At 41.0% G+C, this 144,179-nt stretch overlaps 1 long non-coding RNA gene across 2 annotated transcripts; it reads right to left on the bottom strand.

Moving 5' to 3' along the window:
• Positions 1-30,045: 30,045 nt before the first annotated feature.
• LOC142657203 (uncharacterized) lies at positions 30,046-143,445 on the bottom strand. 2 transcript variants are annotated; one of them, XR_012849844.1, is made up of 3 exons: positions 143,355-143,445; positions 71,858-71,946; positions 30,046-30,217 (listed from the first exon to the last, which is right to left on the bottom strand). It is a non-coding gene; the product is annotated as an uncharacterized LOC142657203 (long non-coding RNA). The 2 variants fall into 2 exon arrangements; XR_012849843.1 differs by lacking the exon at positions 143,355-143,445 and adding an exon at positions 131,521-131,596.
• Between the last annotated feature and the right edge of the window lie 734 nt (positions 143,446-144,179).

Below are 144,179 nucleotides of genomic sequence, written 5' to 3'. Positions count from 1 at the left end.
TATCGCCGTAATCGTACTGACCCATAGAATAAAGGTAACATGTTAATTACGTCGCACAGTGAACGGCGTCAATTTAAAAACGCATAGAACAATGGCGGAATTTCAGTTTTTTTTTATAATCCCCCCCAAAAAGGTTAATAAAAGTTAATATAAAAATTATATGTACCCAAAAATGGTGCCATTAAAAAGCACAACTAATCCCGCAAAAAACAAGTCCTCATACAGCTATGTAGACGAAAAAATAAAAACGTTATAGCTCTTTGAATGCGACTATAGAAAAACGAATAAAATAGCTTGGTCATTAAGGCCTAAAATGGGCTGGTCACTAAGGGGTTAATCATCCAAAAAATAAAAAAGTTCTGGATGTCAGAATGTGATGATACAAAACAATTTTTTTTAACAAATAGTCTTTTCTTTGTAAAAGTAGTAAAATTTTAAAAAACTATATAAATTTGGTATCTCGGTAATCATATTGAGACGCAGAATAAAACTAAAGTTTTTACCGCACGGTGAAAGACAAAAACAAAACCCCAAAAGCAATGGAGGAATCACAGTTTTTTCCAATTTCAGCCCGCAAATTATTTTTGGGCAGTTTCCTAGTACATGTTATGCTACTTTAAAGAGGCTCTGTCACCAGATTCTCAAATCCCTATCTCCTATTGCATGTGATCGGCGCTGCACTGTAGATAACAGTAAAGTTTTTTTTGTTTTTTTTAAAAAACGTTCATTTTTTCCAAGTTATGAGCTATTTTATATATAAGCAAATGTGGTTTTAAATGGACAACTGGGCGCGTTTTTTATCGTATGTCCAACTGGGCGTGTATTGTGTTTTTAACTGGGCGTGCTTACTTGTTTTACTAACTGGTCGTTGTGAATAGAAGTGTATGATGCTGACGAATCAGTGATCAATCAGAATCATGCACTCCTCTCCATTCATTTACACAGCAGCATCACAATCTTACTAGAACGATGTGCAGCCACATACACAAGTGTCCTGATAATGAATACACATGACCTCCAGCCTGGACGTCATGTGTATTCAGAATCCTGACACTTCTGAATCTTTTCTGTGAGATTCCAGCAAGCCACACGTAATCTCGTGAGATTACGAGGTAAACGATATTTCGTTTCCCTTGCTGGATATCTCACAGAAAAGATTCAGAAGTGTCAGGATTCTGAATACACATGACGTCCAGGCTGGAGGTCATGTGTATTCATTATCAGGATACTTGTGTATGTGGCTGCACATCGTTCTAATAAGAACGTGATGCTGTTGTGTAAATGAATGGAGAGGAGTGCATAATGCTGACTGGTCACTGATTCGTCAGCATCATACACTTCTATTCACAACGCCCAGTTAGTAAAACAAGTAAACACGCCCAGTTAAAAACACAATACACGTGCAGTTGGACATACGAAAAAAAAACACGCCCAGTTGTCCATTTAAAATCTCATTTGCATTTATATATAAAATAGCTCATAACTTGGCCAAAAATGAACATTTTTCAGAAAAAAAGAAAAACTTTACTGTTATCTACATTGCAGCGCCGATCACATGCAATAGGCGATAGGGATTTGAGAATCTGGTGACAGAGCCTCTTTAAATTGTGTTAATAGAAACTACAACTCTTCCCGCAAAAAATAAGCCCTCACACCGCTCTATTAACGGAAAAATAAATAAATGATGTCTCTTGGAAAGCGGGGAGTGAAAAACGAAAATGAAAAAGCAAAAAAGGATCAGTCCTGAAAGGGTTAATTAATTTCTAATAAAAAAACATTTATGACCACATATGGGGTATTGCTGCAATCGGGAGAAATTGCTTTACAAATGTTGGTGTGCATTTCCTCTTTTATCGTTGTGAAAATTAAAAAATGTAAACATTTTAGTGGACAAAAATGTCTATATTCATTTTCACGGCCTAATTCCACTATATTCTACAAAAAAATCTGTGGGGTCAAAATGCTCACTATACCCCTAGAAAATTCCATGAGGGGTGTAGTTTCAAAAATAGGGTCACTTTTGGGGGGTTTCCACTGTTTTGGTCCCTCAGGGGCATTGCAAACCCGACATTGCACTGAAAACCAATCCAGCAAAATCTGCGCTCCAAAATGTAAAAGGCGCTCCCTCTCTTCTGAGCCCTGCAGTGAGACCAAACAGCAGTTTATTACCACATATGGGGTATTACCATAATCGGGAACAATTGCTTTACAAATGTTGGGCTGCTTTTTCTCCTTTATTTCTTCTAAAAATTAAAAAATTCTATGTTTCCACAGAAAAAAAGGTGATTTTCTTCTTGACAGACTAATTCCACTAAATTCAGCAAAAAAAACTGTGAGGTCAAAATGTTAACTATACCCCTAGAAAAATGCCTTGAGGGGTGTAGTTTCCAAAATGGGGTCACTTTTGGGGGGTTTCGACTGATTAGGTACCACAAGACCTCTTCAAATCTGACATGGTGCCTAAAATATATTCCTAAAAAAAGGAGGCCCCAAAATCCACTAGGTGCTCCTTTGCTTCTGAGGCCGGTGCTTCAGTCCATTAGGACACTAGGGCCACATGTTGGATATTTCTAAAAACGGCAGAATCTGGACAATAAATATTGAGTTGCATTTCTCTGGTAAAACCTTCTGTGTTACAGATTTTTTTTTTATTACAAATGAATGTCGGCAAAAAAAAAAGAAATTTGTAAATTTCACCTCTACTTTGCCTTAATTCCTGTGAAACGCCTAAAGGGTTAAAATACTTTCTGAATGTGGTTTTGAATACTTTGAGGGTTGCAGTTTTCAAAATTGGGGGATTTATGGGGACTTTCTAACATAGAAGGCCCTCAAAGCTACTTCAGAACTGAACTGGTCCCTGAAAAAATAGCCTTTTGAAACGTTCTTGAAAATATGAGAAATTGCTGCTAAAGATCTAAGCCTTGTAACGAACTAGAAAAATAAAAGGACGTGAAAAAAAAACTATGCAAACATAAAGTAGACATATGGGGGATGTTAACTAGTAACTATTTTGTTAGGTATTGCTATCTGTTTTACAAGCAAATACATTTAAATTTAGAAAAATGCAAATTTTTTAAAATTTTCGCAAAATGTGACGTTTTTCACAAATAAATATTGAATTTATCGACCAAATTTTTTCACTAACATAAAGTACAATATGTCACGAGAAAACAGTCTCAGAATCGCTTGGATAGGTAAAAGCATTCCGGAGTTATTACCACATAAAGGGAGACAAAAAAATCACCTATGTCCACAAGGCCAAAACAGGCTGTGTCCTAAAGGGGTTAAGGGTGTGCATATTTATGTAACCACATAATTTTTGTTTTTTATTTTTATTTTTCCACCGTAAAATATTTCAGTTTGTTTTTCAATGGAATTGTACAGATTATGAGTCACATTAGAGGTGGAATAAGTTCTGAAATGATTCATCTTGTACTGATTTAGTAACGTGACAAAAATGGGCATTTTAACAGGGGTGTGTAGACTTTTTATATCCACTGTACGTTTTTTTGATGGGATCCCTCAGGATCAATTAGTGTAGTTTACGACGCTATTCCATCCTTTTTTTATTACAAATTTTTATTTGTGTTTTTTTACAGGTTCGGTTGTTGGACTACTTCGGATTCGAGTACTCCTTTGATGACGGCTTTTTTTTTAAATAAAATGGTTAACGAGCGTTGAGTTGAGTTGGGGGTGTTTTATTACATTAAAATATTTTTTCTATGTGTTTGTGATTTTTTTTAACTTTATCACTGCTTTAGCAATGGCCGCTGTCTGATTGACAGTGTCCATTACTAAGATGGGGCTTAGTGTTGGCCGGTAAAAATGCTAACACTAACCCCCATTATTACCCCTGTACCCACTGCCACCTGGGTTACTGGGAATAGTCGGGTACAATCCAGTACAATCCAGTATCCGACTATCTGAAGTGATGGTCAGGCACTGGGGCGGTCATAGGCTTGTATTATTAGCCTGGGAAGGTCCAAACACCATCGTCCTTCCCATCCTGGTAATGCTAGGCTGCTGATACTGCTGTGTTGTAGCTGGCTGGTAATGAAAAATGGGGGGGACCCCACGTCGTTTTCTTTTTCAGTAATTTTTTATTTATTTTTTTTAAACGACGGGTCTCCCCCATTTTTCATAACTAGCCAGATACAACATAGCATCAACAGGCTAGCATTACCAGGGTGGGAAGGCCCACATTACTTTCCAAGCCTATTAATACCAGCCTGCAGCCGCTCCAGTGCACATCCATCACAAATACAGATGGTCGGGTACTGGATCGTACCTGCCTCTTCCTGCTACTCCTGGTGGTGGTAGGTACCGGGGTAATAATTGAGGGGTTAGTGTTAGCCTTTTCACCGGCAAATACTTAGCCCCCCTTAGTAATGGACACTGTTAATCAGACAGCGGCCATTACTAAGGCAGTAGTAATAAAGATTTTAAGAAAACACAGACACACAGAAAAAATATTTTATGGAAGCAAAATCTTTAATGGCACGGGGGGTCGAGTAGGGGCTCAATTGAAGCTCTTTTCAATACAAAAAACTATGCTGCAAAAGATTTTGGGCCTTAAGGCTCAGAGCCCATTTTTCAAATCTGCCATATTTCACTTTATGTGGTAACAACGTCGGAATGCTTAAACCTATCCAAGCAATTCTGAGATTGTTTTCTCGTGACACATTGGGCTTTATGTTAGTGGTGAAATTTGGACGATATATTGTGTCTATTGGTAAAAAAATTTCGACATTTAGAGAAAATGTATAAAAAATTGAATTTTTCAGAATTTAAATGCATCTGCCAGAAAAATAGATGGTTATACCACCCAAAATAGTTACTAGTTCACATTTTCCATATGTCTACTGGCATTGTTTTTTGAACATTCTTTTATTTTTCTTGGACGTTACAAGGCTTAGAACATAAACAGCAATTTCTCATATTTTTAAGAAAATTTCAAAAGCCTTTTTTTTAAGGTACCTTCGGTTCCGAAGTGGCTTTGAGGGGCCTATGTATTAGAAACCAGCATAAAACACCCCATTTTGAAAACTAGATCCCTCAAAGTATTAAAAACAGCATTTAGAAAGTTTATTTAACCCTTTAGGCATTTCACAGGAATTAAAGCAAAGTGGAGGTGAAATTTGCAAATAAAATTTTTCTTGCTGAATTTCAATTGTATTAATTTTTTTTCTGTAACACAGAATGTTTTACCAGAGAAACACTACTAAATATGTATTGTTCAGATTCTGCAGTTTTTAGAAATGTCCCACATGCGGCTCTAGTATGCTTGTGGACTAAAACACAAGCCCCAGAAGCAAAGAAGCACTTAGTGCATTTTGAGGCCTCTTTTTTTATTAGAATATATTTTAGGCAGCATGCCAGGTTTGAAGAGGTGTTGAGGTGCCAAAACAGTAGGAATCCCCCAAAAGTGACCCCATTTCGGAAACTACACCCCTCAAGGAATTCATTTATGGTTGTTGTTACCATTTTGACCCCAAAGTTTTTTCACAGCACCTATTTGAATTGGGTTGTGAAATGAAAAAAATTTAATTTTTTTCCAATAAGATGTAATTTTTTATCAAAATGTGTTATTTATACAGGGAACAAAATACCCCATTTTGTTGCCCAATTTCTCCTGAGTGCAGCAATACCCCATTTGTTGTGATAAACTGCCGTTTGAGCCCATGGGAGGCCTCAGAAGGGAAGGAGCGCTGTGTGTTCTTTGGAGTGCAGATTTTGCTGGATTGGTTTTAGGGAGCCATGTCGCATTTGCAGAGCCCCAGAGGTATCAAAGCAATGGAAACCCACCAGAAGTGACCCCATTTTGGAAACTACACCCCTCAAGGAATTAATTGATGGGTAATGTGACCATTTAGACTCCATAGTTTCTTCACAGAACTTATTTGAATTGGGCTGGGAATTTAAAAAATATATATATTTTCCAATAATATGTAGATTTAGCTCAAAATTTCTTATTTTCACAAGAAATAAAACACTCCATTTTGTTGCTCAATTTGTCCTGAGTGCAGCAATACTCTATTTGTGGTGATATGAGGGCTCAGAAGGAAAGGAGCGCTATTTGTTCGTTGGAGTCCAGATTTTGCTGGATTGGTTTTCGGGTGCCATGTTGCATTTGCAGAGCCCCAGAGGTATCAAAGCAATGGAAACCCACCAGAAGTGACCCCATTTTGGAAACTACACCCCTCAAGGAATTCATTTATTGGTGTTGTTACCATTTTGACCCCATAATTTTTTCACATAACTTATTTGAATTGGTCTGGAAATTGAAACAAAATTAATTTTTTCCAATAATATGTAGTTTTGGCTGAAAATTTCTTATTTTCACAAGAAATAAAATACCCCATTTTGTTTCCCAATTTGTCCTGAGTGCGTCAATGCCCAATTTGTGGTGATAAACTGATGTTTGGGCCCATGGGTGGCGTCAGAAGGAAAGGACCACCATTTGGCCTACTGGGGATTTTCTGGTTCAAAGTCATGTATGCAGAAGCCCCTGAGGTACCAGTACAGTTGAAACCCCCAAGAAGTGACCCCATATTAAAAACTGCACCCCTTAAGGCATTCATCTAGAGGTGTAGTGAGCATTTTGACAAGAGACATACACCCTATAAACTGTAATGTGTGTTCCCACGGGTATGGCAACACCCTTAATGTGGCTGTTATCAGCTGCCTGGGCACACAGCAGGGCTTAGAAGGGAAAGATGAGGGGGATAAGCTGTGCAGAGTGCATCAGGGTAAGTAAAACTGGGGTAGATTAAAAATCAAGGGATGTATGATACATTTTTAAGCACTTTTTCATACTTGCCAGTTTGGGTAATTTCTCCTGGAAAGTGTTGCCCTTGTACGATGTGTGTGGCCCCGCTTCCAGAAGTACTGGGTGCCCCCCCCCCCTTCTTGGTCTCTAAAAATTTGTTTCTTGATAACCACCTCTTGAAATTCCAGGAAAGTTCCCGTCTGGCCTGCACATCGACGTAGCACGTACGAGTTGTACAATGCCATCTGTATGATGTGCACGGCCAGCTTCTTATACCACACCGCATGGCACTGTAGGGCTTCAGGACTTGATCTGACAAGTCCACCCCTCCCATGTACCTATTGTAGTCCAGGATGCAGTCTGGTTTGGGGGTCTCTGTACTGGTACCTCGTACAGGTACATGGGTACTGGTGTGGCATCTCTCTTGTCTTGTACTTAACACACAATATGTTGCTGCTAGATTGTGCCCTGCTCTCACCCCTCCTGAGTGTTTGCCCAAGCAGAGTCTTAGGGATGCCTCTCAGATTTTTTCTAGCAGTGCCGCATGCCGCAGTACTTCTGGAAGCGAGGCAGTTGAAGAGTGGGAAGCTGGTATAAAAATTATCCAGGTAGAGGTGTTAACCCTAGTCCAGCAGTGGGTGCACCAAATCCCACAAAATTTTTGCATTAATTCCCAGTAAGGGAGGGCATTCTGGGGGCTGAACACTGGTGTACTTCCCTTCATATATCCTAAATTTGTAGGTATACCCTGATGCACTCGCACAGCTTATACATCTTCACGCCATACGTTGCCCTCTTACCCGGCAGGTACTGGCGGAATTGAAGCCTCCTTTTAAAATTTCCCAATGACTCATCAATAGAAATACACGTCTCGGTGGTGTATGCTTGGGAAAACCGGGCACTGAAATGGTCTAATAGGGGTCTCTGTTTATACAAACGGTCAAAACTGGGGTCATCTTGGAGTACGCAATGCTCATTAGGAGAAGCAAAGTATTGCCTCGTTTTAATTTTTTTTTAGGATCCAGTTCAGTTCTGAAGTTGCTTTGAGGAGCCTATATATTAGACACCCCTACGAAACACCCCATTTTAGAAACTAGACCCCTCAAAGTATTCACAACCGCATATAGAAAGTTTATGAACTCTTTAGGTGTTTCACAGGAATTTAGAGCAAAGTAGAGGTGAAATTTACATATTTATTTTTGTCAGAAAATCCTTTTTATAGCATTTTTTTCTATAACACAAAAGGTTTTACCAAAGAAACGCAACTTAATACTTATTGCCCAGATTCTGCAGTTTTGAGAAATATCCCACATGTGGCCCTAGTGCGGTAATGGACTTAAGCACCGGCCACCGAAGCAAAGGAGCACCTAGTGGATTTTGAGGCCTCTTTTTTTATTAGGCACCATGTCCGGTTTGAAGGGATCTTGTGGTGCCAAAACAGTAGAAACCCCCAAAAGTGACCCCATTTTGGAAACTAGACCCCTTGAGGAATTCATTGTAACTTTTCTTGGGGTGCATGCAACTTTTTGATCAGTTTTTATTCTATTTTTAGGTGGCGTGGTGACTAAAAAACAGCAATTCTACTATTGTTTTTTTTATTCTATTTTTTTACAGCGTTCACCATGCGCTATAAATGACATATTCACTTTATTCTGTGGGGCGATATGATTACGGTGATACCATATGTTTATAGTTTTTTTTATGTCTTATGGCGTTTGCACAATAAAATACGTTTTGTAAAAAATCATTCACTTTTTGTGTTGCCTTATTCTAAGAGCCAGAACTTTCTTTTTCCATCAAGAAAGCCCTGCGAGGACTTATTTTTTGCGTAACGAACTGTAGTTTCAATCATTACCATTTTTAGGCACATGCGACTTTTTGATCTCTTTTTATTCCATTTTTTGGAAGGTGAAGTGACCAAACAATTGTGATTGTGGTACGGTTTATTATTATTTTATTTTACGGCGTTCACCACGCGTGATAAATAACAAAATAATTTTGTAGTTCAGGCCGTTACGGACGCGGCGATACCAATTATGTATAGTTTATTTGTTTATTTATCTATTTTTATTAATAATAAAGGACTGATAAGGGAAAAAGGGGGATTTTTACTTTTATTACTTTTAAAATTTTTATTTTCTTATTTTTACACATCTTTTTTTAACTTTTTTTTAACTTTATTACTTTGTCCCACTAGGGGACTTGAGGGCAGGAGGTCCTGATCGCTATTCTAATACACTGCACTACATGCGTAGTGCAGTGTATTAGAGCTGTCAGCTACTCACTGACAGCAAGCATAGTGGGTCCTGACTTTGTCAGGACCCACTAGGCTTCCATCTGTGGCATAGCCGGACGCCATTGTTTGGTGTCCGGTTGCCATAGTTACAATCGCCGGCCGCTATCGTGTAGCAGGCCGGCGAATGTAGCTTAACCCCTAAAAAGCCGCGATCTCTATTGAACGCGGCTTTTAAGGGGTTAATCAGCGGGGACACAGCGATCGGTCCCCGCTGTAGGAGCTGCAGCAGCTGCTGTACGAGACAGCAGCTGTCACAGCTCCTGTATGTGTCGGGAGGACGGCCGAAATGGCCGTTACTCCCGTGACGTACTATTAGGTCATGGAGCGCGAACGATACAGCTACCATGACCTAATAGTACGTCCAGGTGCGGGAAGGGGTTAAGGAATCAGTGTTATTTTCCTATTTTACTGCACAAATATTTTTATTCTAGTCTCCCACTACATTATATGTTAAAATAAATGGTGCTTTGAAAATCGACAACTTGTCCCGCAAAAACAAGCCCTCATACGGCACTATTGATGGAAAAATACAAAAGTTGTGGCTTTTGGAATGTGGGGAGGAACAAACTAAAGTGAAAATCCGAAAAATGGCTGCTTCGGGAGAGTGTGTGTGTGTGTGTGTGTGTGTGTGTGTATGTGTGTACGCACACATGATGCTAATATATAGCATCATGCTATATATTAGCATGATACATGGATCCAGTGATTGCAGTAGTTGTCTGTCTTTACTCCTGACTTGCAGAAGATGTCCGTATAGATACTATATGCTGGGGAGAGATTGCAGTAGAAGATTCTGTGACCTGATTGGCTGAGCAGATGTGCTCATGCATGAGTTAAAAGCAAAGCATCCTGGGATATAAGGGCACAAGCTCTAGCTTCGATTCCCTTAGCTGATGTCGGAATCAGGAAGTGCCCGCTAATTTCAATATGCAGCAAGAGAGGATTTTACATTTACTCTCTGACAGGTATAAGGGCTGCATCTCGGGCTAGGAAGCAGCTATCTGCATAATCTAGGTATCGTTGGAATTGTAGTGAAACACTCTATTCAGTAGTGCAAAAAAATTATTTTTAGGCAATGTCATTGGAGGTACGCTTTAATGTACGGCATATTGAAAAATTGCAGCATATTTATTGTTCAATTAAATGAGTTATTTATATAAAACTTTACCTAAAACGATAAAACTGCCCTACACCTCAGCCATTCACATTTTATAATATTACTATGGAAAGGGATTACTTACAAATGTTTTCAATCATTCAATTTTTTTTATTTAAAAGAAAACAAAGAAATAACCTCTGGGGCCAAAAAAAAAAGAAAACAAAAAATGTATTTCATTTATTTTAAACGTTAGTTTTTATTGAAGGAATACATTTTAAAAAGTTATAAGAAACATTGTCATGTATAAATAAAAGTAATACAATAAAGTGTAGATACATAGTATTATAGCACAGTTAAAGAACAAAGACCAGGGGTGTATGCAGTATATTACAATCTATAAGTAACAGTGGGTATAGTTTAAGTTAAGGAGAATTTAATTTGTAAAATAATCTATTATTCCTCTAACATTAGCGATAAGGTGCAACATATAGTATGTTAATTCCAGACATCTACAGATGTTGCACAGTTTATCTTGACTGCAGCGTGATATCACTCAACAAAAGCCATTGAAAAGCCATTGAAAAAGTCTAGTTAAAGTTTCTTGCCGCTGTTTATTTAATGCGTTAAAAGCCAAGATAAAGATGGCTACTTCTGTAGCGTTACAGAAGATTAGCTATATTTGCAGAATAACCATAGCTTCTATTTTTTAGGAAAATAGATTTGTTGGTTAAGGACCAAGGCAGATATACTTTTGAATCAACAATTCCCACTTATATCCCCTAATTGTTTACTGTGGTTGTAGTCAGGGGCAGACATACCATATGTTCTGTTACACTTTACAAAATAAATAATGATTCTTACTGGCTATTAGATGACAGATAAGGGACTGCATTCCCTCCTGTCCATTCTCACATTTGGTGGTTCATTGGAACAATGGTTAGGGATTTTCTAAAGAGACGTGAATGAGGTCTATGGCAGGCACCATGTGGTCATCCAATTATACTGTTCTTGCACAAGGGCTCTCTGTTGTAAGTATTCACCCCTGGATGTAGCGCGTCCTTCATTTAACACATGGGCAAATTTTTGCCTAGTAACTAAAGGTAGGGACTATCGTGGTGAGTAGTTTGAAGAAAGTAACTTTTAGGGACTAGTTGGAAATGTATCCATGTCAATTGAGAGTAAAGCAAGGGATTTCCATATGTCGTTTTTTTTAATCTCAAACAAATAAATCAACATTCGCAAACCAAGTTGGAAACAATAAGTACACCCTTCCTGCTTTCACAATCATTTAAAGAGTAATACGTAGCCAGGTGTTACTAATTAAATGCGTGAGAACACATGAAGTGGCAGTCGCACACAGTCGAAGTCACGCCCACATGGGGTGAAAAATGGGCACACGAGTACGAGTAAGCTTATGCGGCCATTTGCCAATATATGTGCACGTGGTTCTGGCTGCGTGCGGGTGTGTATTCAACCTAAGTCATTAACCCCTTTACGACATTTGACAAATACTTACGTCATAGCCGGGGAAGGTCTAATTTATTTTTCTAACCATTTTCCGGACTTCCCACTTTCAAAACACTATATACGCTTTACAGGGGTCCCAAACCATTTAGTGAGAAGTGGACCCTTCATTATAATTAAAATATAAAAACATTTCAGAAATAATTTTATCATGCCTATTTATGAGATTTAACCATAATGAATTCAATCTCCACCTGCCCGTGCTTTCGTTCTAATCTAACATTTATAATTAACATTGAGTGATCTGACAATCCCCTACTACCGAAGTAAATGTCATCCACTAACTTTAACCCCTTCCCGCCGAAGCCCTTTTTCAGATTTTTATTTTCGTTTTTTCCTCCCCACCTTCCAAAAGCCATAACTTCTTTATTTTTCCATCAATATAGTCCTATGAGGGCTTGATTTTTGTGGGACGAATTGTACGTTTTCGTAGCACCATTTATTGTGCCATACAATGTACTAGGAAATGGGAAAAAAAATATTTGTGGGGTAGAAAATGTAAAAAACTGTGATTCATCCATTGTTTTTTGCGCGTCATTTTTAAGGAATTCACTGTGCAATTAAAACAACATGTTAACTTTATTCTGTGGGTCAATACAACTATGGTGATACCAAATATATATATATTTTTTTCTATATTTTACTACTTTTACAAGTAAAGCCTAAGTGTAAAAAAGAAAATTTATTTTGTGTCACCAAATTCTGAGAGCCATAAGTGTTATGAGGGCTTATTTTTTTGCAGGATAAGCTGTAGATTTTAATAATACCATTTTGGTGTACATGCAACGTTTTGATCACTTTTTATTTCATTTTTTTGTTGGAGATGAGGTCACCAAAAAATAGAGATTCTGGCGTTTACAATTTTTTCTTTTTACGGTATTCAACGTGCGGGTTAAATAATGATATATTGTAATAGTTCAGACGTTTACGGATGAGGCGATACCATTTACGTTTATTTTGTTTATTTTTACTATGCTCTAGGGGCAAAATGGGAAAAGGTTTTTTTTTTAACTTTTAATTTTAATTATTTTTTTTTTTACATAAAAAAATAACTTTATTTAACTAATTTTTACTTTTTATTAGTCCCCCTAGGGACTTCAAACAGCGATCATTAGATCGCTTGCACGATATACTGCAATACTAATGTATTGCAGTATATCGTGATTCTGACAGGCTTCTATTAAGCACAAAGATGGCGGACCTGGGGCCCTTCATTAGTCCCCCAGGCAGCCATAGCAACCATCGCCCCCCTATGATTGTATTGCGGGGGGGCGCGATGAGTTGTTCGAGGGGGTCGCCCCCTCTTTTTAACTATTTAAATGCTGCAGTCGTTATTGACCGTAGCATTTAACGAGTTAAACGAGCGGGATCGCGCTCGAGCATGATGCCGCTCGTTACTCTGAAGTGTCGGCTGTAACATACAGCCGACACCGGCATCGTATGTAGCGGGTTCACGGAGTTCCATACTTCCCCTACCCGACTTTAGCGTATGGATACATCAAATGTCGGGAAGGGGTTAAAGAAAGTGCATTACCAAGTAAAGACCCTTTTACATGGGCCAATGAATGTGGTAACGGAACGCTCATTCTTAATCAAAAGCCTGTGTAAAAGGGCCCAGCAATCAGCTGGAAAACTAGCAAACACTCATATGTCAGCTAATCGCATCTTTTATGTTATTTTATGTTATCTAACTATCGTTGTCGACACATCTCTCCGTGTAAACAAGGATGTATTGCCGCCAAAAAACTGTAACAAAAGATCTTGTTTGTCCCCATACAGTAATGATTGAGGTGATTGTACCCCTGTTTTTAGAGAGTTATAAATAAATGTTATATTTTACTCATATCACACCAGTGAATTCTTTAAAATTGTTATGTTGTGGGAGCACAATTGAATATATCTTTGAAATACAGTGAATTATACAAATTATACAGTTCTTCATATAGTACATTTCATCTGGGTATGGCAGCCTTTGCACTCTCTGATTTGAGTACAGAGGGATGGATGAGTGAAGCAAAAAGCGTCTTCTCTGAGTGTGAACTGGTGTATACAACGCAGGGTGTGTCCCTGAAATCCTCCTTTAAAAACCTGACTAGACTACATAAGGATTATACAAGGAGTTGGTGGGAGATCCAGAGTCTGGAGAACTATCTCAAGAATAAAATAGTACCTAGAGGCCTAAGAATACCTATTGCCCCTGCTTCCAGATTAAAAACATCTAATATAAAAGAGAGGTGGGAACAGGAGATCACAGGGAGTTCACTGAGACTAATGGAAATTTTGGTTGAGGAAGAGAAAATCCAGTTTGATCACATTAGTGCTGACCTTAAAAAAGAAATTGAGACGGCTAAGACTCTGGTCGATACCCCTGGCTTTGAGAAAAAAGACAAAATCCTACAACAAACTCTAGAGAGGTTTACCAATCATTTAAAAGAGCGTAAGCACTTCCAGTTCCAGAGAGATTTGCAGAAATTTAGGGAGAAAAAAGCTTACGATTTTGTCAACGAACAGCAACAACAACACCAACAACTTAATAGGGGACCAAGAGACTCTGACCCATCTACATCTGAGAGTGAGACAACAGACTCTGAAAGAGTGGGTCCTTTCTTTGGGACTGGTGGTGGTAGACAGAGATTTAGGGGTGGTGCTAGAGGCAGGAGCAGAGGTAGGGCCAGAGCCTCTTCCAATAGTGGCAATAATTTTTTAGCCAACAATCCCCCCATTTCCCGCTACATGCTGAGGGGACAAAAGGATTAGTGAAGGGAAGAGATACAGATAAGTTACAAATCATCAATTTATCTGAGTATAATCTTAGCGCATCTGAGACTATGTTATTAGAGAAGGGGCTTTCATTCGTCCCCACAGTGAGGTTTGATTCATTTACCTGGATAAAGGACTTAAATTTGTTTGCTCGAAAACTCAAATGGATAAAAAAATGTAAACATCATAATAGAAAAAAATGTATGGAAATGGGTTTAGAAATATCTGACTTGGAAGGCCTTGAGGCCTTGGAGGGGCTACTGGAGGAGTCAAGTAGAGCCCCAGGACAAGGCCCGTTTACTAATTTAAAGACTAAGAGTAGGAAGCTGCCACCAATAGGAGATTTCAGTAATGTGGACTTATTTGTTGATATGGTGGGAGAGGAGATTAAACTATTGAGTCAGGATATGAGGGGTATTGACAACAATTTGTCTAAGTCTGAACGGCTAGCCCTAACCACATTGGAGAAAAAACAAAATATTTTTCTGAAAGCATCCGATAAGGGTGGGAACATCGTGGTTATGAGCAGGGAAGACTATAAAAAAATGTGTGAGGACATTTTGCTCAATCCTAACTGTTATACCATCTTAAAGGATAATCCCACAGCACTGTTCAAAAAGGAGCTTTTGGGCATTTTGGGTGATGCAAAAAGCAGGTCCTTGATCAGTGCTAGTGAATTTAATTTCTTATTTCCACAATTTCCCATCATGGCATGTTTTTATAGCCTGCCCAAAATCCACAAAGGGTATCCCCCCTTACGTGGCAGACCCATTGTTTCAGGCATAAACAATCTAACTCAAAATGTAAGCACTTATATAGATCAGGTGTTGCGTCCGTTTGTACTGGGTTTAACATCATATGTACGTGATACCATGGATGTTTTGAAACAAATTGAAGGTATCACTTTGGAACGCAGTACTTTCCTGGCTAGCCTGGATGTAGAGGCTTTGTATTCCTCCATTCCACACAAACTTGGCTGTGAAGCGGTAGAGTACTTCTTGAGATCTAGAGGTACTCAATTTGTGGCTCATAACCAGCTAGTTCTGCAGTTATTACATTTTGTGCTGGAGAAAAATGTATTTATCTTTGAAGACAGGATTTTTCACCAGCAATGTGGTACAGCAATGGGGAGTCCAACTGCTCCCACCTATGCAAATGTATTTCTTGGCTGGTGGGAGGAGACAATTGTTTTTGGGGAGAGTTTTTTCAAGTGGACTTCGTCAATAGGGATCTGGATCTGGAATTCAACAGTGGAAGAATTCAATATGTTTGTGGCTGCCCTTAACCAGAACGATCTAGGGCTAAGGTTCACATGTGAAATCAGCAATCAGGAACTGTCTTTCTTAGACCTTAAAATTATAAAAACATCAGAGGGTACAATCTGCACTCAAGTACATCGTAAGGAAACAGCAACCAACAGTTTCCTGCAATGGAACAGTTGTCATCCTTATCCCCTCAAACTCGGTATCCCCAAAGGTCAGTTCATGAGAGTACGCCGGAATTGCAGCTCCATGGACGACTTTGAGAGACAGGCACAGGAACTTACAACCAGACTGAAGGATAGAGGTTTCCCTAAGGGAGTGATCAGAAAGGCCTATGTGGGAGCGAGAGATGCGGACAGGCAGAGTCTTCTTGTTCCTAGACAACGGAGGGAAGAGAGAGTTACGAGACTCATAGGTACTTATGATTCTAAACAATGTGAAATTATGGAGATCCTGAAGAGGTATTGGCGTATTCGTAGTACTGATGTAGATTTGATAGATCAGATCACGCAATGGCCTTCAGTCACATTCCGGAGAGGGAAAAACATCAGAGACAGAGTTATGCATAGTTGTTTTGACCCCATTGCACCAAAAGGAACATGGCTGGACAGACAAATACCAGGCACACATAGATGTGGCAGGTGGAAGGCTTGTGATTTTATTCAAAAAGGTGACAAGTTCAGGAGTATCGTTACGCAATTGGAATATGACATTCGTGATTTTGTCAATTGTAAAACAGCAGGGGTGGTATATCTGATAACATGTCCATGTCCACTGAATTATGTGGGAAAAACGGTGCGGCAGTTTCGGCGCCGGATCAGAGAACATGTTGGCGACATTGCGAATTCTAGAGATACTCCTATATCTAAACATGTACACGCTACACATCAGGGTCGTGCAGAATGTCTTAAATTTCAAGCAATTGAACTCATTAGGCCTCCCAAACGGGGAGGTGACTGGGACAACCTCATACTGCGAAAGGAAGCCCAGTGGATCTATAGATTGGCGAGTGCACAGCACAAGAATTAGATACAATGTCTATTTAATAACAGAAAACATTGCAAATATCAGTACACACAAAACTGATACAATGTTTAGTGATTGACAGCTAATACTGATTCACACAGTGCATATAATATGCCTATGTGAGCAGATTTATACTTACCTCAGCAAGTAATAGTCCAACTTTATTGTTGTATTATATTAGCATACATAAGACAAATTTTGGTCTTGAAGTGCAGGACAAGGGGTCCTCTGCACTGCTAAATAAATTTTGACCTACATTGAGAAATATATAGAATTATTTTAGAATTATTTTAACCCAAATATACTAATAAAATTTAAATATTTTTTTCCATTTCTAATAGGAACTACAACTCTTTTCCCCTTTTCCCTATTCCTAAAATATAATATACAACCAGGGGGTTTGAATGAGCAGACAAATTATGCATGTTTTATTCAAACATGCATTTCCATGGCCAGTTATCCCTTCAGGAGAGCAAGATACCCACATGGCCGTCATGATAGGTGGACTCTTCATCAATAATAATCATCGTATGGGCAGTCTGGCTATGGTCCTTATTCAGCAGGTGTTCCAATGACACTTCATAGTGGGGTAGACACTCATTTATCTACACAGTACTTACAGTGTAGTTGTTTTATCAATGGCAGTCCAGCTGCGGGTTTTGAGCTGACCCGCAACACTTACCCAAACTCTTAATATCGTTATACTCCTTCCTTGCAGTGGTGAGTTCCCGGCAGCATGGGCGATTCGTTTGTGGCCTCTACTGCGCCTGCGCGTTCGGCAATTGATGCGGTCGATGTTGGTTCCTGGCTGTCAGCAGATGGCCGGGAGTCACATGGACAGGTGTCACGAATTCGAGTGGTGAGTGTGATTGGCTGTTTCGATTGGCGGTGCCGAGGACAGGGGGAGGAGTCAGATGCTTTAAATAACTTAGAGTCCCAGAATGAAGCATGCCGCTGACATCTATGCGAGCATGCTTCCGTGGTGTACAGCAGAATACCTGCTGCTGAACTAAATATCGCTGGCATCCCGGCCAGAGTGACCAAGCTACAGACCCCTGATGATGAGTATTGAAACGCGTAGGGTCGGTTGTGAATAGGAATTTTTTAGCATAGGGAACACTAGCATTGTTTGTTTACCTCAACACTAGGAGCTTCCGGTGCGGTTATCACGGACTCTAGTGTGAATTAGGGTCAAGACTATTGTTATGCCCACTTTTCAAATGCTGATTCCGTATTGATATTCTTGTTTAACACTGAGCTATAGTAGGTTCACAATTGAATTAGAACTCAGTGTTTACTATTTAATACGTTTTTATACACACGGTGGGGCTTTTTCACAGTGGTGATTGTACCCCTGTTTTTAGAGAGTTATAAATAAATGTTATATTTTACTCATATCACACCAGTGAATTCTTTAAAATTGTTATGTTGTGGGAGCACAATTGAATATATCTTTGAAATACAGTGAATTGTCCCAATACAGTACAATGATTGCTTCATGTTAATAGTGCTAAATGAGCGGCAAATGACATGCTATATCTCCTTCGTCTATTGGCAGAAATTTTCTGGTGTTAAAGGACCTTTATAGGTCAGTCCTCAATAAAGACGTGTGTGTGATCTGAAAAAAACATAAATACTGTATCAGTAAGGAATGTTTCTCTCTCCATACATCTATTCAGTCTAATTCTAGAAAATAAATTTCCAGAATAAAGTGTCCTGTGATTCCTTTGTAGGAATAGCAGAGGATCTATTCAATACAGTGATATTAGATATTATTAAAATCCTTAATAAGAAAGAAGGGGCAATTCGCACTCTTGTATCCCATCCCCGTATTTAAATAGGGGTGAGATAAATACAGATGCGGTTGGAGTTGTAATCGCTTTTTTTATTGAAGCAACACTAACACTCTATTTTTTGTGTTTTGAATAATTAAAAATGTCTCTCTTTGTAGACCAAGGAAAATATGTTTTTATCACAACTTATGAAAACCATCTCTCAATAAAAGCCACCATATCTGTAATTTCCACTTTTTCTGGAAGGCCCACAAGTCTAATGTTATTGCGTCTAGAGCGATCCTCCATCATTTCCATATACGACAGCTGCTGGTAGTTAATAGCTTTCACCTGTTTATATCCTTTCTCAAGAGACACAATTCTTTCCTCATTAGTGCTTGTTTTTAACTCATTAGCCACCACTCTCTCTTTAATTTTAGACACATCCTGCCTCAGCATCAAAATTCATTCTTAAACATTTCCCAGTTGTAAGATAAATTAGAGATTGCGGTATTATAGCAATTAATCGGTTTCCAAATATCATGTAGTAAGGGATAAACATTCAAGTGCTCCTCAGAAGAGATTTTACCATCAGAAGACAGTAGTATCCAGGGCCGGCCGTAGGGGTGTGTGATCTGTGCGAGTGCACAGGGTGCTGCAGCCTCCCTGCATGTAGGGGGTGCCACTAGCAGGCCGTTTGATGAGCCCTATACCCACTGCTCCTGGTTACACATGGAGGAGACAGGAGCAGATGCAGCAAGAGGAGAGAAGGAAGCTCCGCTTACAGCCTGCCCCTGCAAGATGCCTGTGAGCATGTTCAGCAACGGAGGAGGTAAATGCCTATTGGAGAATCTTTCTGCTTCCTGAGTCTTTATATGTGCCTATGTGTGTCTATATATGCCTATGTGTTTATTTGTGTCTCTGTGTGTACATGTATCTTTGTTTGTGTACATGTGTCTATGAGTATCTACATATGTCTCTGTGTCTATATGTGTCTCTGTGTGTCTACTACATTATCTGTAATTATAGTTATCATTGTGTGTTATCTGTGGTGTTACATAGGACGGCAGGTAACATCTACTGCATTATCTGTACTATGGATATGTGTGCCTCCTGTGTGTGTGAGTTTTATGGATCTGTATGTGTATATGTCTCTGTGCATGTATATTTGTACCTTTGTGTATATACATGCCTCTGTGTGTATATATTTGCATGTATGTCTATATATGTGCTTTTATATATTTGTATATGTTCCAGTATTTGTCTATATATGTGCCTGTGTGTGTATATATTTTCATGTATGTCTTTATATGTGCTTTTATATATTTTTATATGTTCCAGTATGTGTGTATATATGTGCCGTGGTGTGTGCATATGTGCCTTCTGTGTGTATGTGTATATATATATATATATATATATATATATATATATATATATAAATTTAAAAAAGCATAGAACACAGCAATGGCACCAGGACTGCATGGCTTGAGAAAGGTTCCTTTTGAACTGAAACGTCGCTGTATTGAGGTGAGTAAATCCACCCTGCTTTCATCCATCTTGAAGTCCTGGTGCCGTTACTGCGTTCTATGTTTTTTTCTATCTTTAAAAAAAAGGGGAAGTGATTCACCCCCTGGTGACGAGCACATGGCCTGATTTTCTGGATTCATGGAGTGCTGTGTTCATTCGTATCTGGACTGTATATATATATATATATATATATATATATATATATATTACACACACACACATATATATATATATATATATATATATATATGTGTGTGTGTGTGTGTGTGTGTGTGTCTGTATCCCTATATCTTTACATTTATGTATGGTTATGTGTATGTCCATTATGTGCGTGCATATATTTGCCCGTATGTCCAAATATGTGCCTTCATGTATGTTCCAGTATTTGCTTGTCTATATATGAGGTTAACTTTTGGTTTGTGGAGGGCAGTGTAATGACTGCGGTCGCAAACCGCCGACATCCTATACTCACCACCGGCTGAGACCACAGACCATTGAGCTCCTGCCGGCATCTCCTCTCTCTGAGACGTCAACGTGCACTAGTTTCCACTCCTGTTGATACCCCTGGGGTGCATGCGCATGCTCGCCCCCACTCTTAAAGGGCCAGCACACACACCAGGAAAATCCCCCACAACCTATCCCAGCATACCAGGAAATATAAAAGGAACTCTGCCCATTGATTGCTTGCCTGAGCAATGTTGTGTCTACCCATGTTTGTCCTGCAAATGGTTCTTTAGCTGTATCCTGTATCCCGTATCCTGTATTCCGTTTCCCGTATCCAGTAATTGTGTTTAGTTCCAGTGCCAAGTCGTGTGTCCAAGTCGAGTTTACCATCTGTGTACAGTGCCCGTGCCATACCGAATGTCTGAGATGACTTCACCATCTGTGCTCAGTGCCCGTGCCATACCAGGTTTCCGAGACGACTTCACCATCTGTGTTCGGTGCCCGTGCCATTCCGAGTATCCGAGTTGACTGCACTTCTCCAGTCCGGTCTCCTAGCCAAGTCCAGTGTGCGAGACTACTGCACTACTCCAGTCCAGAGCCCTAGCCTCCCGCTGACTGTCTGCCATTTGCCCACTTCTGATCTTCCAGGTACTTTTGCATTACTGACTCTCAGATTCTGTTGATCAGCAGCTGATTCGTTACGGTGGAGTGGCACAGTGGGTCCACATACCTGCAAGGCGTTACAGGCAGCAATAGAGAGTCACGCCATACAACCTAATGCCCTGGTAGTTTTGACAATGATGCTTCTTTGTCCAACAAAGATGAATTGACTGGGTGGTGCACTTCAGCATCTCGGGACATAGAGCTTGTTTCTAATGTGGACAAGGCCTGAAGTCAGACACCTTTGAGAGTCTATGAAATTATTTCAGCAGATTTTTTCAGAGTTTTTTTACCAGCACGAGAGATTTTATGTGGCTGGCATTAGTAAAGTGTTTTGATGTGGTGTGAAAGCGTGAAGTGTTGAATGCACCTTTTTTTGTGCCATTTGTGGCAGGTTGTACCTCAAGCCTGCGAGTCATGCTGTAAGCAGGATAAACTAGAGTGCAACACTCAATGTACAATAAATATTAGTGATGGGAACACATATGGAATTAAGTGGTAAAAATTGTCATCAAACCATAATTTGGTTTTAATTTTCGATTCTTCAAAATGAAGAATCTAACAGCTTTGCACACTGTTGGCGTTCTCTCAATCAGCTTTGTGAGGTAGTCACTTGGAATGGTTTTCAATTAACAGGCATGCATTGTCAAGAGTTAATTCGTTACATTTCTTGTCTTCATAATGTGTTTGAGACCATCAGTTGCTTAACACTATTCAACTACTGTTCTAATCCACATTATGGCAAGAACCACTCAAACGAACAGAGAAACAAGGAAGGATCCAGTGCCAAAAAATTGAGAAGTAAAGTTGTTTAAAAGGAAACTAGGTTCCAATTTTATTTGAAAAAATCTTTAAAATTGAGGACACATATCCAAGTGCAAAGGTGGATGGGAAGGTATATACGCTGCCTACACGTTTCAGACACCCACAGCATCCTTAATCATAGGCAGCGTATATACCTTCCGGGCGCAGCAAGCAGCGTGATTCTGCTGAAGGTGAGCTGGAGGATACCTCCCATATATATTTTCTATTTTGAAGAACCACTCAACTAAGTAAAGAGAAAACACAGTCCATCATTTCTTTAAGACATAAAGGTCAGTCACTCTGGAAAGTTTCAATAACTTTGAAGCTAACCTAGTGTATTCCTGAAAACCATCAAATGACCACCCCAGGAAAGGAAGACCAGGAGTTACCTCTGTTGCAATGGATAAATTAATTCCTTACTAGCCTCAGAAATCGGAAAATTAGCCACATCTCAGATTAGAGCCCACATAAATGCTTCACAGAGATTAAGTACCAGACACATCTCAACATCAACTATTTAGCGAAGACTGCGAGAATCAGGCCTTTATGGTAAAATTGTTCCAACAAGCCACTACTGAGGAACAAGAAGAAGAAGAAGAAGAAGAAGAAGAAGAGAATTGCTTCGGCTAAGAAACACAAGGAATAGACATTAGACCAGTTAAAATCTTTACTTTAGTCTAATGTTTAAAAATCTGAGAATTTTGGTTCCAACAACAATGTTTTTGTGAGATGTAGAAAAGGTGAGTGGAAGGTTTCTACATGTGTAGTTCCCACTGTGAAGCATGGTGGAGGAGGAGGTGTCATGATGTGGGGGTGCTTTGCTGGTGACGCAGTTGGTGATTTATTCAAAATTCAAGAAACACGTAACCAGCATGGCTACTACAGCATTCTGCAACAAAATGCCATCCGATCTGGTTTGCGCTTATTGGGACCATCATTTATTTTTCAACAGTTCAATGACCCCAAACACACCTCTGGGCTATGTAAGCGGTATTTGACCTAGAAGGAGAATGATGGAGTGCTGTGTCAAATGACATGGCCTCCACAATCACCCGACCTAAACCCAATTGAGATGGTTTGGGATGCATTGGACCGCAGAGTGGAGGAAAAACAGCCAATAAGTGTAGGCAAACCATTCCAGGTGACTACTTCATGAAGCTGATTGAGAGAATGCCAATAGTGTGCAAAGCTGTTATCAAAGCTAAAGGGGGCTACTTTGAAGAATCTAAAATATAAAACATTTTCTTGTTTGATTAACACTGTTTTGTTTACCACTTAATTCCATATGTGTTCCTTCATACTTTTGACTAGTACTCATGAATGTCAGGCTGTCAGAAGCATTAGTATTCGTACTGCGCATGTCACGCATGCGCAGTCTCGAAAGGAACGCCAGTCAGCCATACCAGAAGAGGGGATTTTCTTCAAATGTCTATGATTGGCATTTGCCCTCTTCTGGTATGGCTGACTGGCGTTCCTTTTGAGACTGCGCATGCGTGACATGCGCAGTACGAATACTAATGCTTCTGACAGCCTGACATTCATGAGTCTGCGCAGTAGCAGCTCAATAATGGTGATTACAACACATGTCCTGTGTTTACGTTGGAGCCGGATAATTACTCTCGGTGAGTCCCTCAAGTGTAGTGATACCTACACATGTGCACGATCCCATCTAATTATATACAATTAAAAGATTGTTAGATTGTATAACTTTCTGTAATGTATTACAGCTCTGTTGGGATAGTATCTTTATAACACATTTCTTACTCATCTAATGTTGCATATATGTATTCACCTTGTACCTTTTTGGCAACCTTATATGTGTGTTGCATTTTATTGGCACTACTTTTTTATAATATTGGTTCTCCTATAAATGTGTGGGCATGACATGAATCTGTTCACTTGAAAAAGGCTCCTGTGTTGAGCTGAAAGGTTGTGTGTGTATATGGACCAATAAAGCACCTTTTTCTACTTTGCTTATACCTTGGAGTGCTGCCTGATTTTTGGATTATATATATATATATATATATATATATATATATATATATATATATATATATACACTACCGTTCAAAAGTTTAGGGTCACTTAGAAATTTCCTTATTTTTGCAAGAAAAGCACAGTTTTTTTCAATGAAGATAACATTAAATTAATCAGAAATACACTCTATACATTGTTAATGTGCTAAATGACTATTCTAGCTGCAAACGTCTGGTTTTTAATGCAATATCTACATAGGTGTATAGAGGCCCATTTCCAGCAACCATCACTCCAGTGTTCTAATGGTACATTGTGTTTGCTAACTGTAGAGGGCTAATGGATGATTAGAAAACACTTGAAACCCCTTGTGCAATTATGTTAGCACCGCTGTAAACAGATTTGCTGTTTAGAGGAGCTATAAAACTGACCTTCCATTGAGCTAATTGAGAATCTGGAGCATTACATTTGTGGGTTCGATTAAACTCTCAAAATGGCTAGAAAAAGAGAGCTTTCATGTGAAACTCGACAGTCTATTCTTGTTCTTAGAAATGAAGGCTATTCCATGCGAGAAATTGCCAAGAAACTGAAGATTCCCTACAACAGTGTGTACTACTCCCTTCAGAGGACAGCACCAACAGGCTCTAACCAGAGTAGAAAGAGAAGTGGGAGGCCCCACTGCACAACTGAGCAACAAGACAAGTACATTAGAGTCTCTAGTTTGAGAAATAGACGCCTCACAGGTCCTCAACTGGCAGCTTCATTAAATAGTACCCGCAAAACGCCAGTGTCAACGTCTACAGTGAAGAGGCGACTCCGGGATGCTGGCCTTCAGGGCAGAGTGGCAAAGAAAAAGCCATATCTGAGACTGGCTAATAAAAGGAAAAGATTAATATGGGCAAAAGCACACAGACATTGGACAGAGGAAGATTGGAGGTGTTTGGATCACACAGAAGAACATTTGTGAGATGCAGAACAACTGAAAAGATGCTGGAAGAGGGCCTGACGCCACCTGTCAAGCATGGTGGAGGTAATGTGATGGTCTGGGGTTGCTTTGGTGCTGGTAAAGTGGGAGATTTGTACAAGGTAAAAGGGATTTTGAATAAGGAAGGCTATCACTCCATTTTGCAACGCCATGCCATACCCTGTGGACAGCACTTGATTGGAGCAAATTTCATCCTACAAAAGGACAATGACCCAAAGCACACCTCCAAATTATGCAAGAACTATTTAGGGAAGAGGCAGGCAGCTGGTATTTTGTTTATAATGGAGTGGCCAGCGCAGTCACCAGATCTCAGCCCCATAGAGCTGTTGTGGGAGCAGCTTGACCGTATGGTATGCAAGAAGTGCCCATCAAGCCCATGGCCTTCTGGAAGCATGGGGTGAAATTTCTCCCGATTACCTCAGCAAATTAACAGCTAGAATGCCAAAGGTATGCAATGCTGTAATTGCTGCAAATGGATCATTCTTTGACGAAAGCAAAGTTTGAAGGAGAAAATTATTATTTCAAATAAAAATCATTATTTCTAACCTTGTCAATGTCTTGACTATATTTTCTAGTCATTTTGCAACTCATTTGATAAATATAAGTGTGAGTTTTCATGGAAAACACAAAATTGTCTGGGTGACCCCAAACTTTTGAACGGTAGTGTATATATATATATATATATATATATATATATATATATATATATATATATATATATATATATATGTATTTATATAGCTATAACAAACTCCAAAATACAAGGCATCACTCCAGATTTAGTGAGAAATAAATAAATAGGATCACTTTAATCACCACTTGCCAAATTTCAGCCCTGCTCCATGGGACCTTTCTCAAGCTTGAGAAAGGCCCCATGGAGTAGGACTGAAACATTGCAAGTGGTGATTAAAGTGATCCTATTTATTTATTTCCCACTAAATCTTGAGTGATGTCTTGTATTTTGGAGTTTGTTACGAATTTTGGGACATTGGTCATGTGTCCAGACGAGTATATTGCACCCTATATTCATCTGAAAAAGGTGCTGCTTTATATATATATATATATATATATATATATATATATATATATATATATATATATGTACAGAATGAATGTGCTAACAAAAATATTACAAAGAAGAAATCAATTGGCCCCTAAAAATACAGATTACGGCAATTTTATAGACTGAGAAATAATGTTATGCCTATTGCAAGTGACCTACATACCATCTACATCATGTAGGTAAGAAGTGGTTAACCAAGGTTTGAAGCTTTAAAGAACCATTTGTCTAGCACAGTCGCCCACTGCTTAATAATTTTTACCCTCCACTCCAAACCTTATTATTTACTATTGTGCTCTGCACTTCTGCAGTAAATCATCTATGATTTATGGCTCTCAATCGCATTGTTTATTATTGGCCAGTCACCCAATATCTTGTGCCTTATTTTTTGTTACGCTATAGCAGCAATAATGCAGGCAGCTTTTGTTTGCTTTGACAGGATGTTCATCATTATATAATGCTGTCAGCACCTAGTTTGGGCAGAGATAAATATGGTCGTGAAATAATACAGGATTTTTTTTTATATTTCTGAAAAATTCTCTTTTTGCTGTAAGCTTTTTTATGCCTTTATTTATGTACTAACATATTTTCATTCTGTTGTGTCTTATCTTTAACTCATAATGAAATTGATTTGAGAATTTATATAGATGGTTTCTGTTTTAGAAAGTATGATGTTGAGTTTAAAGGAAAATATTAAGTAGGTTAAAATTGAAGAAGCTGCAGCTGGAAAAAAACATGTAAATGATATAAGTATGAGCATAATATATAGTATATTTTATTGTCACTTTTGCATTCTACAAGTTGTGGGTATTTTTAAATATATTCAAAATGAAGAGAGATGGGACGGCGCTCCGATACAGGTAATATTATAATATTAAGTGATTCTTTATTGATAATCCATGTCACATTTATGTGACATGGTTTATCAATAAAGAATCACTTAAAGCATATCTCCTGTACCGGAGCACTGCCCCATCTCTTTTAATTTTGTATTCTAATGTTGGTAAAGAGGACTATTCAACTAGTAACACACACACACACACACACACACACACACACACATGCACACACACACGCACGCACACACGCATACAGACACACACACACACAGACACACACACACACATATTTTCATGGATAGGGACTGTGCTGCTTGAACTCTGTGAATTATTGTCAATATTTGGTTCAAACATATTTTTTGCTATTGCTATTGTACCAGCTAGATTCTCCCTTTCAGAATTCAAGTGCACTTGCGATCAGCTATTAAAGATGCATACGGCCATATGTAGTACTATTTAACACATGACTATACTAACCAACTAATATACATTGTGTATAAATAATAGGCAATAAAGGGGCCTATAAATAATAGGGCAATGAATAATAGCATTAATAATAGGGCAATAATAGTTAGGCTGGTTTTATAAACTGGGGACATCCAGCCTTTCGATCTCATAGGGTAGAAATATTAACCAATTTCTACCTATGTTTTAATATGTGGTATGAATATTTTTGAATAATACAATAAAAGTAAATTTTTAGTCTCTACACCAATCTTTTCCAATTCCCTTTACCTTTCTAGTTTTGAATATAAGGCTGGATTCACATGAGAATGTTACGTCCGTAAAGAACGGAACGTATTTCGGCCGCAAGTTCCGGACCAAACACACTACAGGGAGCCGGGCTCCTAGTATCATAGTTATGTACGACGCTAGGAGTCCCTGCCCCTCCGTCGAACTACTGTCCCGTACTGAAACATGATTACAGTACGGGACAGTCATCCCGCAGCGAGGCAGGGACTCCTAGCATCGTACATAACTATGATGCTAGGAGCCCGGCTGCCTGCAGTGTGTTCAGTCCGGGACTTGCGGCTGAAATACGTTCCGTCCTTTACAGACCGAACATGCTTGTGTGAATCCAGCCTAACACATGACTATAGTAAGTCCTCCAGAGCAGAAGTTGCTCTCCTTAGCAAATCTGTTCTCTGACTAATAGCGGTATGTCCTGAGTACTAGACCTCCTTTATAATGTCAATATGCCCTTATGCCCTTTCATATCCGCATATAATCCAACCTAATATATTGTCTGCTGTCTTCTTCTTGTTCCTTGCAGGACTAACTTAAATTACTCTTAATGTGTGGATGATGAAGACCTCTCTTCCAAATCAACCGCTCCCATGACAGGCAGAATTTAATATCACATCAGCCGAGGGACGGACACAGACAGTTTCGGGGCCCCGTTCATGAACAGTATATGGGCCCCTTGCTCGCCAATATCTTATCATACATAACCCCCTTATATCTCTCAAACAATCCATCAGTAACTGTTAGCCATAAAATGTATGACCTTAGCCATTTATATGCAATCTAATAGAAGAAGGCTGCTTTAGGGTGACAGTGGGCCTTCTAACCCACTGGGCCCTGTAAAGCTGCACAGGTTACACCAATGGTATGTCCACCCCTGTATCAGACTCACAACAGCAATGACAGTCAAGAAAAGACCAGAAAGCAAAGCTTAAAGAGGCTCTGTCACCAGATTTTGCAGCCCCTATCTGCTATTGCAGCAGATCGGCGCTGCAATGTAGATTACAGTAACGTTTTTATTTTTAAAAAACGAGCATTTTTGGCCAAGTTATGACCATTTTTGTATTTATGCAAATGAGGCTTGCAAAAGTACAACTGGGCGTGTTGAAAAGTAAAAGTACAACTGGGCGTGTATTATGTGCGTACATCGGGGCGTGTTTACTACTTTTACTAGCTGGGCGTTCTGATGAGAAGTATCATCCACTTCTCTTCAGAACGCCCAGCTTCTGGCAGTGCAGATCTGTGACGTCACTCACAGGTCCTGCATCGTGTCGGCACCAGAGGCTACAGATGATTCTGCAGCAGCATCGGCGTTTGCAGGTAAGTCGATGTAGCTACTTACCTGCAAATGCTGATGCTGCTGCAGAATCAACTGTAGCCTCTGGTGCCGACACGATGCAGGACCTGTGAGTGACGTCACAGATCTGCACTGCCAGAAGCTGGGCGTTCTGAAGAGAAGTGGATGATACTTCTCGTCAGAAAGCCCAGCTAGTAAAAGTTGTAAACACGCCCCGATGTACGCACATAATACACGCCCAGTTGTACTTTTACTTTTCAACACGCCCAGTTGTACTTTTGCAAGCCTCATTTGCATAAATACGAAAATGGTCATAACTTGGCCAAAAATGCTCGTTTTTTAAAAATAAAAACGTTACTGTAATCTACATTGCAGCGCCTATCTGCTGCAATAGCAGATAGGGGCTGCAAAATCTGGTGACAGAGCCTCTTTAATGCTTTTTGGAGTTCCGCTTCTATAACCAACTTTTTTGCAAATAATCTTATTCTTAGTCATGGGACAAAGAAATGCTACATAATACTGTAGAATAGCCTTCATTTAAGTTCAGTAATTTTAGCAACAGAGCCTGATGGGGTGGCTCCCTGGTGCTTAGTGCCCTATTTGGTTAGTTAAACTTTGGCATAGCAAGTCCGGCTTGCTCAGTGTTTCAGACATGTGCAGGGTGGCGACAAGGGAAGGTCAATACATGATCATTAACCCACAGCTTGGCTCTGACATCAGTTGATACCAGCAGGACCCCAATGGATCTGTAAAATGCTATGCCTGGTACTGCAGCTCAGCCATGCTCACTTGAATGAGCTGCGCTGTACTGCTAGACACAGCCACAACTTTACGTATGTTGCTGTGCGGAGATAAATAATTAAGTGGCCTTGGCATACATTTATGGCCTATTTTAAGGATAGGTCATCTACTGAAAATCTCAACGGGACAACCCCTGTCTATATCATAGAGGGGGTTCACCTGACTGATCGCCATCTAATACACCCCCCCTGAAGCAGCAACTGATTGTGGCTCGCACAAGACACCCCCTTAAAGTAAGGATTTTAATTCTGGATGGTATTAACTATAACTTGATACAGCATTTAATTTTTATAATTTATAGGTTTCATTGTATATTTATATATACTGTAGATCAAATAAACTGTTTTCTGATCAGCATCCATTTATTCTATTAAACAATTTTGAAACTTAAGCACACTACCATTACCACACTACCAGCCAGCACGGTGGCTCAGTGGTTAGCACTCGGGTCCTGTAAATCCTACCAAGGACAACACCTGCATGGAGTTTCTTCTCCCCGTTTCTGTATGGGTTTCGTCCGGGTTGTCCGGTTCCTCCCACACTCCAAAAATAGACTGATAAGTTAATTGGCTTCCTATGAAATTGGCAAAAAAAGGGAAATTGGATTAGGAGTTCCATTAAGGACAGGAACTGATACAAATCATGGCAAGCTTTGTACAGCTCTGTAGAATATGTTGGAGCCAGAAATAAATACATTAAACAACACTATTACTTTTGAAAACCTAGCATTAGTGTTCTATATAAAGTTTACAATATTACTTTATATTATTCGTATTACACTTCATGTAAGTTAGTTTTACCATTTTTAAATAAGTCAAAAAGGACAGAAAAAAAAGTGATGACCGTAATATTTTGCTAGTTTAGATGTTTCTAAAGAAAATATATTTGTTCTCCATTGTGCCTGCAGGACTTGGCAATCTAAACGCTCTATTTGGTATGTGGATTAACTGAACACTAATAGATTTTAACGCATTGGTTCTGAATCATAAATTCTACAAACATTTAGCTGAGTCAATTGAATTACAGTAATAATGAGCAGTGACACTAATATAATGGCTGAATTCTATGTTGTCACGCAGGATCACTCTTCACTATTGTATATTCCTAGTTTTGACGAAAATGCTAAATAAAAGCAAATTGTAAGTTGATTTTACCATGTCTATATGTGCTTATTGACACAGTCAGCTATGCTATATTCTAATAAAGACACTATCTGTGATACTGTCATGTATAAAAGCAACTACAGCCACATTAGTTATTGTCCTCTTAGGACTTATGCACACGACCGTGCATTTGCACCCACAATTTATCCGCATTTTTGTGGATAAATTGCAGACCCTTTCTTTTCTATGGCCCCATGCACACGCCCGTGATTTAAACGGATCAGTGCGGGGGCTGCAAATCCGGACTGCAGAAACTCAGGACATGTTATTTTACAGTGCGGATTTGCGGATTCAATAGTGGTGAATTGTTGTGAATCTGTGAGTCCTGATGAAACAAGGAAGAACAACAAAGATTTTTTGCGGTCTGATGGACCACAACGGACCCGTTGTTTTTGCAGACCGCAAAACCAATTGGGTCGTGTGCCTGAGGACTAAGGCATTTAATACCCGTTTAAGTGATTGGAGAAACAGCAGACAAAAGAAAAGCCCAACAACCCAAAAAGCAGTCATAACAAATAAATGGTATGAGCGACAATTACTTTAGTATACACACACACACACATATATATATATATATATATATATATATATATATATATATATATAGTCAACAAATTAATAACTGGATCTCCAAGTGAAAAAAATCAAGTGATGAACTTTATTCCATAAACGACGTTTCGGCAGATGCAACTGCCTTTCTCAAGCTTTTGATTTTCTTTGTTGTATATATATATATATATGCATATATATATATATATATATATACATATATATGGATAGATAGATAGACAGACAGACAGACAGACACACAGACAGATTATGTAAAAATGATCAGTTAACAACATTATTACATATACTGTATATTCAGAGATGCTCTCAGCGCTTCATACCAATAGCAATTGTGCAGTCTGATATTGGTAAAGTGAAAGATTAAAAACAGTTCAATAAAGGGTTTTTTTCACGGTTCTTTGATGATATGCATGAGGTTAATAGATAGAACACTCATATTATTGCATTGGTGCTGGCTATCGTAAGTTTTATTTTCTGGGAGGGAGGTCCTAAGGGCACATTCAGACGTGGCGGAATTGCTGTTGAATTCCGCTGCGGACAGTCCGCAGTGGAATTCTGCAGCAGTCATTTTTTACATTTGTTTCTATACATTTTTAGGAGACTTAGTTCAGATATTGCAGAAAATAACTGTGCGGAAATTAGGCTGCGGTGCAGAATTTTCCCTTCGCAGCATGCCCATGACGTTTCGGTTAAGAAGCGGAATTTCACTGCAGATTTCAGCCTTTGCAATACAAAAACTGAAATCTGTGGCAGGTCCACTGTGATATCTGCAACGTCTGAATTACCTGTTAAATAGGCAAATGTTGGTGCAGATTCCCGCGAATCTGCAGCAACATTTTCAGCGTAAAAATTCCACCACGTCTTAACCTGGCCTATCAGTTTGGGGCTCTAGCGCCCATGGGGTTGTTGGGAACTAGAATATATATTTTTTTAAATGTTATAGTATAATAGGCAGCAATAGAAAAATAGTTTTTCCTTTGTAGCTTTTCGCTCACGTGTGGTTGATTTAACAAATCACATTCACCCCAAAATGTAAACCTTTAATCCTTACATGTATAGCAATACTGAAATTAATATTATATCCAGCATGTGGATGCTCAAGTAACAAAGTAGTTATTTTTTATTATATTTTAAGCTGATTCAGGGTCATGGGGAAGGGATGATTTGCTCTTAGCTTGTACTTCCCCATGAATGGAAAAGAAGCAAAGGTAGCAACTAGTAGCAGATTGTCATAGGATAACTCTTGTCGGTAATATTTATCCAGGGAAATGCATTTCTCTGCTGCAACCTTCACTGAGTACAGTATATCCGGCGCAGTTAAGAATGATCTGCCATCAAACTTTGGATTTCATATCTTCTCGGTCCAGGTACATGAAGGTAGGATGTTAATTTACAGAGGATGGCTAGGAAGATATCAAAACAAATATCATTTAAAATAGAATTTGGAACATATTGAAATGTACCCATGTAACCAAATAAAAAGACAACTGGATTTAACATCGTATGACATAGGGAATTTCAGCTTTTAAGCGTATTCAGTGACTCAAAGATAATAATGTTTTGTTCACATATCAGCTATTTATTATAGGTTATAACGGGGTTAAACTTTGCTTAGATTGCTTTCCTGTGCTTGCAGGTACTAGCTTGCTTATGCATTATATTGTATGTAATAAGGTTAAAGGGGTTGTCCGAGATTAGATAAACATGGCTGCTTTCTTCCAAAAACAGTCCCATACCCGTACACAGGTTATATGTGGTATTGCAGCATAACTCTATTCAATGGCGCTAAACTGCTATACTAGACACACGCCATAAACAAGTGTGGCGTTGTCACTAGAAGAAAGCAACTATTTTTTTCTAATTCTGTCCAACCCATTAAAGCTCATCATAACCACCAACTTGTGGCAGTTAATGATTTCCCGTGGACACATTATAATATCAGGGAATATATGTTGGTCACCTTAAGGGGGGATTCACACGAGCGTGATTTTCGTGCGTGCAGGCCGCGTATTTTTCGCGCGCCACGCACAGCCCTACAGAAGTCAATGGGGCAGTTCAAACAGTGCGTGATTTGTGCGCAGCGTTTGTTCGCTGCGTACAAAACGCGACAGGTTCAATATCTCCGCGTATTTCGCGCATCACGCACCCATTGAAGTCAATGGGTGCGTGAAAACCACGCAGGTCGCACGGAAGCACTTCCGTGCGAACCGACTGAAACAGCGCACCAGCTGTCAAAAGGATGAATGTAACCAGAAAAGCACCACGTGCTTTTCTGTTTCCAAACATCCAAATGGAGTGTCTTTGAGATGAGCGAACCCGGACAATCGAACCGAACTTCACCGGGTTCGGCCGAACTCGTTTTGGCCGAACCCGGCAAAAAAATTTCCAGTACGCGACGTCAGGAGATAGTCACTGTCCAGGGTGCTGAAAGAGTTAAACTGTTTCAGCACCATGGACAGTGACTACCGATCCCAATAAACATGAACCTGTAAAAAAAAACGAAGTTCTGACTTACCGATAACTCCCGGCTTCTTCCTCCAGTCTGACCTCCCAGGATGACAATTCAGTCCAAGTGACAGCTCCAGCCAATCACAGGCCAAGCACAGGCTGCAGCGGTCACATGGACTGCCGTGACATCCAGGGAGGTGGGGCCCAATGTCAAGAGAGGCGCGTCACCAAGGATGCGTCACCAAGGCAACGGCCGGGAAGTTCTCGGTAAGTACGAACTTTTTCTTTTTTTTTAACAGGTTGCTGTATATTGTGTTCGGCATTCACTGTCGAGGGTGCTGAAAGAGTTACTGCCGATCAGTTAGCTCTTTCAGCACCTTGGACAGTGACGGGCGTCGACTAGCCTCATCTCTATGATGGCGGCTGCGCGAAAATCACGCAGCCGCGCATCATACACGGAGGACACACGCAGCTGTCAAATGTTTTTTGCGCGCGCAAAACGCCGCGTTGTTTGCGCGCGCAAAAACGCAACGTTCGTCTGAATCTTCCCTAAAGAACATAACTATATATCCTATGTTGATTGGTCCACATACCCCTATGCCATTGTTTTACAAGCATACATGTATAAATATTGTTCTCGAAGCCATATTTGGCAGAGTTCAATCAAAGAACCCAGTGTCGTCAGCAATGGCATAGGGACCTAGTGTGGCGGGTCACCACAGAGGTATACAGACTCTTCACCACGTGCTGGCAATTCCATTGAAGAGCTCTACCACTGTTTGTGTGTGTTGATGCCTCGCAGGAAGCGACGTACCATTTGTTTGCCTTGAGTAAGCATCTTTTACCATTGTAATTGCTTGTGTGTCCTTTAACTCCTTCAATCCTTGTAGCCTGTTACGTTACAAACAGAATATAAAAAAATTATGAAATATATGTAATGATTGAGATTAGAACAGTTGTTAAATTAGATGCTTTTATATTCCAAAGTATTGGTGAAAAACAGAGCTGTAATGACTTTGTGTGCCACCAAAATCACCACTTTTCTTGCCACTTTACAAACTGGCAATAGGTGTGGAAAGTCGTAAATTATAGCGCAATGATAGCGTGCTCCATAATTTGCGACTTTTCTATTTTATAAAAGTGACTTAAAGCTTTTCATAAATTCACCCACAAGTGATCGCCCGTACTAATTGAGGCAGTGGCACGGCCCTTATCCTATACACATCGCTCGTTGAGCACTGTATATACAAATATCAATAAGGCCTTGTTCGTACTGCGCTAAAAAAAAAAAAAGTTGACGTGTAAACGTGTCAAAAACGCTAGTGTCTTTGTAAAGAGCTTTTTAAAATACAGGCTTTTTTACGTGTTCTAGTTAAATTTTTTGACGCTTTTTTTGCACGTTTGTGGCGTGCAATTAGGACTCCTATTGACTATGGGAATTAGGCGCATTTTCGGTGTGTTTTTGGCGCGTCTTATGCGCCAAGACTTTACGTGATGCTTCTTTTTTTACACGACGCGTTATTTTAAACACTCGCATGTCAAAAAAAAGCTTAAAGCATTTGTTTTTTATGTGTTTTTTGGTGCATAAAACGCATCAAAAAAGCGTCAAATACACGCCGTGTGAACAAGGCCTAAGGCAGAAATGGTAAAAATAGTTATAATCTGTGGCTGCACGATCCTCCGTTCAGAGACTATTTTACATCACCCTGTTTTACAGCGCTGCAGAATAAAGCCCCTTAACTGCCTCAATAAAAACACATATGAACGGTTGTTAAGGGTTAAATTAATATAGTGACGTTAGCTATGTCACACTAATGCAGGTCCATACAGGTTAAAATGCAATAATAGCTACTTATTTCTTATTTGGCTTTATGACAGTCAGGTAGCTTATTTTCTGGCTGACCTTGCACTGGAATGGTTTGTGCCGCCACATACTGTAATACATCACCTATATTAGACAGCAAAAGGCAAACAGCTGTCTACATCACAGAACCTGCTTAAAACAGAGGTCACACAAGCTTTCTTTTTCTTTTAAGACATCTAGTAGCTATAGTCCCATTTCGGTTAGCAGAAATAATTCTGTGACACTGCCCTGTCCCAGCGAGCATTACTTTTTGATAGTTTCTTATGTCAGTGTGTGAAAGGTTCGGAGCAATACAATACACTAAGTGCCAGAACAAGTTATATTCTCCAATTTAGACACTTTACAGTTTCCTCGCTGTCAGCAAAATGTCACTCAAGCTGGAGCAGTCAAAATGCCTTTAACAGTAGGTTTGAATGCCTCTATTTTAAAGAAACCATACTTGGAAACTATAGATTGCTATAAGTGGCACATCTATTTCTTCTGTTAGTGCTGCTACTTGCATACATGGTGCTTCCTCTTGGATTTGTGATTTTTTTTTTAAACATTTTTCTATAACTTTACTGTTGAGCCTTTATTTAGACTAAATATTGTAATGTACTTTATTGTACAGGTTTGTGCACATAAATTGTGACAATGTATAGAAAATGTTAAAAGCGTCTCCTAACTTTGAGGGTAAGAAAACACACCGCATAAACACTGCGGATTTTCTGCAACGTATTCATTGCAGAAAATCCGCAGCGTATTACACTAAAGACAGTGTGGGTAAGATTTCAACAAATATCGTCCCCACGCAGCGGAAAAAAATGCACAGAAATTGAAAGGCGGGGAGGTTTCCTCAACCGCAGCATGTCAATTAATGCTGCGGAATCGCAGCTCTTCTGTTGCGGGTTTTCCCATTGAATTCAATGGGGTGCTTAAACCTGCAACAAAGTGGTGTGTTGCAACATTTGCGGCGGAATCACAGTGATTCGGCCACAAAAATCGCAAGTAAGAATTAAAAAAAAAAAAACAGGCTTACCCAGAGTTCCCTGCTTTTTCTCCAGTATGGCCTCCTGGGTTGACGTTTCAGCCCCTGTGACCGCTGCAGCCAATCACAGGCTGCAGCAATCACATGGCCTGCAACGTCATCCCAGGAGGCCGAACTACGCGCAGAGAAGAGGGAGGGGGTAAGTATGAATTTTTTTTTTTCAGGCGCTGCTTTACGCGGAAAAATGCACTACAATGTGCCATTCCCTGAGATGTTCACGGCGGATACGCTGCGCAGCTTTATGCAGAGTATCCGCCCTGAACACGCTGTGTGTGTTCGTACCCTTAAAGTTATACTAATTGCAGGAGACAAATGACAGATAAACTAATTAATATTTTTAACTAGTTGCCCAAGCATGATGAGTATGCTCACCATGAGCGAAATAATTTTGCTGCATCGGGAGGAGCATACTCGTCCTGCTAATCGTGCGGGCACAGCCAATGTGCCCATGTGATTAGGAGCGAGGCAACGGCTGCGATACACAGCCGTAGACCTGCTGTAAGCACATAGATCAGAGCAACCTCTGATCTCCGTCATAACCCCTTTAAATACTGCGACCAAAGCTGATTAAAGCATTCAAAGTGAAAGAGTGAGGGAAGATCCCCTTTTGATCGCATCACAGGGAATCACTGTGACACGATCGAGGCCCATACCTTGTTGCAGACAGCCAAAGGATGACAGGGCTATATGACCGTATTTCCTGATGTTAGGTATGACCTAACATCTGCTTCTGTAGTATCAGTATATAGGCTGGTGTGCTGGCATATAGATATATTTGAGTACATTAAAGTAAAAAAATGAAGATCAACATTTATCATCCCACTTTGGGATTAAAAAAAAAACTGTTTTTTTCTGCATTTTGACAAAATGATATAGATTAGACTCCAGTGCATATGTATCAAAAAACGGTGCTTATGTAAAGTACAACTCGTCTTCCAAAAAAAAATAATAAGCGCCTCATACAGCTACATTGAACAAATAAATACAAGTTATGGAAATGGAAAAATAAAAAAAAATTGTCCCGATCCTTAATTGGTTAATATTGGTATGGACATTGACCACTAGTCAGTTCCAAGCACTGCCATGTTCTTTGTGGTGTGTCTCCAAAAACAAAAAAAATGAGAACCCCACTCAAAAGCAGGGCCGGCGTTAGGGGGCGCAATCTGGGCAATTGCCCAGGGACCCATCCTCTTAGGGCCCCCTTCCTCGAAGCTGCTACGGGGCCCGCGCAGCCTGGCCCATAAAAATTTGGGCCGGGCGGCACGTGCACCCTCATTGACGGTGGCGTCGCTAGCACCGCAGGGGGCCCCAATGCTAGCGATAGCAACATTCACTTGTATCTGCGTTCTCAGGATGCAGATACAAATGAATATTATAGGATGCAGGCCATGTTAAGGCTACAGCTTATAAGGCGCTGGGAAGAATCCCTGCGCATGCCGGCATGATGTTGTCACTGCATCACGCTGGTCTGCGCATCGCTGGCTGTCTGGCAAAATATACAGCGGGGGATTGCTGTGGAGCACTATATACAAGGGGGTGCTGTGTAGCAATATATACAAGGGGGGCCCTGTGGAGCACTATATACAAGGGGGGCACTGTGTGGCACTATATACAAGGGTTCCGATGTGTAGCACTATATATAAAGACGGGGGCGCTGTGTGGCACTATATACAAGGGAGGCGCTGTGTAGCATAATATACAATGGGGGCGCTGTGTAGCACTCTATACAAGGGGGGTGTTTTGTAGCACTATATACAAGGGGGGCTGTGTAGCACTATATACAATGGGGGTCGCTGTGTAGCACTATATACAAGGGGCAGGCACTGTGTAGCACTATATACAAGGGGAGGGATGTGTAGCACTATAAACAAGGGGGCACTGTGTAGCACTATATATAAGGGAGGGCTCTGTGTAGCACTATATACAATTGGCGGCGCTGTGTACCACTATATAAAAAGACGGGGGCCTGTGTGTACTATATACAAGGGAGCGCTGTGTAGAATTATATACAAGCGGGGGCGCTGTGTGGCACTACATACAAGGGGAGGGTGGGCTGTGTAGCACTATATACAAGGGGGGGTGCTGTGTAGCACTATATACAAGGGGGGGTGCTGTGTAGCACTATATACAAGGGGGCGCTTTGTAGTACTATATACAAGGAGAGGGAGGGCTGTGTAGCACTATATACAAGGGGGGGCGCTGTGTAGCGCAATATAAAAATGGGCCGCTGTGTAACACTACATACAAGGGGGCACTGTGTAGCTCTATATACAAGGGGGGCTGTACACCACTATATACAAGGAGGGGGGCTGTGTGGCACTATATACAAGAGGGGCTGGGTAGCACTATCTACTAAGGGGGACTGTGTGGCACTATCTACTAAGGGGGGGATTGTGTGGCAATATATATAAGGGGGGACTGTGGCGCTATCTATAGTGGTGACTGTGTGTGGCATTATCTGCAGGGGGGCTGTGTGTGGCGCTCTTAACTGGGGGCTGTGTGTGGCACTCTGTACAGGGGCTGTGTGTGGCACCGTCTACAGGGGGGAATGTGTATGCCGCTATCTACAGGGGGCTGTGTGTGGAGCTACCTACAAGTGGCTGTGTGTGGCGCTATCTACAGGGGCCACAAAGGGGACACGGTTACAGATGTGGCTCTTTTATTGTGTCAAGCACTGAGGGATTACGAGTTTGTTAGAGGATGGGGTATAGGTGTGGAGGGTGCTTGAAAAGCGAGAAACCAACATGTCTGTGTGTCAAATTCTGCAAAGTCGAGTCGTGGCTGGAATAAGTCATCACAGTGGTCTGGGCCGGATGGAGAAAAAAGGGAAAGTGAACGACTCTAAGAGAGATCATCACCTGTCAGTCACTAGATATAAATGTGCTGTAATCACTTATATCGTCTGCAGAGCTCCTGTGTATAACTGGCATCTACCACTATATGGTCACTACATGGTGGTAATATTGGTCTTTGTATAGTGGTTTTTATTAAGCAACAGTATGGGGGTATTGTTCAGTCACTATATGGTTATGGTGTGGAGGTATTATTCAGTAACAGTATGGGGGTATTATTCAGTAACAGTATGGGGGTATTATTCAGTCACTATGTGGTTATGGTGTGGAGGTATTATTCAGTAACAGTATGGGGGTATTATTCAGTAACAATATGGGGGAATTATTCAGTCACTATGTGGATATGGTGTGGCGGTATTATTTAGTAACAGTATGGGGTATTAGTCAGTCACTATGTGGTTATGGTGTGGCAGTATTATTCAGTAACAGTATGGGGTATTATTCAGTTACTATGCGGTAATGATGTGGTGGTATTATTCAGTAACAGTATGGGGGTAATATTCAGTCACTATGTGGTTATAGTGTGGCAGCATTATTCAGTCACATCACTATGTGATTATGGTGTGGTGGTATTATTCAGTAACAGTATGTGGTATTATTCAGTCACTATGTGGTTATGGTGTGGAGATATTATTCAGTAACAGAATGAGGGTATTAGTCAGTAACTGTATGGGGGTATTATTCAGTCACTATGTGATTATGATCTGGTGGTATTATTTAGTATCAGTATGGGGGTATTATTCAGTCACTGTGTGGTTGCGGTGGGGCGATATTATTCAGTAAGAGTATAGGGGTACTTTTCAGTCACTATGTGGTTATGGTGTGGTGGTATTATCCATAACAGTATGGGGGTATTATTCAGTCACTATGTGATTATGGTGTGGTGGTATTATTTGGATCTTATATGGTGTTATTATTGGTAATATTGGTCTTCTAATGGTGAGTTGTGGTCAGTAACAGTATGGGGGTATTATTTAATCTTGTATAGCGATATGATTTAATAGCAGTATAAGTATATAGATCATTTTTTGGTTGTGAGAGGGGGGACATACGGTTTCCGTTTTTTTCGGTCACAGCTCCGTTCTGACGGGAAGCTCCAATGGAACATCAGAAAAGAGCCCTGATGCAGATGTGAACGAAGCCTAACCAGGGAATAAACTCCTATTGGAGACTGTGTGTTTTAAAGCTGGGTTCACACACCCTATTTACGGACGTAATTCATGCGTTTTAGCCTCGAATTACGTCCGAAAATAAGGCTCCAAAGCGTCGGCAAACATCAGCCCATTCATTAGAATGGGGTTACGATGTTCTGTGCCGACACGTAAAAAAGACACCCGCGTCAAAGAAGTGCCTGTCACTTCTTGAGACGTAAATGGAGCCATTTTCCATTGACTCCATGGTAAAAACAGCTCCAATTACGTCCGTAATGGACGCAGCGAAAAGCGCCTGCAACATGCCATTACGTCTAAGCTAAAAAAATAACTCAAAAGTGAAAGTCCCTTAGCTGGACAGAAAAAAGCTAATTAAGTTAGTTAACTAGAAAAGTCACAAAAGTATAAAAATATTTAAAAAAACTATCACATTTTTTCTAACAAAATGAAAATAGTAAAGCATACAAAACATATACAGAGTCTTTTAAAAATAAGTAAACATCCATATAAAATGAAAACGGTTTGGCAGGTGGTGATCCAATTTAGTCAAAATCTGTGAGGGTGGGCTAAACTTGTTAGGCTATGTCTCCAACAGCCATCTTAAATGCTGCCATCTTGAATTCAACTTCCGTTTTTTAAATGGCACGATAAGGGTGTGACACATCAAACTGGTAGACAATTTCAACAGAAAAACATTTCCTCATTTCTTACAACAAGATGGCGACCCGCTTTATCACAGTCGCATTCTCAGAGAATATCTTGATGTGCAGTTTCCCTAAAAGTGGATTGGCTGTTGGGGTCCAATCGAGTGGCCACCACATTCTCCTGATTTAACCCCTTTGAATTTTTACCTTTGGGGTCATGTTGATTACGCTGTGAAGATGCAGAATGTTATTCATTCTAGACAGAAGACAGAATTTTCTGGTTTTAAATAAAATCACTGTTTTAACATGAGAACGAATAAAGTTACATTAAGATGAAGCACACCAATGTTTTTATGGTTTCTCTACCAGTTTAATATGTTACACTCCTAACTTTCCTATTTGAAAAACAGAAGTCAAATCCAGGATGGTGACATTCTAGGTGGCTGCCATGTTGAAGACATGGCCTAACAGGTTTTCTCCTTTACCCACAGCTTGTAACCTTATACCTCAGTGAGCTTATGGTTAGTCTTGCCTCTAGGAAACTGAAAAAGCAGTTTAGTCAGAGAGAGTGAACAGATATGTGTCTTTCTTTACCTTTCCTCTTATCTTAACATATCCTGAGATGTGTGGAGCAAGATGATGTCACAGCTTTGAAAAAAAACATGATTTTGCGATACCCTGTCACGAAATGTCTATGGTTCATGTGTCAATGTGTGACCGCCCAGTGGTTGTGATGTGAGTTGCAGCCTGTCAAAACTGATATTGTAATGAATTTGCTTCATGAGGAATTGGAGTCCTTAAACAAATTTAAGCAAAGGTTGGACTTCTGTAAGTGGAGAAAGAGGCATTTTTCTCTAATAGGATATATTACGAAATTTCATATATTCGCTTGTACTATTCTGACTCAACCCTAAAAATAAAACCACTATAAATGCAGGAATACTTGGAAACATAAAACAAAAATTTTTTTCAGTCCTACAGGTTTTAAACTGACTTAATGCAGTATAAGGCTGGGTTCACACAACCTATTTTCAGACGTAAACGAGGCGTATTATGCCTCGTTTTACGTCTGAAAATACGGCTACAATACGTCGGCAAACATCTGCCCATTCATTTGAATGGGTTTGCTGACATACTGTGCCGACGACCTGTCAAACGACGACGCGTAAATTGACTGCCTCGGCAAAGAAGTGCAGGACACTTCTTTGCACCGTAATTTGAGCCGTTCTTCATTTAAGTCAATGAAGAGCAGCTCAAGATTACGGGCGTCAAAGACACCTCGCATAATGCGAGGAGGAGCTTTTACGTCTGAAACGACGCAGCTGTTTTCTCCTGAAAACAGTCTGTCTTTTCAGACGTAAAAGACAGTTCTCGTGTGCACATACCCTTACATGTTAAAATATCCTAAAGACTTCATTCCCACTAATGTTTATAACAATATACAAATACTTTCTGATACAGTACTCTTGTGAATCTAGCAGTGTGCGCTAGCGGAGAGATGCCGGAAGGTCCTTTTTAATTACATTACTAGTGTGACAAGAATTGCTAGGTCTCCCAAAAATTATGTGTCTAAAGGTAGATCCTGCCATGTTATCTAGACACATACAGTCTATCAAGATTAAGATCTATCAAGTCCAACCTATAATCCTACAGTGTGAAAAATCTAGGCAAAAATCCCATGAGTTGCCAATTGCTTCATGTTAGGGGGGGGGGGGGATTCCTTCCCAACTCCAAATATGACAATCAGAATAAATCTCTGGACCATATACTCATCTCCAGTAATCTAACACATATGACTTGTGATATTATATATTTTGAGGAAGGCATCTAGGCCACACTTGAACTTCTTCACTGAATAAACTTTCACAGAATCCTGTGTCAGGGAGCGCTATAGTCTCACTGTTCTTACAGTAAATAAACTCTTTGAAGATGTAGAAGCCTTCTTTCCTCTAGATCAGCGGTCTCAAACACGAGGCCTACGGGCTGCATGCGGCCCCTTAGGCTGTCATCTGTGGCCCGTGGGGCACCCTAGCTCCCTCGGGAGAGGAGAGAGCAGGCCGAATGAGGAATGCGCCGGTGCTCCTTCATGACGTAGTGAAGGAGTGCAGTCCATTGGTGGTAAGTGAGCAATAGCTACACAGCCCCCTGTACATAGTGCAACCCCCTGTATATATTGGCCCACACCCCCTTGTAGATAGTGCTACATTGCCCCCGGGCCATACCTCTCAACCGTCCCAGATTCAGCGGGCAGTCCCGGATTCTGGGTGGGATACGTCCCACTATCAACTGTATCTGCGTCCTCAGGACGCAGATACATTTGAACCCAATGCTGAAGCAAGGAACCATGGCTGCTAACAGAGCCTGCATCGTGCGCTATGTAAATATTTTTACTTTGCTGTATGGATTTTATCAATTCTAGTTATTACTGTGTTCTGAATGATTTTAAATCAGTTTTTTCATAATATCTGTTAGACCACTTACATATTTCCAGTCCCCGACAGTGATCCCCTTGTTTTTAGAATGTAACTTCGCTTTTGTGTGTATATATATTTTCTATCCAGTCTACACGTTTTATTGCTGTTAAAACTTGTTTACATATGTATTGTTCTCTGCATTTGCATTTTTCCTCAACTACTATATGTTAAATGACTTACAGGAATGTTGTTTACATTTATTACGTCACAGCAGGCTGCCTGTTTCAAACTGTTTTTGGCAGTTTTTTCGTCACAGTGTGTTTTCTGATTGCACTGCTAATTATTATTTAAGTAGTCTGTTATTTCTCTCATTTGTATTTGACCTGATGAAGATGCCGGTCCGGCGTAGAAACGCGTAGTCCGTTTTATGTTTGTTCTAATAAATGTAGTCTTGTTTTGAACTACTGGATTCTCCTCTATTGGATGGTTGGAAGCTCCATTTTTTTGCATATATATATATATATATATATATATACCCAGCGGTTCCCCTATTCAGGTGGCCAGTTCTTCTAACACAGCTGCAGCTTCATCCTTTACATCTGTACCATTGTTGTGCTTGTTGCAGCACAACTCCAATAGGTAAGCAGTTATCAATTCATATTGTCTTGCTCTACCTTTACCAAATGTGACCTGCACCCAGTGGCAGATTAAGTAGACCATAGGCCCTGGGCTGTTACCCATAGTTGGGCCCCCCTTCTCCACCGCCGCCCTGTAACTATTGTTAACACTTCCTTTTTGTTCAGACATTAACAAATGGGTGTTACTACTCCCCTTGTCAAAAGGCTGTATCCCCACATACTGACAGTCTCCAACCATCGCTGACAGTATCACACCGTGTAGGGACACATTCTCCTGACAAGGGGAATAGTAACACTTATTTGTCTATCAGTCTTGGAGTGCACAAAGACTTTGTGAAATACAAGGATTTCCTATAATAAACATGTCAGTAGAGATGACAGATTGTCTATAAATCTAGTGACTCACAGGTGACGACGTAGTTTCTTTCCTCTTCTCCATCCAGTCCAGACTTCATGACGACTTTTCCCGGCCATGACCCATTTCTGCAGAATTTGCCACTCAGATGTTTTTGGCTCCTCACTTTTCCAACATTTCCACACCTATAAACAAAGATAATATTATCATGGTGCCACACACTGTGCCCCTAAATATAATAGCACCAAACACTGCGCCCCTGAATAAAATAGTACAAACACTGTGCCCCTAAATATTATAGCACCATAGACTGCGCCCCTGAATATAATTGTGTCAAACACTGTAGATAGCACCACACACAGCCCCCTGTAAATAGCGCAACACAGTCCTCCCCCTCTGTAAATAGCGTCACAAAGCCCTCCCCCTCTTGCATATAGTGCTACACAGCAATCCCCCTTAGATATAGTGATACACAGCACTCCCTTCTATATAGTGCTATACAACAATCCCCCCTTGTATATTGTGCTACACAGCGTCTCCCCCCTTGGACCTGCAGCTCTTGTAATTGCTCAGTATAATGTCCCCCGTAGCTGCCCCCACAGTATATTGCCACCCATAGCTGCCCCCACAGTATAATGCCCTTCATAGATGCCTCTACACAGTATAATGCCTCCATAGCTGCGACACAGTATAATGCCCCCATAGCTGCGACACAGTATAATGCCCCATAGCTGTGACACAGTATAATGCCCCATAGATGTGACACAGTATAATGACCCATAGCTGCAACACAGTATAATGCCCCCATAGCTGCGACACAGTATAATGCCCCATAGATGTGACACAGTATAATGCCCCATAGCTGCGACACAGGATATTGCCCCCATAGCTGCAACACAGTATAATGCCCCATAGCTGCAACACAGTATAATGCCCCATAGATGTGACACAGTATAATGCCCCATAGATGTGACACAGTATTATGCCCCATAGATGTGACACAGTATAATGCCTCTATAGCTGCTACACAGTATAATGCCCCCATAGCTGCGACACAGTATAATGCCCCATAGATGTGACACAGTATAATACCTCCATAGCTGCGACACAGTATAATGCCCCCATAGCTGCGGACGCAGATTCATTTGGAAGTGGGCAGCGCGGCATCGTTTTTTCAGATTGTGTGCGGCGATGGGCACCCTGGCAGCCTCGGGCCCCGGGCGGCCGCCCGAAACGGCCATATTATAATCCGCCATTGCCTGCACCATGTTGGCGCCGTGTGTTTTTTAACTCTCTCTCCAGGAGTATCTACAGAGGTCACTGTGGCAATATCTACAGAGGGCACTGTGGAAATATATACAGAGAGCAGTGTGGTATTATCTACAGAGGGCAGTGTGGCATTATCTACAGAGGTCACTGTGGTAATATCTACGGAGGGCAGTGTGGATATATCTTCAGAGGGCACTGTAGCACTATCTACAGAGAGCAGTGTGGCAGTAAATACAGAGGGCACTGTGGCATTATCTACAAAGGGCACCGTGGCATTATCTATAGGGGGCACTATGGCATTATCTATAGAGGGCCCTGTGGCATTATCTAGTAGGGATGTGGCATTATCTACAGATACCAGTGTGGCAGTATCTACAGAGGGCAGTGTGGCTAAATCTACAGAGGGCACTATGGCATTATCTACAGAGGGCATTGTGGCACTATCTAAGAAGAGGCTGCCCAATCTTGACATTCTCGTGTCTGCCAAACGCTACCAACTGAGCAGCCAGACTGCATTTAGGAACACTTAATCTGGAAAACTGAATTGTTAAAATAAGCACGTGGAATAAACTCGCAAATTTCCGGTATGTTTAAACCTAATGGTATTATTATAGTAATGTAGTATTATTATGTCACGGGCACAGGGTATGTGGACCCACTAGGCCGCTCCAGCGTAGCGGGGAGGCAGCTGACCAGGTCACAGTCTATGCGGAAGTAAATGGCAGACAGTAATGCTTGGGTACCTGAAATAGTCCGGGCGGTGGCTGTGGCTTCAGCATGGATGGAGGCAGGTGCGGCAAGTGGCGCCAGACGTGGCGGGCAGTATCCGATGAAGCGGTAGACACTTGACGTGGCAGATGACACTTGGCGTGGCAGAAGACACTTGGCGTGGCAGATGACACTAGACGTGGCAGAAGACACTTGACGTGGCAGATGGCACTTGACGTGGCATATGGCACTTGACGTGGCAGATGACACTTGACGTGGCATATGGCACTTGACGTGGCAGATGACACTTGATGTGGCAGATGGCACTTGGCGTGGCAGAAGACACTTGACGTGGCAGATGGCACTTGACGTGGCAGATGACACTTGACGTGGCGGAAGACACTTGAACGCTGGTAGGCACAGGAACAATACGGAATACAGGAACGGTAACAGGGCATGGGTAACAGCTGGAACGGGAGACACTAAGGGACCATTTGCGAGACAGACTGGGAAAGACTAACAACGCTCAGGCAAGGATTAGAAGGCCAGGGGCCTTCTTATAGACCAGGAAATCGTGGCAGTTGATAGTGATGACAATTTCCTAATTGCGCGCGCTGGCCCTTTAAGGCCGGGCGCGAGCGTGCGCGCACACCCTACGGGACCCAGCCGAACGGAGCGGAAGTGAGCGCTGGCATCTCCTAGGAGGGAGACGGAGGCCAGCGCTCACAGATCCATGGCTGCGGGCGGCGGGAGGTGAGTAAACCCGACGGCCCGCGGCCATGGGCGCTACAGTATCCCCCCTCTTATGCCCCCTCTTCTTGGGGCCAGAGTGAGAGAGGAACTTTTTAATAAGAGTAGGGGCGCTGAGGTTCTCTTCTGGCTCCCAGGACCTCTCCTCAGGACCAAACCCTCTCCAGTCCACCAAATAGAAAGTCCTTCCTCCTACCCTCTTGCGGTCCAGGATCTCCTTTACCTCGAATACATCAGAAGGACCGCTGGGAGCAACTGTGGAACTAGAAGTCTTGCTGTAGCGGTTCAGGACCACTGGTTTCAGGAGGGACACATGGAAGGAGTTAGGGATCCTGTGGGTAGGGGGCAGCCGCAGCTTATAGGAGACAGGGTTAATTTGTTGCAGGATCTCGAAAGGACCAAGGAACCTGGGAGCAAACTTGTATGAAGGCACCCTCAAGCGAATTTTCCGAGAGGACAGCCAGACCTTAGTCCCAGGAAGATACTGAGGCGGCTCTCTTCTCTTGGTATCTGCCTTTCGCTTCATGCGATCTACCACCAGCAAAATAGAGGACCGGGTCTGTTGCCAGATTTGCAGGAAGTCCCCATATGCAGAGTCAGCAGCGGGTACCTGAGATGAAGTTGATACAGGAAGAGAAACTCTGGGATGTTGACTGTACACGATGTGAAACGGAGTGGAAGTGGTGGACTCACTTGTGTGGTTGTTGTAAGAAAACTCGGCCCATGGAAGAAGCTGTACCCAGTTATCGTGCTGTGAAGAGATGAAGTGGCGGAGATAATTTTCCATGATCTGGTTGATCCTCTCAACTTGCCCATTGGACTGGGGGTGATAAGCAGAGGAAAAGTCCAAACTCACATCCAGGAGTTTACAGAGGGCTCTCCAGAACTTAGAGGTAAACTGAACCCCCCGGTCGGACACAATGTGAACAGGCAAGCCATGCAAGCGAAAGATGTGCTGAATGAAGAGACTCGCCAGTCGAGGAGCAGAGGGTAGGCTGGTCAGCGGGATAAAATGTGCCATCTTAGAGAACCGGTCCACTACCACCCAGATGGTGTTGCATCCTGCTGAGAGAGGAAGGTCTGTGACGAAGTCCATGGCGATGTGCTGCCAGGGGGCACTGGGTACAGGCAGGGGTTGAAGCAGGCCGGCAGGCTTGGAGTGAGTCACTTTATTAGAGGCACAGACCGTGCAAGCAGAGACAAAGTCCAGGACATCCTTAGGTAGCGTGGGCCACAAGAAGTGACGAGCGATCAGGTCTTGGGTTTTACGGACACCGGTGTGCCCAGCTAGTTTAGAACTGTGTCCCCAGCCGAGAATTCTTTTTCTGTCTGCCAACCGAACAAAAGTTCTCCCTGGAGGGATATTTCTAAGCTGCAGAGGATTGGCGGTGACAACGCAGGATGGGTCTATGATCGTCTGAAGGGACTCCACCGTGTCTTCCGTTTCAAATGATCTGGACAGGGCATAGGCCATCACATTCTTGTCAGCGGGACGGTAGTGGAGCAGAAATTGGAAACGGGTGAAGAACAGTGACCACCTGGCTTGACGAGGATTCAGTCTTTGAGCGGACTGAAGGAAAGTAAGATTCTTGTGGTCGGTGAAGATCAGGATGGGGTGAGCAGCGCCCTCCAGAAGATGTCTCCACTCCTCCAGGGCCAATTTGATAGCCAGTAGCTCCCGATCTCCAATGGAGTAATTGCGCTCAGCAGAGGAAAACAGTCTTGAGTAGTAGCCACATACAACTGCCTTTCCTTTGGAGCTCCTCTGGAACAGAAGTGCGCCTGCACCAACAGAGGAAGCGTCCACTTCCAGTGAGAACTGCCGAGATACGTCAGGGTGATGGAGGATCGAAGCTGGAGTGAAGGCTTTCTTGAGCCTAATGAATGCGGACTCTGCCTCTGGAGTCCATACCTTGGCGTTCACACCCTTCTTGGTAAGGGTAGAGATGGGGGCCGTCAGAGAAGAAAAGTTCGGAATAAACTGCCGGTAGAAATTGGCGAAACCCAGGAACCGCTGTATGGCCCTTAGGCCTTGAGGACGTGGCCATTCCAGGACAGACTTTAACTTCTCAGGGTCCATCTTAAGGCCTTGATCCGAGGTGACATAGCCCAGGAAGGGCAAAGACCTCTTTTCAAAGGTGCATTTCTCTAACTTGGCATACAAGCGATTCTCTCTTAGTCGCAGAAGAACTTGACGAACATGCCTCCGATGGGTCATCAGATCTGGGGAGAATATTAGAATATCATCGAGATAAACTACAACACACATATAGAGGAGATCTCAGAAGATATCATTAATGAACTCCTGAAATACTGCGGGAGCGTTACACAGCCCGAAGGGCATCACTAGGTATTCGTAGTGCCCATCGCGGGTGTTAAATGCCGTCTTCCATTCGTCACCCCGGTGAATCCAGATTAGATTATAGGCCCCCCGCAGATCTAGCTTGGAAAATTTTTTGGCTCCTCGTATGCGATCAAACAGCTCGGAAATGAGTGGCAACGGGTATTTGTTCTTGACCGTGATCTGATTGATACCACGGTAGTCAAATCAGGGTCGGAGAGATCATCTCTCTTTTTAACGAAGAAGAAGCCTGCCCCGGCCGGGGTGGAAGATTTTCGAATAAAACCCCTCTTCAAGTTCTCCTTGATATAGGCTGACATTGATAAAGTCTCTGGCAAGGAGAGAGGATATACTCGTCCACGAGGAAGAGAAGCATTGGGAACCAGTTCAATGGGACAGTCATAATTCCGATGTGGAGGCAACGTCTCAGCCTCTCGTTTGCAAAAGACATCCGCAAAACTGGCATACTGAGAAGGTAGATCGGAGAGTGACTGAGGCAGAGGGGGCACAACAGGACGGACTTGTGACAGGCAATGGCTATGGCATCTGGAACGCCATTGAAGAACTTCTCCAGAACTCCAGTTGAGTGTCGGGGCGTGTAGACGGAGCCATGGCAGACCCAGCAGGATAGGATTGATAGCCTTGGGTAGTACCAGGAAGGTGATCTGTTCTGAGTGAAGAGCTCCGACCCGTAGTGTCAACGGCTCTGTGATGAGCATGATCGGGTCAGGCAACGGTAGACCATTCACAGAGGCAACTGCCAGGGGTCTCTCCAGACGTACTGTTGGTAGTTGAAACCGATCCACTAGATCATTGTGGATAAAATTAGCAGCTGCTCCACAGTCAAGATAGGCGGAGGAAGGATGTGATGTCTGTCCGGTGACGATGGCCACAGGTATCGATAATTTGGAAGAGGTTTTAACGTTTGGAGACGTTCCACCTAGAGTTGCCTCTCCGACCAACCCTTGGTACTGGAGTTTCCCGGTTTCTGTGGGCATTGGTGCACAAAATGACCCTTGAGGCCACAATACATACAAAGTCCAGAGGAGCGTCTGCCCTGCTTCTCCTGTTCAGATAACCGGACTCTGTCTAGCTGCATGGGTTCCTCAGGTAGCGCACTAGGAGTGAACAATAGTGGTCTCTGGACAGAGGGTGCTGGTCTGTGGGCCCGGCTCTCCTGACGAACCTCTTGAGAGCGCTCCCGGATTCTCATATCAACCCGGGTGGCTAACAGGATGAGGGCATCCAAGGTAGAAGGAAGGTCGCGGGCCGCCAGTTCGCCCTTGATGTGAGAGGACAGTCCCTGCCAGAAGGTCGCCACCAGTGCCTCATTGTTCCATGCCAGCTTGGCTGCTAGGGTACGGAAGGAGATCGCATACTCCCCTACTGTGGAGCCTTCTTGCTTGAGGGTCAACAGAGTGGCTGCGGCAGAGGATGTTCGACCCGGCTCCTCGAACATGGCACGAAAGGACTGCAGGAACAAGGCTAGGTCAGAGGATACAGGTCCTTGTTGCTCCAAGATTGTGTTCGCCCATGCGAGGGCCTTGCCAGCGAGGAGGGAGATAATAAATGCCACTTTGGCCTCCTCGGAGGGGAATAGATGAGGCCGTAGCCTAAAATGCACCGTGCATTGATTGAGAAATCCTCTACATGCTCTGGGATCACCGTCGTAGCGAGGAGGAAGAGGCAGAGGAACTGAGGATCCGGAACAAACAGGGGGAGCAACAGGCAGTGGCATGGCAACCACTTCAGGAGGAAGAACCGGGGGTGGAACAGCGAGTAGATCCAGGCGGACCAGGATAGAATTCACCGCCTCAAGGAGTTGATCCTGATGTGTGCGTAGGTCATGCATCTCTGTCTGAATCTTCTGTACTGGGGTCTTGGGCTGGCCAGCGGGTTCCATGGCCTGAGCGTACTGTCACGGGCACAGGGTATGTGGACCCACTAGGCCGCTCCGCCGTAGCGGGGAGGCAGCTGACCAGGTCACAGTCTATGCGGAAGTAAATGGCAGACAGTAATGCTTGGTTACCTGAAATAGTCCGGGCGGTGGCTGTGGCTTCAGCACGGATGGAGGCAGGTGTTGCAAGTGGCGCCAGACGTGGCGGGCAGTATCCGATGAAGCGGTAGACACAGAACGTGTCAGATGACACTTGGCGTGGCAGAAGACACTTGACGTGGCAGATGACACTAGACGTGGCAGATGACACTAGATGTGGCAGAGGACACTTGACGTGGCAGATGGCACTTGACGTGGCAGATGACACTTGATGTGGCAGATGGCACTTGGCGTGGCAGAAGACACTTGATGTGGCAGATGGCACTTGGCGTGGCAGATGGCACTTGACGTGGCAGATGACACTTGTCGTGGCGGAAGACACTTGAACGCTGGTAGGCACAGGAACAATACGGAATACAGGAACGGTAATAGGGCACGGGTAACAACTGGAACGGGAGACACTAAGGGACCATTTGCGAGACAGACTGGGAAAGACTAACAACGCTCAGGCAAGGATTAGAAGGCCAGGGGCCTTCTTATAGACCAGGAAATCGTGGCAGTTGATAGTGATGACGATTTCCTAATTGCGCGCGCTGGCCCTTTAAGACCGGGCGCGAGCGTGCGCGCGCACCCTACGGGACCCAGCCGAACGGAGCGGAAGTAAGCGCTGGCATCTCCTAGGAGGGAGACGGAGGCCAGCGCTCACAGATCCATGGCTGCGAGCGTCGGGCGCTACATATTATAGTAATGTAGTATTGTTATAGTTATATAGTATTGTTATAGTAATGTAGTAGTATTATATTAATGTAGTATTGTTATAGTAATGTAGTATTATTATAGTAATGTAGTATTATAGTAATGTAGTGTTATTATAGTAATGTAGTATTGTTATAGTTATATAGTATTGTTATAGTAATGTAGTATTATTATATTAATGTAGTATTGTCATAGTAATGTAGTATTGTTATAGTAATGTAGTTACTGGGCCCTACCGTGTAGCGGAAAGGCAGCTGGCCAACCAGGTACAATACAATGTTTACAGTCCAGAAAGGGTACCTGTGGCAATGTAGATAGTAGCGGTGATTCAGGCTTAAGATGAGGCTCTGGCAGCAGGCAGACACCTGGTGGGTGTAACACATTAGATACAGCGGAAGACACAACTCAACTTCAACTCTAGACGGCACAGAGGCACGGTAGCACATGATACAGGGTACAGGCAGCAGGAACGGGTAACACTTGGAACTGGAAAACACCAGGAGACCATTTTCAAGATAAACTAAGGTAACACAACAATGCTCAGGCAATGATCAAGAGGGCAGAGCCCTTTTTATAGTCCAGCAGCATTCTGGGCTGATTGCAGATTCACTGCAAACTGGACGCGTACTGGCCCTTTAAGGCCATGCATGCGCAGGCGCGCGCGCCCTGCGGGAGACAGTCACTGAACCAGGAAGTGAGTGCCGGTGTCTCTCAGGAGCGAGATGCCGCCAAGAACTCACACGTCCATGGCCGCGGCTGTCAGAGGGTAAATCAGAATGACAGTCCGCGGCCATAGATGTTACAGTAGTATTATTATTATTATTATTATAGTAATGTAGTATTATTATAGTAATGTAGTATTATTATAGTAATGTACTCTAGTATAGTTATAGTAATGTAGTGTTATTATAGTAATGTAGTATTGTTATAGTAATGTAGTATTATAGTAATGTAGTATTGTTATAGTAGTGTAGTATTATTATAGTAATGTAGTATTATTATAGTAATGTAATATTATTATAGTAGTTCAAATAACTAATTGATTAACAATAATTTTGTATTGTATCAAAGTAATGCTGCCCGTCAAATGCAAATTGTTTCTATGTGCGGCCCATTTACCCGGCTGAGATTGAGACCCCTGCTCTAGATGGGGTAGTTGTTCCCTTGTCATGGTTACAGGCCTAAGTATAGAAAGATCAGTTGCCCCTATTCAGTAATAGCACCCCTTAGTGCCCCCTACTCAGTGAAAGTGCCCCCTACTCAGTAATGATGCCCACTTAGTGGCCCCCACTCAGTAATAGTACCCCCAACAAATAAAAAAATTAATACTCATCTAGTCCTGTTCTCACGGTCGAACAGAGCTGCCCAGTCTCAAACTTTCTCAATAAACTTTGCATAAATCAATAGTAGAAGCGAATATTTGAGATTTTGTAAGATATCTTACTAATAAAAAAATCCCTTTTTCTTCACTTATGCTCCTTCCCCCCCCCCTCCCTCCTAACAGTTAATTTACCCTTAATTTACTTCTAAATCTGTCTCCTCAAAATGAGAAGGAATATTGGCTCACTGAAGGATCAGGATATAACTTATAACTGCCCATATATCTGCGATGAATAAGAACACAGACCGTGTTCGAAACGCGTAGGCTTTCGACTTATGCCATTATTAGACCACCTTGTTACTGCGTTCTCCTTTTTTTTTACGATTTGTTTTTCTACGTCAATAAAAGTGGGAACATTGATTCCCTTTTATCTACTAACTACACTCGATCATACCCTCTTTCCTGCCCATATAAGTCTTTGGAGAGGGAAGGGAGGGAGAAGGAGCAAAGCAAGAGAGAGAGACAGAAACACACACAGAGATACTGCTCCAGCTTCCCTTTTTTGTGTTATATATATATGTATGTATATATATATATATAGCTATATACACCAGCAAAGAGAAGCAGCAGCACTCTGGTTCCAAACAGAAGTTATCCAGTAATAGACGGGTGCCAGCTGATAGTCCTGATCAAAAGACCATATAGATATCCCAAAAGTAAATCCAGCAGCACTCCGATGTTCAAAAGTGAAAAAAGTGGTTTATTATGCCAGGATGGCAGGTACAATGCAACGTTTCCGTCCCACCTTGGGACCTTTTTCAAGCTTGAAAAAGGTCCCAAGGTGGGACGGAAACGTTGCATTGTACCTGCCATGCTGGCATAATAAACCACTTTTTCACTTTTGAACATCGGAGTGCTGCTGGATTTACTTTTGGGATATATAGCTATATAGATAGATATCTCACCCCAGCGCTGGATTCACAGCTACACTGCTCATTTCTACTGAATCATGTCCTCCATGTTGCTGCTGTTTGCATATATGTGAAAGATAGAAAAAAGAAGATCATGATGTTCTCTTCTCTCTGTTTACATTGTAAATAAGACATAAAGGTAGTTAGATATCAACTGAAAATTAGAGCTAGAGCCCGCTAGGCGAAAACTGCTAAAACAAATACAAAATATAAGTCATATAATGGCTACAAATAGTATTCCTCATGTACACAGATATGACAGCTTATTCTGAAAAGTCACCTGAAAAGTCAAACTATGAGACGCCAAGACAGGCCTGCGCAATGTAGTAACTTAATTGAGTATGCCTGCGCAAATTCAACGGTAGTTTCATACGCTGCAGTCCTAATGTCACCTGTAGCCTACATGAAAGATACAATTCAAAGTAAACCAATCCAAAAATTGGATGTCCGGGCTAGCGACGCCACTGTCTCATGCAGCATTTAAGGCTTTGTTAACATCACATTCTGGCTTTTGGTGTATACATCTAACAAGCTCATAAACTACTATTAGGGCATGACCACACATGGCGGAATTCCTCCGCAACTGTCCGCATCGATGCCGCACAGAATCTGCGTTGCAGATTCTGCAGCGGATCTGCACAAAATGTGCAGTACATTGATGCGGACTAGCTGCTGCAGACTGCGGGAAAAGTGCTTCCCTTCTCCCTATCAGTGCAGGATAGAGAGAAGGGACAGCACTTTCCCTAGTGAAAGGAAACGATTTTCATACTTACCGGCCGTTGTCTTGGTGACGCGTCCCTCTTTCGGCATCCAGCCCGACCTCCCTGGATGACGCGCCAGTCCATGTGACCGCTGCAGCCTGTGCTTTGCCTGTGATTGGCTGCAGCCGTCACTTACACTGAAACGTCATCCTGGGAGGCCGGACTGGAGACAGACGAAGGGAGTTCTCGGTAAGTATGAACTTATATGTTTTTTTACAGATACATGTATATTGGGATCGGTAGTCACTGTCCCGGGTGCAGAAACAGTTACTGCCGATCGCTTAACTCTTTCAGCACCCTGGACAGTGACTATTTACAGACGTCTCCTAGCAACGCTCCCGTCATTACGGGAGCCCCATTGACTTCCTCAGTCTGGCTGTAGACCTAGAAATACATAGGTCCAGCCAGAATGAAGAAATGTCAAGTTAAAAAAGCAAGACGTATCCGCAGCACACATGACATGTGCATGACAGCTGCGGACTTCATTGCGGAACTTTGAATCTCCATTGAAGTCAATGGAGAAATTCCGCCATGAGTCCGCCACTGCTCCGCAACAGACAGAGCATGCTGCGGACACCAAATTCCGCTCCGCAGCCTATGCTCCGCAGCGGAATTGTACGCATCGTGTAAACGAACACTGCTAATTTAAAGTGAAAGTCAATGGAGAAACGGCTCCGCTGCGGATTAACGCTGCGGAGTGTCCGCAGCGGAATTTAAGTGGAATTCCGCCATGTGTGAACCCGCCCTTATTCAGGCGCATTCCAGAATGGTTTACTTTTGGCACATGTTCAGCTGGTACAGACTAGTATAATTGACTACATTCTTCAATACAAATTGATTTCACACAAAAAAATTTATACCATGTGGTATACATTTTTTTTAATGCTAGTTAGGTGCACGCCACATGTTATTTGGCTACTTTCTTGGTTTGGTTTGGAATCTAGATGTCTGGGAATAACTATTATAATAACAACCATTCTATGCAGACTCGTAAAACAAGTTCAAGCCCACAATATATCATACCGCCCCCAATGTTTTTTTTTTCTTTTGTCGATGTTTCTCACACATGTACAATGCATTTACTTATTTATTTTTCACTTGTGTGTATTTTAAGGCAACAACTAATGTCAAATCAATGACAAAGGTCATACTTACAAGACAAGCCACAATACTACATAGAGGGAGATTGCTCAGGTGCAAAATACTGATGAACATCCACTCCCACGCCTACTATTCATGGTGGGGGGGGTGACTTCTTAGTATTATCATTGCACACAGATATGATTTCTATAAAGGAGGCAGTCACACGGTTACGTGTAGTGTAGTTGAACCACTAGATGTAAAAAAAGATAAATGGGAACTTGTAAGCTTCTTGTAACACAAATTTGTTTTTTTTTGTGAAAAAAGACGCTTTGAGTCCACACATGGGAGTTCCGAGAAACATGATGAGTTACAATAGACATTTGCAAAAAAATCCGTATGTCTAAAATCAAACCAAAAGTAGAAAATGTCTAAAGAAAAACCACCTCTACATCCATAAAAGCAAAAATATGCTTCAATGAGATATTTGCACACTAATTAGAATATGGAAAACTGAAATTGCAAAATTTATTTTTCCTAAATTGCCTTTTACAATATCAAAAATAAACTTTTTCTGTTCATGTTGGGAATTGACCATGTAGGGGATGAGACTTTATTTTGCTGCAGGATTGAATGAGGTCTATTGCGGCAGACATTTATAAATCCCAGAAGTCCTATACCTGTGTGAAATGAATATTATTCAGTTACGGCCAGCTAATAATACAGTACTGCTATAAATTGATAAAAGTAAGGCCTCTTTCACACGAGCGTATTTGTAAAGGTCTATAATACGGATCCATATGATTTTGCATCAATATATCATTAGTATTTCATCAGTACTGCATCAGTATTACAGATCTGTAATACTGATGGGTTGTCTTTTAGGTCCCCTTCACACAGCAATATTTAGGTCAGTATTTTGCATCAGTATTTGTGAGCCAAAACCAGTAGTGGTTACAAAGCACAGAAGAGGTGTAAATCTTTCCGTTATACTGTTTCTATGTGTAGGTTCCACTCCTGGTTTTGGTTTTCAAATACTGATAATTGAATAACATAACACAGTCCCTTTGAAAAACAGATGCAATACGGATCGGATATGGATCTAATATGGATGCATACATGTTTTAATCACTCTCCATAGACTTCAATGAGCATTTCCATCTGCAATACGGGTAAAAGTAGCGCATGCTGTGCTTTTAAAATACGTGCCTATTTTATATGCACATAATGATCATTATCTCTGTATTACGGACAGAAACAAATGGATGGAATATGGATGTAAATGACACTCATTCGAAAGAGGCCTAAATGATAGACAAGGCTCTGGTCACATATTGTTATTTGAATACGTTTAGAATATATTTTTTTCCTTCTTTGGAGTGTTATGAACTAAGATGTGTTCGGTAACAACTTGATCCTGCGTGTCAATGCCTGTCAATGCCGCTGACCTGACAGATACAGGATTCAGCTCTAGATACAGCTGCTCTGTATACAGCTCTGTATCCTGTATGCTCTGTATACAGGATACAAAGCAGCTGTATCTCAAAAATTAAAAATAATTTTTAATAAAAAGTATTTAGAAAGTTGCACCAAACACACTGATAGACATTTTTATTTAAAAAACAAAACAAAAAACACAATTTCCAAGGTGTACATAGCCTTTAAATAAAAATTAGCAGATGGAACATAAAAATGCCTCTGTGGTCGCTTTGAGATTTGGTGGGACCACCACACCAGAGTACATAGAGTACATAACAAAGTATATAAGTATATTCTCCTATCCAAATAGAAGTTCTTGCTCTTGGTCTTAATTTTGCCCCCAATAAAGATTTTGATATTTTTCAAACATTATTAGATATCAATAAGTTTATCCGCAATTTGACTATCAAAAGGCATTTTTTGTTAGACACAGATGTATCTTTAACAAATAATTCGATTTCTTCTGATATAGTTCCATTAGATAACAACATATATCGTTCACTCATGTTTGATGAGCAAGTCACCTTACTTCATCTAGTAGATCTGGCTGAACAAAATATATTGCCTTTAGACTCACTGGCGACTAAATTCCCCATATCCAATTCAACTTATTATCCCACTCAGTCCAGAACTGATTCGATGGACAAATTTCAGTCCATCATTGAAAGGGAATTGCACAATATTGCCAGTCATAGTCGAAAAACGAAATCACAATACAATCTCACTATTAGTCAAAAAAATGCGATTAAATCTCTCAAAGACAATAGAGAGATTGTTATTCGCAAGTCGGATAAAGGGGGAAGTGTTACTGTAATGGATCGCAGTGTGTACGTTCATCAAATAACAGAATTATTGGGCGACACTGAAACATACATTAAATTGGATTGTAACCCTACCTCTAAATTTCAAGAGTCTCTTATTGTGTTACTCAATAGGGGTTTGGATGATGGAATTATAACACAAAAACAACTTAACTATTTGTCGGTCAAGAATCCTGTCACTCCTATTTTATATGCACTACCCAAGACTCATAAGGGTATCATCCCCCCACCCATGCGTCCTATTGTCTCAGGTATCGGGTCACTCACAGAGAAGCTCTCTGAGTGGCTCGATTTCTTGTTACAGCCTTTGGTACAGCGCACCCCTGGACATCTCAGAGACACTAAGGATGTACTATACATATTTGATAATAAGATATGGAATTCTAACTATACCTGGTTAAGCTGTGATGTAGTAGCGTTATACACCTCTATACCCCATCACATAGCTATTCAAGCTCTAAAACATCATATAGGAAAATATAGTTCATATGATATCAAGTTGCAAGCGTTCATGCTTGAGGTATTGTCATTCCTTATGACTCATAATTTCTTCAATTATGAGGGACATTACTTTCTTCAAAATAGAGGAGTCTCCATGGGTGCTAAGTTTTCCCCCTCCATTGCCAATTTAGTTATGGCGTGGTGGGAGGAAACCACCCTTTTTTCTGCCCACAATCCGTTTCTTCAACACATCCATTGGTATGGCAGGTACATCGACGACCTCCTGATTATTTGGGAGGATGATGTATCTGCCATACCTAAATTTCTTGAATATATCAACTCCAATCTTTTTAATTTGGCATTTACACATATTCATCATCCGGCCAGTATAAATTTTTTGGATTTGACACTAACAGGATTGGCAGGTAAAAGTATTCAAACAGAGATTTTCCATAAACCCATTTCGGGTAACACAATCCTACATGCCGCTAGTAATCATCCTAGTCACACTATTTCATCTATACCTGTAGGTGAATTAACCAGGGCGAAAAGAAACTGTACTACCAACAAAGGTTTCTTGAAAGAACAAGCAAATATCTTTAATAAATTAACAAAAAGAGGTTATAAAAGATGGACTCTAGACAGGGCTCAGGCCATTGTTAATCTTAAAGACAGGAAAGATCTACTTTCCATCCATCACCCAAACAGGGATCTATCAAAAACTAACAATTTGTCCAAACCGACGCTTATATTACAATATAATAATCAATTTCAAGAAATACGTAATATGATACACCGATATATTCCAATTTTGTTTGATGATCCCAAATTGGAATCAATTTTGAAAAACGGGTACCATATAGTCTCTCGTCGAGCTCCAACATTGGGTAATATTCTGTCTCCATCACAATTGCCATCTAATACTAAACCTCCAACTTGGTTACAATACACAGGGTACTACAAATGTGGGTCTCACCCGTGTAAAGTTTGCACCTTCAGCAAAAATACCAAAACTTTTTCAAATTGTGATAATACAACTAGTTTTCCTATTAAAACCCACATCAATTGTAATAGTGACCATGTTGTCTACATAGTGGAATGTTCACACTGTAACCTAAAATATGTGGGTTGTACCACAAGGAGACTAAAGGTGAGGATATTAGAACATCTTAGCTATATCAGGAATCCGGCCATAGTCAATATTTCCAATGCAAGTAGGCATTTTATTTCCTGTCATGATCGAAACATCAATTATTTTCGGATATATGCTATAGAAAAAATGATTAAAACTCATAGAGGAGGCGATCTTAAACACAGGTTACAAACTCGGGAGGCATTTTGGATTTATCATTTAAATACTAGATTTCCATATGGTCTTAACCTCCGTAAAGAATTGATGTTCCATTATTGATATTTTCACATTATTTAGCTTCTTATGATTATGATCTGTACATTACTGCTGCTGCATTTATGTGCATTTCTTTAAATCATTATCTTATTCCATATTCTATTAATATTAGCAAACAAAGTCCAATTATGAGATTATACTCATTTATTTATGTGAATTTTGTAATTTCCATCTTTTTGATATCTTCGTGTCTGTGTTTATCCATTTCATCACAATTTTACAATTGTGGTTAATATTTTAGTCTCAAGATATTCCGTTTTTATGTCTTACATTTTATCTTTATAAATATCTCCCTTATGGATTTTGTTTCTATTAATATGTCATTCATTCAATTTATATGTATTTCTATATATTTTGGCCGATGTGAGTTACAATATTATTTATGTCATTAGTAACTGTGGTAATATATACCATTACAAACAATATATTTAAATCCTTATGTAAATGTATAAATTTGTTATCAATTATGGCTCTCATTTGCCGACTTTACTGTTCCGGTCAGTAAATTATATGTTTATATATTCCTCTTTTTCTTATTATGTTATGTATTATTTTCTTCACTGTGCATATTTATTGGTTTATGTTATGTACATTGTATATAACTTTTTCTATTCCTCTGTTCTGATATATATAATTTCGACTTATGACGCTCTGCAAGTGCTAAATATATGGACATTCCAGCTATACATTCATTTTTTATTTTTTCTACTAACAGTATACAACTCACGTTTATATTCTATTTTAGTTTTCCTCCGTGTACATTAGCTATATTCAGGTTATATTTTATTCATACCTATTTATTGATCTAGTTTCCTGGATCCTAAATTACCATATTAGAGGGCGTTGTTACGTTCCAGGTACTTCCTTCCACCTTTCCAGGATATATTTACCTTGACGCCTTGCAGCAGCTCATTCGTCTGAGCCATGACTAAGAGCACAGTCAGTGCTTGAAACGCGTAGGCTTCTCTTCTTTTTTTGCCATTCCACCACCTTGTTACCCTCCTGGTGTTTCCGTTACTTTGTGTCATTGTTCGTGGATTATTTTCCAATAAAGTGGGAACCCAGTTTTCCCTTATCTACATTATACATCGCTGGATCCTTTCTCTTCGTTGCTATTGTTTCTTGCCGCGAGCCGTGGCGGCTGATCCGGGCGATATCTAACACAGGAGTGTGAAGCTGGTGAGCTGGAGGTTTCCTCCCTTTTCCTTTTTCCCTGCTATTACTATTGTATGTTCACGGTTTCATCCTCCGTGCACACTAGCATCTGTTTTAGCCACTATTCCAAATCATTGCAGGTATATCCTGTTGTTTTTATTGAAGTTTGGCTACAAGGTGGTTTTTCTTATATATATACACAAAAATATATAAGATATTAAATCTATTTTGGCAACATGGGAGATAACAAATGAGTGACTCCCATTAAGAACATTGCTATCAGCAACAGGAATCAGAAACTTACTGATTTTTTTATTCACGGATATCTTGTTATACACTTGATAATATCAATATGACACAGGATTTCAACAGATCCAGAGCTGAGAGGGCAGCAGCGGTTTTTGGAAATGACGATTATACACAGAATCCTAATACAACTCTGCACAGCCACTTCAGAGAATTGGAAAAATTACTAGCTCATGAAGCACGAGTTTGGTGGGATCTGACTACATTAAAGAATTATATCTCCAAAAATATGATTCCACGAGGATTACGTTTACGAAAAATCCCCACTTTCAACTATTCCATTGAATTTTCAGAGGAATGGAACATCATTCTATCAGACTGCTCCCTGAAACTCATGAATCTTATTGTTCAACAAGAAGTAATCAAATTGGCTGAATTGAATTTGGAGATTGATAAGCTAAAGGAGGAAACAAACAAATCATCCAGCTCACCTGATTTTTCTATTCTGGAATCCAGAACACAAAAACATCTAGACCATTTAGAACAAACTATTATGGATACCAAAAAAAGCAAGTTCCTCAGAGATACAGAGGATTACGCTAAAGGAGAAGTCTATAATTGGACCAAAAGGGATAATTTCCACAACAGATCCAAATCCATTCTAAAAGATCGCAGGAGACCAAGGCAACGTCACAATAGTCAACGTAGAGTGAGTTTCAGCTCCACCGAGTTGGAAACAACAGATGGAGGCGAAGGAACATCAGACACGGATCTACCAAGAGAATCCGGATCCTATAGACATTCTTTCCCTGCCAAACGTGGCCCCCCAAAAAACGGGGGCGGAGGGGGGGCAGGAAGCACAGGAATCGTGGACACCATATTACCACGACGATTACGCAATCAGAGACTCTGACGGACACTATAGATGTCATCAATTTGTCCCAGACACCTCTTTCTCCTATCCAAATAGAAGTTCTTGCTCTTGGTCTTAATTTTGCCCCCAATAAAGATTTTGATATTTTTCAAACATTATTAGATATCAATAAGTTTATCCGCAATTTGACTATCAAAAGGCATTTTTTGTTAGACACAGATGTATCTTTAACAAATAATTCGATTTCTTCTGATATAGTTCCATTAGATAACAACATATATCGTTCACTCATGTTTGATGAGCAAGTCACCTTACTTCATCTAGTAGATCTGGCTGAACAAAATATATTGCCTTTAGACTCACTGGCGACTAAATTCCCCATATCCAATTCAACTTATTATCCCACTCAGTCCAGAACTGATTCGATGGACAAATTTCAGTCCATCATTGAAAGGGAATTGCACAATATTGCCAGTCATAGTCGAAAAACGAAATCACAATACAATCTCACTATTAGTCAAAAAAATGCGATTAAATCTCTCAAAGACAATAGAGAGATTGTTATTCGCAAGTCGGATAAAGGGGGAAGTGTTACTGTAATGGATCGCAGTGTGTACGTTCATCAAATAACAGAATTATTGGGCGACACTGAAACATACATTAAATTGGATTGTAACCCTACCTCTAAATTTCAAGAGTCTCTTATTGTGTTACTCAATAGGGGTTTGGATGATGGAATTATAACACAAAAACAACTTAACTATTTGTCGGTCAAGAATCCTGTCACTCCTATTTTATATGCACTACCCAAGACTCATAAGGGTATCATCCCCCCACCCATGCGTCCTATTGTCTCAGGTATCGGGTCACTCACAGAGAAGCTCTCTGAGTGGCTCGATTTCTTGTTACAGCCTTTGGTACAGCGCACCCCTGGACATCTCAGAGACACTAAGGATGTACTATACATATTTGATAATAAGATATGGAATTCTAACTATACCTGGTTAAGCTGTGATGTAGTAGCGTTATACACCTCTATACCCCATCACATAGCTATTCAAGCTCTAAAACATCATATAGGAAAATATAGTTCATATGATATCAAGTTGCAAGCGTTCATGCTTGAGGTATTGTCATTCCTTATGACTCATAATTTCTTCAATTATGAGGGACATTACTTTCTTCAAAATAGAGGAGTCTCCATGGGTGCTAAGTTTTCCCCCTCCATTGCCAATTTAGTTATGGCGTGGTGGGAGGAAACCACCCTTTTTTCTGCCCACAATCCGTTTCTTCAACACATCCATTGGTATGGCAGGTACATCGACGACCTCCTGATTATTTGGGAGGATGATGTATCTGCCATACCTAAATTTCTTGAATATATCAACTCCAATCTTTTTAATTTGGCATTTACACATATTCATCATCCGGCCAGTATAAATTTTTTGGATTTGACACTAACAGGATTGGCAGGTAAAAGTATTCAAACAGAGATTTTCCATAAACCCATTTCGGGTAACACAATCCTACATGCCGCTAGTAATCATCCTAGTCACACTATTTCATCTATACCTGTAGGTGAATTAACCAGGGCGAAAAGAAACTGTACTACCAACAAAGGTTTCTTGAAAGAACAAGCAAATATCTTTAATAAATTAACAAAAAGAGGTTATAAAAGATGGACTCTAGACAGGGCTCAGGCCATTGTTAATCTTAAAGACAGGAAAGATCTACTTTCCATCCATCACCCAAACAGGGATCTATCAAAAACTAACAATTTGTCCAAACCGACGCTTATATTACAATATAATAATCAATTTCAAGAAATACGTAATATGATACACCGATATATTCCAATTTTGTTTGATGATCCCAAATTGGAATCAATTTTGAAAAACGGGTACCATATAGTCTCTCGTCGAGCTCCAACATTGGGTAATATTCTGTCTCCATCACAATTGCCATCTAATACTAAACCTCCAACTTGGTTACAATACACAGGGTACTACAAATGTGGGTCTCACCCGTGTAAAGTTTGCACCTTCAGCAAAAATACCAAAACTTTTTCAAATTGTGATAATACAACTAGTTTTCCTATTAAAACCCACATCAATTGTAATAGTGACCATGTTGTCTACATAGTGGAATGTTCACACTGTAACCTAAAATATGTGGGTTGTACCACAAGGAGACTAAAGGTGAGGATACTAGAACATCTTAGCTATATCAGGAATCCGGCCATAGTCAATATTTCCAATGCAAGTAGGCATTTTATTTCCTGTCATGATCGAAACATCAATTATTTTCGGATATATGCTATAGAAAAAATGATTAAAACTCATAGAGGAGGCGATCTTAAACACAGGTTACAAACTCGGGAGGCATTTTGGATTTATCATTTAAATACTAGATTTCCATATGGTCTTAACCTCCGTAAAGAATTGATGTTCCATTATTGATATTTTCACATTATTTAGCTTCTTATGATTATGATCTGTACATTACTGCTGCTGCATTTATGTGCATTTCTTTAAATCATTATCTTATTCCATATTCTATTAATATTAGCAAACAAAGTCCAATTATGAGATTATACTCATTTATTTATGTGAATTTTGTAATTTCCATCTTTTTGATATCTTCGTGTCTGTGTTTATCCATTTCATCACAATTTTACAATTGTGGTTAATATTTTGGTCTCAAGATATTCCGTTTTTATGTCTTACATTTTATCTTTATAAATATCTCCCTTATGGATTTTGTTTCTATTAATATGTCATTCATTCAATTTATATGTATTTCTATATATTTTGGCCGATGTGAGTTACAATATTATTTATGTCATTAGTAACTGTGGTAATATATACCATTACAAACAATATATTTAAATCCTTATGTAAATGTATAAATTTGTTATCAATTATGGCTCTCATTTGCCGACTTTACTGTTCCGGTCAGTAAATTATATGTTTATATATTCCTCTTTTTCTTATTATGTTATGTATTATTTTCTTCACTGTGCATATTTATTGGTTTATGTTATGTACATTGTATATAAATTTTTCTATTCCTCTGTTCTGATATATATAATTTCGACTTATGACGCTCTGCAAGTGCTAAATATATGGACATTCCAGCTATACATTCATTTTTTATTTTTTCTACTAACAGTATACAACTCACGTTTATATTCTATTTTAGTTTTCCTCCGTGTACATTAGCTATATTCAGGTTATATTTTATTCATACCTATTTATTGATCTAGTTTCCTGGATCCTAAATTACCATATTAGAGGGCGTTGTTACGTTCCAGGTACTTCCTTCCACCTTTCCAGGATATATTTACCTTGACGCCTTGCAGCAGCTCATTCGTCTGAGCCATGACTAAGAGCACAGTCAGTGCTTGAAACGCGTAGGCTTCTCTTCTTTTTTTGCCATTCCACCACCTTGTTACCCTCCTGGTGTTTCCGTTACTTTGTGTCATTGTTCGTGGATTATTTTCCAATAAAGTGGGAACCCAGTTTTCCCTTATCTACATTATACATCGCTGGATCCTTTCTCTTCGTTGCTATTGTTTCTTGCCGCGAGCCGTGGCGGCTGATCCGGGCGATATCTAACACAGGAGTGTGAAGCTGGTGAGCTGGAGGTTTCCTCCCTTTTCCTTTTTCCCTGCTATTACTATTGTATGTTCACGGTTTCATCCTCCGTGCACACTAGCATCTGTTTTAGCCACTATTCCAAATCATTGCAGGTATATCCTGTTGTTTTTATTGAAGTTTGGCTACAAGGTGGTTTTTCTTATATATATACACAAAAATATATAAGATATTAAATCTATTTTGGCAACATGGGAGATAACAAATGAGTGACTCCCATTAAGAACATTGCTATCAGCAACAGGAATCAGAAACTTACTGATTTTTTTATTCACGGATATCTTGTTATACACTTGATAATATCAATATGACACAGGATTTCAACAGATCCAGAGCTGAGAGGGCAGCAGCGGTTTTTGGAAATGACGATTATACACAGAATCCTAATACAACTCTGCACAGCCACTTCAGAGAATTGGAAAAATTACTAGCTCATGAAGCACGAGTTTGGTGGGATCTGACTACATTAAAGAATTATATCTCCAAAAATATGATTCCACGAGGATTACGTTTACGAAAAATCCCCACTTTCAACTATTCCATTGAATTTTCAGAGGAATGGAACATCATTCTATCAGACTGCTCCCTGAAACTCATGAATCTTATTGTTCAACAAGAAGTAATCAAATTGGCTGAATTGAATTTGGAGATTGATAAGCTAAAGGAGGAAACAAACAAATCATCCAGCTCACCTGATTTTTCTATTCTGGAATCCAGAACACAAAAACATCTAGACCATTTAGAACAAACTATTATGGATACCAAAAAAAGCAAGTTCCTCAGAGATACAGAGGATTACGCTAAAGGAGAAGTCTATAATTGGACCAAAAGGGATAATTTCCACAACAGATCCAAATCCATTCTAAAAGATCGCAGGAGACCAAGGCAACGTCACAATAGTCAACGTAGAGTGAGTTTCAGCTCCACCGAGTTGGAAACAACAGATGGAGGCGAAGGAACATCAGACACGGATCTACCAAGAGAATCCGGATCCTATAGACATTCTTTCCCTGCCAAACGTGGCCCCCCAAAAAACGGGGGCGGAGGGGGGGCAGGAAGCACAGGAATCGTGGACACCATATTACCACGACGATTACGCAATCAGAGACTCTGACGGACACTATAGATGTCATCAATTTGTCCCAGACACCTCTTTCTCCTATCCAAATAGAAGTTCTTGCTCTTGGTCTTAATTTTGCCCCCAATAAAGATTTTGATATTTTTCAAACATTATTAGATATCAATAAGTTTATCCGCAATTTGACTATCAAAAGGCATTTTTTGTTAGACACAGATGTATCTTTAACAAATAATTCGATTTCTTCTGATATAGTTCCATTAGATAACAACATATATCGTTCACTCATGTTTGATGAGCAAGTCACCTTACTTCATCTAGTAGATCTGGCTGAACAAAATATATTGCCTTTAGACTCACTGGCGACTAAATTCCCCATATCCAATTCAACTTATTATCCCACTCAGTCCAGAACTGATTCGATGGACAAATTTCAGTCCATCATTGAAAGGGAATTGCACAATATTGCCAGTCATAGTCGAAAAACGAAATCACAATACAATCTCACTATTAGTCAAAAAAATGCGATTAAATCTCTCAAAGACAATAGAGAGATTGTTATTCGCAAGTCGGATAAAGGGGGAAGTGTTACTGTAATGGATCGCAGTGTGTACGTTCATCAAATAACAGAATTATTGGGCGACACTGAAACATACATTAAATTGGATTGTAACCCTACCTCTAAATTTCAAGAGTCTCTTATTGTGTTACTCAATAGGGGTTTGGATGATGGAATTATAACACAAAAACAACTTAACTATTTGTCGGTCAAGAATCCTGTCACTCCTATTTTATATGCACTACCCAAGACTCATAAGGGTATCATCCCCCCACCCATGCGTCCTATTGTCTCAGGTATCGGGTCACTCACAGAGAAGCTCTCTGAGTGGCTCGATTTCTTGTTACAGCCTTTGGTACAGCGCACCCCTGGACATCTCAGAGACACTAAGGATGTACTATACATATTTGATAATAAGATATGGAATTCTAACTATACCTGGTTAAGCTGTGATGTAGTAGCGTTATACACCTCTATACCCCATCACATAGCTATTCAAGCTCTAAAACATCATATAGGAAAATATAGTTCATATGATATCAAGTTGCAAGCGTTCATGCTTGAGGTATTGTCATTCCTTATGACTCATAATTTCTTCAATTATGAGGGACATTACTTTCTTCAAAATAGAGGAGTCTCCATGGGTGCTAAGTTTTCCCCCTCCATTGCCAATTTAGTTATGGCGTGGTGGGAGGAAACCACCCTTTTTTCTGCCCACAATCCGTTTCTTCAACACATCCATTGGTATGGCAGGTACATCGACGACCTCCTGATTATTTGGGAGGATGATGTATCTGCCATACCTAAATTTCTTGAATATATCAACTCCAATCTTTTTAATTTGGCATTTACACATATTCATCATCCGGCCAGTATAAATTTTTTGGATTTGACACTAACAGGATTGGCAGGTAAAAGTATTCAAACAGAGATTTTCCATAAACCCATTTCGGGTAACACAATCCTACATGCCGCTAGTAATCATCCTAGTCACACTATTTCATCTATACCTGTAGGTGAATTAACCAGGGCGAAAAGAAACTGTACTACCAACAAAGGTTTCTTGAAAGAACAAGCAAATATCTTTAATAAATTAACAAAAAGAGGTTATAAAAGATGGACTCTAGACAGGGCTCAGGCCATTGTTAATCTTAAAGACAGGAAAGATCTACTTTCCATCCATCACCCAAACAGGGATCTATCAAAAACTAACAATTTGTCCAAACCGACGCTTATATTACAATATAATAATCAATTTCAAGAAATACGTAATATGATACACCGATATATTCCAATTTTGTTTGATGATCCCAAATTGGAATCAATTTTGAAAAACGGGTACCATATAGTCTCTCGTCGAGCTCCAACATTGGGTAATATTCTGTCTCCATCACAATTGCCATCTAATACTAAACCTCCAACTTGGTTACAATACACAGGGTACTACAAATGTGGGTCTCACCCGTGTAAAGTTTGCACCTTCAGCAAAAATACCAAAACTTTTTCAAATTGTGATAATACAACTAGTTTTCCTATTAAAACCCACATCAATTGTAATAGTGACCATGTTGTCTACATAGTGGAATGTTCACACTGTAACCTAAAATATGTGGGTTGTACCACAAGGAGACTAAAGGTGAGGATACTAGAACATCTTAGCTATATCAGGAATCCGGCCATAGTCAATATTTCCAATGCAAGTAGGCATTTTATTTCCTGTCATGATCGAAACATCAATTATTTTCGGATATATGCTATAGAAAAAATGATTAAAACTCATAGAGGAGGCGATCTTAAACACAGGTTACAAACTCGGGAGGCATTTTGGATTTATCATTTAAATACTAGATTTCCATATGGTCTTAACCTCCGTAAAGAATTGATGTTCCATTATTGATATTTTCACATTATTTAGCTTCTTATGATTATGATCTGTACATTACTGCTGCTGCATTTATGTGCATTTCTTTAAATCATTATCTTATTCCATATTCTATTAATATTAGCAAACAAAGTCCAATTATGAGATTATACTCATTTATTTATGTGAATTTTGTAATTTCCATCTTTTTGATATCTTCGTGTCTGTGTTTATCCATTTCATCACAATTTTACAATTGTGGTTAATATTTTGGTCTCAAGATATTCCGTTTTTATGTCTTACATTTTATCTTTATAAATATCTCCCTTATGGATTTTGTTTCTATTAATATGTCATTCATTCAATTTATATGTATTTCTATATATTTTGGCCGATGTGAGTTACAATATTATTTATGTCATTAGTAACTGTGGTAATATATACCATTACAAACAATATATTTAAATCCTTATGTAAATGTATAAATTTGTTATCAATTATGGCTCTCATTTGCCGACTTTACTGTTCCGGTCAGTAAATTATATGTTTATATATTCCTCTTTTTCTTATTATGTTATGTATTATTTTCTTCACTGTGCATATTTATTGGTTTATGTTATGTACATTGTATATAAATTTTTCTATTCCTCTGTTCTGATATATATAATTTCGACTTATGACGCTCTGCAAGTGCTAAATATATGGACATTCCAGCTATACATTCATTTTTTATTTTTTCTACTAACAGTATACAACTCACGTTTATATTCTATTTTAGTTTTCCTCCGTGTACATTAGCTATATTCAGGTTATATTTTATTCATACCTATTTATTGATCTAGTTTCCTGGATCCTAAATTACCATATTAGAGGGCGTTGTTACGTTCCAGGTACTTCCTTCCACCTTTCCAGGATATATTTACCTTGACGCCTTGCAGCAGCTCATTCGTCTGAGCCATGACTAAGAGCACAGTCAGTGCTTGAAACGCGTAGGCTTCTCTTCTTTTTTTGCCATTCCACCACCTTGTTACCCTCCTGGTGTTTCCGTTACTTTGTGTCATTGTTCGTGGATTATTTTCCAATAAAGTGGGAACCCAGTTTTCCCTTATCTACATTATACATCGCTGGATCCTTTCTCTTCGTTGCTATTATATAAATAGAGGTTTTAAAAAGCACATTCACATGAGGTGGAAAAATTCTGCAAAGATTTGAGGATATGCTGTACAATCCTTGCAGCATTTCTGCCACGTTTTTCAGCATTCTTTTGCAAAAATGACAGTTAAATATTTTCCTCTTATATTTTGTACAAAATAAAGCAGTATAGATGAAGGACACCATTTTGGCATATCTTTAGCTGTGTAAAACAGATGTTGTGTGATTTTAGCCTCAACAGTATTATTCAGTATTATTTAGTAAAAGGTTCATGATCAAAGCAAAATTTCCCCTTTTAGAATGACACATTCTAAGGCTTTATTCACACTTGCGTATTTAGATCAGTATTCATAAGCCCAAACTATGAACCTTTACGCAGAAAAAGTATACTGGAAGCATTTTCACCTCTTCTGTGCTTTGAACCCCATGAGTGTGAGTAAGCCTCCAGTTTCACACGACCATAATAGGGCTTCATTTTAGGGTCTGGATTACTGCTGCAATACACAAACCCCCATACGTGTTAATATCAATTATTAGTATTTTCATCTAAAAAAATGCATCAAAGGTTATGTATATCATTGAACACTTTTTTTTTTTTAATTGTTTTACATGAAGGATGCACCTGCTATCAATCACATCTAAGTTCATGAACAGGCCAGAGACACGAAGGACCTGCTGTCACCAAAGCCATCCGTCCTGCTGACCTGACGGATTCAGGTTTGAGCGCAAGATTCAGCTTCTATGTATTCCTCTGTATCTCAAAAAGTAAAAAAAATATCTTTAATAAAAAACAATTAAAAAGTTGCTTAAAACCCCATGATACATTGTTTTATTAAAAAAATAAGTGTTCAAAGGTTTACATAGCCTTTAAAAGTCATATACCTTTTTTACTGGCATATTACACAGAATTGTCTGTGATTATACCATTTAATTTTTTATATATTGTTTATAAAGATGAAAAAAATAAAGGATTTAGGTTTGCTACTTCTCTATGTTTTGTCTATTATTCTTATTTTGTCACTAGTTTATGAGCTACTTAAAAGGTGAGCATGGCTGAAAGAGATTTTTTCTGTAGACACACTTCAAAGCTTTTGTGTAGATAGTATCCTTCAGGAGAGACCATTTGCAAGCTTCTCAACTTGCTTTTGATGCATCTAGTTAATGAGAACAAGTCACAAGAGATGCAAAATGTATAAAGTGGCAAATATGCCCTATTAAAGTCAAGAGCTGAATGAAGAAATATAATCTATTCCCTTTCTGTCAAATAGTTCTCTGCTTTAATGGAACACTTTTAGTTAATATTTACGATCTCTGAGAAATGAAATACATTCTTAGTACCTGAGATAAAACATTATTTTTCCTTGATCAGATGAGTATCCTATGTGCTTGCCCACATACAGTATCTTAGTTTCATCATACATAAATATTATACTGCTCATGTCAGAAGAAACATGTTCATAAAGAAAAGACTCTTTACCTTAGCAAACTCAGAAATTCTAAGTTGAGTAGTAATAGCATAAGTATTGGTATGGCAAATGTTTAAAGGGGTGTTCTAATCTTGGTTATTTAGGGCATATCCACAGGATATACCATAAATGGGACCTCTGGGACCTGCACCTATTTCTAGAACAGGAGTTCCCTGATCCCCATCCTACCTTCTTTCACTGTCGCTGGGCTCCAGCCACTGAGTTATGAGGTTTGTGGGTTTTCGGGAAACAGTCGAGTGTTTTCCGACTCTGTCTTCTGGAACTCCCATAGAAGTAAATGAGAGTTCCAGAAACAGCAAAACGTAAACTCGTTAACTTCCATTAACTTCTATGGAAGTTCTGGAAATTGCTCAGCAAAACGTGCTCATCTGTTTCCAGAAATCCCAGATTCAGTGGTTGGAGCCTAGCGAGGTAGATTGAGGGTCGCGGGGTCCAGTTCTAAAGATAGGTGCGGGTCCCAGAGGTGGGATTCACATATATGGAACATTTATGACATATTCTGTGGATATGTCATAAATGTTCAAGATGGGAAAACCCCTTTGAGGGGATTTCCTCTCAAAATTTCTCATTTCCAAATTTCAAATTGGCTAGATATTACTATGGTTAATATCTACTCAGAGTAATAGGTTTCATTTGTACCGGATAAATCAACTGCATATAATATATGTAGTCTATTTGGGAATATAAAATTGGTTCCAGGGGAGGAATCCCGCTCCACCCATGGCTGCTAAAGAATTCGACAGGGTGGAATGTCATTTTTTGAAGTTGGGTCAAGTTGCTTCATTAAAAAGATCACAAATAAATGTCAATAAAGAGACTTATTTTTGACAAGAGGTATCTGACAGGTTTGTCATCTTTCCCCCTCTACAATCTAACTATAGAGCTGTTGGGAATATTGATAAGGAAGTATCCTCTTGTAATGGGATTTAGCGTGGGGGGAGGGACACAAAATATTGTTATACACAAACCATATTTTGATGTATGTAAGTAACAGAAAATACAATACACTATGTGCCGAAAATACAGGAATACGATAATGATTCCGAAATTAGACTTACAGAAGTTACAGAAGTTGTGGAGGGAGAGGGGACGGACAAGATAAAATTGTGGGAGTTGCTGAAAATACAATACTTGCAACGTGCTTGTCAGGATCTGAGTTCTCTAATTTCCTCAACTAAATACCCAAACATGCCTTGCAAAATTCAGTTAATAAAGACTTCATGAAACTTTAAACTACTTCATAAATCATGAAAGATATGATTGAAAATAAACAAAAAAATGTTTTTCATATTATTACAAACAGTTACAGGAAGAAATAGGACTTGGCTCACCATTTTAAAAGTGAAGTCATATGGGATCAAGAACTAAGGGAGTTTCCTTCTATCAACTGGGAAATAGTGTATCAGAATGTAAAAACAGTCTCAATGAAAAATAATTACCGACTAATAATAATTCATATAAATTATATAATATATATATGATATAAATTATATTATTTCTCAATCTTCCTTGCAAAAATGAAAGCTACAGTAGGAGCACTTCTCAATGTCCCAGATGTCAAGAGCAGGAGATAGGATTATAAGGGTATGTGCACACGATAGCAGGCATTTACGTCTGAAAAGACAGACGTAAATGCTCCTCCTCGCATTTTGCGAGGCTTCTCTGACAGCCGTAAATTTTGAGCTGTGCTTCATTGAGTTCAATGAAGTACGGCTCAAATTACGTAGCAAAGAAGTGCCCTGCACTTCTTTGCCGAGGCAGTAAATTTACGAGTCGTCGTTTGACAGCTGTCAAACTACGACGCGTAAATTACAGGTCGTCTGCACAGTACGTCGGCAAACCCATTCAAATGAATGGGCAGATGTTTGCCGACGTATTATAGCCCTATTTTCAGGCGTAAATCGAGGCATAATACGCCTCGTTTACGCCTGAAAATTGGTTGTGTGAACCCAGCCTAACATTCTACGGGATTGTATTAAAATTACACTAATTTGGAGAGCAGTGTTTGAAGAAATACACAAGAGGTGAGAGTAAATGTCGATCTCAACTACGTGAAGTTTTCTTCCCTACTTGGAGTAAAGTCTAGATTAGTATGCTTGGTTGAAATTTATCAGTTAGATACAATTTTCTGAAATTATAAATAGTCAAAATTCGGATATCAACAGGGGTGTAAGGGAAAACATTTAGAAAAAGGGGGTAACAATTGCTAATGGATGGGAAAAAAATGTGTTGTGTTTTGTGTTGGGCTTTGGAGTATATAATATGTTGTATAACGGATGCTGAAATTCTATTATTAAATGCAAAAGAAAAAAATAATTACAAAAAATAACATTTAACAGATTTTAATAAATACGATTTGGTACCAATTGCTGAGAAGGCAATTTAAATGAGACAACCAATATGGCTGCTTTTCCTAAGGCTACTTCATACAGTTACATGCCTGCATTTACCACAAACGGTGTAAAGGCCATTTAATCACAGCTATCCACAGGGAATTGTGTAGATACAACCACATAGTCATAAGTAGGTACATGTACTAGTATGTCTAGGGGAAATACTTCCTGCTAATACTGTAGGTACATGTATGTAATGGTACGCCAGCAGGTTATGCAATGTTTTCTTGGAGCACTGTACCGCAATGAAAAAAATTAAAACAGATTATAGTCAAGGGTTTATGTCAAACTAATTTGATCAGTTACTATAGTATATCTTGGTACGGTTGTCTTCATTTTATACATGGAGTTTTCAAACACATTTAATACAGTTCCACATAAAAGGTTGGTATATAAAATGAGAACTCTAGGACTGGGGGAAAATATGTGTAATTGGGTTTATAATTAGGATAGAAAACAGAGAGTGGTTAAAGTGTAACTAAACTTTTAAAAACTTTTGAAATTCCATAATGACGGCTTTCCTCGGAGCAGTGTACGTGCTCAATAGAAAGTCTATGAGCCCGTACACCAATCAATCGGCTTCCCGAGAAAAGCCGATCAGAAACTAAGCAGCACAGCGCTCACCGGAGCTCTTCTGCCTCTTCATTTTAGCGATCAGTGGGGGCTTCAGTGCTCGGACCCCCACTGATCAAAACTTCTGACATGTCACTATGACATGTCAAAAGTATTTTCAAAGTTTAGTTAACCTTTAAGTTATAAGTTAGCATTAAGTTACACTACCGTTCAAAAGTTTGGGGTCACCCAGACAATTTTGTGTTTTCCATGAAAACTCACACTTATATTTATCAAATGAGTTGCAAAATGACTAGAAAATATAGTCAAGACATTGACAAGCTTAGAAATAATGATTTTTATTTGAAATAATAATTTTCTCCTTCAAACTTTGCTTTCGTCAAAGAATGATCCATTTGCAGCAATTACAGCATTGCAGACTTTTGGCATTCTAGCTGTTAATTTGCTGAGGTAATCGGGAGAAATTTCACCCCATGCTTCCAGAAGGCCCTCCCACAAGTTGGATTGGCTTGATGGGCACTTCTTGCGTACCATACGGTCAAGCTGCTCCCACAACAGCTCTATGGGGTTGAGATCTGGTGAATGCGCTGGCCACTCCATTACAGATAGAATACCAGCTGCCTGCTTCTTCCCTAAATAGTTCTTGCATAATTTGGAGGTGTGCTTTGGGTCATTGTCCTGTTGTAGGATGAAATTGGCTCCAATCAAGCGCTGTCCACAGGGTATGGCATGGCGTTGCAAAATGGAGTGATAGCCTTCCTTATTCAAAATCCGTTTTACCTTGTACCTTGTACAAATCTCCCACTTTACCAGCACCAAAGCAACCCCAGACCATCACATTACCTCCACCATGCTTGACAGATGGCGTCAGGCACTCTTCCAGCATCTTTTCAGTTGCTCTGCGTCTCACAAATGTTCTTCTGTGTGATCCAAACACCTCAAACTTCGATTTGTCTGTCCATAACAATTTTTTCCAATCTTCCTCTGTCCAATGTCTGTGTGCTTTTGCCCATATTAATCTTTTCCTTTTATTAGCCAGCCTCAGATATGGCTTTTTCTTTGCCACTCAGCCCTGAAGGCCAGCATCCCGGGGTCGCCTCTTCACTGTAGACGTTGACATTGGCGTTTTGCGGGTACTATTTAATGAAGCTGCCAGTTGAGGACCTGTGAGGCGTCTATTTCTCAAACTAGAGACTCTAATGTACTTGTCTTGTTGCTCAGTTGTGCAGCGGGGCCTCCCACTTCTCTTTCTGCTCTGGTTAGAGCCTGTGTGTGCTGTCCTCTGAAGGGAGTAGTACACACCGTTGTAGGAAATCTTCAGTTTCTTGGCAATTTCTCGCATGGAATAGCCTTCATTTCTAAGAACAAGAATAGACTGTCGAGTTTAATCTAACCCACAAATGTAATGCTCCAGATTCTCAACTAGCTCAAAGGAAGGCCAGTTTTATAGCTCCTCTAAACAGAAAAACTGTTTACAGCGGTGCTAACATAATTGCACAAGGGTTTTCAAGTGTTTTCTAATCATCCATTAGCCTTCTAACACAGTTAGCAAACACAATGCACCATTAGAACACTGGAGTGATGGTTGCTGGAAATGGGCCTCTATACACCTATGTAGATATTGCATTAAAAACCAGACATTTGCAGCTAGAATAGTCATTTAGCACATTAACAATGTATAGAGTGTATTTCTGATTAATTTAATGTTATCTTCATTGAAAAAAACTGTGCTTTTCTTTAAAAAATAAGGACATTTCTAAGTGACCCTAAACTTTTGAACGGTAGTGTATATTGTTTAAATCATTGAATTTTTTTCTGACTGCTGTACTGGAGTGGGGAAGAAATTATTTTATAATAAAAATGGCAACCGCCCCATAGAGATTATTTCACCTTCCTCTGGGCAATATTGCAGGATTATATGTTGAGCTAGATGATATATATATATTTTTTTAGTTCATCGATGGGGATTCCCTGTAAAGATTCTCATTAATCGCAATTAAGTTATTCTATCTATTGCGTCCCTTGAGGGTGGAAGAAAACTTCTACAGATGTGGAACCTACCGCTTCCATAATTCCTCGAAGAACAGAAAAACCCTCCACAGCTCATTGAGCAGGAATGGCAGATGGTGAGCTTAAGACACAGAAACAAGAGAGCTACATTTCAGAATGTAATGTGCCATATGAAGCTCGGTCATGGCTCTGTAACAAACCCTGTGTAACTGTCCCACACTGTTCACTATAAATGAGGCAATTTTCCAAAATTTATTTTGGGTGCGATTCTATCAAATCTACAGTTTGATTCAGTAAAAAAAAATAATCTGCGAATCGCTAGTGCCCTGATTGCCCTGTCTGATTTTCAAACAGAGTCAAAAAGGGCAAATCGGGCATTTGCAATTCCAGACCTAAAATAAGAAAATATCATACTCACCCGTAATGACGCTTGCCTGCCGGCCTCATGTGATCACGCTGGTTTTTTTTGTCGCATGTGACTACTGCTGCGGTGTGTACCTGGCGGCCTCCTCAGGTGACGTTGTTTTGTCCGATGTGACATCCTCTCAGGAGGCCAGCAGGAATGCGTAACTACGGGAGACCAGGTGAATATGGTAATTTTTTTTATCTCTTCTCCCTTCTTCCTTTTTCTAATCTGTAAAATGGCGGCTGGCGGTCACCGAATCTGGAACTTTTGGGATATTCAGACCAAATTTCATTAGTTTGAAAGAGATTCGCTCATCTCTACTATTCATACAGCTTTAATAGCTGCTCTTGTTCTTGTTTCTAATGTGTAACCCTCACTTATTAGTCTCTTTTTCTTTCATTGTTACTGATACTATTCTCATTTTAGAAATGTTTTTGGTTCACTACATGATACACTATATTCCTAGGGTTTACAATTGAAATTCTGATAAGAGTCTAACCCACAGCTTTATAATGTGTTCTACACACTCACAAGGCTGAAGCCCGCTAGGGGTAGGCGGGCTTACCCTCCCTCATTTATCAAGGTACAGTCTCACTGGAAATTTCCCCCTTCTACTATGATAATTAAGTTTACAACCTTGAATGTAAATGGCCTGAATAGCCCAGATAAAAAGTAATGTATGTGGAAAGAGGCACTTTCACTCCAGAGTGACGTATTCGCGCTCGGAAACTCACATTGCCAAAAAAAAATCGCTCATAGAATTAAACATGCACAGGTCCCTCATGTGCTTCAATCTCGTTATGTAAAGAAACAAAGGAGAGTGCTGCTGGCTCATATAGATACAGTGGTGTTCACTCCTTTCTCAACAATATTACATCAGAATGGGAGGTACCTCCTTCAAGTGGAAGAAGTTAATAACGTTATGTAAACTATAGTTGTGGTTTATGCCAATTATTAAACATCAGGTTATTTTCTTCTAAAAACTCTTCAGAAAGATTAAAAGGGTTAAGCAGGGACATTTAGTCATATGTGGTCACTTTAACATGGTTCATGACGTTCACCTAGATTCTACTGCCGCTCTTGAACCACACTCCCGATCATTAGCACCATTTCTTGCACAAGAAGACCTGTATGACATTTGGCGGATTCAGAATTATTCCGAGAAGGATTATTCCTATTTTTCCTACTCTCCTACTCTTGTTTTGACCTCTTCATTGTCAATAGTTTCATGTTACAAAATACCAAATCCTTCACTATTTAATTGATCAAATTTTCTGACCCTGCTGCCATCTCAGTGCAGTTTGGAAGAGTCATAGCCTAGATCCTCTATCTCCTTTTGGTGAACTAATACTTAGTGGCAAACCCCAAACATAGAGAGGAACATAGGAAAGCATTGGATTAATACTTTCTCCTCAATGTCCCTACAACCTTTGGTCTACACACACTCAACAAATTTGTGAAAACCTCTCCATTCCTTGCCTGGGAGAAAGAGCTGGAACACATATACCCTGCACCAAAGTGGCCAGCATCTTTGCAATTTATGACTAAAAACCTGCGCTGCACATCTCACTATGAGTCTATTAGGAAAACGATTCTTAGATGGCACTTTACACCATATAGATTTTGAAACATGTTCCAAGGGAATTGTGGGGGCAGTGTTTCTTTGCACCACATTATATGGTCTTGCTCTTTGTTAACTGAATTATGGAAATCATCGTTCCACCTTACCCCACAACTAGTGGCACCTTCCCCCAAAATAAAATGGAAAGTAGTGATATCTCATATATTTCTGGCCAATAAACTATTACCAGATACTGGAAAAGTCCAACTATACCTTACTCTTATATAAGGTCCAAAAAACAACAATTGAAATGAGTTCAATACTCCATATATATATATATATATATCATGGCTTGAGAAAGGTTCCTGTTGAACCGAAACGTTGCTGTGTTGAGGTGAAATAAATCCACTTTTGCTTTCATCCACCTTGAAGTCCTGGTGCCGTTACTACGCTCTACATTCTTATATATATATATATATATATATATATATATATATATATATATATATATATATATATATACCCTAAATTCAAAATCGACCTGAACGGAGTTATACAAACCAGAATAATTGTATATGAATGTATAAATGTATCTAGAACTTAAGTAATATGTAATGCATGAACACCCTATACTATACAAGTAATTATAATGCATGTGATATACTATGTGATTCATGTATACATGGATCCTAACAAAAAGACTCCTTCGTTTGCACACCATCGTGTAGTAACAACTAAGAAGGATGCCAAAGCAACAGGGTAAACAACAATAGTATTAAAGAAGCTATAGGGGCTCACCTAGCTGTAAGTCTACCAGCTGCTTCCTACACCTCCTATTCGCCTCCTATACCTTTACTGCAGGAAATAATAGCACATGTCTATGGTATATGCCCTGGTGAGAAAATGGTGCCCTCGCAAGAAAATGGTGGCAAATAAGGATCATATCTTTCCGAAATTTACAAGGATGCGGAGAAGCTGGTTGAGTAATTCACATAATTGTATGCCCCCTTAAAAAAGTTCAATAAAAAGTTGTTGATTAAAAAAAAATAGCTTTAACAATAATGATTACCTTATTTTTAGCAAGGTTGTATCATTTTTATTAGACATTTTATTTCACACATCCTTCTCTGGTGAAATATTTTTCTATGATTATTTGGTAACAGCTGTTATCCCTCAGTCAATCTTTTTATGTCTGTTAATTTCCTGTGATGATAAACAAGCACCTGCCGTATATTAGTTAGAAATTATCTTAGCTTTGTCAGATATGTCCATCTGTTTCTATCTCTCAGTCTTAACTTCCTGCCATTATGTACTTCTTGGGAAAAAATAATAAGGCAGAAGACAAAAGAACAAAACAAAACAAACATAATTGCTTCAAAGTTTGATATCTCAGAATGTCTCATTCAGAACATTGAAAAGAGTTGAAAACAAACAATAAACAGAAGGCCATTTTACTATATTTTCCTATTCTCTTTCTTTTACAGAATGAAATCTTAATACTTTTATGGCAATGACAGTAGATAAGAATGTTTGCAGTAGTATAGAAAATTAGCAAAAAATACTCAGCAAAATCACATTAAACAAAATGCTCTTGTTATAATGTAGGTTCAGGCAGTCCTAGTACAATGGGCAGGCAGGATAGGCAGTTGTCTAGGGTACAGCTGCTTTCCTTTGCAAGGGGGGGGGGGGTGCATCTCCTGACATCACTAAGATGTACATACAATTGAAAACTTTCAGGTTATATTGATCTTGGAGATTGTTCAGCCACAAGGGAGAAAGTGACTTGTGAGCAGCTGTGTACGTTTTTGAAAAATATGGATTTTATCAGACGCTGAAAAAAACAAAAAAACATCTTACTGTTTTGACTGGACATTAAATTTGTGAAAGTTTGGGCTCCGACTTTTCCATAGTACTGCATTGTGCTATTTTGTTTCACATACTGAACAAAAACGTTGTTGAGCACTATAAAAGATAAGCAGCAAATTCAGATTGGCATGTGAAAGTCTCTAATATAATAACTCTTTTCATAATGGGAATGTATGAAGACACATAAGTGACATGTGAACTGTTTAAGTGTCCTTAAAATTGTGAAAACATGGCATTGCGGGAATAGGTTTATCCAGTAAGTATTAAGCTGCTGTCCACTAGATCACGGCCTATGGGCACAATTACTTTGTAGAGTCCCAGGCGTATTATCTGATATAGATCTTTCGAGGTCTACTGCATGTTAAATTTAGACAGCTAAAGTGTTTGAGATCAACATAACATCTATTTGGGACAATGCTGTGTGTGATAAGGAAAATACAAGTAGAGTATATACTTTGTGATCTGGTTTTAAGTATTTACATTGGTCATGTAAACTGACACTGTTTAGGAGTTTAGCAGTTCAAGATGGACTTGGACTTGTCTATGGACAATATTTTTATTTCCCATCTACATTACAGGAAATAGAACACAATGCTTACAAATGCAAGGTATAAAAAAGTATATATATATATATATATATATATATATATATATATATATATATATGTTTGTATGTACAGTCTATGGTCACAAATAATAATGTTTTTTGGAATATTAGCCAGTATAACAAAAAATTAAATCTTTATGTAGCAATACCTTACCCTGAAAATGTAGTAAATACGCTTTTTGAGGAGCTTATGACCATTGTCCACTTAAAGGGGTTGTCCGAGATACCAACATTTTTTCAAAAACTGTGTCATACATTACCCCTTATACAGACAACCTAAATAAAGCATTATTTTTTTTTAAAATTCTACTTAGCACATTTCTGCTTTGAATTCAGCACAGTTTGTTTACATGCAGTTCAGGTCTGGTTTGTTGATCTTTCCTTGTTATGAAACGTTTTTCCCGTGCACGCTCATTGCAGGCTGCAATGAGCGTGCACGTACCTTCCAAGAGTTCACGTGAGCTGTCCCTGCTCCTCCCGCTGACATCCTTCACTGGACTTGTCTCCTTGCTGACATTCTTGAAGGATGATGAGCAAATGTTCTCCCCCCCATTATGTTTTTCACATTTATGTTTTCTTTCTCTTTTCAGGCCTATAAACCTCTTCGTGTCTACCCTCACCCTCGTCCGCCCTCCTCTATCTCATGTCTCTCTCCACTAAGGCCATGTTCACACAGAGTTTTTTTGCAAGAGGAATATCTGCCTCAAAATTCCGTCTTGAAGTTTGCGGCAGATTTACCTCTCCCTGCACATTGATTTTTGCGTCGTTTTTCCCGGAGTTTTTGTGCACGCTGTTTGCGTATTTGTTTGCCGCTTTCTTCGGGGCGTTTTTCGCTTAGTTTATCTTGGCGTTTTTTGCTTGTTTGTTTGCGTCTTTTTTTGCAATGTTTTTTGCTGTGTTTTCCATTGCGTTTATCGTAGCCTTTTTCACGTCGTTTATCATTTCTTTTTTTGCGTCGTTGTTTGCGCCTATTTTTGCTGCGTTTTTCGTTGCGTCTTTCGTGGCGTTTTCCCAGTTGATTTTCGCTGCGTTCTTTGCCTCTGTTTGCGGTGTTTTTCGCGTCTTTTTACGCGATGTTTTTCGCAGCTTTTTCCGTTGCGTTTATCGTAGCCTTTTTTGCGTCGTTTTTCGCGTCTTTTTTTTGCGTTTTTTTTTCTGCGTTTTTCATTGCGAGAGTCCGCTGCGTGAAACATACTGCATGTCCTCTATTGGTGCGTTATCATGCACCTACACTCACATTGAAGTCAATACATGCGTGAAAACCACAGACAGCACACACGTGTTTGGTGCGTGATTTACACAGCAATTTGTTGTAAAAAAGAAGAAAAAAATGGGCTGGCTTTGTGAGTGCGTGAATAACACATGACAATCGAAAAGCACACTGATGCATAAGGGCGGATTTAAACGAGCGTGTGCGTTTTGCGCACACAAATACGGTGGCGTTTTGCGTGCGCAAAATGCACTTGACAGCTCCGTGTCATGTTCATACGGATGCGCGGCTGCGGTTTTCGCGCAGCCGCCATCATTATGACACTCTGGATGTTTGTAGCACGTGGTGCTTTTCTGTTTACATTCATTATTTTACTGCTGTTGCGTGAATCACGCTCGTCCCACGGAAGTGCTTCCATGGGATGCGCCTGATTTTCACGCACCTATTGACTTCAATGGGTGCGTGATGCTCGAAAAACGCAGACATATAGAACATGTCGCGAGTTTACGCAGCGGACTCACGCTGCGTAAAATTCACGGACTGTCTGCACTGCCCCATAGACTTGCATAGGTCTGTGCGACCCGCGTGAATACCACGTGGGTTGCACGGACGTATAGCACGTTCGTGTTAATCCGCCCTAACGCAAACACACGGATGGGATTGACGCAAGTTTTTCACGCGCGGAAAATACACACGCTAGTGTGCATGAAGCCTTACTAATGGACGCTGTTAGACAGTGGCCATTAATAATGAACTAATAATAAATTTTTAAATAAATGAGAAGGACATAGAAAAAATATTGTAATAAAATAACACACACAACACTGGTTAACAATTTTATTAAAAATAAAAAAGGTGTCATTGAAGTAGTCCTTGAACTTGATGTAGTACCAAGGACCCAACCTGTAAAAAACACCTAATAACTAAGAAAAAAAAAAGAGGGATGCTTAGATACACTGCTCATGTGTGATACTGTTAGACCATGTAACAAAGCCTACCGCAAGGTAGCCTTAGATACATTACCCAAGCAGACAGTGTCACACATGGGCCATGTATCTAAGAATACCACATGTTAGGCTTAGATACAGGCAGGGCCGCCATCAGGGGGGTATTAGGGGTACTGGTGTGAGGGGCCCGGCCAAACCAAATTGAAAGGGGGGCCCGGCAACTGCCGCGACTTGCCATTGGTAGAAAAAAACGGGCCCCTGCAATGGGGTCCGTTTTTTTCACCACAGAATGTCGTGAGCTGCGGGCCCCCTCTCGTCATGGGGGCCGTCGAACCACCCGCCCGCGCGCGCTCGCAACCGATCGCGCGCACAAGGAAACTCCCGCGCGTGCGCACTCGCGAGCGTCCGCGAGCACGCACCCACGAAAGCCCGCACTCGAGACCGCTCGCGCGCGCACCCGCGATCGCCAGCGCGCGCACCCGCAGCCGCGGACACACACATGGACAGAACTTACCTGGAGCCTGGCTGGAGGTGAAGGACTGGACGTCGGGACCGAAGACATCGCCTGAAGAGGACTGGAGTGGGAGCCAGCAGCTCTTCAGACACAGTGAGTAAAATGTCTCAAAGTACTGTTTAAGTATGGCCCTGTTCACACAGAGTATTTTGCAGGCAGAAAAAAAATCTGCCTCAACATTCCTTAAAGAATTTTGAGGCAGATTTTGGCCTGCCCACACTATCTTGCCGCGTTTTTTTGCTGCGTTTTTTGCCCGCAGCGATTGAGGACAGCAGACAAAAAAACGCAGCGAAAAATGCATTTTCTGCCTCCCATTGATTTCGATGGGAGGTCAGAGGCGGAACAGCGGAAAGAAAGGACGTGCTGCTTTTTCTTTTTTCCGCGACTGACTCCCATTGATTTCAGATTAAATCAATGGGAGGCGGTTTTGGAAGTTGTTTGGTGCTGATTCTGACGCAGTGTCCGAGTCAATATCAAGGCCCAAAAACTCTGTGAACTGGGCCTTATTGTTAGGGCTTATTCAGATGAACGTGTAATACGTCTGTGCAACGTGCGTGATTTTCACGCGCCTTGCACGGACCTATGTTACTCTATGGGGCCGTGCGGACTGTCAGTGATTTTCACGCAGCGTGTGTCCGTGTGTCCGCTGCGTAAAACTCACGACATGTCCAATATTTGTGCATTGTTCGCGCATCACGCACCCATTGAAGTCAATGGGTGCGTGAAAATCACGCCCAGCACTGCCGCAGCAGTAAAAACTATGAATGAAAACAGAAAAGTACCACGAGCTACAAACAGAGTGTCATAATGATGGCGGCTGCGCGAAAATCACACAGCCGCGCATCATACGCTGCTGCCACACGGAGCTGTTATGGACCTTTTTCATGCGCAAAACGCCACACTAGGCATGAACACTGCGGATTTTATGGAACACATTTTATTGTGGACAGTCCGCAGCGTATTACAGTCGCAGCAGAGTGGATGAGATTTGAACAAATCTCATCCACACGCTGCAAAAAAAATGGACCTGCAGTGTGGCTTTTTAAGCCGCAGCATGTCAATGTATTCTGTGGAATCGCGGCTCCTCTCTTGCGGAAATTCTGCGGTTCTGCCGCAAAAATCACACATGAGAAAAAAAAATGTACTTTTTTAAATTGAAAATGTTTAGACTTGCCCCGGCCGTAGTCCTGGTGACGCTATCCTCTATTCTTAGCGCAGCCCCGCCTCCTGTCATGACGTTTCATCCCATGTGACTGCTGCAGCGGTCACATGGTCTACAGCGTCATCCCAGGAGGCGGGGCTACGTTCAGAAGAGAGAGATGTGTCACCAGGACTACGGCCAGGGCAAGTCTAAACTTTTTTTTTCCCTGCAGGATTCCCGCAGCGGACATGCCTCACCAAACCTGCGCCACTATTTGGTGCGATTTTGCTGTCGGAATTCCCTGCGGCTACCGGGGCAGATAAGCTGTGGAGTTTTACTCAGCATATCCGCCTAGTGTGTTCCTTAGGCTGGATTCACACGAACGTTGCGTTTTTGCGCGCGTGAAAAGCGCGCCGTTTCGGTTGCGTTGGAGTTGCGTGTGGCATCCGTTTGGGCAGCGTGATAGCGTATTTAACGCGCGTATGGCATTCGTTTTTTACGCGCGTCAAAACAACGGAGGGTGGAGTAATGGAGAGGGCAGCCTACAAAAAGACACCTTCTCCAACACCTGCTTGCTGTGAGCACATGTTCGCATCAAGATTTCACTTTACCTCACACTTTGGCCCGTGTTTGTTGTTTTTGGGTGGTTTTACAGGTTAAAAAACTACTATTGCTGCAGATGTCAGTTTAAACTGTGCGCATGTGCTCAGAAAGTGAAAAGCCACTTCCTGGTTTGTAGTTGTTTTGTCTAGTCTGCTCAACTCATTTACATAGACTTAACAAGTGTTGCGTGAAAAACGCTGTGCGTACGGAGGTGCTTCCGTGTGCCCTGCGTTGTTTTCACGCACCCATTGACTTCAATGGGTGCGTGATGCGTTGAAAACGCTGAATCAACGGACATGTCGTGCCTTTTTGGCAAAGGAGCAACGCTGCGCAAAAAGCACGCACATGTCTGCACGGCCCCATAGACTAATATAGGTCCGGGCAACGCGCGTGAAAATCACGCGCGTTGCACGCGCGTATTTTACGTTCGTCTGAATAAAGCCTCATGATGTCGCTCCTGGAGCTGCTGCCGGTCTCTAAATAGGCAGTTGGTCCGGTAGAATTTGGAATTATTTTTTTTTGTGAACCAGCTTAAAAAAATACAAAACTTTTGTGTTAGGGCCTCTTCACATCACCGTTCGCTTCCGTTCCGGGGTTCCGTCTGAGGTTTCCGTCGGGTGAACCCCGCAATGGAAAGTGAAAATGACAGCACAGCTTCCGTTTCAGTCACCATTGATCTCAATGGTGACCGAAACATCGCTAATGGTTTCCGTTCGTCACCATTCCGGACGGTTTTCGGACGGAATCAATAGCGCAGTCGACTGCGCTAATGGTGACGGAAACGGAAGCTGTGCTGTCACTTTCACTTTCCGTTGCGGAGTTCACCCGACGGAAACCTCAGACGGAAGCCCGGAACGGAAGCGAACGGTGATGTGAACAGGCCCTAACACAAAAGTTTTGTATTTTTTTAAGCTGGTTCACAAAAAAAAATAATTCCAAATTCTACTGAACCAACTGCCTATTTTTTAGAGAGCGGCAGCAGCTCCAGGAGCGACATCATAAGGAACACACTAGGCGGATATGCTGAGTAAAACTCCACAGCTTATCCGCCCCGGTAGCCACAGGGAATTCTGCCAGCAAAACCGCACCAAATAGTGGCGCAGGTTTCGCTGCTGGAATCCTGCAGGGAAAAAAAAGTTTAGACTTGCCCTGGCCGTAGTTTAGGTGACGCATCTCTCTCTTCTGAACGTAGCCCCGCCTCCTGGGATGACGCTGTAGATCATGTGACCGCTGCAGCGGTCACATGGGATGAAACGTCATGACAGGAGGCCGAGCTGCGCTAAGAATAGAGGATAGCGTCACCAGGACTACGGCCGGGGTAAGTCTAAACTTTTTTCTAAATTTAAAAAAGTGCCTTTTTTTTTTTTCTCATTTGTGATTTTTGCGGCAGAACCACAGCATTTCCGCAACAGAGGAGCAGCGATTCCACAGAATACATTGACATGCTGCGGCTTAAAAAGCCACACTGCAGGTCAATTTTTTTGGGAGCGTGTGGATGAGATTTGTTTCAATCTCATCCACTCGGCTGCGACTGTGATACGCTGCGGATTTTCCACAATAAAATGTGTTGCATAAAATCCGCAGTGTTCATGCCTAGTGTGTTCCTACCCTAAGGCCGGATTTACACAAGCGTGTGCTTTTTGCGCACGCAAAAACGTGGCGTTTTGCGCATGCAAAAGGTTTATAACAGCTCCGTGTGTCAGCAGCGTATGATGCGCGGCTGCGTGATTTTCACGCAGCCGCCATCATTATGACACTCTGTTTGTAGCGCGTGGTGCTTTTGTTTTCATTCACAGTTTATACTGCTGCGGAAGTGCTGGGCGGGATTTTCACGCACCCATTGACTTCAATGGGTGTGTGGTGCGTGAACAATGCACAAATATCGGACATGTCGTGAGTTTTACACAGCGGACACACGCTGCGTGAAAATCACTGACAGTCTGCACGGCCCCATAGAGTAACATAGGTCCGTGCGAGGCGCGTGAAAATCACGCACGTTGCACGGATGTATTACACGTTCGTCTGAATAAGCCCTAACAATAAGGCCCAGTTCACAGAGTTTTTGGGCCTTGATATTGACTCGGACACTGCGTCAGAATCAGCACCAAACAACTTCCAAAACCGCCTCCCATTGATTTAATCTGAAATCAATGGGAGCCAGTCGCGGAAAAAAGAAAAAGCAGCACGTCCTTTCTTGCCGCGGTTCTGCCTTTGACCTCCCATCGAAATCAATGGGAGGCAGAAAATGCATTTTTCGCTGCGTTTTTTGTCTGCTGTCCTCAATCGCCGCGGGCAAAAAATGCGGCAAGATAGTGTGGGCAGGTCAAAATCTGCCTCAAAATTCGGTGCGCGGTTCCAGGCGGTCGCCGGTGCGCATGCGCGGGAGTTTGCGGGTGCGCGCGATCGGTCGCACGGGCGGCGGTGTTTGACGGCCACCATGACGACCCCCATGCTACCCAGGGCCGCTATCAGGGGGTGTATTAGGGGTACTGATGTGAGAGGCCCGGCCAAACCTAATTGAAAGGGGGGCCCGCAGCTCATGACATTCTTTTGGTGAAAAAAACGGGCCCCATTGCAGGGGCCTGTTTTTTTTCTACCAAAGGCAAGTCGCGGCAGTTTGCCGGGCCCCCCTTTCAATTAGGTTTGGCCGGGCCTCTCACATCAGTACCCCTAATACCCCCCCTGATGGCGGCCCTGGGTAGCATGGTATAGTGCTGGACGGAGTACCGTTAACAGCGGTGCCACGGTAGGGGGGCCCAGAAAAATTAGCTGTAGGGGGCCCTGAAATTCCTGATGGCGGCCCTGGATACAGGGCCCCAAAACACTAATCTTAGGGTATGTTCACACGGCAGCGTTCATAACTGCCGAAATTACAGGCTGTTTTCAGGAGAAAACAGCCCTGTCGTTTCAGCCGTAACGGCATGTGCAGGCGCTTGAACGCTGCGTCCATTACGGACGTAACTGTAGCTGGTTTTCCATGTAGTCCATGGAAAACGGCTCCATTTACGTCTGAAGAAGTGACATGACACTTCTTTGGCGCGGGCGTCTATTTACGCGCCGTCTTTTGACAGCGACGCGTAAATATACTCCTCGTGTGAACAGACAAACGTCAGCCCATTGCTTTCAATGGGCAGATGTTTGCCAACGATTTCAAGCCGTAATTTCGGACGTAATTCGGGGGTTAATACGCCCGAATTACGTCCGTAAATAGGCCGTGTGAACATACCCTTATACAGGAATAAAAAGAATGTCATCTGGGGTCCTGTATCTAAGCCTACATTGTGTTAGGCTTAGATACAGGCTCCATGTGTGACACTGTTTGTTAGACCCTGTATCTAAGCCTAACAATGTAGGCTTAGATACAGGACCCCAGAAGATCTTATCCAGTTCAGGACGGGGCACCGTTTAGCCATTTTTAGCACGTGTTAGTTAAATGGCTATAACTTTTTTATTTGTTGAGCTAACGACGTTATTTTTGCGACGTTTTTTCCGTAGACAATGCAGGTTTATTTTTTTATCGTTTTTATACACACCTTTTTTGCCATTTTAGAATTTTCATTCATAAAGTTTGAAAATAATAGTAAAAAAATAAGCTTTTTTACGTTTAAGCCTTTTTTTTTGGTAATAACATAGTTTTACCCTAAAATAGACCTTTTATTTGTGATCGTCATTGTCTACCGTAAATTTCTATATATTACATGTCTATATTAGGGTAATTGGGTCAGCGCTAGCGTTACAACAATGATTGACAGGGGGAACGGTATTTTTTGGGGTGGGTATTTTATGTGTATTTATTATTTAATTTTTTTTTGTACTTTACTATTTTTTTATTACTATGGTCTGTCCCCCAAAGGTCAAAAAAGACCTTTGGGGAACTTTATATATTTTTTTTCTTTTTTTTTACACCATCTTTTCCACTGTAACTGGAGCTGCACAGCAGCCCCAGTTACAGGGGAAATCAGCCCTCTCATAGTGATGATTGTCACTAATAGGGCTGTGCTGGGTCTGATTAGACCCAGCAGCAGTCTGCCACTAACGGCACCCGGCGATCATGTGACCAGTCACATGATCACCGGGAGGAATAGAGACAGCGCCGCTGCTGCTGTCTCTATTCCTATACACAGCGTTCATTGAACGCTGAGTAAAAAGACATCGGAGAAGACAGAAGCAGCGAAAGCTGCTTCTATCTTCTCCTCCGGGTCACTGACAGCCGGAGACCCGACATTCCCGCAGGTGCCGTCCCTCTTCACTTTTTTCACTGTGAACACGCATAGGCGCGCTCACAGTGAAAAAAAGCTGCATAGGCTGGGCGGGCACCCGCAGAAACGACACGTCTCCAGTGACGTGTCGTGTCCCATCCGAGGTCTCGCTGGGGCGAGACCATGTGATCGGGACACGACACGACAGTGGAGGAGGAAGAAAACGTGACGTCAGAAGACAGGTGATCGGAAGAAAAGAACTGCCAGAACGGAGAACAGAAGCAAGATTGCACAGGTAAGTATATTAGGGAATATTTAATGTGTGTATTGTGTGTTTAACTTTTAAATAAAAATATATCTCGGACAACCCCTTTAAGGTGGATTTTCCCAGAATCGTTAATCTTCACCTATCCATAGAATGGGAATGTATAGTCAGCTAACTAGTTCGGTGAGGTCCTATAGGAGTTGGAGCTCTGGAATCTAATCCAGGTACACCAGGTGGAAGTGTAACATGCATTGGTTTCGGGGTTATCAGATATTAATTCCTCCATTCTATGCAAGATAGAAATGTCTGCAAACCGCTCTTCCAGTTTGTGCAGGTTTTGATTTTTCCAGTGTCGAGGGAGGACATTTTTGGCTGCTTTAGCAGGTTTCGCGCAAGAGGCAGCTTATGTCTTGGTAGACCAGTAGGTATAATAAAATGGAGGAGGGCATCAGGACTATTAGGAATAAGTATAGAAGTAATATACTCCTTTACAGGAGCCTGTAAAAATTACATTAGTATTGCAGTGTATTGTACCAGCGATCTAGCAATCGCTGGTTGAAATCCCCTGGGTAGACTACAAGAAAGTGTAAAGAAAAGCTAATTAAAGTTTTCAGTAGAGAAAAAATATATATATATTAAAGGTTCAAAAAAACTTTACTTTTTCCACTTTTTTCTCTATAGTAAAAACAATAAATAAATAAACAAATTTGGTATTGTTGCGTCTGTAAAATTATGAACTATTACAATATAACATTATTTAAATAGCACGATGAACGGCGTAAAAAAAAAAAAAGAAATCACCAGTCGCTGTTTTTTGGTCACCTTAGCTCTTAAATAAAAACTACAGCACATCCTGCATAAAATAAGCTGTCATACCGCTCAATCTACAAAAAAATAAAAATGTTATGGCTCTCACAATGTGGTGACACAAAACTATTTTTTTTTAACAGATAGTTTTTTTTTTGTCAAAACTAGTAAAATATAAGAAAAACTATATAAATTTGACATCATCATAATTGTATTGAGCCGCAGAATAAAGTTAAGTTGGCATTTTTACGACACGATGAAAGCTGTAAAAACAAAACCCAAAAAACAATGGAGGAATCACAGTTTTTTTCAATTCCACCCCACTAAAAATTAATTTTACGTTTCCCAGTACGTTATATGGTACTTTAAATAGTGGCAATAGAAATTACAACTCTTCCCGCAAAAAAATAAGCCTTCACACCGATCTATTGATGAAAAAAACTATGGCTCTTGGAAGGCGGTACGTGAAAAACTAAAATGAAAAAACAAAAAATGGCTTAGTCCTGAAAGGGTCTATCAAAGTGACAAGTTTATCAGATAAATTCAATGTCAATAGAGTGTGATGAGTGCTAAAAGAAAACCAGAGGAGACCGTTTCCAGGTCCATGGAGCAAGTATTATGGATTATTGATTGCGCAATTTGTACCCAGAGATTCGCTGAGGCTCCATGAAAAAAGTCTATTACTCTAGCATGAGCTTTAGCTAAATAGCATTTTTTACAATCTGGCAGGTCCATTCAATCCTTGTCATTTGGTCTGATAAGAGTGTCCCAGTGGATGTGTGGGTGACCCAGCGAACAATTGAGAACACACAGGTGTCGTTGCAATGACAACCAAAAAGAGGAGGTTATGGTAATTGGTAAGGTTTGAAAAAGATGCAACAGTCTAGGGAGAATATTCATTTTAATAATGCTAATGCAGCTAAACCAGAAGAAGGTACCCCTTTGCCAAGACTCCAAGTCTAGTGATTTTATTTTTTTTCAAATTATTTATACAAAATATAAGATACATCTCAAAACGAAAAAATCCGATCTTCCATTCTTCAACAAGGGAAACATACTTTTTACATTTGAGTTTCCATTTTCTTAATACATATACACCGTGTTCCAAATTATTATGCACATTGGATTTAAGTGACATAAACATTTAATTATTAGTTTTTCAATTAAACTCATTGATGGTATTGTGTCACAGGACTCTTTGGATCATTGTAATCAATCTCAGACACCTGTGATAATTAGTTTGCCAGGTGTGCCCAATCAAAGGAAAACTACTTAAGAAGGACGTTCCACATTATTAAGCAGGCCACAGGTTTCAAGCAATATGGGAAAGAAAAAGGATCTCTCTGCTGCCGAAAAGCGTGAAATAGTGCAATACCTTGGACAAGGTATGAAAACATTGGATATTTCAAGAAAACTTAAGCGTGATCATCGTACTGTGAAAAGATTTGTGGCTGATTCAGAGCACAGACAGGTTCGTTCAGATAAAGGCATAATGAGGAAGGTTTCTGCCAGACAAATTAATAGGATTAGGAGAGCAGCTGCTAAAATGCCATTGCAAAGCAGCAAACAGGTATTTGAAGCCGCTGGTTTCTCTGGAGTCCCGTGAACCTCAAGGTGTAGGATCCTACAAAGGTTTGCAAGTGTGCATAAAGCTATTATTCGGCCACCCCTAAACAATGCTCACAAGCAGAAACGGCTGCAGTGGGCTCAGCAATACATGAAATCTAATTTTCAAACCGTGTTGTTTACTGATGAGTGCCGTGCAACCCTGGATGGTCCAGATGGATGGACTAGTGGATGGTTGGTGAATGGCCGCCATGTCCCAACAAGGCTGCGATGTCAGCAAGGAGGTGGCAGAGTCATGTTTTGGGCTGGAATCATGCGGAGAGAGCTGGTAGGCCCCTTTAGGGTCCCTGACGGTGTGAAAATGACCTCTGCAAAGTACGTAGAGTTTATGACTGACGACTTTCTTCCATGTTACAAAAAGAAGAACCGTGCCTTTTGTAGCAAAATTATCTTCATGCATGACAATGCACCATGTCATGCTGCAAAGAATACCTCTGTGTCATTGGCTGCTATGGGCATAAAAGGAGGGAAACTCATGGTGTGGCCCCCATGTTCCCCTGACCTCAACCCTATTGAGAACCTTTGGAGCATCCTCAAGCAAAATATCTATGAGGGTGGGAGGCAGTTCACATCAAAACAGAAGCTCTGGGAGGCTATTCTGACATCCTGCAAAGATATTCAAGCAGAAACTGTCCAAATACTCACAAATTCAATGGATGCAAGAATTGTGAAGGTGATATCAAAGAAGGGGTCCTATGTTAACATGTAACTTGGTCTGTTAAGTTTTTTTTTATTGAAAGAGCTATTGATTTTTGTAAATATGACCTCCTGATGCTGCAAATTCAACAAATTACCATTTTAGTTCTCTCTACAACCTTTAAAATGTTTTGATCTCTGTTGTGCATAATAATTTGAAACAGTGCATTATCATTAGGAGATTTGTTCAATAAAATTTCCATTATACTCAAACGGTTGATTGCTTGAAGATTATACTGAGTGTCATTTGCATCGACTATTTAGGAAAATCAGCAAAAAATAACATTTGCATAATAATTTGGAATGCGGTGTAGTGCATAAAAGTCGCCAACATCCGCAAAAAAAACTGCATCGGGAGCTTAATGTCATGAAATTTCATGGCCGAGCAGCTGTGCTATGGGTTTGTTTTTCAGGGGTTGGCCTAGGCCCCTTAGTTCCAGTGAAGGGAAATCTTAATGCTTCAGCATACCAAGACATTTTGGACAATTGTATGCCTCCAACTTTGTGGGAACGGTTTGGGAAAGGCCCTTTTTTGTTCCAGCATGGCTGTGCCCCAGTGCTCATGGGAATGTCCATAAAGGCATGGTTGGGTTTGGTGTGGAATAACTTGACTGGACCGCACAGACCCCTGACTCCATGTCCATCGAAAACCTTTAGGATGTACTAGAATGGAGATTACGAGCTAAGCCCTCTTGTCCAAAATCAGTTTCTGACCTCACAAATGCTCTTCTGGATGAATGAGCAAATATTCTCACAGATACATTCCAAAATCTTGTAGAAAACCTTCCCAGTGGAAGCTATTTTAGCTGCAAAGGGGAAACCAACTCCATGTAAATGCCTATGGATTTAGAATGGGATGTCATAAAAGTTCCTATAGGTGTAATGTGTAGGTGTCCCAATACTAGTGTACCTCCTGTCTCATCATCGGTTCAGGCTGCTGCTCTCTTCCTCTCTGCCACAGCTCTATAAGATTGCCTGTTGTGTATAAACACGTGTATTACATGCTCACCAGGAGTACAGTCCCTAGAGAGCTGATTTCTGGTACAGCAAGGGCAGAATGGCTATAAAGTAAACTTTATATGTTTTGATCTCTGTTGTGCATAATAATTTGAAACAGTGCATTTTGAGTTTTTTACTTCTAAAAAAAAATCTGTTATCATTAGGAGATTTGTTCAATAAAATTCACATTATACTCCAACGGTTGATGGCTTGAAGATTATACTGACTGTCATTTGCATCGACTATTTAGAAAAAACATTTGCATAATAATTTGGAACACGGTGTAGAAGATCTGGTCAATATATAATACACACAAGTATATCTCCCCATCTCCCTCCTATAACCTTCTATATTTTCCAAACTTTTGGATATAAGATACAATACACACAAAAAAAATAATTTATAATTCAATGCTTCCCACTTCGGGTTCCCACAATAGTATCTCTCAGTTATGTTCTGTTAGTAATTCAGACCTGTACTCAATAGTATTTCTGAATCGTATACAATTTGCCCATACTGTTTGAAATCTCAATCTCTTTTCTCTACTAAGGGCAATAAGATCTTCCATTCTCATAATTTCATACACTTTTGCCAAGCAAGAGTATATTGTTGGTGGATTCTGGTCTCTCCACATCACAGGTATGCATGATCTCGCTGCGTTTATTACATTTTTCAACAGGGAATCTTTATAATGCCTGATGGGGATATCACTGTGATGCAGAAGGAAGAGATCCGAACCAATCAGTCCCATATCCTCTACTACCAGTCTTATTATTCTACTAACCTCTCTGCAATAGGTTCTTAGTTTCTCACATTCTCAAAATATATGGAACAATAACCTATTCTCTTCTTCACATCTCCAAGAAATTAGTGGGTAAGTTTTTTTTTAACTAGATGAATTCCATGCTCTCATGAGTATAAGAGATTCTTGTCAACATTTAAGATAAATATGGCAAAATCAGAAGCATTGAATCTTTCCTTGAATGGTGATATATAGGTACAGCTGGAATCCATGGATGGGCAGATAAGTCCTAAAGAATTTGGGTATTGGCCTGACTGCATGCGCTGCAACCTTGTTCTCATATAATTTTCCAAAGATTCTTAAGACAATAAAGGAGGATTTCCAGAGATGGGGGAAAAGTTGAATTACTTGGTTTGACAGATGTGCAGCTATTAAAATGTATATCCTGCCAAGAGTACTATACCTGCTTCAGGCCATCCTGATTAAGATACCCTATAGTTTCTTTCAATCTCTTTCATCGTTACAACACAAATTCATATGGGCTGGGAAACCAGCTAGAGTTTCAAAGGGTGTGCTCAGGGTCGCACTGTCCATGAGCCGAGACGAGCATCTCGCCTCAGGCGGTGGCCTGCTGCCTCTTTGAGGGGACGGCGGTGCCACTGGAACCTGCCGCCGCCACCCCCTCTTGCACTATAATTGCATAATCGATGAATTTCCGAGCGACGTTCCCGGCTATTCAGTTATTTTCAACGGTGCAATCGGCGAGATGACTTCAACGCGCCGCTTGCAACATTGAAAGGTGCTAATTGGCAGGGCAGAATTACTTAACCTGTTAATCAGCACCTTTCAATGGCGCAAGCGGCGCGATGATGTCATCGTGTCGCTTGCATCTTTGAAAGGCGCTGATTGGCAGGGCAGACTGACTTGACCTGTCAATCAACGCCTTTTGTTGTTCAGCCCCAGCAAACCTGCTCAGAAGAGAGCTGGTTGCATTGCCACCGGACGGCGTGGGAACGGGATCAAGGTGAGTATGTAAAGGTGTTTTTTAATAAAAATGTGAGTGGCATTATCTACAGAGCGAGCTATATTTGGGGTACTATATACCGGGGTGGGCTATATGAGAGATACTATATACAGGAGTGGGCTATATGTGGGGCATTATATATAGGGGTGGGCTATATGAGGGATACAATATGGAGCAGTGGGCTATATCTGGGACATTATATACAGCTGTGGGCTATATGTGAGCCACTATATACAGGGGTGGTCTGTATGTGGGGCACTATATACAGGGGTGGGCTATATGTGGAGCACTATCTATAGGGGGAGCTATATCTAGGGCACTATGTACAGTGGTGGGCTATATGTGGGGCACTATATATAGGGGTGCTATATGTAGGCACTATCTACAGGGGGCTATATGTGGGGCACTATCTACAGGGGGATGTATGTGGAGCACTATCTACAGGGGGCTGTATGTGGGGCACTTTCTACAGGGGGCTGTATGTGGGGCACTATCTACAGGGGGTTGTATGTGGGGCACTATCTACAGGGGGCTGTAAGTGGGGCACTATCTACAGGGGTGGGCTATATGTGGGGCACTATATACAGGGGTGGGCTGTATGTGGGGTACTATATACAGGGGTGGGCTATATGTGCAGCACTATCTATAGGCGGAGCTATATGTAGGGCACTATGTACAGTGGTGGGCTATATGTGGGGCACTATATACAGGGGTACTATATATAGGCACTATCTACAGGGGGCTATATGTGGGTCACTATCTACAGGGGGCTGTATGTGGAGCACTATCTACAGGGGGCTGTATGTGGAGCACTATCTACAGGGGCCCTATGTGGGGCACTATCTACAAGGGCCGTAAGTGGGCCACTATCCACAGGGGGCTATATGTGGGGCACTACCTACTGGGGAAATCTATGTGGGGCACTATCTACAGGGCGATCTATGTGGGGCACTATCTGCAGGGGGCTCTATGGGGGAACTATCTACAAGGAGAACTCTGTGTGTGTGTGTGTGTGTGTGTGTGCGTGCGTGCGTGCGTGCGTGCGTGTGTGTGTGTGTGTGTGTGTGTGTGACACAATGCATGGTGCTATTATAATTAGGGACACAGTTTATGGTGCTATTATAATCAGGGAAACAGTGAATGGTGCTATTATAATCAGGGACAGAGTGTATGGTGCTATTATTATCGGGGACGCAGTGTATGGCGCTATTATATCTTGTGGCTTAGTGTGTGGCACCATGAAAACTTTATCTTCGCTTATACGTGCAGAGATGTTTGAAAAGTGAGATGTTGAAGACATCTGAGCGGCAAACTGCAGAAATGTGCTGTGGCCGGGAGAAGTCGTCATAGAGGTCTGGATCGGATGGAGAAGAAAAGTGAAAAAGAAGTAGAAATTGATAAGTCACCGGTGAGTTACTTAATGTAAATTTTTATTCTGCCTCTAATCAGTAGTGTAGTCATTGTATGATCTGCAGCGAGATAATGGGTGGTATGATTATTTTTTTTTGTGAAACAGCAACTCACAGCATATCCTTACCATTGTTCGGGCCATTTTGGGAGCTGTAGTTTTACGCCGTTCAAACCAATACAGCAGGGGGTTGCATTAAATTGAGCTGCATTTGTGCTGGTGCTGTATATATGTTCTGATTTTGGTTCTGATGCTGTATATATAGTATGATCTTGGTTGTGGTGCTGTATTTATGTACTGAGCTTTGTTCTGGTGCTGTGATATGTACTGAGCATGGTTGTGGTGCTGTATTTATGTACTGAGCTTGGTTCACATGCTGTAAATATGTATGAGCTTCATTCTGGTGTTGTATATATGTACTGAGATTTGTTCTGGGCTGTATATATTTTATGATCTTGTTCTGGTGCTGCATATATGTACTGAGCTTTGTTTTGGAGCTGTATTTATGTACTGAGCTTAGTTCTGGGGATTTATATATGTACTGAGCTTGGTTCTGGGGATGTATATATGTAATGAGCCTGGTTCTGGGGATTTATATATGTATGAGCTTGGTTCTGGTGCTGTTTATATGTAGTGAGCTTTGTTCTGGTGATGTATATATATAGTGAGCTTGGTTCTGTTGTTGTATTTATGTACTGAGCTTTGCTCTGGTGTTGTATATATGTAGTGAGCTTTGTTCTGGTACTGTATATATGTATGAGCTAGGTTCTGAAGCTGTAATTATTATTTATAATTAGAGATGAGCGAACTTATGAAAAGTTCGGTTCGGCTGGTTTGCCGAATTTCATGAAAAAGTTCTATTCGGACCGAACTAGTTCTGACCGAACCTATAATACAAGAAAGCCCCTAAAAATCGTGTATAACACTGTTTAAAAGCCATAGAAGCTCTGTGTAACACTCTTAGGACACCCATGAGTGTATCCAAGTACTTTTGAGCTGTCTTTAAGGCAAATTTAGTGTCAAAGTTACGCCAACATGTATGGCTATAGGAAAACGGATGGGACACGGTGATAACTAACAGAAACCACTGCACTTGTGCATGTTGTATGCTTAATGCATTGTTAAAAAAGGTACAAAAATTTACCATTTTTGGCGGCAGATGCCTGCCAGGGTTCATACATATAAGGTGGTAAAAGAAGAAGCAATGGCTTTTGACAAGTCCTCAAAAAATTTACCCTTTATGGTGGCAGATGCCTGCCGGGGTTCATCCATACATGGATATAAAAGCAACAAGCAATGGCTTTTGACAAGCCCTCCAAAAATGTACCCTTTTTATTGGCAGATGCCTGCCGGGGTTCATCCATACATGGATGTAATGTAAAAGCAACAAGCAATGGCTTTTGACAAGCCCTCCAAAAATGTACCCTTTTTATTGGCAGATGCCTGCCGGGGTTCATCCATACATGGATGTAAAAGCAACAAGCAATTGCTTTTCACAAGCCCTCCAGGCCTGCTTGTAGCAGACGGCAGTGGAGGTGTATTGGTGGTAGTAGAGGTAGCCAATGGACAGCAAGGGTGGTGGTAGTAGTAGTAGTAGTAGCAGCACATTAAAAGAGACTGGACAGTCACAGAACAAAGCCCTGTGGTGGGGCAGGCCTCAGGCCTGCTTGTAGCAGACGGCAGTGGAGGTGTATTGGTGGTAGTAGAGGTAGCCAACGGACAGCAAGGGTGGTAGTAGTAGTAGCAGCACATTAAAAGACACTGGACAGTCACTGGACAAAGCCCTGTGGTGGGGCAGGCCTCAGGCCTTCTTGTAGCAGACGGCAGTGGAGGTGTATTGGTGGTAGTAGAGGTAGCCAACAGACAGCAAGGGTGGTAGTAGTAGTAGCAGCACATTAAAAGAGACTGGACAGTCACAGGACAAAGCCCTGTGGTGGGGCAAGCCTCAGGCCTGCTTGTAGCAGACGGCAGTGGAGGTATATTGGTGGTAGTAGAGGTAGCCAACAGACAGCAAGGGTGGTAGTAGTAGTAGTAGCAGCACATTAAAAGAGACTGGACAGTCACAGGACAAAGCCCTGTGGTGGGGCAGGCCTCAGGCCTGCTTGTAGGAGACGGCAGTGGAGGTGTATTGGTGGTAGTAGAGTTAGCCAACGGACAGCAAGGGTGGTAGTAGTAGTAGCAGCACATTAAAAGAGACTGGACAGTCACAGGACAAAGCCCTGTGGTGGGGCAAGCCTCAGGCCTGCTTGTAGCAGACGGCAGTGGAGGTGTATTGGTGGTAGTAGAGGTAGCCAAACAGACAGCAAGGGTGGTAGTAGTAGTAGCAGCATATTAAAAGAGACTGGATAGTCACAGGACAAAGCCCTGTGGTGGGGCAGGCCTGCTTGTAGCAGACGGCACTGGGGGTGGATTGGTGGTAGAAGTAGTAGCAGCACCAACAGCGGCACATTAAAAAAAAAAAAGACAGGATAGAATCCCGCAGTAGCAGGCGGCAGCGCAGCAGCAGCAGCAATGTCAGATCTAATCAGTGGCATCAGGCACAGGGGTTTTAAAATCCTCACCGATCCACGCTTGATTCATTTTCAGAAACGTGAGATTTTCCAAGCTGTTGGCGGACAATCTTGTTCGCTTAGGGGTGACGAAGCCCCCTGCCGCGCTGAATACCCTCTCTGACGCTACACTGGAGGGTGGACAAGACAGTACACCCATGGCAAACTGGGCCAGTTCTTGCCAATGATCCAATCTGCTGACCCAGAAGTCCATGGGGTCTGGGATCAGCATTTTTGACGGAGAAAGGACACAGTCCAGGTACGAGTGAACCTGGTTGTTTAGGTGCTGCACCTGGTGATGGTGAACATCCCTTTGGTGACTACGATGTGTGTCAGGTCGGGGTATTGGATGCAAAAATGTTGTTATCATATTTTCCAAACTGAATTGGCTGCTGCTGCTGCTGCCGCCTATTGCAGAGGTAGCTCTGCCAGAGGCGGTGGAACGATGAAACAGTGGGGAGCAGAGAGTGGCCCCCCGGTCAGACATGCTTGCAGCAGGTGTTTGCCGTTTGAAAGCCGTGACAAGCTGGCTGCATAGCTTTTCTCGATAATAAGCCAATTTTGCCTCCCTCTCGAAAAAACTCCCCTATTCTGTCTTTATACCGAGGGTCTAAAAGTGTGGCTATCCAGTACTCATCTCTTTGCTTCATGCTAACAATACGACAGTCAGCGCGCAAGTAACGAAGCATACAGCGTTTCAGAGGGCCCGGTTGGTTCCATCTCTGGCCCATACTGCCATGGTTGTCCATCATCAAGGTCGTCGTCAGACTCGTCATCACCATCACTGTCATGTTGTGCGGCTGCCTCGTCCCCTATCCCTTCCTGTGATTCCATCTCCAAATCCAGCTCCTCTTCAGGTACTGTTTCCTCATCCTCATCCTCCTCCTCCTCCTCCTCCTCAACATCCATAGCCAGATGTGATCCTTCCTCCATCCTTTGCTGAATCATCGCTGTGAGCGTTTGCTCCATAATGAATATCAGCGGCATAACATCGTTCATTCCGCTAGCGTCACGGCTCACAAATCGTGTGGCCTCTTCAAAGGGCCTCAAAACACGACATGCGTCTCTAACCAGCTGCCAGTGCCTGAGCTCGAAATTACACTGGCTCCAAACGCTGCCCGTCTGCTGCATCAGGAAATCATTCACGGCTTTCCGCTGTTCGTACAGATGGTCTAACATGTGCAGGGTGGAATTCCAGCGTGTTGGAACGTCGCAAATCAGGCTGTGTTCTGGGAGATTGTTTTGACGCTGCAAGTCCAGCAGGGCAAGCTTAAATGCATACGAACGTCTAAAGCAAACGCAAACCCTCCTGGACATGGCCAGCACACCCTTCAAACCAACATATGACTTTAAGAAGCGTGTTATGACCAGATTGATCACATGTGCCATGCAAGGAGCGTGTGTCAGGTGACCTAGACGCAGTGCAGCCACAACGTTCTTCCCGTTATCAGAGACAACATTGCCCAGTGTGAGTTTCAGAGGAGACAGCCAGCGTGCGATTTCCTCCTTGATGCACAGCAGCAGCTCCTGCCTTGTGTGGCTTTTCTCGCCCAGGCTCAGCAGGTGTAAGACAGCGTTGTGGCGCTTCACCTTGCACCTATGAAAAGAGGAGGGAAGAGGAGTGGAAGATACGCTGTGTCCTGTCGGGGACGGGAATACCTCCATTGAGGAGGGCAAGGAGGATGGTAGGCGCCTGGTGTCCGGAGTTGAACCAGAAAGATACAAGTGTGGAGGTGGTAATGCCTGGCATTGCTGCGGTGGTACATCGGACTGCAAAATATTGACCCAGTGGGCCATGAAAGACATGTACTGTCCCTGCCCATAGTTGCTGCTCCACGTGTCGACGGTGGCATGTACCCTGCTGCACATGGATAATTGCAAGGACTGGCCCACCTTTTCCTCCACGTGCTTGTGCAAGGAAGGGACAGCTGTTTTGGAGAAGTAATGTCGGCTAGGTATTCGCCACCTAGGCTGAGCGAACGACATCAATTTCTTGAAGCCGGCGGAGTCGACCAGGTGGTACGGCAGCGACTGCACCACCAACAACTTAGCCAGGTGTGAATTAAGCCGCACGACAAGTGGATGACTGGGTATATATTGTTGCTTATTGGACAACGATTCCGTAATGGATAACTGACAGGACGTAGGAGGAGCACTAGATGACAGTGATGATGATGATGACAACGACATTGTGGATAAGGCCTGGCTACTACTTAGGTGACAGGGACTCGGAGCAGCAGCAGCAGCAGAGGGGTCTTCATTAGATGGACTTGATGGTGGGGCATGTCGATTGTCCCACATGGCCTTGTGATGCCGCTCCATGTGTTTATGTAGAGCGGTAGTTCCTACATTGCTGCTCTGCCCACGCCTTACTTTCTGCTTGCAGATACGGCACTGTGCCATGTTTTCGTCCTCCGGGAAGGTGCAGAAAAATTGCCACACGGCAGAGTACCGTAAAGAGGTAGTACCACGTCGTCCACCACCACCACCACCCGAGCTTGCCCCTTGTCTGGCAGGCTTTTTTCGGGAGCCTACACCAGTAGCATCAGTGTCGCCGTCACCGGCTCCTGAGCTGACCCTACCGCTGCAACGTTTTGCAGATTGACTTCTGCCCCTACCTCGGCTTGGCTGTTTATCACTACCAGTGCCGCCACTACTACCCTCTTCCTCTGACGCCGTCATCACCTCGTCACCTGGTTCCCACGTCCTGTCTAAAACAACATCATCATAGCCCTCCTCATCATCCCCGCCACTTCTGGCACTGTGTTGTGAATGTGATGTGACATCATGGCGGGCTCCATGCCCCCCTCATTACTGCGTCTGTCACCACGGCTACCACCAACACCCCCACTACCACAGCTATGTGTCTCGGACACCGCTTCCACCTCCACCACCGCCGCAACACACTCCGTTGGCTGACTCGCGGAAAACAAATCAGCATCACTATGTTGTTCAGTATCTTCCTTCGCACCCGAGGAGATGTCTCTTAGGACTTTCAGGAATGATGGCTTCCCGCTAGGAAGGGGGAGTGAAGACATAGATGATGGAATGGAAACGCTAGAAATACCCATATTACTACTGTCACTGTGCCAAGGAACTGTAGAGGATCTGGAATCCAACGAAACCTGGCTTGAAGCCAGATCGTCAGAGTCGTCCTGCTGAAATGACCGCGAGCCAGCCAACCAGTCCACAATGGCCGTATTGTCTAAAGTAACCCGCCCACCGGAGGAGATGGACAAGTCTGGCTTGCTGATACTGCTACTACTACCAGCAGGCACATGGCTGCTGCTACTAGTGGAACTGGGCACATGTCTTGTGCCACAAATGCTGGTACTGGGTCTGGCACCAACAGATCCAACATTTGGACTGGAAGAGGACACGGCATGGGTGTTTTTTCCTCTACCCCGTCCTTTCACAACCTTTTTTTTACCAGACATTTCACTGCTGGAGTGCAGCAAGTTGAATCAAAAACCCGGGGATGAGCCCCTTCTAAAAGCGTATCCACACACTGGCTTGGCAAATGGCAATGAATGAGAATTTCTATCAGCCACGCCGCAGTGCACTCAGGGAATGCTGGGCGTTGTAGTAGTACTACAAAGGCTGCCTGTATTGCAAGTTGGATTGTTATTTGTTATGTTAACGGCCGGGGATGAGCCCCTTCTAAAAGCGTATTCACACACTGGCTTGGCAAATGGCATTGAATGAGAATTTCTATCAGCCACGCCGCGGTGCACTCAGGGAATGCTGGGCGTTGTAGTAGTACTACAAAGGCTGCCTGTATTGCAAGTTGGATTGTTATTTGTTATGTTAACGGCCGGGGATGAGCCCCTTCTAAAAGCGTATTCACACACTGGCTTGGCAAATGGCAATGAATGAGAATTTCTATCAGCCACGCCGCGGTGCACTCAGGGAATGCTGGGCGTTGTAGTAGTACTTCAAAGGCTGCCTGTATTGCAAGTTGGATTGTTATTTGTTATGTTAACGGCCGGGGATGAGCCCCTTCTAAAAGTGTATTCACACACTGGCTTGGCAAATGGCATGAATGAGAATTTCTATCAGCCACTGTGCACTCAGGGAATGCTGGGCGTTGTAGTACTACAACTGCCTGCCTGGATTGCAAGTTGGATGTTAACCCATGCAACGGGGATGAGCCCTTTATAAAAGCTTATTCACACACTGGCTTGGCAAATGGAGAATTAGTATTGCAATTTGGATGTTGAGAGTAGACTCCCGCTGTAGTGGATGAGCCCCTTCGATTGCTGGATTCCTGGCTTTTAGATTCCTAAAGCTTTCCCTAACTGCACAGAGATGCTATCCCTACAGCTCCTGTCTGTAAAATGGCCACTGAGCTCCGTGCATAGACTTTTATTGCAGGCTTGAGCCCGCCCCTATGCTGCCTCCCGATTGGCTGGGAGAGCCGTTTGCAAGGCATTATGGGGTAGCCTGATGTCAGGTGATATTGTGAAATCCTCCATTTTACATCTAACATGTGGCAGGCGCCACAATGTAGCCGGGTTCGGTCAAAACGGGTTCGGCCGAACCCGGTGAAGTTCGGATTCGCTGCAAACCGAACTTTTCCCGATGTTCGGACCGAAACCGGGTTCGGTTGTCCCGGATCGCTCATCTCTATTTATAACATCAAAATTGCAGGGCAGATGGAGTTGTTTTCAGTTCATTGTATTTTTTAATGGGAATTTGTCAAGTAGTTTTAACCCCTTGAACCTCCACCATGCGGTAATACATGACCTGACAAAATTTCCAAACATTCCCTTGTACGTTTTTTTCAGATACAGCAAAATCAAATCAACTTTTAAAACGGTGCACACTGTATGCTAATTATTCATTAAAGGGTCATGGGGCGGTGCCGCTATAATGAAGAGTCACATAGTCCTGCCTCCAAACCCACCTTTCCATTCGTGATTGACATCCCCCTGGCTGTTATACATCACTACCAGTCTCCTCCAACTTTTTCGGATGTGCCTTGCCTTGTATTCTTGGGCACGCACCGTGCAGTGAGGTGTACTCTGCCAGGCTGCACCGCACATGCCAGAGGAGTACAAGGCAATGGCGCATCCGAAAGAGTTGGAGGTGGCTGATAGTGAGGCAGAACAGCCAGGGGGAAGTCAATCAAAATCTTGGGGCGCCATTTCAATTTTCGCCTTTAGGCAGCAGACTGGCAATCAAAATCTGGGGGCACCATTTCAATTTTCGCCTTTAGGCAGCAGAAAAGCTAGAATCGGCCCTGGGTGTGCTGAAATGACAAAAAAAGGCAGGAGGGATCAGGCTCCCAGATTTTGGTTTGTACTACCAGGTAATACATCTGAATTGGATGGTAAACTGGTGTTGTCATAAGGATAACAGATGCGTATCTGTGGAACAGGCCTTTTCTGATACAAGCCTGGAATGCTGACCATGGGCTTGGCGTCTCCCCCATGCGGCTACATGAATCCGGGTACGTGACATGTTTTATTTACCTAATGCACATGGCCATTTAGATCCAGGTTGTACTGCTCCTCAATCAGTCTCAGCTATACTGCTACATGATATTAACTTATATTTACTGATTATAACTACCAATACCAGCTTATGGTGCTATAGACATCAGAATCACTTGATCACTTGATCTATTCCCTTATACTTATGCTACATGTATCGAGCTGTTCACTGTTAACATTTAACCCTGGGTCTTTGTTATTTAATACCATCATCAGTATCTTTTCATGTATTCCGTGTGGGCTGACGCCCTTTTACACTGTATGACTCATTTTTAACTGTTTGTCTTTCTATCTGTTAATAAAGAAAGTTTTTCTATTACACATTATTTTGAATGTACTTGACCTCTTTCTCTTTAGGTTTCTCTTTTCTGATACAAGCCTGGAATGCTGACCATGGGCCAATAAGTACACAATTAGCAAACTGGGCCATCCCACCATAGGATCCACACTGATAGAATGCAATAAAGCATTTAAAGAGACTCCGTCACCACATTATAAGTGCCCTATCTCCTACATAAGAGGATGGGCGCTATAATTTAGGTGACAGCAGTGCTTTTTATTTAGAAAAACAATCTATTTTTACCACGTTAGGAGCGATTTTAGCTTTATGCTAATTAGTTTCTTAATGCACAAGTGGGCGTGTTTTTACTTTAGACCAAGTGGGCGTTGTACAGAGAAGTGTATGACGCTGACCTATCAGCGTCATGCACTTCTCTCCATTTATTTAATCAGCGCATAGTGACACTGCGTTATTCACTTCGTTAACGTTTCTGTGGTACTTACAGCAGAGCAAAGTGTAATCTCGCTGTAACCTGTAATTTACAGCGTGATCTCGCAAGATTACGCTTGCTCTGCTGTGAGTACCACAGAAACGTTAACCAAGTGCCGGGATTGTGTATAAACATCCCGTCCTGTCTGGAAGAAATGTCTATTCACTGTCTAAACACTTCAGTAACGTTAATATGTCAGTATAAGACAGCACATAGCGAATAATGCAGTGTCACTATGCGCTGACTAAATGAATGGAGAGAAGTGCATGACACTTATTGTTCAGCGTCATACACTCCTCTGTACAACGCCCACTTGGTCTAAAGTAAAAACACGCCCACTTGATTAAGAAACAAATTAGCATAAAGCTAAAATTGCTCCTAACTTGGTAAAAATAGATTGTTTTTCTAAATAAAAATCACTGCTGTCACCTACATTACAGCGCCCATCTCCTTATGTAGGAGATAGGGCACTTATAATGTGGTGTCAGAGCCTCTTTAAAGTGAGAAATATATCTCCCCATCCATTGATGCCAATATTGGGGACAACAGAGTTCGCACTACGGATGAAAGACCCCATTTTCAGGAAGTGGAGGAAAAGGGGTTTATACAGAGGGGTGCACTTTAGGAGAGAGCAAAATTGGCTCTCAAGAGCTCAAATATTGCAGATAATGGAGTCATGTCCATTAGGAATATCGATAGCAAATCCATTGGCACACTTTCTTGCAGGGATGCCCCAAATGAGAGGGATGGATAGGAATTGTGCAATGGGGGGGGGGGGGGTACAGCATGCATTGTCTACGATATATGGAATGTTGAACACATCAAATATGGACTCGATGTCAACCTTTATGACTGCATGGGAACAGGACTTGGGAATTAAGTTTACAGCAGACCAAAGAGGTAAAAGCTAGTCTCCGGTCTGACCGTTTAACCCCTCAGATGCTGCGCTTTCAATAGAGAGTGCAGCATTTGAGGGGTTTTAGCCGACCGGCAGCCCAGCGATGTAATCGCTGGGTTATTAATGGCTGTTATGACAACCGGAGGCCTAACAATGGCCTCCGGCTCTGCCTTGTATGGAAGCCTATGAGGACCCGCCTGCAGTGGGTCCTCATATGCTTGTTGTCAGTGAATCACTGACAGCTCTAATACACTGCACTAGGTATGTAGTTCAGTGTATTAGTAAAGAGATGTGAGGTGCAGGCCGTCAAGTCCTCTAGTGGGACAAATAAAAAAAGTTAAAAAAAGTTTGTAAAAAAAGAAAATAATAAAAGTTTAAATTTAAAAAATCCCAAATATCTTTTTCCCCAGAAATAAGTCTATTGGAAAAAACGAAAAAAAAAACTATACATAATTGGTATCTACGCATCCATAATTACCCAAACTTTAAAACTGGTAAAGGGAACCTGTCATCAGCATTTTAGCTATAAAGACAGCAATACCTGGTGAAAGTGGGTGAAAAATCATTGTCATCTAAGCTATAAATATGTTCTAAGTAAGCTCTGTAGCTTTAGTATTCCGTTTTTCAGTGGTCCCACGCCGTATGCAAATGAGCAGAAAAGAGTCAAATCTTCATCTAAAAAGAGTCAGATTTTCATTCCTCCAGCGTCTCAGAGTGGACTCCACCTCCTTCTTTTTGATTGACAGCCCCTTAGCCAGTCAGGGCCGGACAGGTGCTGGCGGTGGGCGGGGTTAAGAAGCTGCATCCCAGAGGGAAAACAAATTACCATAAAAGGCGGGAAGAGTTTAAACGACTACATTTACCGACAGAGGAGGACTTCAGGAAAGAAGAGAACAGGAACGAACTCTGGACAGCTGCGGCCATTGAGGGGTCAGGCGAGTTTGACAGGTAAGATGTTGATGACAGGATCCCTTTAAGTAATTTATCCTGCACGGTGAACTCCATAAAAATATGAAAAACAACGCTAGAATCACTGTTTTTAGGTCACATCTCCTCACAAAAAAATTGGAATAAAAAGTGATCAAAAAGTCAAATTTAACCAAAAATAGTATCAGTAAAATCATCAGCCCGTCCCGCAAAAAATAATTCCTGACACAGCTTTGTCCATGCAAAAATAAAAAAGTTATGGGTCTTAGAATATGGCGACGCAGAAAACAATTTTATTGTGCAAAAGCTGCAATACATGAAAAAAACGAACATAAATTTGGTATCACCGTAATCATATCGACCTGCAGAATAAAGTTAACATGGAATTTATGGCGCACGGTGAATGGCGAAAAAAACCCCAATAAAAAAACATTCCAGAATTGCTTGGTTTTGGTCATTTCCTGGTCTAAAAAATGAAATTAAAAGTGATCAAAAAGTCATATGTGTACCAAAATTGTACCAATAAAATCCACAGCCTGTCTCGCAAAAAACAAGAGCCCACACTGCTCCATCAACTGAAAAGTGCATTCTGAAGTGCAGGCCGGTTGGGATCATTACTTCAGTTTAAGCGCCCTAGTATTTCGGAACCAGGAAGTAGAGATGAGCGAACCGGGACAACCGAACCCGCTTTTGGTCCGAACATCAGGAAAAGTTCGGTTCGCAGCGAATCCGAACTTCACCGGGTTCGGCCGAACCCGTTTTGACCGAACCCGGTCAAAAATATTATACAAATCGGCAGCCACTTGTCTCTATCAATCACTGATAGAGAAAAGAGGCTGCTGATTAAAAATAAAATAAAAAGCATTTCATACGTACCCGGTCGTTGTCTTGGTGACGAGTCCCTCTTCTTCCTCCAGTCCGACCTTCTTTTCTGACGCGGCAGCCTGTGATTGGCTGCAGAGGCCTCTGCAGCCTGTGATTGGCTGCAGAGGCCTCTGCAGCCTGTGATTGGCTGCAGCGGTCACATGGGCTGTAACGTCATCCAGGAATGTCGGGCCGGATGTCGAGAGGGACGCGTCACCAAGGCAACGGCCAGAAGACCGGACTGGAGGAAGCAGAAAGTTCTCGGTAAGTATGAACGTCTGTTTTTTTTTTACAGGATATTCTGATCGGAATTCACTGTCCAGGGTGCTGAAACAGTTACTGCTGATCAGTTAACTCTTTCAGCACCCTGGACAGTGACTATTTACTGATGTCGCCTAGCAACGCTGCCGTAATGACCGGTGCACACATGTAGTCACTCGTCATTACAGGGCCTCATGCACACGAACGTAAAAACACCCGTTATTACGGGTCGTAATTACGACCCGAAATAGCGGGCCCATAGACTTCTGTTAGCCATGGGTACCTTCCCGTTTTCTCACGGGAAGGTGCCCGTGCCGTTAAAAAGATAGAACATGTTCTATTTTTTTATTTTACGGGCCGTGCTCCTATACTTTATAATGGGAGCACGGCTCGGAAAAACGACCGGCTGCTCGTGCTCATCTCCTGAAATACCCTGTGCTGCCTTAAACTCTGTGGACAGGTCAGGATCCTGTTTCTTTTAAATGCTGCTGGGGAACCCGCTCGATCCACTATATAAGGCTGCGCTACAGTGCAGCATTTAAAAGAAACAGGATCCTGACCTGTCCACAGAGTTTAAGGCAGCACAGAGTATTTCAGGAGATGAGCGTGCAGATTCAGTGCTGCTGTGAACTCTGCTCTTACCATTACGTAGCTCTCAGTCTGTTACCTCTCCTCCACTTCTGTCCTTAATAACACCTTCACATGACTGGCAAGTCACCGCAGCACAGAGTAAGTATTTCAGGAGATGAGCGTGCGGATCTTGTGCGGGGTGGAGACTTGCCAATCATGTGAAGGTGTTATTGAGGACAGGAGTGGAGGAGAGGTAACAGACTGAGCTACGTAATGGTAAGAGCAGAGTTCACAGCAGCACAGAGTATTTCAGGAGAGGAGTGTGCAGATTCTGTGCTGCTGTGAACTCTGCTCTTACCATTACGTAGCTCTCAGTCTGTTACCTCTCCTCCAATTCTGTCCTCAATAACACCTTCACATGATTGGCAAGTCACCGCAGCACAGAGTATTTCAGGAGATGAGCGTGCGGATCTTGTGCGGGGTGGTGACTTGCCAATCATGTGAAGGTGTTATTGAGGACAGGAGTGGAGGAGAGGTAACAGACTGAGCTACGTAATGGTAAGAGCAGAGTTCACAGCAGCACAGAGTATTTCAGGAGAGGAGCGTGCAGATTCTGTGCTGCTGTGAACTCTGCTCTTACCATTACGTAGCTCTCAGTCTGTTACCTCTCCTCCACGTCTGTCCTCAATAACACCTGCGTGCGGATCTTGTGCGAGGTGGTGACTTGCCAATCATGTGTCCTCAATAACACCTTCACATGATTGGCAAGTCACCACCCCACACAAGATCCGCACGCTCATCTCCTGAAATACTCTGTGCTGCGGTGACTTGCCAATCATGTGAAGGTGTTATTGAGGACAGAAGTGGAGGAGAGGTAACAGACTGAGAGCTACGTAATGGTAAAAGCAGAGTTCACAGCAGCACAGAATCTGCACACTCCTCTCCTGAAATACTCTGTGCTGCCTTAAACTCTGTGGACAGGTCAGGATCCTGTTTCTTTTAAATGCTGCACTGTAGCGCAGCCTTATATAGTGGATCGAGCGGGTTCCCCAGCAGCATTTAAAAGAAACAGGATCCTGACCTGCCCACAGAGTTTAAGGCAGCGCAGCACAGAGTATTTCAGGAGAGGAGCGTGTGATTGGCTGCAGAGGCGGTCACTTGGGATGAAGCGTCATCCCTGGAGGCCGGCCTTCTGACGTCATACTGACGTGCGTGACCGCCACTACAGCCTGTGATTGGCTGCAGCGGCGACATGGATGAAACGTCATCGCTGGAGGTCGGACAGGAGGAATGTAAGTTTGAACGTATTTTTTATTTTTTTTTATTACATTCAAATTGTTTGTTCCGTGCGCCGAGCATGTACTGTCAAGGTTGCTGAAAGAGTTAGTGCAGCCCATTAACTCTATCAGCACCCTGGACAGAACCATGCTCGGCACACGGAAATTACAGGTTCGGTCAGAACTAGTTCGGTCCGAATCGAACTTTTTCGTGAAATTCGGCGAACTAGCCGAACCGAACTTTTCATAAGTTCGCTCATCTCTACCAGGAAGGGAAGGGACATACGTAGCACATCTGCTGGCAGCGAGGGCGCCCGTATTATGCCACGACAACACTTTCCCAGCAAAATTTTAGAAACTACAAAGGAGGAATAAGTCCAGAAAAGGTGCAGTGTTACAAAAGGGGATAAGAAAGGACACCGTTTATCAGTGCGACACCGGCCTGTGCATAACAGACTGCAGATTGTTTCACAGCGTAACACACATCTTTGGATAGCTTTATTATTTACCCCATTATTATACCCTTTTGTTATGCCCTGATGTACTCTGCACAGATTACATATGCCCTAACATTATAAACTGAAATACCAGTAAAACTCCAAACAGAACTAGTACCAAGCAATATCCACGCTCCAAATGGCGGTCCTTCCATTCTAAGCCCTACAGTGTGCCCAAACAACAGTTTATGTCCACATGTAAGACATTACCACACCCGGGAGAACTTGCTTAACAAGTTATGGGGTAAGATTCTCCAGTGGCACAAGCTGGGCACAACATATTATGCGGTGAATAGGCATATCAGTGGAAAAATTGCAATTTTCACTTTGCATCCTCAACAGCGTATTAATTTCTGAAAAACACCTGTGGGGACTAAATTATCAGTATAACCTTGATAAATGCCTTTAGGGGTGTAGTTTGTAAAATGGGGTCACTTTTTTTGGTACATCAGGGGTTTTGCGAATGCGACATGGCGTCCACAAACCATTTCAGCAAAATCTACGCTCCAAATGTCAAATACCACTCCTTTTTTTAATTAATTCAGCTAAAAACGTTTGGGGCTAAAATTCACACTATACCCCTAGATGATTCCTAAAGGGGTGTAGTTTCCCAAATGGAGTCACTTTTGGGGTGTTTCCACTGTACTAGTACTATAGGTCCTCAACAAATGTGACATGGCGCCCAGAAACCATTCCGAAATCCAAATGGCACTCCTTCCCTTCTGAGCCCTACTGTGTATCCAAACAGCAGTTTTTGACCACATGTGGGGTATTGTTTTACTTGGGAGAAATTGCTTTACAAATGTTGAGGTGCTTTTTCTCCTTTAGTCCTTGTGGAAATGAAAATATTTTTGCTAAACCTACATTTTTTTTGAAAAAATGTAGATTTTCATTTTCACTGCCTACTTCCAATAAATTCTTCAAAAAAACTGTGGAGTCAAAATGCTCAATATAAACCTAGACAAATTCCTTTATGGGTGTAGTTTCCAAAGTAGGTCCCCTTTTGGTGGATTTCCACTGTTTTGGCACCGCAATAGCTCTTCAAACCTGACATGGTGCCTAAAATATATTCCAATAAAAAGGAGGCCCAAGATCCACTAGGTGCTCCTTGGCTTCTGAGGCCGGTGCCTTAGTCCATTACCATACTAGGGCCACATGTGGGATATTTCTAAAGACTGCAGAATCTGGGCAATAAATACTAAGTTGTGTTTCTCTGGTAAAATCTTCTGTGTTAAATTTTTTTTATTACAAATCAATTGCTGCAAAAATAAAAATAACATTTCTAAATGTCACCTCTACATTGCTTTAATTCCTGTGAAACGTCTAAAGGGTTAAGAAACTTTCTAAATGCTGTTTTCAATACTTTAAGGGGTGCATATTTTAAAATGGGGTGACTTATTGGGGGTTCTTAATATATTAGGCCCTCAAAGCCACTTCACAACTGAACTGGCCCCTGTAAAAACAGCCTTTGAAATTTTCTTGAAAATGCGTGAAATTGCTGCTAAAGTCCTAAGCCTTGTGATGTCCTAGAAAAATAAAAGAATGTACAAACAATGATGTCAACATAATGTAGACATATGGGGGGTGTTAATTAAAAACGATTTTGTGTGGTATAACTGCCTTTCTTGCAAGCAGATACATTAAAATTCTGAAAAATGCTAATTTTTGGTGTTTTTCACAATTAATACTGAATGTATCGAGCAAATTTGGAAGTTACATAAAGTCCAATGAGTCACGAGAAAACAATATCAGAATCGCTTGGATAGGTAAAAGCATTCCGAAGTTATTACCACATAAAGTCAAACATGATATAAACCTATTGGTACACACAGGAAACGATCAAGAGCAAGATCTTAGTAAAACCAAGTAAATCTTGGTGCATTGACCCTCAACATCTACTATATAGCCTATAAAGTGTGGGGGTACAATTAACACAACACATGTAATTGAAGAAAATACAAACTTTATTCGAAAAATCGGAAAGATTAAAAGATGAGTCATGCAAAGCATGAATAAAAACGTTCATCCAATGCAGAGGATATGTATACAAAATGAGTAGAATAGCAAATATAAACAGTGTATAATTGTTTTACTGGAACAGACAGACTGATTAGATAGATGATCGGAACTATTGTGCAAACAATAACATAGATGGTATAGTAATGTACACAATAAAACTAAGTCAATAATAGTCTGAAATGACACAAATACCAGCACCCTGTTGCTAAGCAACATCCTGTAATGCTTTAATCAGCAAGAAATACAGGCAAATACCGCTCCAAACAAGTTTTAAATGAAGCAGCATGAAAGGGGTGAAAACAGTAACATACCCATGATGATACCTCTACAGAGAGAGACCGTCAGACCCGACGCGCGTTTCGGCGGGATGCCTTCGTCCGGGGGTGGAGTCTCTCCAGCTGAGGTCACCCTTTTAAAGAATCCTCCCTCCAATCGTGTGCACAGAAATAGGTTAAATAACCTAGTGAATTTCTGATATCGGCGTCATGCGCCAGGCAAGGAGATGGCCGCACGTGTACTTCCGGTCATGCGTCATCAACGTGGGTGTGGATCAACGGCGTCTGACGCCAGAAAGACACGCCCACCTCGATACAGATGCACCAATCGGAAGGAAGCAAGGCCCCTCTCCCTGACGTAAGCGCACAGAGAAAACCCCGATGTGAGGTAAGTAATTACACGTATGAATAAGGCACACGACTGGACAGATTCATCCCGGAGAGGAATACTAAACAATTTTAACATGTTACAGTTCCTAAAGAGTGTCGGCACTTATATATGTACCGAAATAAACCTTAAATGGACATTTTAGAAAGTACATAATATATAGATCATATGATTGGACAATATAACATAATCTTCAAAAAAAACATTCAGAGTAGACCCCAAAAAATATAATATATCTATACATATATGTTTAAGATTTGATATAGAAAGGCACATCGATACATATAATGTGACGATAAGTGAAAAAGTGAAAATAAATATATTTTAATAGACAATGTATCAAACAATTGTACATTGATTAATTTTAAAGTTAATAGGCTCAAAGGATATATAAATATACTAAAGTGCAAAAAGAGACATATGTATATACATGTACTATGTACATGTCAATACACATGAAACATATGTGTAAAAGTGCCAATGTGCAAAAAATATAATAAACAAGTGCAGTGATATAATCGTATGCATATACATATGTAAACAATAAAATAATGCATCAAGTAAATACTCAAATATATAGTACAGTAAAAGTGATGGAAAAAAAAATATATAAAAAATATACCTAAAAAAATATATTGAAAAAATATATATACAGTGATAAAATCATGTGTATATACACCAAAAAAAGTATAATAATGCATATATGTGCCATGTAGACAATAAAATATAAAAAATTGAAGATTAGACAATAATACACAACATTTCTTAGATGAAGTCAATTTGTTCATATCACAGTTCTCATATCTCAATTCTCTCCAAGTATGGTCTAGTTCAGGGGTCTCAAACTCGGCCGGGTAAGTGGGCCGCATATAGAAAAAATGGGAAGTTGACGGGCCGCATTACTTTCAAATTTGATACTTTACAAAATTATTGTTAATCAATTAGTTATTTGAACTACTATAACACTATATTACTAGAATAATAATACTACATTACTATAATAATACCGCTAGGTTTAAAATTTGAGAGAATTCTCCACGTGCTTATTTCAACAATCCAGCTTTCCAGTTTAAGTGTCGCTAAACGCAGTCTGGCGGCTCAGTTAGCACACATGTCAAGATTGGGCAGCCCCTTTTTAGATAGTGCCACAGTGCCCTCTGTGGATGCTGCCGCAGTGCCCTCTGTGGATGCTGCCGCAGTGCCCTCTGTGGATGCTGCCACAGTGCCCTCTGTGGATAATGCAACACACCCCTAGATAAGGCCACAGTGCCCTCTGTAGATAAGGCCACAGTGCCCTCTGTAGATAAGGCCACAGTGCCCTCTGTAGATAAGGCCACAGTGCCCTCTGTAGATAAGGCCACAGTGCCCTCTGTAGATAAGGCCACAGTGCCCTCTGTAGAGGCTGCCAACACACCCCTAGATAATGCCAGTGTCCTCTTCAGATACTGTCACACACCCACTTGTAGATAACGCCACAGTGCCATCTGTAGAGGCTGCCACAGTGCCCACTGTAGAGGCTGCCATAGTGCCCTCTGTAGAGGCTGCCAAAGTGCCCTCTGTAGAGGCTGCCCCAGTGCCCTCTGTAGAGGCTGCCCCAGTGCCCTCTGTAGAGGCTGCCCCAGTGCCTTCTGTAGAGGCTGCCCCAGTGCCCTCTGTAGAGGCTTCCCCAGTGCCTTCTGTAGAGGCTGCCCCAGTGATGTCAGGGGCTTGCCCAGAGCTGGAGTCCCAGGCAGAGCGATAGTAGGCTCTTCCTGGGACTCCAGCTGTGCTCCTGACATCACTGGGACTCCTGCTCTGGGGAAACCCCTGACATCATTGTTGATGTATGGACAGCGATGTCAGAGGCTTCCCCAGAGTCCCGGAGCAGAGCCGATAATTGCGCTCTGCCCGGGACTCCGCTCTGGGGAAGACCCTGACACACTGTCCATATATGGGCAGCGATGTCAGGGAATTCCACAGAGTCCCGGAGTAGAGCCGACACCAGCGCTCTGCTCGGGACTCCGGCTCTGGGGAAGCCCCAGACATCGCTGTTCATATGTGGACAGCGATGTCAGGGAATTCCACAGAGTCCAGGAGCAGAGCCGACACCAGCGCTCTGCTCCGCTCTGGGCAAGACCCTGACACACTGTCCATATATGGGCAGCGATGTCAGAGAATTCCACAGAGTCCCGGAGCAGAGCCTGTACTAACGCTCTGCCCGGGACTCCGGCTCTGGGGAAGCCCCAGACATCGCTGTTCATATGTGGACAGCGATGTCAGGGAATTCCACAGAGTCCCGGAGCATAGCCGACACCAGCGCTCTGCTCGGGACTCCGGCTCTGGGGAAGCCCCAGACATCGCTGTTCATATGTGGACAGCGATGTCAGGGAATTCCAGAGTCTCGGAGCAGAGCCGATACTAGCGGCTCTGTGTCCCGCGGGCCGCAGATGACAGCCCCAGGGGCCGCATGCGGCCCGCGGGCCGCGTGCTTGAGACCCCTGGTCTAGTTCATTGATTCTATAATGGAAGGGAAACAATTAGACAGACATAAAGAAAGAAATTAATATAAAACACACTTAAAATGACCCACTGGAGGTCAATGGTCAGAGAAACGGGGCGAAATTCAAATTTTCATTGAGTCCTATAGGATACATTGTTCCCAGAGTCCAGATCCACTTGGATTCACACTTCTCCAAGTTTTTTGAAATATCACCTTTTCGAATATTTTGTTTAATACAATCAATCCCTTTTATTTTAAATTTAGTTGGGTCGCAACGTTGATTTTTCAAATAAAGTTTGTATTTTCTTCAATTACATGTGTTGTGTTAATTGTACCCCACACTTTATAGGCTATAAAGTCAAACATGTCAGATTTGAAAAATGAGGCTGTGTCAAGAAGGTCAAAAGTGGCCACAACGGGAAGGGGTTAAAGTTAGAGGTGGAGCCAAAATGGTCCAGTTCCGCCAGCAGAGAGGGAAGGGAGGTATGTGGTTGAGTAACATATATATATATTATATATATATATTATATATGTGTGTGTGTGTGTGTGTGTGTGCGTGTGTGCGTGCGTGCGTGCGTGCGTGTGGGATTTTTACCAAAATAAAAGCTAAGAGCAATGTATTTTCCCAAAAAGTTAATTTAGGTGTCAGTCACTCTAGGAGATACTGTTCCACAGTAGCTGTAATGAAATGGAAGTTGCATTCCCGCTGTAAATATCGTATTGTTACAACACTTTATTAAAATGTGTGCAATGTAACTGAATTATATTCTTAAGTAAATCGAAGCAGGGACAACAATCTGTACTAATTCAAGGTACCTATGCTTGGAATAATTTGTTGGGATTTTATAGAAAGGTGTAAGCATATCTCCAAGTATGTAAACACTTTGGGAACTGCAGCAATAAAATAAGTTTTTACTGCTTTAATAGCTGTAAAAAGCACTTATTCAGGATGGTTGAACATTTCTATTCTTTTCTGGTTTAAATGACAATAAAAATGCAAAATAAGCTTGGCAATCCAGCTGTCTTACAGAAGAGAATCCATATGTTTGATGCCCTCTTGTTCTCTTCTCCACTGAATCAAAGGTTCCTTCCAATAACTTTATACCATTACAAATGTTCATTTCTGCACTTTTTGGCTGTTAAGTGTGCAGGCAGCAATTTCATAGTCAGTAAATTGGAATTGGAAAGCACATGAATTATATCTACCTGCCATTTATGATTTATGATCTTCAAGTGCAGAATCAGTGGACCCATTCAAGGACAGCTGTTTGTCCTTTTGGACTCATCATTTTGCTGATTCCCATTGACTTTACATTACATCTTGGTTAAAAGCACAATTTATTTTGCATATTTTTTCACAAAGAAATCAATTTATTATATCATTTTGTAGAATATCTCTTTTTAAAAAAAAAAAAATATGGTGCCCAGTTTACTGAATTGTATAGTTCATATAAATCTATTTCATGGATAATGAAATCATGAAAGCAAACTCTCATCTCATGGTGAAAGCAGTCTGAAAGATTAATTGGCGTCGAGGTTACAGTAGGAAAGAGTTAAGAAAAAATTAAGGAAATAATTTTTTTTTAAAAGTGAGAACTCCACAGAATGTGACCATGTGAGAACTCCACAGATTGTCAGTGAGTCAGGGATCTGATTACAAAATCAGAAACATTGTATTTTAAGAAAAATTTGTGGCCTAATGCCATTAGGGAGTCTCATAACAAATTATAGGCCGTAATTAAGAATTAACACAAACAAGACATCAACTTGTTGCCTAGAAAACCAGCTCTGTCTCCAGTTAGATTGGCAATCTTATCTCGAAACGGCCTTATAGGCCTGTTAGGGAGGCTAGGATTCCGATATTCCGTTTAAGAACAACCTTAGCTAGCAAGATCAAATGTGTAGTATACATAAATGAAGCACAAACATATAATATTGACCTTTGACTATTAGCAAAATCTATAATAATTTTTTTTCATTATATTTACAAAAACTATTTAGATTTTTTTATTCGAGCAAATAATGCTTTAATTAGAATCATATCAATAAATTGAAAATAATATTATTAGATTTCTGCCATAGTAATGTCTGCAGATACAGTATGTTATTTTATCTGGGTGTTACAGTGTATTTTTTATAATTGGTCTATATCAGGGTTAGGCCACTTATTTTGTGTGGCGTGCCGATTTTAAAAAAGACAACATAATCGAAGATGAAGTACTTAGTTTGCTATGCAACAAGAAAGTCATATAACACCAAAAGTTACTATGTACGTGACATAAACCAATTAATCAGTTAATTATACTTGCATTTTACTCTGACCCTTGTCCCTGACTTTCTTCGCGTAGATGACCCATATGCGTGTAGTCTGCAGTAAGCCATGCTTCATGACAGGCTGAGGATGAAATTCATGTGTGACAAGATTTGCCCAGACAGATATGTAAAAAAAGTTACAGTCGCACAGAGACAAGGTCAATTATTGTTCCTTGCAAGGCTTATGTGTCGTATGACAGATGAGGGCATATGTCCTATTAGGGGCGACAGCTGGCGTTTATAGAATTGCACTGCGTACATGAGACTGGCACCTACATCCTGGCCAAATGCGACACCCTTGGCCTGCGCAGACGTCACTGGTTTCTTTAGTGAAAACTCAAGCAAGCGCTGTGCGTTTCCTAGCCCTAAAGAAACCAGTGATGTCGGCGCACACTAGAGCCGTTAACCAAGCCAAGGGAGTGGCGTTGGCCTAGATTTAGGCTGGAGAGCACTTGCTGGGCTTGCGACTCAGCGTGCCAGGCAAACATGCCCCACAGGCATTTGTGGCACACGTGCCATAGGTTGCTGACACCTGGTTTATATATTTTGTATAAAGGAAAAACATATTTTAGATCTGTGCATTAAGCTCATGAACTTCATCCACATACATGATGTGTTTTTAGAGTAAAAGTTAAAATTTACATTTAGTTTAAAATGAATCTAAATTTGGCTAAATCAATCACTTATGAATATCCTATGGGTTTATGTTCATATTTTTCTCCTACTTACCATTTAACATAAAAAGGAAAGGTAACGTAGACCGAGGTAATCAGGGAATTTAACAATCAGAATATTAATATTTCCGGGGTGACTGTTTTTACTGTAGTTAGAGGATGTCACAAAAGTTCTCATTCGAAGGATGCCATTGGCTTGGTATGATAGCTAAGTGGAAGGATGCTAAATGATTTGGCAATAAAATTCTTTTTTAGGTAATGTAAAGCTAGTGATAAACTAAAGTCATATAAGGACAAAACAAACTGACAGAGGAAAATGATAACATTTTCTTCTAGGAGCAGCTTACCAAAGACAGATTAACCCCTTCCCATCCAACTCTAACAGCGGGATTGAACATAACTCATATCCTTGAATTTAACCCCTTAGATGCCGCAGTGAATAGTGATCGCTGCCCCTAAGGAAGGGCATACTAGGCTACCTGGCAGTATAACACTGACAGGCTTGATACATTGCACTACACGAGTATTGTAATGAATTATAGAAAAAAGTTAAAAAAAATTCTAGATTGTTTATAGAAAAATTATAAAAATCCCCCAAAAATATATATATTTTTTTCTTACAAAATACTTTATTTTGGGAAAAACAACACATGATTAATATCGCTACATCCATGAGAACCCCTACTATAAAAATTAAAATATTATTTATCCCGCATGGTGAACGCCATAAAAAACCCTAAAGCTAAAAGTTTATGGCAAAATTGCTATTTTTTAGTCAAAAAATATTGGCTGGGTCACCGAGTGCTGAGGCACATAGTGCATAAAAGTCGCCAACATCCGCAAAAAAAACTGCACCTGGAACTTAATGTCATGAAATTTCATGGCCGAGCAGCTGTGCTATGGGGTTGTTTTTCAGGGGTTGGCCTAGGCCCCTTAGTTCCAGTGAAGGGAAATCTTAATGCTTCAGCATACCAAGACATTTTGGACAATTGTATGCCTCCAACTTTGTGGGAACGGTTTGGGAAAGGCCCTTTTTTGTTCCAGCATGGCTGTGCCCCAGTGCTCATGGGAATGTCCATAAAGGCATGGTTGGGTTTGGTGTGGAATAACTTGACTGGACCGCACAGACCCCTGACTTCATGTCCATCGAAAACCTTTAGGATGTACTAGAATGGAGATTACGAGCTAAGCCCTCTTGTCCAAAATCAGTGTCTGACCTCACAAATGCTCTTCTGGATGAATGAGCAAATATTCTCACAGATACATTCCAAAATCTTGTAGAAAACCTTCCCAGTGGAAGCTATTTTAGCTGCAAAGGGGAGACCAACTCCATGTAAATGCCTATGGATTTAGAATGGGATGTCATAAAAGTTCCTGTAGGTGTAATGTGTAGGTGTCCCAATACTAGTGTACCTCCTGTCTCATCATCAGTTCAGGCTGCTACTCTCTTCCTCTCTGCCACAGCTCTATAAGATTGCCTGTTGTGTATAAACACGTCTATTACATGCTCACCAGGAGTACAGTCCCTAGAGAGCTGATTTCTGGTACAGCAAGGGCAGAATGGCTATAAAGTAAACTATGAAACCATCAATGACAAAAACATAAACATATGCTGCCATGCATAAACAAAGTAAAAAAAAGTCTTAGTAAGGCTGGGTTCACACAGAGTTTTTTGCAGGAGGAAAATCTGCCTCAAAATTCAGTTTGGAATTTTGAATCAGATTTTGCTCTGCCTGCATGCCAATTTTCGCTGCGTTTTTCGCCTGCGGCTGTTGATGGAATATGCTTTCTCTGCCTCCCATTGATGTCAATGAGAGGTCAGAAGTGTAAACATCCGAAGATAGAGCATGTGGCTTCTTTTTCCCGCGAGACGGTTTTTCTACTCGCAGGAAAAAAACACCTCCGCCTCCCATTGAAATCAATGGGAGGCATTTTCAGCCGTTTTTTGGCGCGTTTTCTGATGCGGTTTTCACCTAAAAAAGGCGTAGCTTAGAAAATTCCTTTACGCATAGAGTTCACCTTTCTGTACATTGGTTCTTTTAGAGATTTCTTCCATTCAGCTGAAGGGTTATAACACATGAATAAATTTAAACCTGGTTCGTAAATGCCATTTTATAATGCCAAATGATAGGGCGAATGAGCGCTCATATGAATGCAAATTCCCGATCATTGCCCTGTGTACACAGGGATGCAATCAGCCGATGAAAGAGCAAATGCTCGCTCGTTGGCTGATTGAATCTCTTAACCCCTAACCACACCAGTCAGTAACTCTATGTACTGGCGAGAGGTTACTTCCCGCACCAGGACGTACAGTTACTGAACCGTTCCCGGAGCTCACTGTCCTAATGGACAGTGTACGGGTACCGGGAGATCAGCTGTCTCTAACAGCTGATACTTGCCTGTCACCGGACAGAAGTCCAACGCCGGCGATCTCTGCAATTAACCCCTTAAATGCGGCAATCAATAGCGACCACTGCATTTAAGGGGTTTGTAGCAGATCGGCACCCCCACGACGCGATCGCGGGGTAATCCGATGGTTAACATGGCAAACGGAGGCCTGACAATGGCCCCCGGGTCTACCAAGTACTGCAGCCTATGAGGACCCGCCTCCAGCATGTCCTGATAAGCTTTCTGTCAGTGTCACAAAAAAAGTTAATAAAAATGTTGTATAAAAGTGTAAAAATGAAAGTTAGTAGTTAAAAAAACAAAAACTGACTTTTTTCCAATAAGGCTTTTATTATAGGAAAAAAATTTAAATGTTAAAAACGTACACATATTTGGTATCACCACGTTCGTAACGACCCAAACTATAAAACTATAATGTTATTTTTCTGGCACAGTGAAAACCTCAAAAAAATAAATAAAAAAACAATGCCAGAGTCACTATTTTTTGGTCACCACCCCTCGCAAAACATAGAATAAGAAGTGATCAAAAAGTTGCAGGTACCCCAAAATAGTACCAATAAAAACTACAACTAGTCCCACACACAGCTTTTTTTAACTGAAATATAAAAAAGTTTCGGCTCTCCGAATATGGTGACACAAAAAATAAATGCAATCGCCGTAATCTTATCGACCCGCAGAATAAGGTAAAAATGTCATTTGTAGCCTATGATGAACACCGTAATCTTATTGAGCCACAGAATAAAGTTAAGTTGTCGTTTTTACTGCCGGGGAAAGCCGTAAAAACAAAACCCAAAAAACAATGGAGGAACCGCAGTTTTTTCCAATTTCAGCCAGCAAATATTTTTTCAGTTTCCCGGTACATTATATGGTACCTTAAATAGTGCCAATAGAAACTGCAACTCCTCCTGCAAAAAATAAGCCCTCACACCACTCTATCGACGGAAAAATAAAAAAGTTATGGCTCTTGGAAGTCGGGGAGTAAAAATTAAAATTAAAAAGCAAAAAATGTCTCAATCCTAAAGGGTTAATTAATTTCTAATGGAAAAAAAAAACAGTGGGGTCAAAATGCTCACTAAACCCCGTAAAATGCCCTAAGGGGTATAGTTTCCAAAATAGGGGTTACTACTTGGGGGTTTGTTTTACTATTTGAAAATCGCCAAAATAGGCCTCAAATGCGCATTGTGCACTTCACTTCTGAGCCCTGTCATATGTCCAGGCAAATGATAAATGCCTTGGGATGTGTAGTTTCCAAAATGGTGTCACTTGTTGGGGGCTTCCACTGTACTCTGGTACCTCAGGGGTTTTGCAAAATTCGACATGCTGCCCAAAGACCAATGCAGCAAATTCTGCATGCCAAATAGCGCTCATGCCTTTTTGAGCCCTGCTGTGTGCCCAAACAGCAGTTTATGACCACGTGTGGGGTATTGCCGTATTCGGGAGAAATTGCTTTACAAATGTTGGGTGCTTTTTCTCCTTTATCCCTTGTGAAAATTAGAAAATTAAACATTTTATTGGAAACAATGTTGATATTCATTTTCACTGCATAATTCCAATAAATTGTGCAAAAGACCTGTGGGGTCTAAATCTCCTCAGGGGCTTTGCAAATGCGACATGACACCCGAAATCCATTCCAGCCAAATTTGAGCTCCAAAAGCCAAATAGCGCTCTTTCCCTTCTAAACACTGCCATTTGTCCAAACAGCTGTTTATTACCACATATCAGATAATGGCTTGCTCAGAAGAGTTTGCTTTACAAATGTTAGGGTGCTTTTTCTTCCCATTTAACTTTGGGGCCGGTCACTGGCTCCTGCGTGGCGAGATCACAGGAGCCGGTGTACTCCTCTAGCAGCTGGGAGCCTTGTGAACGCTCCCAGCCCTGTTATAATTTCGGCAGGTCTCAATAGCATTGCACTAATTTTGCCATAGACTGCGATATTGTGACATTGCAGTCTATAGCATAAGCAATCTAATGATTGCAGGTTCAAGCCTCCTAGGGGGCTAAATAAAAGTTAAAAAAAATGTAAAAAAAGTTTTAAAAAAAATATAAAAATTCAAAATCACCCCCCTTTCCCTAGATTACATATAAAAATAAATAAACAAAAATAAACAAACAGATTAGGGATCCCCGTGTCCAAAAGTGGCCAAAATATTTATTCAATACGATGAACGTCGTAGCGGAAAAAAAGGTAAAAATGGCCGAATCACAGTTTTTTTGCCACTTCAACCGCAACAAAAAATGTAACAAAAATTGATCAAATGTTATAAATAAGAACTACACCTTTCCACGTACAAAAAAAAAAATGCTAAAATATAACAAAAACTATATAAATTTGGTATCACTGTGATCTTACTGACCCGCAGAATAAAGGGGACTGTACATTGCACACTGCAAAAATTAAACCCATAAGAAAATGGCGAAACTGTTTTTTTCCAATTCCACCCCATTTTGAATTTTTCCCCAGCTTCCCAATACATCACACATAATATTAAATAGTACCTTTAGAAAGTACAACTAGTCCCGTAAAGACTTTTTGAATGCGGGGAGGAAAAAACAAAAGCATAAAAACAAAAAATAAGCTGAAAGGGTTAAAACAGTTAATAAATGTGGCTCATGGCATGTGTGCCAGAATTCTAGCTTGACTTAATTAATGTGTCCCTGAGAGCGACCTCCAGAAGGGATACCTGAGAAGAAGAGAAACCTTTAGATGTTTTGGATCTTGTTTTCTTAAAGGAATATGCAACCCCTTTAAAAGTCTATGATAGTTGGAATTTGAACCACTGAAAAAACGTTTATGAGCTTCAGATTGCATGGAAGCTGCATTCTCAGAGGAAGAAGATCCCTGATAAGTTTGAGTCCCCCAAGCATCAGCAATGGCTTTCTGGCACTCCTATTTAGGTTTGTGTTTGAAATCTGAGAGGGAAACATAAGTGACACCTCGATTCAGGGGAAGCTGGGAATACTTCCAGATGCTGAGTGAATAACATACACTGCACATACAATTCCTAGTCGAGGATAGTCTTGCTTGATAAGATATCAGCTGCAGAGCGGCACTGCCAGGATGCCAAGCGAGCTGTGAAACATATAAAAAATAAAATATTACTGACAAAGACAATTTTTTTCTTTTTATTGTAGTTGTTGTGTTAGGGGACCTTTTATGTGCACTCAGTATAATTTATTATATTAATTACTAATAGAGCACTCTTTTTTCTGTCCTAAATGCTCAGCTTATCATTAACTCATTAATGTGTTGACTTTAGGACAATAAGGGATAAATTAATTACTGGTAGTTTATACTACATGATAGTTTATTTACATCTTTTGTATTTATACTTCAAGAAGTTCATGGCTTTTGTATCGTTATACTGATAAACCAAAAAATGTCAATTCTTGTATGTCCTCATTCATTGACTTGGCTTCTGTTAAAACATATTATAGTACCAGAAAAATCTAGAATTCTAAAAAACCTATATCCAACCAAGTAAGGCAAATGACTCACTTTTAACTCTGTGACACATGCTGTGCCATTAATTAACTGTAACAAATTAAGAGCAGGTGTTAATCAGTTCCCCCAAATACCAGTCTTCTGTAGCTGTCGGGGGAAAACCCAAGTGAGACTCGTAAATCATTTAGGAGTAAAAAGAATCACAGGATATTGCACATTAGTTAAAAAAAAAAAGATGATTATCACAAGTGCTATTTACTAATTACTGTTAAGCTTTTGTAAATGAATTATACGGCTCCTTGACATATGTGGAGAGCACAATTCTCCTGTTACATATACTACATAACAATGTTAATTTAAAAATACCTAAAATTACATGTAGTAAACTTATTTATTATCCTGAAATAGAACTTGTATAAAAGAAATGAAAAAATTTCCACTCATTTTATTCTTCTAGTAGGAAAAAAGAGAAACTGTACAGAGGTACACTGTTTAAGAGTTAAAAATTATTCCCAAAAGGCAATTGTAATGTTGTCAGAGTGGAAACTTCATTGGGAAAATCTTAAAAACACTATTTCTACAAATAATAGTTCAATCGCTTGACAACTAGAGATGATGAGCAGAACATTGAAAGTTTGTCAGTCCGTAAACCTCCTATTATTGAGCTATAATTAAGTCCTCATGACCATGACAGGGCTGTATGTGCAGAGGCTATACGGGGACATGTGTAGTCCCTGTGGCTCCACACTATCAAACTGTAGGCACTCCATGTGCTGTTGTGTGGTGCCTCTATACAGAGTTATCTTAAGTCCTTATCACATCACCTTTACATAAAAAACATACACGCTAAATGTGTCCTTTTGACATCTGTCTGGCTGATATACATTAGTATACACAAAAAAAAGGTATGGAACAGCATTACACAATTTTTTCCCAGGTAGTCCAATTAAAAAACGTAAACGTGAACCGTATATGTATTTTTTAACATGGTAGCCCATTGTGACAAGCATCCATTAAACGTATATTTGTCATGAGCTTTTCATTAGCTGTTTATACGATTTCCGTTACACAGATGCCATTATTGCCTATGGGTGAGGATGAGTTAAACGGATGCCTACAAGTGGCATCCATCACCCATAGGTATTATTGTATCCGCTCAACAGTTACGTTGTGAAAAGGGTCATTAGAGTTCATGGCATATCCGTTACACTGATACCAATATAGTCTATGGGTGATGGGTGCCACTGTTAGACATCCATCACAGCTTACGTGTAACCTATATGTCGAGAGCTTTTCCCAGCATATATGTCAAACGTAGGCCAAAAAAACATATATATAGCCTAAAATGTATACGCCATAATCTTTTTAACAGCATTTCATGACGTATCAGGTAAATGTATGCCATTATATACTATTGGTGATAGATGTATTTAAGTGAATGGGATAAGCTGCAGGAACAGGCATAGCCACCTATACGTAGAAACCCCTGTGAAAACAATAAAGTAGATGTAATGATGGCCTTCACGATTTTCTAATATAGTAAAACTTGTCCGGTAAAGAAAGCAACAAAACAGACAACTGCTGCCCTCCCCCCATTGTGACAGATTGTCAAGCGCTACTTAGAGTTGTGCCTGTAGCACAGCCATAGGTGTGTGTGTGTGTGTATGATCAGCAACTAAACTTTTTGCATTGGTTTGTACATAATTAACCTATGAAATCCTGTATCTGGATTTTTAGACCTCTTTACTACTACAATGTCATGGTTTTCAATAGCTATGGGTCAAATCCCGGAAGGAAACCTGCATTGTGATCCCGGTGCTAAACAGAGCACTTATTTTGAGCCCTTTATTTAGCGCTTTTTTGTGACAGACACCTGATAAATGCAGCTCCTTGTCCCCTCATATTAGTGGTGCTGACCATAGTGGCAGCCCGAACACTTTAATGGCAGCGCAATATACAGCCCAATCAGCCATAAAAGTAAGGACTGTAAAGGTCCTTTTACACTGGCCAATTATTAGGCAAATGAGGTTACATAGAACGCTTGTTCCCGATAATTGCCCTGAGTAAACAGGGCAACGATCAGCCGATAAACGAGCAATCGCTTATTCATCGCCTGATTCCATAGTTTTAAATGCATAAACTTTTATCGTTGTCAGCAGCACTTCTCCCTGTAAACAGGGAGATGTGCTGCCGAAACAATAGATTTGTATGGGGAAGATTGATCAGAGTAAACAGCGCTTGTTCCCATACTAGCTCCTTATGAAAGGAGCAAATGAGTGCCGATCAATGAACTGTCTCATTGATCGGCACTCGTTTACACGGCCCACGTCGGGTCGTGTAATACTAGCTTTAAGTTAGCTGCATGGAACATAGGAAGATAGGATTTACAACTTCAGATTGGTAGGAGGAGGGGGTTAAGTGTTATTTTATTCAATTCTCTTGCCACATACGTAAGTGTAAGTAAGATTACAATATTGAAGGCTGTAAAAATGCTTTTCTTCCTGTTTTTTTTATTAATGCTGTTTAGTGATCTACCAAAAGCATTGCAGACTCTGTAAGAGGACAGTGTACCATGCTTTGGAAAGGGGCAGGATGGCAGGCTCTATTATGTGGGCACTGTTGCTGGCACCAATATGCCGACAATGTGACTGCAAATGTTAACAGGGAAAATCTGGTTGGCCCAGTATTTGGAGCACTTTGTTTCTATCACGGGGACTGTAGCTTACACTCTAAAAGGTGTGTTTAAGAGAAGGCAAATGAAAGAGAGAGAGTCCGTGTTGTGACATAGGGGAGAGATGGGCTGTAAGAGAAAAACCGGGTGTGTTGCATAAGAGGGAAGCCAAAGATAAAAGGGAAAGAAAGTCATAGCCTTCATGATGGTCGGGGCCAGAGGTAGAAGATTTTGTATAGGTGAATATATGCACAACAGGAGCAGTTATTGCTATTTAACTTAAGATCAAAATGTATGTGATGGGGTGTTATATGAATATGGAGCTAAGGTGACGTTTTCGATTAAAAGATTTTTGCTTTAACTGCCCCTTCTCATTGTGCCCAAGGGTTCGTTGTTTGTATTTAGAAACTAGCTAAAAAAAAAAAATCTAGGTAGGACTAAAAATGGACTTACTAAGTGAATTGTTTTGCTATGAAACAATCTTTATAGTTAACATGATGCAGGAACAATGCAGAGACCAGAATGACTATTGTCTTGTTGCATGAAGTAAACGTTGTGGCACTTCTTCCTTTTTTTTAACTTCCTCTTGTTCTAGTCTAGTTGTAAGTTTTATGAGCGCAATTCTTTTCTCATTATTCTCAAGGGAGAACAGCCACTCTATTGAAAACTTTAATAGGTTATTAGCTACACATATTTTGCCACTATAATTGAGTTGGCGTTTTCCTAAAAACAACCATAACCTTTTTATACATTTATTGGAATAATACTGTATTGAGTGTATGCCAATTTAATGGAAAATGAAGAAAATAAATAGCATTTACAAATGAACATATCTTTACACAAAGTTATATATGTTTTTGTAATGTCTCCCGCTCCCCCCTTACCTGCCATGCCGCCTTGCTTCTGGGTCCTAGTGCGCATGTGCTGACCCACGCCTTCTTAAAGGGCCAGATTATCTTCACCCAGCTTCCTCCCCTTTCCATGCTCTTTGCCAGAACAATTAGGTTCTTCTAGTTTTCCTATATTCCTAGAATTCCTCACGCTATCTCGTTAATTGATTTGTTTTGACTTAAGCCTGTATCTTTGACTATCCATGCCTGCCGCCAGACCTGACCTTTTGCTTAGTGACCCGTGACAAACATCTACCACCTGCCCTGATTATTTACTACATGACCCGTTGCAAACTTTGACGCCTTCCCTGACCTTTTGCTATTCCAGACCTTGCTTACTGGCACTACATCTGTTACGTTGGCCATCGCCAAGGGAGACTTCTCCGGGGGTGCCGATCTGGGGTTCCCTGCAGCAAAGTCCAATTCCCTGTATAGGGGTTAAAGGGTAGAGACCAGGTGTTTCCTTAAACTAGCCTGACGTCAAATCCCTTGGTCACAAAAGTGGGTTCACATCTATCTCTGCTGGTGCCATAACAGAATCTCTATGGACCCCGTGACAGTTTTTACTTATGTAGTCAAGCTATGGCTCTTCCATCAAAATTGTGGGCTAGTTTAGGCATGTACATACTAGCCTTTATACTTGTTATTGAAAATCTATGCACATAAAGAAGTATGATAGAAATAAAACAAGTAGAATGATGTAAAGAATACTAGTATCTGTTCTTTTAATGAAACAAGCCATTCCTTACTCACCATACCATTTTTCTCACACACAAGAGAATTAATTTCTAATCAGATGTCAAACATCAGACTTTACAGCTCTACGATTGATTGGTATTCATTAGAGATACATTATGTTCCATATGTCATTTGCCATTCATACTCAGAATCAAAACTCACTCTGATTTTGTCATCGAATTGATATTAAATTCCCATACAGTCACGGAAGAGCTTGTCTTTAATAATTAATGTGCTTTGTACAATGTTAACTGCCGTGCACATACATTAATCTCTGACATTACCATTAAGCAATGTGAGTCAGTCCTACATTTTACTAGGCTCAAGCAGGTACTATTTTATATTCATGAAGCCTGAGCAAAGAAGTTTGATAGATGCCTTAACAGAGCAGTGAAAGTAAATATATTGACTTATATTTTACTGGATTCAAACTTTGAGATGTGTTCCTGTTTTATTAATAAATTCAATAATTCCAAATATTCTGAATGCCAAAACAATAAATATAAAATGTTTAAAAGAGAACATTAATAAATGTGTTCTATTCTGTTGTCACTGAAGATAAAGGTAAAAGGAATACTTACATTAACCTTTTCACTTCCCCAGAGATGTTGCTTTGGTAGCATAGTTAGAAGGTACCAGATTAATGTTCATTATTCTATATATACATTGGAAGTAAGATTTGTTAAAAAGTATGACAAATGATGGAAAATAAATGTACAGTATATACATATATATATATATATATAAAAATATAAAAAATCCCAAAAATCTGGCAGCACTCCAGCGATATAGGTAAAAAAGTAGAAAGTGCTATATTGATCCATCAAGTGCAACGTTTCAGCTCTACAATAGAGCCTTTCTCAAGCTGAGACAGGCTCTATTGTACAGCTGAAACATTGCACTTGATGGAACAATAAAGCAGTTTCTACTTTTTTTGCTATATCGCTGGAGTGCTGCCTGATTTTTTGTATTTATACGTTTTGGTGACCTTGTTCGTGTCCCTGGCGGGCTTGCCCCCTCTACTATCACTATTTTGGCTGTGTGGCTGACATTTTTTGTATTTTTATATATATATATATATATATATATATATATATATATATATATATATATATGATTATCTAATTACAATAGAATTTGTCAAGGGGTGAGAATATATTAGGCAGCAAGTAAACAGTCTTGAAGTTGAAAAGCAGAAAAATGGGCAAGTGTAAGGATTTGAGCGACTTTGACAAGGGACAAATTGTGATGACTTAATGAATGGGTTATAACATCTCCAAAATGTCAGGTCTTATGGGGTGTTCCTGGTATGCAGTGGTTATTACCCACCAAAAGTGGTCCAAGGAATAACAATAGGTAAACTGGCAGCAGACCACATGAATACCCAAGGCTCATTGATGCCTGTAAGGAGCAAAGGCTAGCCCATCAGGCACAATCTCACTGAAGAGGTATTGTAGCACAAATTGCTAAAAAAGTTAATGCTGGCTATGATAAAAAAAGGTAGAACACACAGTACAACACAGCTTGCTGCATTTGAAGCTGCATAGCTGCAGACCAGTCAGAGTGCCCATGATGACCCCTGTCCACTGCCAAAAGCATCTGCAATGGGCACCTAACCTGAGCATCACAACCTGACCATAGAGCAATGTAAGAAGGTGGCTTGGTCTGATGAATCTCATTCATTTTTACATCATGTGGATGGCTAACTGTGTGTGCTTTGCTTACCTTGGGATGTGAGGTTACCAGATAACACTATGGAAAGAAGGCAAACGGCCAGAGACAATGTGATGCTTTGTGCAAAGTTTTCCTCAGAAACTTTGGGTCCTGGCAGTCATGTGGATGTTATTTTTACATGTATGACCTATTCAAACATTGTTGCAGACCAAGTACATCCCTTCATGGCAACGATATGGCTAATGGCAGTGGCTTCTTTCATCATGGTAACCCACCATGTCACACTGCAAAAATTGTTCAGGAATGCTTTGAGGAACATAACATAGAGTTTAAGTTGTTAACTTGGGCTTCAAATCTCCCAGATGTCAATCTGATCTAGCATCTGTAGGATGGGCTAAAAAAACAAGTTAATTTTTCCTCATGGAGTTAATAAGTTTTCTTTTTTAACCCCACAATGTATTCAGATCATTTCCTTGGATCAGTTTAACAAAGAGAAGAAAGACGGCAGCATTCCAATAGAGCATGCTTGAGAAAGACCCTGACAGGGTCAATCCAAGATAAGAGTGTTTATATAGTGGAGATTATGGGTCAACTAGTCGATACAGCAGTTTATGTACTTCTAGATCCTAAGATCCTAAGATGCGCATCCTGGAACAATTTAAACAAATAGTTGAGGAAGCATATAATGATGAAAAAATTTATGAGGATTTAAAGTTTTTTTATCCAAACCCAATCCAATTACCATGGTTTTGCATACATTAGCTAAGGTGCACAAAAAATAGCCAACAACCCCTAGGTATTTAAAATGTCTATACGGCTAAATATTTTGTTTTAGACACCAATTACTTTCTTTCCAAATTAAAAGATGTTTGACTCTTGGTACAAAGTTGGCTAGTGTCTTTTAAAAAGACTAGCCTGTAGACGTTGATAGAACACAAGACAGGTATTGAAGCTGTAACAGTAACATTGCAAGAAAAGGATGTCTCAGCCAACCTGGTTAGGTTCACAATCCATCTGTTGATGATAGTACTTCAGTGTAACTATTTCCTATTTGGGAACAAATTTTGTCCCCAAATACATGGGACCGCAATGGGCACGAATATGGCACTCAGTTACGCCAATTAATATTAGCCAGGTAAAGGATACATTTATCTATGCAAATGAATGGTCTGGACATTGTTATATCACCTGGCTCAGATATATATAGACAATATTTTTGCCTTTTGGCATGGGGATGAGACATCCATTGCTGAATTGTTAGTGTATCTCTATTCTATTTATCCCTCATCGAATGGAGAAGTGTAAAAAAAGGTCACCACTGGACTCTAGAGCAGTGGAATCATGTTCTGAGGAGTGAAAAATCACGCTTCTATATCTGGCAGTCTGATGGACGAGTCTGGGATTGGGGAATGTCAGAAGAACATTTCCTGCCTGACTGCATTGTGCCAAATGTAAAGTTTGGTGGAGGAGGGATAATGATATGGGGTTGTTTTTCAGGGGTTGGCCTAGACCCCTTAGTTCCAGTGAAGGGAAATCTTAAGGCTGCAGCATATCAAGACATTTTTAACAACTGAATTCTTCTGACTTTATGCAAACACTTTTCTGAAGGCCCTTTTCTCTTTTCTGTACAAAGCAAGGCACATAAAGGCATGGTTACGTAAGTTTGGTGTGGAAGAACTTGACTTGCCGCCAGGGCCCTGACCTTTGGGATGGACTATAACGGAGAAAGCGAGCCAGAACCTCTCATCTAACAGCAGTGTCTGACCACACAAATGCTCTTCTGGTTGAATGGGGAAAAAATTCCTGCAGACAGACTCGAAAATCTTGTAGAAAGTCATCCCAGAAGAGTGGAAGACGTATGGATTGAGATTGGGATGTCAAAATAGCACCTGTAGGTGTAATGTGGAGGTGTCCCAATAGTTTTATCCATATAGTGTATATCTCTATCTATCTATCTATCTATCTATCTATCTATCTATCTATCTATCTATCTATCTATCTATCTATCTAAACTAAAGAAATCCCACAGCACTTCGATGGTTCCAAAAAGTATGTGATTTATTCAGTCAACAGCTGCAACGTTTCCGTCCTGCTATAGGACCTTTTTCAAGCAATTCTGTCTTAAAACAGTGTTTTTGTATCTTGTAGAGACTTCTGTTATTAATGCTAGTAACATTGCCATCCTTCAATTATTGAATGCTGTCTGATTGCTCTTTTTTAACCTTTTCAAGTCCATCCCAATTCTTTTGGGCCTAGTAGTAATGCTACTGTTGACTGAATAAATCACATACTTTTTGGAACCATCGGAGTTCTGTGGGATTTCTTTCGTTTATGTCTTATAATCCACGGATCTGGATTACCTGCTTGCACCCATTACCATGTTGGAATCTGTCGCAGAGTGCTGCTTATCTCTATCTATCTATCTATCTATCTATCTATCTATCTATCTATCTATCTATCTCCACTCTTCCTACAGACTCTGGGATCTTGATTTCCAAATTAAATGCAAAATTTACTTCATCTGAAAACAGGACTTTGGACCACTGAGCAACTGTGTTGGTCCACTGTGTTATATCAAGTCCAGAGTAAGTGCAGCCGTCTACCAGGAAATTTTTACAGCACTTCATGCTTCCCTCTGCTGACAAGCTTTATGGAGATGCTGATTTCATTTTCCAGCAGGAATTGGCACCTGCCACACTGCCAAAGGTACCAATACCTGGTTTAATAACCACAGTATCACTGCGCTTGATTTTCCAGCCAACTCGCCTGTTTTAAACCCCAAAGAGAATCTATAGGCTATTGTCCAGAGGAAGAAGAGAGACACCAGACCTAACAATGCAGACGAGCTGAAGGCCACTATGAAAGCAACCTGGGCTTCCATAGCACCACAAGTGCCACAGGCTGATCGCCTCCATGCCACGCCGCAATGATGCAGTAATTCATCTATATATCAATCTATCTAAAGTCCAGAGCAGTCCAGTCCAGAGCAGCACCATACAAAAAAAAACAGGCACTGGGTGGGTGCACGCCTGAGGATACAGGCTATATCCTACTATTCACAAGGCAAAAAAAATAGGCAGCACTCCAGGATATCATGGTGAAATACCAAAAGTGAAGGGCTTTAATCCATAACCGAGCAGCGACGTTTCGGCAGATGCAACTGCCTTTTCATTATGTTTGCAAATTCATGTAACCACCCATCTGTATTATCTCCATAAAATTCAAGAGTCTCACAATTTTAATTAATGTTTTAGACTCTAATAACTTTCATATAGCACGTATGTATGCTCCCTAAGGAACGCAATGATGTTAAAAATACGGAAGTCCATGGGGCCCTACTGTACCTCCAATTTCATATGAAAAATAGTGTCATGTGCCATTAGATATTACTCCCCTAAAAGCAATGTAATCTGCGCTTTATAGAGGCATCATATGGTGGCATATAGAGTACCTACAGCTCTTCAGTATGGAGCCGCAGGGACTCACTGCAAACTTATTTGAGCATCTTTTCTTCCAGCCCCTCACCTAAAATAAGAATACAAATGTACAAAAAGCATAGGGCTGGTATAAAATTCAGCTTAGTCTTAAAGTTTATTTTTAGCTAACTTTAATTTGTCCTGATGGGACATCGTACAAATGATTCTTCTATTAGTGAGAGAAGAGAATCACTTTCAGACATCACGTACTTTATTTTTTCAAACTTCATAATGCCCCCCTCCCCCCTCGTATCACAGCAGCGAGATCTTTCTTTATATATGCAATGTTTTAAAATTGAAGTATTTTTCTTTTCTTTCTCATTGCATACTGTTTTATTCACTTGAATTAGCAAAAATCATTAGTGAGAAGAAAAAATGATCATATTTTTCTCTTGAAAAGTGATATTCTTCATCTGAGAGAACACAACCTGATTACTAAGAAGCTGCTGTAGGGCCATTTCTTTATCATTAGCAAATAATTCATCCATTGATATTTTATAATTAAAAGCTCTCACACTAATGCTTTATTTAAATCAACTGCTCAAAAATTAACATAAATGTAATTATGGCTAGTTATAAGTATTCGACTTATTCTCTTTGTTTGAAACAGTGTTTTGGTATCTTGTGAAGACTTCTGTTATTAATGCTAGTAACATTGCCATCCTTCAATGTTTGAATGCTGTCTGATTGCTCTTTTTTAACCTTTTCAAGTCCATCCCAATTCTTTTGGGCCTAGTAGTTTGTGAAGTGATCTATAAAAACCATTTAACAGTCAGAGATGAATAAAACATCAGTTTTAAACAAAACTTTCTTTGCCGACAATTCTTCAAATTCAATTTTTGATTTCTATTTGTGGCAAATGAATAACCAATGAAACATGTAATACAGATCTGAATTCTAGAAGTTAATCCACAGTGGATTCATAGAAGGTAATGGAGTCTAAAATACCAATCTGTAATTCTTACTTCATCGTCTTCTATGAGGAGAACACAATTTTATTATATGGACCCTTATTCTCTCTGAAGAAGTTAATAGGGCAAAAAATACAGATCTGTATTTATACCCTATTTACTTTCATGGAGAGAACCAGGCACTGTATTGCAGATCTATATTTTGCGACTTTGTAGACTTCTGTGAGGAGAGTGCTGATACTGTACATGGTTTCTCTGTTTGCTAGTGGAAAATCAGAAATTATTCAAGAGTCAGTGAACAACATAAAATCCTAAACCAGGTGAATTTTGTGTTGCTTATCTCTAATAAACATCAATCAGTCATATAAACAAACCTATTACAATTCTCCACAGACAATAATTCCTCTTAATAACACAAGCTCTTCTCTGTTTATTTTTATTTTTTTAAATGTAGACCATTATTCAAATGCCCTATTTGTTAACCCCTAAGGCTGGGTTCACACGACCTATTTTCAGGCGTAAACGAGGCGTATTATGCCTCGTATTACGCCTGAAAATAGGGCTACAATACGTCGGCAAACATCTGCCCATTCATTTGAATGTGTTTGCCGACGTATTGTGCAGACGACCTGTAATTTACGCGTCGTCGTTTGACAGCTGTCAAACGACGACGCGTAAATGGACTGCCTTGGCAAAGAAGTGCAGGACACTTCTTTGCCACGTAATTTGAGCTGTTCTTCATTGAACTCAATGAAGCACAGCTCAAGATTTACGAGCATCTCAGACGGCTCGCAAAATGCGAGGAGGAGCATTTACGTGTGAAACGAGGCAGCTGTTAACAGTCTGTCTTTTCACACGTAAATGCCTCTCATCGTGTGAACATACCCTTAATGACGCAGCCTAGTTTTAGCCTTAAGGCTCAGTGCCCATTTTTCAAATCTAACATGTGTCATTTTATGTGGTAATAACTCTGGAATGCTTATACCTATCCAAGCGATTCTGAGATTATTTTCTTGTGACACATTGGACTTTATGTTAGTGGTAAAATTTGGTCTATTTATTTGTAAAAAAAATAGCAAAATGTAGAGAAAATTTGGAAAAAATAGAATTTGACTGATTTTAATTGTATCTACTTTTAAGACTGATATAAATTGCACACAAAATAGTTACTAGTTCACATTTTCCATATGTCTACTATATGTTGGCATCATTTTTTGAACATTCTTTTATTTTTCTAGGATGTTACAAGGCTTAGAACATAAGCAGCTATTTCTCACATTTTGAAGTGAATTTCAAAAGCCTTTTTTTTTAGGTACCTGTTCAGTTCTGAAGTGGCTTTGAAGGGCCTGTATATTAGAAAACCCCCATAAATCACACCATTTTAAAAACTAGACCCCTCAAAGTATTTAAAACAGCATTTAGAAAGTTTCTTAACCGTTTAGGCGTTTCACAGGAATTTAAAGCATAGCAGAGGAGAAATTTACCAATTTTTATTAAGAAATTTTTCTGTAAAACAGAACTTAATATTTATTGGCCAGCTCCTGAAGCTTTTAGAAATATCCCACATGGGGTCCTAGTTTGCTACTAGACTGCAACACAGGACACCGAATTAAAGGAGCACCTTGTGGATTTTGGAACCTCCTTTTCATTAGAATATATTTTAGGCACTATGTAAGGTTTGACGCGGTCTTGTGGGGCCAAAACAGTGAAGCCCCCCAAAAATGACCCCCATTTGGCAAACTATAGTGAGCATTTAGACCCCACAGGTTTTTTTGCTGCATTTTGTGGAATTAGGCTGTGCAATTGAAAATCACATATTTTTCCGATAAAAGGTACAAATTTTTAATTTTTACAAGGAATAAAGGAGAAAAAGCACCCCAAAATTTGAAAAGCAATTTCTCCCGATTACGGAAATACCCTATATGTGGTCATAAACTGCTGGTTGGACAAACGGCAGGGCTCAGAAAGGTAGGAGTACTATTTGGCATGTAGATTTTGCTGGATTGGTTTCTGGCCACCATGTCACATGTGCAGAGCTTCTGAAGTACCAGTACAGGGGAAACCCCTTAAAAGTGACCCCATTTTGGAAACTAGACCCCTTGAGGAATTCATTGTAGTTTTCATGGGATGCATGCGAATGTTTGATCAGTTTTTATTCTATTTTTTATGAAACGTGGTGACTAAAAAACAGCAACTCTACTATTGTTTTAATTCCTTTTTTTTTTTACAGCGTTCACCATGCGCTATAAATGACATATTCACTTTATTGTGCAGGTCTATATGATTACGGCAATACCATATGTATATAGTTTTTTTTATGTCTTATGATGTTTGCACAATAAAATACTTTTTATTAAAATTATTTACTTTTTGTGTTGCCATATTCTAAGAGCCATAACTTTTTTACATTTCCATCAAGTAATCTGGATGGGGACCTGTTTTTTTGCGTAATGAACTGTAGTTTCGATCAGAAAGTATTTTTGGTCTCTTTTTTTCCATCTTTTGGGAGGTGAAGTGCCCAAAAAAATTTCATTTTGGTATGGTTTATTATTATTTTATTTTACTGCGTTCACCGCGCGGGATAAATAACGAAATACTTTCGTTGTTCAGGGCGTTGCAGATGCGACGATACCAATTATATATACTTTATTTATTTAATTGTTTTAATAATAAAGGACTGATAAGGGAAAAAGAGATGATTTATTACTAGTAAAAAAAAAAAATGTATCTAACCTTTTTTGTTTTTTTTGAAGGCAGGAGGCCCTGATCACAATTCTAATACACTGCATTACATGCATAGTGCAGTGTATTAGAGCTGTCAGATACTCACTGACAGCAAGCATAGTGGGTCCTGACTTTGTCAGGACCCACTAGGCTTCTGTAGATGGCATAGCCGGAGGTGATTGTTAGGCCTCCAGTTGCCATAGCAACCATCGGCGCGATCATACTGCGGGACGTCGATAGTGTTTTAACTCCTAAGAAGCTGCAATCGCTATTGAACATGGCTTCTAAGGGGTTAATGAGCGGGGACAACCGCGATTGGTCCCTGCTGAAGGAGCTGCGGCGACAGCTGCACGAGACAGCAGTTGTCATAGCTCCTGTATGTGCCGGGAGGGGGGCCAGAATAGCCATTAGACCCATGATTATGAAGCGTGAACGATGCGCTCATCATGACCTAATAGTACGTCCAGGAGCGGCAAGGGATTAATATCACTTTCAGATTACTGTAAGGCTGCATTCACATCTGCGTCAGTGCTCCGTTCATCGGTTCCATCTAAACTTTCCATCAGGGAGACCCATGAACGGAAACCCTGACTGTCACCGTTGTTTAAGGGTTCCGTCGTTTTGACAGAATCAATACCGTAGTCAACTGCGCTATTCCTTCCGTCAAAACGACGGAACCCTTAACAATGGTGACAAACGGAAACCATTTGCATCGGATCCGTCACCATTGAAATCAAACCTATGGTTTCCGTTTGTTTCAGTCAGGGTTCCGTTCATGGGTGTCCCCTGAAGGAAAGCTCCAACGGAACCCATGAACGGAGCCCTGACGCCGATGTGAACGAAGCCTTACATGGACACATTTTAGCTTCAATACTATGGCTACAATGCCTGTTGCTCCCATGGCTCTACTGAACCAAACCTAGATCACCATAGAACCCTGGATGAGGAACGGAAATTTCGGCAACAAATCTGCCACATGTAAACTAACCCTAAGGCCACATTCAGACGTGGCGGAATTGCTGTTGAATTCCGCTGCAGACAGTCCGCAGTGGAATTCTGAAGTAGACGTTTTTTACATTTGTTTCTATATATTTTTAGGAAAGTTAGTTCAGATGTTGCGGAAAATAACTGTGCGGAAATTAGGCTGCGGTGCAGAATTTTCCCTCCGCAGCATGCTCATTATGTTGCGGAGAAGCAGCGGAAATTTCACTGCGGATTTCAGCCTTTGCAATGCAAAAACTGAAATCTGTGCGAAGTCCGCTGTGATATCCGCAACGTCTGAAAGACCTGTCAAATATGCAAATGTTGGTGCAGATACGTTGCGTAATTGCCCCGAATCTGCACCAATATTTGACCTAAGGAATTGTTCACATTTTGCATGTCTTTTTTTAAGCCAAAACCAGGATTGGATCCAGGAAAGCAGACCTATAAGGCCTTATTTTATGTATTTCTTTTGTTTACGTTCTGTTCCTGGTTTTGGATAAAAAACAAAATACAAAAATCTGCCGCAAAACTGCACTGTGTGAAAAGGCCTCAAACTTTCTTTCAGTTGCATATTAAATTGTGATGTGTGTCTACATCATAAATGCAAATAAATTGGTTTCATTCTTTTCAGCAGTTTTTTTTTTCTTTGCACCGACAGAAAGTTTGCAAGAACATGATTTTTTTCACACAATAAACCTTTCATCAGACGTGTACTGTTAATTTCATGGTACTGTAGTAATAGCAGTGCATGACATGTTTTAGTATCCCTTATGTGGTGCATAAAACAACTAGTATAAAGTGACTTTGTCAATGATTTTATTATACATGTTTCTGCTGATCTTGAAGACAGGTTGGTAGGATATGTGAAGGCCAATATATTGTATAGTTTGTAGTGTATAGAATGGATGACATCGCTGTGAAAACCACAGAATGATCAATGAACTGCATTCTTTTCATGTCCTATAATAATGAGATAGCTTTGTAGTTGTTTTGTATTCAAGCTTGGACAGACATGAGCAATTATAAGTCTGAAACCTATATTATTATAGCTATTATTATAATAGTGATTTTTTTTTCTTCTTTTATGTATGCAGAGTTTTAATGCTTGCAATTTTTTCTGATAGATACTGCAATCAGCTGACATTTTTAATAGACATACAACTAATAGCAGGAGTCAGACTTAGGGCATGACCAGACGTGGCGGAATTGCTCTGGAATTCCGCAGCGGACGGTCCGCTGCGGAAATCCGCAGCGTACACGTTTCTCCATTGCTTTCCACAGCTTTTTAGTAGGGTTCGTTTACACGTTGCGGAAAATTCCGCTGCGGAGCTTAGGCTGCGGTGCAGAATTTGGTGTCCGCAGCATACACTGGCTGTTGCGGACATGTAGTGGATTTGTTGCTGACTCATTGCGGAATGAAATCCGCAGATGTTATGTGTGCTGCAGAGCGTATTGGTTTTACTAACATGACATTTCTTCATTCTGGCTGGACCTATGTATTTCTAGGTCTACAGCCAGACTGAGTAAGTCAATGGGGCTTCCGTAATTACGGGAGCGTTGCTAGGCTACGTCAGTAAATATTCACTGTCCAGGGTGCTGAAAAAGTTAAACTATCGGCAGTAACTGTTTCAGCACCCTGGACAGTGACTTCAGATCACAATATACATCAACCTGTGAAAAAAATAGAAGTTCCTACTTACCGAGAACTCCCTGCTTCTTCCTCCAGTCCGGCCTCCCGGGATGACGTTTCAGTCCAAGTGACGGCTGCAGCGAATCACAGACTGTAGCGGTCACATGGACTGCCGCGTCATCCAAGGAGGTCGGGCTGGATGTCAAGAGAGGGACGCGTCACCAAGGCAACGGCCGAGTAAGTAAGAATTTCTGTTACTTTTACTAGTGAAAGGGCTGTCCCTTCTCTCTATCCTGCACTGATAGAGAGAAGGGAAAGTACTTTCACCTCAATACGCAACGGCTAGTCCGCATCAATTTAATGCCAATTTTAGGCAGAGCCGCAACAGAATATGCAACACAGATTCTGTGCGGCATTGATGCGGACAGTGTATGCAAAACTCCGCCACGTCTGGTTGTGCCCTTAGGGCACGTTCAGACGTGGTGGAATTCTTCCGCTGCAAATGTTGGTGCAGATTTGGGGCAATTGCGCAACGAATCTGCACCAACATTTGCCTATTTGACAGGTAAATCAGACGTTGCAGATATAACAGCGGACGTGCCACAGATTTCAGTTTTTGCATTGCAAAGGCTGAAATACGCAGTGAAATTCCGCTTCTTCTCCGCAACGTCATGGGCATGATGCGGAGGGAAAATTCTGCACTGCAGCCTGATTTCTGCACAGTTATTTTCTGCAACGTCTGAACTAACTTTCCTGAAAATGTATAGAAAGAAATGTAAAAAACAGCTGCTGCAGAATTCCACTGCAGACTGTCCGCAGCGGAATTCAACAGCAATTCCGCCACGTGTGAATGTGCCATTAGGCCCAGTTCACACAGCGTTTTTGGGCACTGACTTTGACACGGAATCCACATCAGAATCAGCCTAAGAAAGCATTAAAAAAAAGTTGCATTTCAAGATCTGCCTCAAAAAAACCTGAAGGAATTTTGAGGCAGATTGATTTTGGTATGCACATACCCTTAGCTGGTCATCTCCAGTTTTTCCAAACAGGTTGTTGAAATAACAGCTGCATGACAGAACCTGAGAGAATCAGAATCCCATTCTAGCCCCTGGAATTGAATTCAACAGTATATGGACAGGTGAGTATAACTGTTTGGAAGTAGTAGTCGCACTATTATTTTCAGTCGCATAATAAATATGGCTCTTTTTTCAGAGACACTCTATGGGTTAGTCTATTTAGGTCGGCAATCTCTGTGATACTATTTTGAGGGCACTGTCTAAATGATATTGCTATTTTTGGGGACATTATCTATAAGGCAATATTTTTGGAGTCACTATCTACATGCCACTAATATTTTTTGGGGGCATATCTGTGTGGCACTATTACTTTTGGGAGCACTATGCCAATAATATATGAAATTGAACAGGTAGTATTAGGGGCAGCATAGCATCAGGAAGCTGAATGTTGGGTGCCTAACAGTCTCTAATTACAAGGAAAAAAAATAACTAGAATAAAACCTAGATTCAAAAAGCATATTTTCTTCACTATTTAAAAAAAAAATAATACTATTAGCTTAATGTTTCTAAAAAAAACTACATAAATATTCACAACTATGTAATAAATGTTTGTAATAAATAGCCATATTGGTCTTAAAAACATAATAAATCAAGAAAAATAAGAAACATTATTGACTTTAACCTAACATTCACAACAAAGGGCTAAAATGTGTCTATTTTTTTAAGGCACAAAACACCATAGATGTAATTCCAGAACCTACCATTGGAAGTGAGAGGTAAATGGGGGCATGGTCAGACCAAAGAGGCTAAATATTATGTTTTATG

Source organism: Rhinoderma darwinii, chromosome 7 (assembly GCF_050947455.1).
Source record: "Rhinoderma darwinii isolate aRhiDar2 chromosome 7, aRhiDar2.hap1, whole genome shotgun sequence".
NCBI lineage: Eukaryota > Metazoa > Chordata > Amphibia > Anura > Rhinodermatidae > Rhinoderma > Rhinoderma darwinii.
The sequence above is the reverse complement of the archived record's forward strand: the minus strand, read 5'-3'. Positions and strand labels throughout refer to the sequence as shown.